This window comes from Denticeps clupeoides, chromosome 10, assembly GCF_900700375.1.
Source record: "Denticeps clupeoides chromosome 10, fDenClu1.1, whole genome shotgun sequence".
Taxonomy (NCBI): Eukaryota; Metazoa; Chordata; class Actinopteri; order Clupeiformes; family Denticipitidae; genus Denticeps; species Denticeps clupeoides.
This window is the reverse complement of record NC_041716.1, coordinates 14,263,148-14,379,630: the sequence shown is the minus strand read 5'-3', so window position 1 is coordinate 14,379,630 and position 116,483 is coordinate 14,263,148. Positions and strand designations below refer to the sequence as shown.

The following is a 116,483-nucleotide window of genomic DNA, read 5'->3' as shown; positions in this document are numbered from 1 at the left end:
ACACACTAACACGCACACACAACACACTAACACACACACTAACACACACACACTAACACGCACACACACACACAAACACACTAACACGCACACACACTAACACGCACACACACTAACACACACACACACTATCCCACACACACACTAACACGCACATACACACTAACACACACTAACACACGCACACACACACACACACACACACTATCCCACACACACACTAACACGCACGCACACACACACTAACACGCACACACAAACACACACTAACACACACACGCACATACTGTAACTTTGTTTTATAAATGTTACTACGTTTAATTAATGAGGCATTTCTTAAAACCCCTTAACAGTAGTGTCTAAATAATATATAACAAGCAACAACACATTGCAGGGCTACACTTCAGTTGTGGCTATTCATTTGCATTACAGTTTTTACAGACGCTATTTCTCAAGACTTAGGTCACTTTTGCAAAACTCTTCACACAGTGAGCACAACAGAAGTCTATGTGGGCTAAACTGAGGATTATCATTGCTTTATTATTCAATGACTACATCTCTCAAATGTCATGAATTCTTTTCTCACTCAGACACAACAACCACCAAAAATCTTTGTATGTACAGGACATTTTGCACACGCTTACATTCTGTTTTCATAACTGTTAAACTTATGTTCAAAGCAATAACATAATGCAAAACTGAATTTCTAGAGCCAGAGGGGTGCCAACATCACAATGTGCGCAGCAATATCCACTGATGGACTGCTGTTACACAGACCACTAATTGGGCCATACAACACTGAACGGTTCCTTGCGTTCCTGCATGATCTCTATGGAAGGCTTGTGCTAGGTGAGGAAAGGGATGCGGAGAGAAGGAATCAGCCAACATTTAGAATTGTATGGGACAGTGTGGCATTTCATCACTCCCGTGCAGTCACCGAGTGGTTTGCAGCCCATCCCAGAATGGAGTCACTTTTCCTCCCACCTTACTCTCCATTCCGCAACCCCATAGAGGAATTCTTGTCCTCACGGCGGTGGAGGGTTTACGACCATCATCCACATGATCAAATGTCCCTCCTGGATGCAAGGAATGCTGGATGCCTGGACATATCAGCAGAAGATTGCCAGGGATGGATCAGGAATGCCAGAAGATTCTCTCCTAGGTGTATTGCCCTAGATGACATAAGATGTGATGTGGATGAGAACCTGTGGCCAAATGGAGAAGACCATTACTATTGTATCTGTATCACTGGATGGTGTGTATACAGATTATTGTATTTTGGAATTACTTAGTGCAAAAAAATTTAAATAAATAAACAAATATTGATAAATTCTGCACCATGTCTGATTAATTCAAGTAACTTATATTGTAATTATAAACAGAGATGTGTCCTTGTTTTACACAAGAAAACACTGTGTAATGCTACACGTTGTTAGTGTTTTTAGGTCATTGTTTTGTGGGTGACAAAGTGTGTTTGTCAGCTGTCAACCCTTGCTAGTGTTCTGGAAGAATGAGTTTATTTGAGACCTGAATAAAGTGTTTTGGTTTTGAATGTGAAATGAACTGCTTTGCCAAGCTGAATGTCATTTAGGAGAATTGTGTGAAGAGTTTTGCAAAAGTGACCTAAGTATTGAGAAATGTGTCCTAACATCTGTAAAAACTGTAACGAGGCATTTCTTAAAACCCCCCTTAACAGTAGTGTCTAAATAATACATAACAAGCACCAACTGTTGCGAAATTGATGGCAAACACATAGCAGGGCTACACGTCAGTTGTGGCCATTAATGTGACCAAATACATGAAAGACATCAGTGTTGTATTTACTTCTTTTTTGTGTGTGTGTGTGTGTGTTGGTGTGCATGTGTTGGTGTGTGTGTGTGTGTGTGTGTGTGTGTCCGGCAGCTGTGAGTAGGACTGAATTTTGTGTATGTCCTGTAGCCTACACATTGACTAAATTTGTCCATTTGGTTTGCTGGTATGACGTCAGGCATCTTTGATCTGTTGTTTGCTACACACAGGATACACAATTCTAACCAGTTAAACATGGACATGAAAACGAACCGATTTCTCATGATTGGGTGGGCCAGGCGAATATGCAGTGTTACAAACTGTACATGAAACTGCACGTAACAACAGAAACACAAAACTCATCCAGAGTGACTCATTAGTGACAGTGACAGTCCCCAGGATCTGTGAGGATGGAACCTGGGAGTTTGCAGTCAGATGGATTCCAGTTTGACTACTAGGTTTCTACCCAAACCCTGGATCAGGTCTTTTTATTTTTTTTATTTTTACACAACACCATTCATTAAACATTATATTAACCAATGAGCTTCTCTTCTTTTTCTTGCTTCGCCATTTCAGGAGCAATACCATTTCTTTTAATATTAAAAGGATGATGCATATGGGGCACAGTTGGGGTCCTCATTACTTTTTTTTTTTCAGTTCCTCCACAAGTATCTGGGTCCTGTACGAATGTAATCCCTGCGGGGTGCCTTTTCGATGCTCAGAAATAATTACATCAGCTGCCGGAGGGCGCTCTCCACCTGCCCGCCCTGGGCCGTCCTGTCCACCGTCGCCCGATCCAGGTACAGACTCAGGGTTCAGGCACTGAGGCCGTAACGAGGAGGGGAGATGGCGCTACTTGAGCTGTCACATATAACAGCAGGCGGGCCTTCCCCAACCTGTCACAAGCGGTAATGGCTGTCCCCGAATATATATTTTAGACTCTTGTTCTCCCCTCACAGCTCTTCACATTTGTAATGTTCAGTGCTGTGAATGTGCTTCCCTTCTGCTGCTCCAGATTTCAGTGGTCAGCAGCTGTCTGGATGGACGTCAACGAACCGCAGGATGAAATGTGCTCCCTGAAAGCAGCTGAAATAGGCATTTGTTTGATTAATCTATAAATTCGATAAAAAAAAATACTTTTAGAATACTCAAAATACTTTCACAGAAAATGTTTAGCTCTTTACCTAGATAAAATGGATGGATGGATTTATCGCTACTTATTTTTATGCATCTGTGTTGAATATTATGGTAAATACATAATTTGTGTTTGTGTTTGATTCGGAACTCCAGACCTGTCAAAAAAACATAGAGATCTACGTAAGATTTCCCATTTCCGAACTAAAAATGTCACGAAGATACAAAACATTTCCCATCCTCACACAGAACTAGGAGAACCTTCTCTACATGTGAGTTCTATGTGGTGCAGTGGGTCTCTGGGGATGAACTGACATCCCCATGTAGCCCTTCATCCTGGAGTAATATTAATCTGTGTTGTTCATGTTCTGGCGTTAACATTAACATTCGGGTCCTAGTTTTCATGATGATCACAAATGTGAAGAAAAATATCTGTATACAGAAATATACAGAAAGAGATGATGAAGGAAAACAGTACAATATTACAGGAGAGTACAAGCACAGGCTGTTCACAGCATATTCAGCACAAATGTCAGCTAAATCTTTGGATACCAGTGTCAGGACCGCTCACGTGGAAGTAAACACGTGATCATGCAATATGTCAGTTTGTGGTCTTCCATCTGAGAAACAGCATTGATCAGCATGAACAGGGTGGAAAAACAAAGAGAACATGCTTGACTGTGTTCTTGTTCATCAGCACTAGTCCAAGATCTCTTCCCAATTAGATCTTTCAAGGTCTTGCAGCCAGGAAGATGCACTGAGTTGAACACGTGGATGTGCTAAACATGTTGCATTTGCTTTACACCATGCACTGTTCCCTCAGTCTTTTGCACCATGTTTCTTGAAGAACATCAGTTGGTGTACTGACAAGTTATGCACTTAACTCAAGAGCATGAAAAGAGCTTCACAGAGTTTGCTGCTTCCGTTTTTATTATGGTAATTTGCATAGACTCCAGAATGTTATGAAGATGATGATTAGATTAATTGTAAAGTCCCTCTTTGCCATGAAAATGAACTTAATGCCCATAAAACAGTTTCCACTTCATTTCAGTCCTGCCACAAGAAGACCTTCTGAGATAATTTCAGTGATCCTCTCATTAACACAAGTGAGAGTGTTGAGGAGCACAAGGCTGGAAATCCTTCTGTCATGCTGATCGAGTTCGAATAGCAGACTGGATGCTTTAAAAGGAGGGAGATGGTTGAAATCATTGTTCTTCCTCTGTTAACCATGGTTACCTGCAAGGAAACACGTGCAGACATCATTGTGTTGCATAAAAATGGCTTCACAGGCAAGAATATTACTGCTACTAAGATTGCATCTAAATCAACCATTTACTAGACCATCAAAAACTGTGCAGGCAGGTGTGAGGGCATCTGCACGTACAGTGAGGTGAAGACTTTTGGAGGATGGCCTGGTGTCAAGAAGGGCAGCAAAGAAGCTACTTCTCTCTAATAAAATCATCAAGGACAGACTGATATTCTGTAAAAAATACAGGGATTGGACTGCTGAGGACTGGAGTAAATACATTTTCTCTAATGAAGCCCCTTTCCGATTGTTTGGGGCTTCTGGAAAAATTATTTTTTTGAGAAGTTGTCCTGTCTCATACCAACAGTAAAGCATCCTGAGACCATTCATGTGTGGGGCTGCTTCTCATCCAAGGGAGTGGGCTCACTCACAATTTTGTCTGAGAAAACATCCATGAATAAAGAATGGTACCAAAACCTCCTCCAACAGTAACTTCTCCCAACCATCCAAGAACAGTTTGGTGAAGTACGATGCTTTTTCCAGCATGATGGAGCAACGTGCCATAACGCCAAAGTGAGAACCAAGAAGCTCAGGCAACAAAACATTGAAATTTTGGGTCCATGGCCAGGAAATCCAATTAAGAACTAATGGGCCACCATCAGTCAGGATTTGGGCCAGAAGTTTATTGACAGCATGTCATTGTGAATTACAGAGGTCTTGAAAAATTTACTGTTTAAATAAACTTGATGTAATCGTCAAAAAAAGCCTTTGAAACAAAATGATTGTAATTATACTTCAATGCACCACAGATCTAAAAACACTGAAGCAACAAACTTTGTGAAAAACAGTATTTGTGTCTTTCTCAAAACTTTTGGCCACGACTGTACTGTAAATATACTTTGGTTAACAAAGAAATAAATTTTGTCTGGTTTTCTCAATTACTGCTTAAACAAGTGATATGCTGTCAGAATGATAAATGCAATAATAAATTGACCAGCTATATGCTCATATCTTGTGTGTGTCTTTAATAATCATAGGCAGTGGTGGCCTATCGGGTAAGGAAATGGACCCATAATCGGATCCCAACCGCCAAGGTGCCACTGAGGTGCCGCTGAGCAAAGCACCGTCCCCACACACTGCTGGAGATTCTTTGCCAGAAATAAAGGAAGTAGTCCTGGCCTTATGCGATGAATGCAATACTTTAAGAACAAAATAACATACCAATAATTGATCAATATATAGATCATTTAATACATATATACTGAATATGAAAGATATGTTTCTTGAGTAATCCAGATGAAGCACATGTAATAAAATGCTCTTTATTTTATGCAAAGTGACACAGTGTAAAATAAGTACCAATAGAAATAATACAATACAATAATACAGTACCAATACAGACCTAAACACATTATTCCCTCACATTAAGTAGAGTAGGGCCATTACAATAAGAACTATCTCTTCATTGATCTAAACCTATTTTGAGACTCCACATTTCTGAAAGATGAAAAAAAAGAAAAAATATCAGGCCCATTGCTGCCCAGTCAATGCAGCTTGCTCATGCACTTCATAGTTCTCTTGCTGACAGATTGAACTCCACTGCACCACTCTACGGAGCACTTTTCAAGGACGGCAGTCAGACAGAACAAACTATTCAATTTATGGTCAAATGTTCTTTGGGCAGCGGTGTTGGATGCGTTTCAAACATATGGAAGGCTAAGTGCTGCAAAAAGTGCTGATTTATTATCTTTATCTTATTCAGAACCCTTTTTAAGGTATCATCAGGCATTATACTCATTGTGTCTGCAACAGCAAACGTCTCTCTTAATGTTTCATTCCACCTCAAAAGTTATGCTAGTTCATGTAATTGCATTACAGTGTCAGAAAAACCTATCAGTGGGAAAAGATGAGTAATTTTCCCCAAGCATACAAACCCCGCTAGGTGACTGATCTCACCTACAACGATTAGGAAGGACCTTTCAGTCAGCCAACGATAAATGCTCCTGCTGTGGCTTTGAATATTTATTATTGGCTGTGCTTATAGTGAAAGGCACATGTGACAAAGACCAATGGTCAATAATAATGGTGTTTATCTTCTGTGTCCTTTCTTTGCCAGTAAATCCACTAGTACACAGGGTATGACAACAGAGATCACATTTGTAGACAATTCAGGGACGTCCACTACCAAACCAAACATGCAGATAGAATATAGTGCTTTAATCCAAGCATTCTGACTGGTGAACTAGTAAATAGGACATTTGCATATACTTTCATCAATATACCCAATGTTTTGTGGGAAAAACAAGTGCAAATAATAGACCATTTTTCCTCTGAAAATATTTGCAATGCACTGGAAACACTGTTCAGCTATTTATAGAAGCATACAACTATACAGAGAATTTTGGGAATATTCACATAATCTAAAATACAAAGGGGATTGAGGTGAATGAATACAAATTTAAGTAAAATGTGAGTTTCAAGTGCACACACTCACACACACAGATAAACAACTCTCATAAAACATAAAACGTTTTAATCCAGATTGATCTTCATATTCCCTTATTGTTCATCCAATGACAGAATCGACATGAATCTACATGCATTTAAGAACATTCAAGGAAAAAAATCCCTATAAAGGGTCAGTCACTGACTGCAAAAAATCCTGTTATATGAATATTCTCACATACTCAAGTTGTGATTGGGAGTTGCCAGACCATAAGAGTACTTTCATCAGAACCTAAAGATCCACCCCGGCCTGCAGACTCAAGCCGACGGAAGCCCCTGCCTCCAGAGATGACTGCAGCAGAAGTGACCTTCTCCTTCTGTAATGCTCCCTTTGCTGGTGGATGACCTCTAACCCACACCTCTGGGTCATCAGTGAGTCCATAAATGGATCCATCCTCCAGACTGTGTTCAAGAGAATCCTGGGCTGGTTCTGAATTGCCTTCTGGAGTAGCTGTCAGTAGTTTCCCTGGCAGATGCGAGGTGGAACGTAGCCGATACTGCAGCAGAACCCCCTTTGGTTTGGCATCTCTTCGAGGTGAGCCGTTGACCAATGGCACAGGCTCCTGCAATGAGTTTTTTCTGTCCTCTGCTGTGCATGGAGAATCAATCCCATTGACCACAGAGTCTCGCTTCAGCATATCTGGGGACAAGGTGCTGGACGTGGCCACCAGGAAGTCCACAGGGCCACTATGTGCATTGAGTGACATCATGCTCCTTCCTGCAAGAGCCAACCGATCAACAGACTGTACAAAGCTTCTTAATCACATGAGTTCTACCAGTGGTTCCTTACCGGTTACTTTAGGAATCCCCTCAAGTTTGGGGATGGGAAGCGTGATTATGATGCCCTGTGTGGTACCAACCCACAGAAGACCCTGACAGATGAGTAGACTACTGACAAAGACAGTCTTTTGACCTGCAGACATATGATGGTCAAAGAACAGATTATATTATGGTTTGAAAACCTCACGTTCCTAATGGATGGCCTGTGTGTTCTTCTGTAGAGAGACTCACCTGGCCTGAGGTAGGCAGATGGGGTGGAAATGTTGATCTCCTGCAAGTGCTGCAAAGTTTCAGTGTGAAACAAACGGATAGATGAGCCCTCGGAGAACGCCATCCACACCCCGCCTCCAGCACACACCATCTGCGTCACGCTAACAGGGTCTGGGTGTGCCTCGAAACTCTGAGCAAAAGAGGAAAAGACCATAAAATTCACCGGACTGCCCTCTCCAGAAACTAGTCAAAGGCCTAGACACTCCATGCAACTGCAAATATGGAATATTTTTGTATTTGAGTACTCGGATAAATCATACATTTGTGTTTTTATACAACATGAAAGGCCTCTTAAAATTTGCTGTCATTCCTCACAAATAACAGCATTATATTATAACAGCTCTTCATTATATAAAAGCTTAAAACCTGATGCTTATTGGCTCCCAAACTAAACCCATTTAATCAACTGTTGATTTAATCATCTGTGAAACATTTATGATGAACATGAAAAAAAAAAAAAACATGAAATACAACATTACAAAAATAAGTTAACCTATTTCCCTTAGTTTTATTTTAATAAAAAAAAAAAAGAAAACGTGGTGTATCCTATATTTTGTACCTTTGTACAAAGGTACAAAATATTAAATAGAATAGAATTGTTCAAGTATAAAAGCATTTCACTGCATATCATACCGTGTATGACTGTGTATGTGACAAATAAAATTTGAATTTGAAGTGAAAGTCAAGTGATTGTCATTGTGAAACACTGCAGCACAGCACACGGTGACACAACGAAATGTGTCCTTGGTGAGCAGTGGGCAGCCCAGGGCGTGGTGTGTGGGGACGGTGCTTTGATCAGTGGACCTTAGGGATTTGGGAGGATTGGGATTCGGCAACCTTCTGATTTCTGGGCCACCGCTGCTAGGCCACCAATTATTACCAATAATCCAATGTAAACAATTCCGTTTCCAACTGTATCCAATTACTCTCTCTCATTCTGCCGAGTGAGCGCTTGATGTGTTGCATGCATGCTCTTTTTTGCATGCTCTTGTTTACTTGCTCTAGTTTTCAGGATGTTTTATACAGTTGGTAGACATCAATATGCGGTAGATTCCGGGACCTTCCAGAGACGCCATAGAGCGTAAAATAAATTGCGCCGCCTTGAAACTGTGCTTCAGTTAAAACAATGAAACTGCGATGCGCAGTAACCTACAAAGCAGGAGTTACACGATAATAGACGGACTTTGCTGACTGATTAAACGAAGACTCGAGGCAAAGAATGTACCTCGAGTTACTCGATTAACTTGTTTCACCCTAAAATATATATATCACATATTTTCATTTCACACTCTTGACGTTCTCTTAATCTAGTTAGACAACTGTCCTGACTGCTTCATGTTACTGATCATCTCATGACGCTTATTATGATGACAATAGTGTATAACTGAAGGTTATTAACAAAACTAAATATGTTTTCTGTATTAGATTCTTCAAAATATGCTCCTAATGTACCTAGTACAGTTTTCTGATCATTTAATTGTCTGTAGAGCAGGACAGCCTGCTGTTGAAGAAAAGTTGGTATTTCCAAGAAATCGTCTTGATTGTTTGCTGATCTTAAGCAAACAAACTTCCTTCAAAGAATTATTTTTATAAGGTTGTATAAAAGGCAGTAAATTATTTGATGTCACACAGAGAGGAAGTTTGATCCAAATGAACAGAAACAAAGATTCAAAACTAGATAGTGTGTGTGAATCAGAATTTGTGTTGTCTTGATGACTTCCTATCTATCGTCCGCTCCCAGAATGCCTTGCGTCTTCAGGAGGGGGTCTTCTGCTCCTGGCAAAGTGAAGGGGCTGGCCCAGCCGTCAGAGTTGATCAAAGCGTACAAGCCAACATGCTGTTAGGCTTCTTACAGCAAGGATACCTTTTATGAACGACTCGAAATTCTCTGCCACACCAAGCCCACATGGCAGAAAACCTGGTTGCACCTACTGTAACTTCAGCAAAGGACTCTGGTATTCAATGCTCATGTACCTGCATCTTACTGAAACCTTCCTCTTACATTTGCATTCTTTCATTCATCCAGAGCAAAATGCATTCAGAATCTGGGTTGACTGTGGGACCACAATGGCATAAATGGGCTGGAATGTAATCAGCCCTTTTCTTATACAGTTTTTTAACAGTTTAAAATGTGATGGACAACTCTCATTCACCCTACTTCTGGATAACCGTGCACTTGTAAATTCATCACACACATTTGTAGTGCAAGGTCCTATTTCTGTTGTCTACAATTGCAATACATTTGTGTCTGACATCTGACCTGTGGATGTGGGTTTTATTTAAAATGTACCATACCAGCACATACATAATTTGATTAAAAAACAGAATTTGACCATTGGTTTTACTGATACAATGTAGAGATTATTTACAAAATAGTTGTGTTCAAACTTTCTGGGTTAGCTGGTTCATAACAGATTTGCCATCACAAGGTGTAAGTTTGCAGAACATTGTTCCATCAACATTATCTCAGCACCCACTGAATGGGTGTCACAGCAGGATTTCCATTAATGAGCTGTTGTAAATGAGCGGATCCTTGGTTTCAACCATAAATCATCTAATAAGATTAGCCTGCTCTATAAGATTGCACATGTTCAGTCTTGTCTCCCTCTCTCTTTGAACTGATGGAAATTTAATGAACAGTATGACTGACAGGGTGACTTGTGTTTCTCTTTGACTGGCTGGGATTTGTGATTATAAGGGTTTGTATACTGTAAGCCCCCTCATTCAATGTTCACAAAAGTTCACTATTTTCAACATTGTTGTAAATCTACTTAAATAACCTGGTTCTATATGTGGTAAAGTAACCTGCCTGTGTGCCAAGGGTGGAGCAGTTGATCACAGTGACGTGGTTGGCACAGCTGGCCCAGACCGAGATCTCCACCTGCAGAAGTGTCCTCACAGGTGAAGAGCCCAAAGCCAACTCTCTGCAGCTGCCGGCATCCCAGAAGCAATCTACAACACAGGACCCATAAAAGAAATTCATAAAATCAGTCTGGTGTATTGAATCAAGGTGGAGATGCCATCAAATGCCATCTCCCTTAGGTCTTCAGTTGGGTTGGGATTCAGAGCATATAATTTACATAATTTTTACACTCATCAACCATTTAGTTCGCCACTCATTTATTCAGGATCTTCCCTCTAATTTGTCGCATGCAATTTTTCATGCATAATATTGTTTACTTTCCATCTGCATAATGCAGTCTTGCAGCAATTCAACAGCTTTCACCAGCATCTGACCCAGACAACTGCAGCATACTGACTGAGCATCAGGTGAAAAAGAATATCTTAAAACCTGCAGGGCTCCCACCTTCATTCTTTCTGTTATAAATGAGGATGGTTCCATTCTGCAGCCCAGCACACAGGAAGTTGTTGCAGTGTTTGAGGGACAGGACCGAACAACCTTCAGCATCCCGGAGGGTCATGACACATTGCAATGTAGTGTCCACAGTGCCGTACACCAGGATGCTGAAAAAAAAAAAAAAAAAAAAAAAAAAAAAAAAAGAAATTAGCAAATGGATTAAAAAATAAAATAGAAAATGTACCAAAAGGAGTCAGGTATACCTGCCATCCTGCAACCCAACACAAATGGCGGACCCAATCCTGACTGGACCCTCAGTGGCATCTTCCATTTCAGTGCAGCTTGACTCGGTCACATACTCCAGACACAACACTGGTGACTTCACGTGGAAGGACTTCACCGGGCACGGAGTAGGCCTGTTCAGGGAGAAGATCTCCACCTGTCCATGCTTGCCTTCCATACCACCTGCCACCTGAGCGTGGAGACGAAATGCACAACCCGGGAAAAAACAAACATTAAAGAGATTAAGAGTGGAAGACAGGCTCTCCCAGTGCAACTTCACAGGGGTAAAGGGAGGATATGTAAATGGAATGCTGTTCAACCACTGCTATCTGCATAAAGTATTTATGCCGCGCCCTTTGAAGTGAAACACTTGATGCATCTGTCTGAAGTAATTCGAATACAGTTCCAAAAAAAACTTTCATCCTTGCTTTCAGAACTTTTAAAATGTCTATCAAATTATTTAAATGCTCGATCAGGGTGAGATCATGTTGTTTCCGCCAAGTACCAAAGTTAAACGAAGTCAGGGGTTGAGAGTGAAATATGGTGAATTATACATAACACACACATTACAGGGCTTGAACAATTTGAACATTTTTTTTATATGTGTAAAAGATTGTCTTACAGACCCCCGTTAGAATTGCACGTGCCCAGCCCCTGCCCTACCTGTTTCATCAGGCGCTGCACGTGGCGCAGCCGCGGTGTGAATATAAAGCTGCTGTGGACTGAGAGCTCTACATACAGCCAGCGTGTGTGTGTGTGTGTGTGTGTGTGAGTTTTGGTGATAAGCTCAGGATTCTCACCCAAAGGTAGCCCTGGGGCAGTGAGGTACTGGCTGCTGAAAAACCAAGCAGGGCACAGTGGACGGGGTTGTGCAGAGCTGCCTCCAGCTGTAGGACAGAATAACACGCCCGGTTAGTGCTCGTCATATAGGACACAGCATCTTTGTACGGTCATTACAATATTTTGCTGCGAGAGGCAGACACATCAAAGCCCACCGCCTGGATTCATTTCTATGTATGTCACCGAACGTCCAATATCGGCGAGTCAATATGGACCGCACTGAGACGGGAAAGAGAAATGAGCCCCCAATCTCCAAAAGTCATCTCCCAGGGATTATCTAACTCTGTTATTTTCCTTCGGTTACAGCCGGCTCAGTGAACTCAGTGAGTCACCACAAAGAAAATGTTTACCACCCAATCCCTTTTAAGAAAATAATAAAATTCGAGCCAATGTGGTCCCAAATTACTATTTTAATGGAGCGCTGGGCACAAAGACTTTGGAAACACTGGGTGTACTGGACAGCCTTTGGGGGGGCTCTTTGATGAGGGAACAGAAGCTTTATTCAGGGCTACACGGGGCAGCTGAAACTGAGACGGCAGTGACAGAGCATGCTCAGAGCTGTGGGGGGTGGGGGGTGCTTAGGTGTTTTGGGGTCGGTGAGTACTTTGCATGCTAAAACTGCGTGACCCTCAAAGCCTGTTTAATATGCATAAGGATAAAAATTCACACAGTAACCAACCAGCAGTTCCAGTCTGTCAAAACACAGTGCTCTTGCCAAGCAAGGTCATTACATCATTGAGTTGTCATTCTTCTAATTCCTAATCATTTATTTTTAGTAACTTAAATGATATCTTTGATAGTTTCAGGTAATGTTGTATGTAATATATTACAGATCATTTTATGTAATTGTAAGTTTGGTTTGTTTACTGATTAGGCAACAGTGGGTACTGGTTGAACTTAATATCGTAATTGATGAATCACGGTGCAAATGTGGATGAATCTGATTTTCTGTCAGCGGCATAAAAAGCTAAAAAGTAGTGCCCAGCAGGGGCTGTGGCTGTCTGATTGAAGTACAGCGCTGCTCCAGGTAGGAATTGCTCTCATCTCACTAATTTTGAAAACATGATGTGAAGTAATGAAGAAGCATCGAAATATCGAGTAGAATCAAATCGCTGAAATGATAATCTAATTGAATTGTGAGACCAGTGAAGGTTCACACCTCTAATGGACATGCTGATTTTTGAAAACTACTTGATAATTTAATGATGTAATAACATTAAAAGCATTGGTGTGCTGTGGCACCAATAAATGAGGCTCTCCTCGTTTGGAAGCCTAATTGTAATTTGTTTAAGAGTTAAGCTGTTATATGAATGTTATATTAAATGAACAGTAAGCAGCATTGAGTAGATGACAGCGTGTTATGCAACCTATTAGGTAATTGTTGCTGCATAACACAGCAGGTTACTTTAGGGAAGCCCCCCAGTACCGACTACTGGAGGGGGGTAATGTAGCTCTGGGAGGTGAGAACAGAAGCTGTGTTCTCCCAGCAGGAACTACAAACTGCAGCACAGCGAGCGGTCCGTATGGAGCCTCTTCTGCATTGTGGAACGTACTGAAACCAGGTCAACATAACTTAGCCCTGTGGAAACGCTCAGTTTGACCTCTGTATTTAATGAAACACATGATGTGTTGGAGAAACAGTAGTTCAGCCTACAGAATTTTATTCATTACAGTTTTAGTCAGATAATATTTCCACATGAAACTTAATTATGTAAATTGAAATCTGTTTGACTTTTTTTTGGGTGCTTCTGCACAGATGAGTCCTCTGCATGAAGTAGGCTTGGAAGCTTCCCGTTCTTGTCCTCTGAAGGCCACCTATAAGAGATATTGGTACCTGGGGACAGTGTTTCCTACAGGCTGTTCTGTGCCAGATTCATTCAGACACCCCCCACCCCATCTCACTGGGTTTAATCTCTGCCGCTCCACCTTGGCTCTCCTCGACCATTTAGCTGCCAAGCCTGTAGATAGAGATTCTGGAGTTTTGCCACCGGCACAGGAAGAACACAGACACTGTAGAGCTCACATCTCAGAACGCAGAACAAGAAAAGGGCTTCATTAGGAACGAGACGTAATCCAGTGGGGCTGATTCTGAACTCAGCATGCGGTGTGTAGGAGCTCCTTTATGGCCAATTCTGCATGAATTCACTGTATAGAAAGATATTTTAAATCTTTAAATGTTTTAATCCTTGTTTGTTCGGTCATAGGTTAAGGGTGCCTGCTCTTTTTAAAACATCTTCTAGACCATTTGCACTGTTTGTACACCTGATCTTTTAAATTTTATTTAAAAAAAATAAAATGTACACCTTTATTTTAAATTTTAACACACAAAAACCAGACCCATTTCTATGGGGCATTTAGCAGAATAAATCTGGGGCCAATCATACACCTACTCGTTTTTCTCAGCATTGAGGACACCACTATTGTATGGCTCTCCAGGCCTGCGGCAAACAAACTGCCTTCTCACAATTATTTCCAATAATACAGAGGTCTTGCTGTCCTCAATAACCAGCTTCACCCTTCTAAATGTTTCCCTTTCAGTAACCAACCAAGTGAAAGCTTGTCGGAGTCTCTGGTTTCTTCTAAAGAAACTGGTGGGCAGTGGTGGCCTAGTGGGTAAGGCAGCGGACTCGTAATCAAAGAGAGGCAGGGTCAAATCTCGAACAGTCACTGAGGTTCCCCACCGTCCCCGCACAATTCTCCCCTGGCGTCCTTCACGGCTGCCCATTGCTCGTGAAGGGCGATGGGTTAAAGGACACATTTCCTTGCGTGCACCGTGTGATGTGCCATTTTTCTGTCCTGCTGGATATCTTCCAGTTTTTAAGGGAAATAAGCTTGATGTGTCTTTCATCTGCTAAACTAAATTAACATGGCCGACCCCTGTACACTCCTCAACAGTGATCCTTTGTGATTCTTCAAAAAGCTTGAACAGCGCATCTGTCTTCCATAACTCGCCCTGGTAGAAGAGTTTATCTCTTTTTTTTTTTTTCAGCCTCCTACAGCTGTTTCTGTTTTAGTAAATGACTGTGTGAATGACTTAGATGTGTAATTGGTGATCATTAGCACCCATTATAAATTTTTTTAAAAAAAGTGTAAAAACACCAAATAATCATTTGATTTAGATTTTCCTCTTGTTTGCTCACTTTACATTTTGTAAATTATTATTTAGATTTTTGTAAGCAGTCTTAGTTTACATCTTTTTTCACACCTGCCTAAAACTTTAGTGTACATACTTTTTATGACAGCAGGACATCATATGTTAAGCCATGACTACACATGTTCAGCATGTCACCATGGGGTTTAATGAGTTAAAATCTCAAGAGAATGACGCATGAAGAACAGAACATTTGTCTCACAAATTCTGTTCAATTTCACACAATTTAAAAGTGAAAATTACTGACCGTGCATCCCTGTGATTTGGTGGAAAAAACAGGCATGTGGCAGGCCAGCAGTGGACACCAGAATGGAGGTTTACTTTTCTCGTCATCGTCAACAATCCAACCTGGTGTGTTTTCCTCTGCTGCAAAAATGATTAATAAATAAATAAATACTCAGAACAATCCAGTAAAGTCACCCCTAAAATAACACTGAAATGGGAGGCTCTAGGGTTCATGCATAATGGTGCGTGCTGGGAGTGACTTACTTTGAGCAATCTTGGCAAGGTGCAGACGATTAACCCACGTGATTTTACTAAGAGGGTTTGGGGTGTTCAAGATCACCATAAAACTGACTGGACGACCAGACCTGAAAACCAATTGACACAAATTGAGTCTCTCTCACACACAGAGACACTGCAATTGATTTGTTTGGCTACATTGCTGAATGTTCTGTGTAATGGCTGTGGAATGGTGTCTCTGAGGTAATTGAAGGTTTCTGAACACTTGAGGTCATCTGTGAAGGACAAGACTGCAGTATAATGACAGCAAGTGGGAGTTGCTTAAACATACCACTCTTCCTGTCCTTCAGTTCAAAACAGTTGATTTTAGAATGCCGGTTCCAGTCAGATATAAAGAGCAGGGGGCATGTGAATGAACTGTAACATCTTTCCTCTCATGCTCCCCTGGCAACCCATACAAAGTATTTTTCCTGCCGTGTCTACCAGGACACATTGCAGAGAGAACTGGAACACTTGTAATATGTTGTGGCAGAAATCAGCCAGAGCAGACAGGCGTGAGGGATCCCGTCAGGCTTGGTGTCTGAAAATGCAGCTCCGGAGCAAACCCGGAATAGTGCACCAGTTCACCGCGGCTTGGCTTGTCGGGTTAAAAGGATGAACAAGACTAATCTTGTTCTCTCCACCCACGTTAGTGAGGAGGGTTCGTTCTTTGTCACCGTCTCCCGCCCACGTTTGTTGGAGAGGGGACACCACTCACTTGTCTGGCTTGCCGGGTATCATCAGCCGCAGACGGCATTTGTTGGCACTCTGGATCTCGTCCTCTTTGATGCGGATCAGCCTCTGGAGTGCCAGGCACCAGTCCTGTCCCACCGTGGTGTTAAGGTTCTACACAAAGTCACACAGCCTTTTCCTATTATGTGCCATCATTACTAAAACAAACGCAAAGCACACAGGCACCAACCAAAGATGTTGAATATTATTTTTCATACCACTACACACTAAGCTTCAAGCTTGTTTGCTAGAGTAAGGCCAGGCATCCTCAGGATTTACATAAACAGAAAAACAAGAAACGACTGATAGCTGTGCATCTTGAAGACAAGAAACATCTTTTTGTGTTGGTGAGTAAATATTTCTGTAACCCAGACCACAAAATTTGAACAAATTAATTGATAATGAGCTACATGTTTTTTTATTCCTTTGCATACACAGTAACGACGTATCATGGCCTGAGAAGGAGTGAGGGTATGAAATACGATTTAAAAAAACATTTGACATTCTACCCTTGCCATTGCCGTGTTCAGAAATCTGACCTGGTATGAGCCCTGCAGTGTGCCAACCATCAGGGTGATGTTCTCCACCACTGACAGGTCGTGCTGCAACTCCTGGAGCTCCTGATAAAGCCTGGGAGGACCCATGAACACCTTCCCTAAAATAAATCCAGAACATATCATCACACCAGTAAACACTTTTCCATTGTCCTCTGTACTCCTTTATGTCACTGGCTCTCAAAGTGCTGCACATTTGTGTCACATATTGGAGTCACACTGGCTAATGCAGATGGATTTGTGTAGTGGTGTGTGAGCAAGCTTAATAATAAAGTCAAACAAATTTACCCATTATATGAATAAATAAACAGACTTCTCAGAGTCTTCTTCTTTGAACCCTTTTAAGTTTATGTTGTAAAATCTGCAAGGCAATCATAGGGGCTGTAGTAATAAATCAGAATAACATGCTTTAAAATAAAAACCATATACTGAAAATAACCCACTGCGCTGTTGATTAAAATATGTATTTTCACATATCTAAACACACCTCTCTGCTGCAATTCGTGTTTGTTGATATTAGATATTAGCATTAGAAGGGAGATATATATTTTGCTTCTTCTAATGGCCTGTTTCAATTAAAGATTAGGTAGAAACGTGTGAAATTCTATTCTGTTGTTATGCTTTATCATACTAATTGGGTTTCTTGTTTAGATGATCTGTAAAAATAAAATCTTCCCCATAGGGGGTCTCTGGCCTAAAAAAAAAAAAGTTTAAAAAACCACTGATTTTTGTCTATGGTATATTCAGTCTCAGAGGGCTATGAAGCTCTTCTGAAGCACTGAAACACAAAGAACAAATCTGAAGTATTCCCTGGAGGACATAGCAGGGTGAAGGTTCCCTCAGATGCACTCACAGTTCCCCACTGAGCAATGTTCTGTTGGAGCAGCCACAGACCAAGCTGGGCACTTGTAATATTAATTCAATCTGAAGCCAGAGCAGCAGTCATTATTATATGATTTAATAATTAATAGCATAGTATACAGAAGACCACAAAGTCACAGGTTCAAATCCCACTCAATATCCCTGAGCAAAACACTGCTGCTGTCAAGTGGCTTTGGATAAGGGTGCCAGCCAAATACTTGATCATGAATCATGATACCTCTATCAGTGTTGGTAGGTTGACTAACTCAGGGCCATCCAACTCGCGCCCTGCGGGCCACATTCCGTGTGATAACTTTATATAGATCTATTATCATGGCCCAGCGATAACACACAAACTACAGATCCAATAATAGAGTGCTTCAGTTGTCTTGCCAAACGCAATCCTTAAACTACAGCTGAATCTGTACAGGAGCTGTTTCCATGTCAACGGCAAGTGGGTTGTGAAGCAGCTCAAAACGGACGGACGTCTTTTCGTGCTTCAAAGTTACCAAAGCACTATGCAAACTCAGTTTGTCAGCAAAGTGTGCACTGCATTATGGGATCTGTAGTTTGTGTTATCAGTGAATCATATAATAACAATAATAGTAATAATAATAATAATAATAGATCTATGTAAAGTGATCTCGCGGGATGTGGTCTAACTGATTGACTGACTGATTACCTGCTGTGCTGTTGAAGCCAAGCCACTTGGTTCCACTGTGCGGGTAGACAACCTCGTTGTTCTGGGGAGTCTCCCTCCCCACCTCAACCACCTGCACCTGCTGTAAGGGTGCACTCCATTTCACTGTGTACTTCGGACCAACAGGGACCAGACTGCTGAGATCCTGAGGCCCCCTGTGCAAATACACACAGCTTTAAATGCAGCTCATATATTCTTTACGGAGCCAAAAATAGAAGTACCAAAGAATGATGAGAGGCTGCGAAGTCATGAAAGAATTCCAGGAATTTTTAATGCAGTCAGGATCTTGTGATACGCTGAATTGACTGTGGGCGCGATGCCCCCTACTGTGATTTAAAGAAATTTCTATTCATGTATTCCTGTAGTCTGCATGATTAGCATTGTGATTTCGGTGTTGGAGTTTGAGTTGAGTGCCCTCCACCTCCACCCGTGACCGAAGAGCTGTGAAGTGTAAAATCAGTACAACAATTTTCGGAGGATCAAATGACCCTGTGGTAATTAGGCAGGGAGTTATGTCTCCAAATGTTACCTTGCCTCATGAACAATTCTGTCAATGCCCGGTTCAGAGCTACTGTTTTTAAAAGGGACGAACAAGAGAGAGTCCATGTGCATCAGTCACAGTTTACCAAAGGTTTCGCAGAGGAGGCAAATTGGCCAAACGCTTTAAAACATCAAAGCAGAAGCGACTTTCAGGACAGCCGAATTAACATATCAAAGTTCATGGCTTCGGGGGAAGACTCACTTGCTGTTGATGTTCGTGCAGATCAGTGCGTCATTCAGGAGGAAGACTTTCCGCTCCTTCGACTTGAGGACTTGGCCCTTTTCGCCGTATACCGTCTCCAAAAGAGTTTCACACACAATCAACTGCCTCTGTTCAGAATTCAAAAGCTGCAAGATACAATGTGGGGATGAACTTATGAACACACAGAGCAGAAATCTGGGCAGCATGAGCCTGCACTGAAAAACAGCAAGTGGACCATAGAGCTTTAGTGAATGAGATTTGCTGCAGCAGCTATAGAAGTAGCAAATAATGTCTGAAAATAGATTCATTAAGAAATATTTGCTGTCGGTGAAGCAATTTGCTTAGTAGAGAGTTCAATAGATACTGTAGTATACATTTTGCATGTATAATACATAAAGCAAATCTTATTTCAGAGTATGTCCTCGAGACCATAGGGATCTAAAAAATGCATGATGGGCTTTCTTTTGTTATTATACTATTTTAAATGCTCTTGGTTGGAGTCCACAGAGAGGACTGCAGCGCCCTCTACTGACCACAAGGAGCCAGCAATAGCATGGATTATGGATTTAGAAATGAATACTGTTAATAAATCCTATCATTATTAAATTAAACTAAATTAAAATACTACTTTATTAATTCATAGAGGTTATAGGACGATTTTGTAGTCAGGAGACGCTGAGAGTTACAGCATAATTCTGTATCTCATTGACATGAGAAAAATATGTTTTAGTGGTCCCCTAATACCATTTCTGAAGTCCCTCTTGGCTCCCCATCAGATGATTGGATATATAAGGTCACAGGCTCAGATTTTAGAAGCAGAACAAAGTGATTCAGAAAAGAAATAAACCATGAGAGGCTTTGTGTTTCAGTGATTTATCACAGTTAATGCGGTTTAAGGCATTGAGGTCTCACGGTTTATTGCTTAATAAACTCTGTGATGCTGCGCCTCCGGGACTAGACATGAAACAGCAGCCATGGCAGCAAATGCACAGCTGCACACAGCCATGACCAGGAGCAGAAAATCCTCACCTTACTGAGGCCGCGGTCACTGACGCTGCTGGCGAGCTGCTGGATCTCGCTCAGCTGGTCAGCCAGGCGTTTGTGTTCATTCAGTTTCTCTGCCAACGTCTCCAGCTCAGTCAGCGCCATCTGCAGGTTCAGGCGGTCTGGATGTCCCACGGGGGTGTTTTTTAACATATCCTATGTGGGACACACACACACACACACACACACACACACACACACATTTATAGCAGAAAAATCATTTAAACACACTCACACACTGCTGGTCCTCTATATGCAAGTGCGCACACACACACAACCACAAACACTAGTGCATACACAGATCCTTTCTAATGATCTTAATGCACAACTGTGCTGCTGCACCACTGCTTTCACTTCCACTGATGATGAGTTCAGAGGAAATTTCAGAGATACCCTCTCCCCACTGAGTACTAAACAATACTAAAGAGGAACAGTCAAACAACAAGAACACCAGTTATTTTAATAGTTCATAAATATCTCAAAACCCCCCAAAAAAGTTGTTTCCATTTTGAACAGCTTATGATACACAATTGATAAGTTTCATAATTTCTATTAAAATAAACAGAATTTATTAGTGTAATTATGGACTTTACACATATGTGTGTGTTTGCGTGTGTGCTCACCTGCAGCAGGAGGATAAACTGAGGGAAGCGCTGGATGGGCTTTACCATCAGGCCATACAGAGTCACCCGGTCAGTACTGGCAGCCTGAATTTTCTGTAGTGAATACAGGGAGGTGTCATCACTACAAGTTACGTCACTTCCAACACCACCAACCCTCACTGCTGCATTCCAGTTCTGGTAAGTAATCATTACAGGTGATTATCAGATTCAATATACAGCACTGACTAGTGCTGTATATTGGAGATACATACATATACATGTATGTATGTATGTATATGTGTGTGTGTGTGTGTAACAATTAATTTGCCAGGTGAGGCCAATTAAAGGAAAGACTGCTGAAGAAAGACATTACACATTATTAAGCAAAGCACAAGGCTTCATGCAGATAAAGGCACAATGAGGCACGGTTTCTGCCAGACAAATACATTGGACCAAAATGCCGTTGCAATGCAGCAAACTAGTATTTGAAGCTGCTAGTGCCTCTGGAGTCCCATGAACATCAAGGTGTAGAGTCTTGCAGTTATGCATAAACCTTCTATTCTGCCACCCCTAACCAACGCTCACAAGCAGAAACTGCATGGCAATGCACCATCTCATTATTCAAGGAAAACCTCTGCTTCATTGGCTGCTGTGTGCATAAAAGGAGATGAATTATGGCCCACATTGTGCCCAGACATAAATCCTATTGAGAAACTTTGGAGCATCCTCAAGCGAAAGGACTTTGAGGATGGAGGCGGTTCACTGTTTGGATTACAGCAGCTCTGGGAGGCTATTCTGACATCCTGCAAAGAAATTCAAGCAGAAATGCTCCAAAAAAAAAAAAAAAAGTCACAAGTTCAATGGAAGCAAGAATTGTGAAGCTGCTATCAAATACGTGGCTAACTTGACCTGTGAAGATGTTTTTGATGACCTCCTGGTGCTACAAATCCATTCAGTTTTTTTTTTTTTTTTTTTTTACAACCTTTATAATGAAAGTTTTGAAACTTTGTTTTTTTTTTTTTTAAATACTTTTAGCATTGGGAGGTTTGTTAAAATGTTACTCTAAGGGTTGATTATTTAGGATAACCAGCAAAAAATATACTTTGCATAATAATTTGGAATGCGGTGTACTGCAATATTATCATTGTGCCAGTCTGTACACAATAATGCACTTTCATATAGAGCTGTTCACCAGTAGATACCAATGTCTTTTGTGTCAACAGAAAAAAAGGTTAATAAGTAGATCACTGAACTAGAAGCTTCCTTGTCCCGGGCTGTTCACCTTAAGAAAATCCAGAAATGCTGGTTTGGACACACAGGCTTTCTTGATCAGTGCCATTGCATTGGTGAAGTTGTTCACGTATTCGCTGTACACATCCAGGACCATGGATTTGGAGAACTGCAAACAAAATAAAGAAAAAAACAGGAATGGATTTAGAAAATCTGCTGGAACACAAAGACATGATTAAACAGTCTTCAGAGTCCTTATGGCTCTGACAACACAGTGGGACATTCTGCCCCTGGGTAGCAAGTTTCTTATAAGTGCATGAAGAGGAGTTTTTTTGTTTTTTACTGCAGTTGTCCTGATTACTGCCTCACACTTTGCCTTTTGTTCGCTGCTGCCAGCAGCCGTCTGGGCACTGCACAGGAAATGAACATGGTCAAAATAGAAATGCTGAGTTTAGCAGCACATTTCCAGCCTGCAGCTCTGAGGCCCTGATGTACAAAAGCGTCTAAGAATAGAAGCGCTAGAGTCGCTTGGGTAAGAATCAGACAGGATTGTCTCTTGGTCTTTCAACATACACCGCCAACATACATCTGCCAAGTTTATAAAACTACACACAAACTATACAGAGCTCAGTCAAACTGTAAAAGTTAACATTCAATATCGGCTTTCAGCTGAGCAAACAACTTGTTTTGAAAGATTAAAAAATGCTTGTCCTTCAGCTTGTCCTTTAGATTAGATGTACCTTAATTGCAAAAACGTAGTCTTAAAGTCTCGAAACTCTAATACAATTTGCGTACTTGCTTAACAGAACACTCCACCTCGCATGGTTTCACCTAATCTAATTGCAGCCCTTGTAAATAATAAGTTGTTAATGTTGTTAATGTATACAGCATTCCAAAGAAACCAGAGCTCAAACGAAGAGCTCAAAAAGAAGCCTAGAAGGATTCTTAATGGTACGTGAACTTGACAGGAAATACGGATGCTAACAATCATTAAATTGCACATCAAACAACATACATTAGATAATTAACACAAAAAGTGTCCTCTGCTTCTCAGAAAGAGGAAGATCAGCAAAGCTAGACATGTACCAGCATTTGCAGCTTAAGAAAGGATGGACAGAAGGTAAAAGAGATTTTAAATCATTTCAGTAGGTAAAATTAATCACCATACTCAATCCATGTTTCATGGTCTAATAATGCTACTGATATCATGTCTGACATCAGGTGGTTTATGTGATAATTAAAACAGGCTTCGATATTTCTGCGACTCATTTCTTCTCACTAGAGTGCAAGTGTAGTAACCTTTTGGGCTCAGTTTCCTGTTCCTATCTGCTTTTAGATGCCTAATTCTTACACAGGCTACAAACAGGTCCCCGATCTTCTCGATCTGGTCCCATTCCGCCACACGTGAGGCCAAAGCGATCTGGAACATGGAGTGGCATTGAAGGATCTCTTTGACCCGGAAGAAGATGGGCTGGATCTTTCGAGCACTCAAGATGCGAGGCTGGGCTTCCAACAAGGGTTTCTGGTACTCCTGCAGGGAAAAAAATTAATTAATAATTTTGTATGTACAGACAGGTAAATGAAACCAAAAGGAAACGGAAGTTTATTCCACATGCTGTCTCCTAGTTTCAAACAAGTGCACCGCAGTATCACCATCAAAACACAAACTTTGGCTCAAAGTATTCCCCATGGATCCAAGCAGACTTCAGATTGTTGTTTACCTGCAGCACCCTCTTGAGGGAGTCGAGGTAGCTTTTCTCACTCTGTACAATGGAGTTGAGAACGTGCCGTCGTACAATCTGGAGACAAACAAAAGCAAGCGTAGCGATTATAAACCCCAGGGAGGGAAACATAGGACTACTCACGACTGTACTGTTTATTTCAGTCTGTCAATACACGTACAATGTCTGTTTAATATTAATGTACATACAGTATATTTATATATAGAGAGACATATTTTGTATGTGTTTGTTTCTCTCTCATTAAAAATGTGTAGGAATATAAGTATACAGAAGATCTAAGACAGCGCAGATACCTTGTGTAATACACTTCTTTGTGAAAATTTAAATTAATATGTAAAATGTGCAATAATGAATGTATGAATTTTCCATTGGGTGGTTAAACATTTATAATGCTCATATTACATACAACCTAAACATTAGTAAATGAATAAATAAATGAATGCACTTCTTTGATAGACTGGTGTCTCAGTGGACTCACACCTTACGAATGATATTCCCTCAATCTAAGACCATTTTGCCTGTTGTCAATATTAATTATTATAAAATGTATTTACAAAACATAAAACAAACCTTTTGCTATTTTTTTGCTTTGTAAAGGAACACACACACACACACACACACACACACCTGCTGGCTGCTCAGCCCCTCTGGCATGGGACCCAGTTCAGGGGGAGGGTGCTTGACATCAGACACGGTCACATCCAGGTAGCCTGAATCATCCTCAGTATCCTCTGTGGAAAAATAATCAGAAACACAGAGACCCAGGATCCAATCAGTCTTCATCCACACAATCCAGCACTCCACAGCACGATCATGGCTGTCGTGACAACATGGTGTCCTCATATGTACAGGTTACCAGAAAAAAAAAAAAGTCCAAAGGATAACGTGTTTCACAGTAAAAAACACAACTAACGTTGTACAGTGTTTTAAGTGTACCTGTGATTTCTTTTCTGTTCAGGAAGGAGACTTTGCGCATCATGGCTATCTTGGTCTTTTCCAGTCCATCTTTAGTCCCATTCGTTGCAGCTTTAATCAGCTGGTGGACCTGTGATTGATGGTAATACTGTTATGCTGAAACTGAAACTGTAGTGGTTATTTGCTTTATATACTAAAACTAAATAGTTTTACAGGAACTGCAATGTTATACCACAAACTTCAGTACTCAATATTGCTGTTGGGTTAGAATAATGAGTTTATGGGAACTACAAAGTGTTCCTTCTTGTTTCGGCATATATAGAATGATATAGAAACATGTAGAAGTGATCAATAATGTACATTGTTGCCCAATGGCGCACCTGAAACATCATGTAAATTTAAATTGTTCTTTTAGTAGCCATGCGGTCAATGTGTTTAAAAGGACAATGGAGGAGAGTGAGTTGGTCTAGTGTTCCTGTGTATCTCCTCATTGTTTAAAAACGTTGCCTGGCCACTCCAGCGAGCTGTTTGGTAAATTGTTGGTTTGAGGGCAGTGTAATCTAAAAAGAATGACACTTCAGAACTTCCATTACACTATGAATTTAATATGAAGAGCATGTGCCATAAGTATCTGTAAATATTGAAATCAGGATTAATTTAAATGTATTTGTACATTTAAAAAAAATATTAAGTGATTTACAGTACTGTGCAAAATTGTAGACAGTAGTGAAACTAGATAAAGGTTTTTCCATCTTCTTAAAAGTCACTCTGAAATTGTTCAGGAAGCAACAAACTAAAAATGCAAAACACAAATAACAGTTATTAAAAAGTTAAAGTGGAAATAATCTCGTTTGATTTGGGAAAAGCTGTTGATTTCTACAGATCTGCTACAAGAACTGGAGGTTCATCTCTCCCAACTAGAAGCAAAAATTTACAGATGAAAAACAATATTGTATAGCTGCTCAATAGGATAACAGAGTCTTTTCCCTGATAAACATAGTCAGCATTTAGTGAGAGAAAAAAGAAAATTCAGCAATAAATGTTTTAGATAAATGAATATTTGATCAATGTTTGACGTAGCATATGTTATCACATAAACAAAATAGTTTGCAGCTTAGATAAACAGTTTACACAGTACTGTATATATTCTGTATGAAAGTGAAGTGATTGTCATTGCAGCACAGCACTGTGTGTTCTCTGTATTTAACCATTACCCTTAGTGAGCAGCCATGAAAGGCTGGGGGACGATGGAGCAGTGGGTGAGGACAGTGCTTTGCTCAGTGGCACCTTGGCAGTTTGGATTTCGAACCCACAACCTTCCATTTATGGGTCCGTTTCCTTACCTGCTAGGCCAACCACTGGCTTGTCAGTCATTTACATTTACATTTACAGCATTTATCAGACGCCGTTATCCAGAGCGACTTACAATCAGTATTACAGGGACAGTCCCCCTGGAGCAACTCAGGGTTAAGTGTCTTGCTCAGGGACACAATGGTAGTAAGTGGGATTCGAACCCGGGTCTTCTGGTTCATAGGCGAGTGTGTTACCCACTAGGCTACTACCACCCATTTGTTTTTGTATGCGAATATTATTACACATACACAAACACATAGAAAAGAGAACTTCCTTTGGACTTCTTTTTTTTTTAACCATGGTCACATTAAGAACATGATCATTTCTTCTTGTTTGGGAACATCTCAGATTAGATATACTTTACAAAGTACATCGTGTGTATGACACATCTTATTTGTCCTCAATAATCAGCTTCACCTTTCTAAATTTTAGTACTCAGCCAAATGAAAGCGTGCATCTCTTGCTTTCTTACTAAATCAAATATTCCAGACTAATCGGGGAAACCTCCTAAACTGGGGACATAAATCTACCCAAATACTGCAACTAGTGGTACTCAACTGATTTATTTAGCTACTGTACATTATAAATATAGGGTTTTGATCTGTTAAATGCACCGAACTAATCACTTCGTACCTTCATTTTTTAATGTTAATTCTTTAAACCTACGACTGCACACTGTCATTTTAGGTGTGGTGGACAAAGGAAGAGAAATTAACAGGCTCAAGGATCAAAGAAAAAATCCAGGAGACACAAACACACACACACAAAATACAACCAGGACAGTCATGACAACGGACTGACAAAGACGGGACACAGCAGAGAGATGAGATTTATGTGTGATATTTACTTATATGTGAGATGAGAATAATTAAATCAGGGGATAATCAGACAAGGTAAAGACAAAGTTCTAGTCCAAAAACCTAGACTTAACTCTGACTCAACACTCAACACATGATAGTCATAAAGTAGTCAAGTTTGTGATTTATTTATACCAATGTTGTCTGGTCTGAGCTGATCATTTTTGCAAGCTACTTGACCCTAGTCTTAAGCGATACCTTGATGTCGTAACTTTGTTTGATGTTGGGAAAGTCTCTCCCTGCCAAGCGCACTGCCAGCTCACGCCTGGTCCTGACACAACGCTCCTTCAGTCGCTGCACATCAGGCGAGATCTACAGCATGGCCAGGCCAAGCGGAACGAAGCAGGGCAGAATACAAATGTGATCCAGATCCGGTGTGAGACAGAGGTGAAATTGGCAAGGGAAAAGACAAAAGTGAAGAAAAGGAAACACGATCAGAAAGGAAGGACAGAATTAATGCAGCAGACAGAAAAGCTCAAGGCAAAGCTGTAAGTCTGTTTAAGTGGTAACGTGTGAAAAAGGTGCAGCATTCCTGACGCTGGTGTTTCCACCCTATTTTACACCCAGTGCATGGCTAACAGAGACTTGGAGATTAATCAGCGTAGATATGTATTACCTGAGACACGTTCTGGCAGTCCTAACACCACACAAGGGTCCCCAAGTATTCAGTGTATCGCTCCAGTACTGACTTCAGTGAATCTGAGAGAACCCAGACTGTAAAAACCCCTGAATACATGTGTGGCTTGCTGATTATCGGAAGCCCACAGGAGGAAGTGAGAGAGACTCACTGGTCTAAGAAATAAGCTCCCTCCTTAAGACCCTTTGAATGCCAACATTCACAATTTGGAGCTCATTTCATGCTTTTTGATGGTTTACACACCATAAAAAAAACTAAACAGAAAGACATAACATTTCCTGGTGAAAGTGTCTCCCAGTGAAAATATATGGCCATTTAATTTGAAATGCATAAACAAAGGTTGCCATCTTGTGGGGAATGGCAACAAATTCAACACCAACTACACTTCCTGTTTTCCTATATTATCTATTATGTATTTCAATATGGCCGCCTTTCGTGTTCCAGCCTTATAGTCGCTATGGCCCTGAATTGACCCTGAATCAGCCTGTCTATAAAGCTGCACATTTTTTGTCTTGAATGCAATAAACAGATATCATTAAATGTTAAAGATTCTGTTAAAATAGCCATGTGTATTCGGAGCCATTAGTCCTATTGTTATACATGTCAGAATTTTGGTGAAATATAGAAATGTGATGTTAAAGTGTGATAAAACCGTATAAATGTCAGTTGTTGATGACAACTTTGTAAAAATGCAGCTCACCTTGCTGCGAGTAGTTGGTTTGGAGTCTCCATCTGACTGTTCATCATAGCTCTCAAATTCACTGGAGCTCCAGCCATTATCCGGGCCCATGTGATCGTCTGGACTCTGGACATCTTCATAAATCATATCCTCTAGTACCAACAGAGGTAATGTCTCCATTACTCACAAGCACTCATACACACAATGTTGTATTTTATAGAAATATAACCTCACACACTGACTAACCTCCATCTGCAAGCGGGACAGTCTCACTGGGAACATCATCATAGATGACCTCTGTTTGGGCGGACTGAGACTCATTGTGCTGCTGCAGTGCTGGCCTCCCTAAAACAGAGCATCATGGGTAATCATTGGCTTCTTTCATGGGTATTTTAGGAGCTTTTAGGTCTGATGGAGAGTATGTTCTATAGGGGTACAGTTCACTATCAAAATGTTGCTGTCCCATAAAATTGGAGGGTTTGGGGGAGCTACTGAAATCTAGTGGGATTTACTGAAGAGCAAGTAGTAATAACTAGTGTTGTAGTTCTCGAGACCAGTTGCTTTGGATAAAAGTGTCTGCAAAATAAAAAAAGGAAAGTTATTGGTCATGAGACCAATTTTTTGTGGTCTCTGTCTCGTCTTGGTCTCGACGCTATTCCGGCTTCGGTCTCGTCTTGGTCTCGGACATGGCGGTCTCGATTGGATGGGGAAAAGCGAGCAAACAGCATATCCTCTAAGAACAGTACTTAGTTTGCGTATGTGTGGTAAAGTTGTTTGTTCAGGAGGAATATTTCGTTTTTTGCAAGCAGCTTGATCACTACTACTACAGAGCACCTTAAGAACCAGGAAATGCAAAAAAGAAATTCTGTGGGCACAAGTTTCTATTCCACAGTCTGTGGGCACAACATTAGGAAAGTTATTTAATATTTCTGAAGCTTCTATAGAACAGTCCCAAATAACTCATGGGTTACTGCTTCAGACAAATTATTTTTCATGAGAAGCCATCGATTCACCAATTAATACACACAGCAAAAGGTTTTAAGTTGTCATAAGTCATACACAAGAAGAAAATGTATTTAAGAGTAGCACTGAACATTTGAGAGCCAAATGTACATTGTCTTCAATTCAAAGCAAGGGATGAGTACATCAGTACATATTCGTAGTTTACTCAAGGCCTCTGTCCCTGGTATAAAAGAGTCTTAATATGAACATTTCTCTGGTACATCCCATCTCTTTGCCTTGACAAAGGCTGATAAAATGGTTATAGGAGAGGATCGCTGAGAATATTATTTTCCATCAGGCCTCGGAACTATGAAAATCCGGGAGATGCTGGATGTGAGAAATATGGAGAACATAATTGAAAAGATATCATGAATTAGATTTAACGAGTAATGACACTTTACAGCAACGCCTTTTTTCTCAACAGTTGATCTGAGTAATGTGAAGTCCATTCTAGCCCTAGTCTATTTTTGGTCTTGGTCTTGGTCTTGCCTTAGCGTGTCTTGGTCTCTGTTCCAGTCTGGGACTTGGTGCCCTCAAGTCTCGGCAGTGTCTTGATCTTGATACTCTCCGGTCACTGCAATGTCTTGATCCCAGTTTAGGTGGTTTTGACTACAACACTAGTAAGAACTCTACAAAAAATGTCTTTACAATGAAAGCTTGCATACCCAGGCACACCTGGGCATCCTGGCTTACATTTACTTTTTTCTTTATTTTACTTTAATTAGGAAAAATGTGGCATTGGTACAGTTTCCTGTATGCTAAGATTCTGAGTCTGTCATTTTGTTATTCTTAGTTTAGCTCCCTGTTCTGAAATTGCCAGAGCTCTTTTAGCCCAATTTTTATAAATCACCTTGGTGCACAGCAAACTGCCACAACCCTGTTCCAGCATTCAAAAGCTCCCGTGCTGCCTTTTTGGTTATTGATCAAACTGCAGGCACTAGGGTCACGGTGAAGGTCACAGTGTCTGTACCACTGGGTGGCCGTGGGAGGGGCTGTTATCACTATCACTGTTATCACAGCTCAGGCAAAACAAAATGACAACAGGGACAGGAACTCTGAGAAGAATGCTGGGAATAAGGGAAATGCAAAAAAAAAAAAAAAAAAAAAAAAAAAAATCTAAAAATCCTGGGTAAATTGCTAGCTGTCGCCCTGACATCACCAGAAAAATGAATGAGAAAATAAAAACCAGTGGCACATCATAAAATATGTTGATTATAAAACCGTGCCACTATGGTGCTAACTAATGCATGAAGGAACATATTTGGAATTTTTCCCCCCATATTTGTAACGAATAATTTTACTGTTCTAAGAACTGGACCCAAACTGGTGAAGTCAGAGGGGATTACACAACACACAGACTAATCTCAGCTACATCTGGGGAAATATGTACCTTTATGCAGCCGCAGAGTAAGTTCTGAAACCACACTGAACCACTCCTGGGACCGAATCGGTGTGTGAGCTGAACACACACACCACACACACAGATCACACATACAAACACACATGCTGAAAAAAAGGCATCCTAAAAAGGTAACAGAACTTCAAGATCTAAATGAGTTTGGATCATTTGGATATTTTTGGTGAATCTGCGAGTGGTGATTTTTTTTTATGATATTGCATCTTCTTCCAAATCGATAAACAGATTTTCATATATGACCAGTACAACCAGCATTATTCCACACATCCATCTGAAGACCACAGAGAGTGTAACTGTAAAGGTTTGTAGGTGTTTACATGAAGAAATCTTTTTCACTCCCCCTCTCTCTCTCACACACACACACACACACACACACACACACACAATGGGGTGTGCCTGCATGTCCTCTCAGTGAGGTCATACTGGTCTAAGAGTTTGATTAGTCCATGTGAATGTTTACCATGCAGATTTTCCCTAAATGATTAGATAGGAAATGGCCACATGCTGTGACAATATGAGTGAGATTCCCTCCTGCAAAATCATCTGGGGTGGAGTGATCATAAAGAGACAGAGCACCACAGACCTGGCAGCGCTACGCTGCAGACATCTTTTTTTATGACAGAGCTGTAGTAACCCTTGACCAGGTCATGTGATCCTAGGAGCGCACAGAATATGGTCACATGGCACAAAACATGGAAACAAGTTGGTTGCACACTTATCTCAGCAAAAGTATGAACTTCTAGATGTATTAAACTTTTTTGTAAAACTACTGCTGAACATCCAAATTGTCACCAACGTCACAGTGACAAAGACTAAATTAAATTGCATGAATAAAGTCATTCACTTCAATTGCAAAATAATTATGAGCTTTGCTGCTCATTTTTTCTATGTATTATTTTAATAACTGATAGGATGCATATATCAAAATATCATCATTACCTTTCTTAGAGACTTTTCCTTTTGTTAATAATGGGGAAATATACACAGATTCCCAGCAAGGTGTAGATATGAAAAAAAAATACCTTCATAAATACTTCTTTCCCAGGAGTGCTCAGACACTTCAGGTTCCACAGAAACAGAGCTGCTGAATTAGTGACAAATGAAACGAGGATCAGCTACAATGAAACAATGGGTGGTGACCTCATCAAAGGATGGACAGTGTTTATGGGATTGTACATTTTAGCACTCTGACCTCTTAAGCCAGTCCCATTACCAACTTGGTAAACAAAGACCACATGTGAAGTAAAGAACAATGGGCCTTACATAGTCACATTTCCCTGTGAATCATCTAGCAGAATTTCAATAATCAGTCTCATCATCAGTTACACAAAGCACATCACATACTAATAGGAAAAAAAGCCCTACCCATCTGGGGACTTCCGCACCACCAAATCTGAGGGGGGGAAAACAGGTCATTTTAATGTTTCCTCCATCTCTGAAAACATAACGTTACCACAACATAAAATAATATCTGAGGGGTCATACATGTTCATCCCTCATTCTCTTTTGAAAGTTTGATATTGGTGGGATCATGTTTGGCTCACCAATGCTGCTTTCATGGGGAGATGCTGAACAGGTTTGGTTTGCCTGGTTGACGGGAATGTTGCCATTACTGTGGCCAGATTGAGAATAAATCGCGCTTGTCTCCACAGCTGAGTCCATGTCTTCCCTCTGGCATTCAGGGAGTCCACTTTCTGCTGAGAGTGAGGATTCTAGTATTACATCAACTCCTGTCTTTGCAGTGTCCTGCTCCTCTTCACTCTCATCAAACTCAAACTTTTGTCCTTCTTCTTCATCTTCCTCATCCTCCTGCTGCAGCTCTTTAGTTTGAGGTGGTCTGGATGGCATTCCGTCTGGAAAAAAGAAACAGATGATAGTCAGAAGGACAACTTCCGTGTGATTGGCCTAGAGGAAATCTTATTTCCTGAAAATGATCATCCCACCTCATTACAATGCTTATGGATGTGATGTCACATGACATGCTGTTGCATGAAGACTGACTATTTTACAATGTAGACCAAAACTCAGTAAACATGAGGTTATTTCGAAAATTATTAAATAATAAGAAATGTATCTATAATAATAAGCAATATAAATAATTCACAATGCAGTTCACTAAAATGCCTAATCACAGTCAATAGTGCAATCATTTGGATCATAAATGAATAGACAAAAAAAAAAAAAAAATCACAATTTGTCACATATGTGCAATATTTATGGGTGCAGGTTTAAATCATCCACAATAGAAGGCAGCATGTGTTATGTGGGATCCTCCCATTTTAAACTGTTCATAAAAAAAAAAAAAAAACATTAAAATTCATGTTCTAAAATAATTAGACATCAACAAAAAGGGCAAATAGTTTCTATTCCTCGGTATACAAATATAGTGCCCATAGCATATGGGTTCAAAGAAGGCAACAAAGAATTTGCTGAAATATACATAAATTAAAATCTTTATTCGAAAAAAGCTAAAGGCATGAGCATTTTTTCTAAATATTGGCAAAAAATGTGTATTTATTTTAAACTAATCTTTAATTTAAACATATTGGACATAAGACATAATAATAAGACATAAGAATCTCTAGTGCATCATTAAACCTAATTCCCATATTTACCTCAGACCTCAGACTCCAGCATTGTTCCAAACAGTCATAGTCAACACAGTGGCAAAAGGAACAGGTGAGAACCAGGATTATGACTGCCAGCATGTGACCAGATGGCCTTTGAAAAGAACTTGGCTCGGAATACTCGATCTGGGTAAATGTTTCCCTACATAAAACCAAGCAAGCAGCACCTTATCGATTTCCAAACGTGCAAAACAGCATAAAAACATAACTACTGACCCAGACCTGTTGCTGCTGAAGGGTCTAAGGTCACTAGGCATCAAAGGATCTAACAAGCTGGCACTGTTACCTGGCTTGTTGTTCTCTTTAGTCTCAAGCAAACAAAAAATGGAAAAGATGTCCGATTTTTTCGGGTGAATCCTTGTCGGTGTCATTATTGTCCGGAATTATTCCACACGAACCGCACTGGCGTTCCGTGTGTTAGCGGTGGGAGAAGCGTCTGGCATATGGTGCTGCGTAAAACTCCTTACGACACAACATATGGTCAGTCGTCCAGCACAGTTCTTACCTAGAGATTAGATTTTCAAACTGCAGCACATGCTCAGCAGTGGACATTTACGTTTAGGCAGCAGCTCGGCAGAAGCCGCAGCGTTCAACAGATTATGGTGCAGGTCGCAGGTTTCTTCATTATAACGCTGTAACAGGGAGTCCAGTCTCTGTACTCAGCATTTACTCCCATACTGTTACTAAATAAAATGATGTGTCTATAGCCTATACCCACACTGAGCAATGTAGTCACACTTTATGCCACAATTACTCAAAGACAAATGCAAAATGCATATGCCTTAATACAACCTGATTCGTGCATTTATTCCCATTCATCTGAATTATAATGGAGTATTATTTATCCAGAAAAGGTCATAGTGACAGAAAAGTGAAACGTAAGAGCTCTCACCTGAAATTGGAAGGGTGGGAGACTGCAGGGAGGCCATTGGATCTCAGTAATTGTCACATCGGTCTGGCTGGATAAGAAACAATGACAAGCTGCTGAAATGTAGGCTCATTAAAATCAAAAATCACCACCACCAACATCCACTGACATTAAAGTACACCCCTCACATTTTTGTAAATATTTTATTATATCTTTCCTTGGGACCTTGATAGAATGTTAAGTAGTCTGATCACAGCTTGTATAGTAGCGAACATTTGCAGTTCCCCCACAATAACTAAAAACACACAACCATTAATGTCTAAACCACTCACATCATAAGTAAGTGGAAATGTCCAAATTGTGCCCAAAGTGTCAGTATTTTGTATGGCCATCATTATGTCCCAGCACTGCCTCAACTCTCCTGGGGATGGAGTTCATTAGAGCTTCGCAGGTTGCCACTGGAATCCTCTTCCACGTCTTCATGTGGACATCACAGAGCTGGTGGATGTTGGAGATCTTGTGTTTGCAGATGCCCCACAGATGTTGAAGCCTGGAGACATGCTCAGTGATCGTCTTGGAGGAATACTGCCCTGTGTCCCGGTTTCTGCTTCAGCATGTCACAGGACATGTTGCCATTCATGCTTCCCTCAATGAAATGCAGCTCGCCAGTGCTGACAGCAGTCATGCAGCCCCAAACCATGGCACTCCCACGCCATGCTTGACTGTAGGCAAGGTACACTTCTTCTTCTCCTCGCCTGGTTGCCGCCACACACGCGTGGCATGTAGATCTTGGTGTCATTAGACCACATGGTTCCACACTTCCTTCTGGGACGACTGCACCGTATGTTCTGATGACCGACAGGCAACCTCCGCATCAATGCTGGCAGCACTAATACGGCTATTTTCAAAACGCAACCTCTGGACCACTTCTCTAGTCGCCCACGGCGAGGCCCGTTCCGAACGGAACTTGTCCCGTAACCGCTGTACGGTCCCAGGCTGTCGGCAGTCTTCTTATAGCCTGGGCCATCTCTATATTTTTCAGCTCCTCAGAAGGTTCTTTGCCACCAGGCACCATGTTGAACTACAGTAACCAGTATGACAGCGTGTGAAAATGACAGCACCAAGTATAACACAAAATGGCTATTTGGACAAATTTGGGACATTTTAACTTAAGGGGTGTCCTCACATTTGTTGCCAGCTGTTTAGTTATTAATGGATGTGTTTATTTAAGCTACACATGGACTACATTACACTGTATCAAAGTGTCGTGTCTTCAGTGTTGTCCCAAGAAAAAACATAATAAAATCTTTACAAAAATGTCATTTTTGAGAGATACTGTAGGTAATGATTCTAAAGAACCTTTATCTCCGCTTCCTCAAAGCAATCTTAGCGAATACGAATAATACAGACAATTCTATCTGCAACAAGTTACTAAACTAGACGCCATCGAGGTCTAGAAAGAAAATCTGGGCGTGTTTGCATCTGAATTACAAAGCAGACATGAAACCAGGCAAAGCTTTTGTAGTTGTTACTGAGCGGTCCACACCATTCGTCGATAAAGGTTCGTCTTGGTAAACAAGGTTTGTAAAACATTATTATCATCATAAGACAAAAGGGGAATTCACGGCATAACCTCTTAGCCCCAGGACAACGCCCACTTCGGCAAGCGGTTCAATACATTAAACAACAGAACATACCCACTCCTTTCACCTTCACGTACGGAAGAGAATGTGGCCGCGGAAGATAGCAAGGTTGCTTAGTAACAATGCAGAGGCAGGCTGCTGTGTCAGCCGCTGCGCTGTGATAGGTGGAGGAATTCCTCACCACAGTTCAGCAGGATCAGACACGTCCCCTGCCGGAGTCCTCCTGCGCAGCGTTGAGCAACCGAGCAGGACGGAGTTAAAACGTCGTGGCAGTCCCTCCCAGATTACTGTACTGTGTACCACTACCGGTTCCCCCACTACCCCCCAACAGTGAGTGTCAGTTCTGGCAACCCGGCTTCTCTGAACAGACGTCTGGACGTCAGCCCCTCGCTGCTCTCTGCTGGAGGTCAGCGCGCATGAATTATTCACGAGACCCCGGCCTCTCACTGGCTACGGTGGGCAGAGTGGAGGGCAGGCTGGTGAATAGACAATAGCATGAAGAGGGAAACAGCGGTGGGATTGTTAGGACCGGCGGAGACACATGGAAACACGGCTGACTTGAGAGTGGTCATGAGATCAGAAACGGGCCGAACGGTGTTGATGTGGCAATTTCGGCCAACTATTACTAATAATTAACATAAGCGTCGCCTGGACCACGCCGAACGCCCATTCACACGCATTAGCCCGCACTTTTATCATACTGACCTGTGTCACCTGCTTTGGACCAACACAGTCACACTGAGTAATTATATAATCAGTCCGGCATTTTTTTTTTAATAATCTGTCACATTAATAGCCACATCCCTGTTTTAGGTATAAACATAACTGAGATGCACTGCGTGTCCCCCTTCAGCCAGTCATGCAACCTGAAGGTCAAGATCGGGGAGGGGGGTTAATCAGGTGACCCTCCCCGAGCCGGCAGCCCAGCGGTGTCTCCCGGCCCCCGGTCCGCCTTAGCAGGCGGTGTTCTGACTAACGGCAGAAAAATGAAACAACATTGAGCAACAGCTCCGTCCATGCCCCTGCGGCCCCTCCACGCCCTCACACGGTGGGGTCCGGTGTGGTGCAGCGTGATGGAGGTGGAGGCTGAAACAGACCACAGACAATGGGGCTCTCGCCCCCCTCTGCTCCCTGAAAGCCAAGTAGTGGAGAAGCTTACTTACTTAAATCCGGAGGACCTGTGGTGGAGAAAAGGGTGTTTGAAGTACAAGTCCCATCATTGCGCAGTACAGTCCGAGGACTCGACCCCTCCCTTAGCACGCATACACACGCACACACACACACACACACAGAGGGAGACCTGCTGCTCGATGGCTGTTTGCCTTCCCACAAGGCCGGCGGGGAGCAGTCGACTCCCTCCCTGGCTCCCTCTCTCTGCCTCTCCTGGTCTTGCCTGCAGCAGAACAGGCAGAGCGGACCCCAGCATGCAAATGCACACGGCTGCCAGCCAGTCCCAGGCAGAGCGGGCGGAGCCTCCACCAATCACAGGAGGGGAAATCCTGGGATCTGGCTTTCAAGACAGGAAGGCTGAGTCAGGAAAGGGGGGAAAGTTTTCCATAAAATCGAAGGGTGTGCAGGACCATCTGAAAATAAAAGAAGCCAGTACATGGTTCCATTTTGCAAACTTACCATTTCAGTATTCCGTTAATAAAGTGGAATTAAATTGTGAAAGGTGTCACATAAAAAGAATGCAAATAATTGTTGAACACTTTACTGCCGTTCGTATTTAAGGTGAATTAAAGGTGCCCTGGTAAACTTATAAAACAGCACAGCCCCTGTTTTTACTATAAAGCTATTTTGCCTCATTTTCAATAGCATGCACAACGCAACTTATCTTTGTGTACCTGTTTACAAGCGAGGCAAAATATATTTTAAAAAGTGGAAATAAGTTACAGGTGACACGCCGACGCACTGACGCGACCATTCGGACCAAATTACGCAGGACTGTCGCACGTACACGAAGTCGACGCTGTTCGGACCCCGACTGTCAGAGCGGACGGCCACGTTTTTAACGCCCTGCTTTATCGCCGCGTCCTCCTGGCCGGAAGGGGGCGCTGTGGAATCCGCCCAGAGGAGCCGTTCCTCCCCGCGTCCGCCTCCCTCCCCACCCCCGGGTCCCCCATGTGTTTCTGTTTTGTAGGCAGGTTATGACACATCTCCGCGCATATTTACATTTTAACAGAAAAGGAGGAGGAGGAGGGGGGGGGAGGAAGAAGAAGAAGAGGGGGAGGGGGAGGCGCCATATAGCCCTCCCTCCTCCGGGCACCACCATTATAATCCAGGAAAGGGCCCGACGTGGGTGAGCTTTTAATTTCGCTATTTGGACTGTTGTGATTATTTTAATAATAATAATAATTATTGTTTCGTTTATTACGTTGTGATTTCGGGGGCTTTCCGGCCCGACTGTAATTTGATGAATGTTAAGGCAGCACCCACGTGGTTTGACGGCGGACGCTGCAGACTCTTTTGTTCAAAATCAATCAAAAAAAAGAGGAGGAAGACGGACAGCGACGGGAGGAACATCCGAACCAGGAAACGCGTTTTTTTTTTCCTCTGCGGATTTAAGTGCCGATCGCGGCTTCCTTTCAGGCGGACGCGCGTCTCCTCGAACCCACCGCGGCGGAGCAGCGGAGGGGAAAAGTTTTTACGTTTTTCATTGTGCTTTTTGAGTGACGAGGTTCGTGCGTCTTTGTTCCGAGTGTCCAGGCCCGACTGCCTCTCGCCGCGGCGGCGCCTGGTAGCAGATTAGCGCGGCGCTCGCACACAAACCGCGAGGCGACGCCGCTCGCCGCGGCTTTTTATTCTTTTTCGGTCGCGGGTTGTATTCGAACTCGGCTCGGCGCGTCGGACGTGTAGCGGCTCGGCGACGCTGTCTGCGGTTTTTTTATTTTTTTTCCTGCGGGATTTATGTAAATGTCGGAGGATGAATTTTGCGGAGCGGCGGCGAACAAAGACGCGACGGTGTCGGCGCGTAGATTCGGAGTAAAGACCGCACGTCGCGACCGACAGCTCGGGACTTTAAAGGAGATTTGGGGAAGTTGGGGGCGAAATCTGACCAGGTGACCAGTGACTCCGCAACGAAAAAGTCCGAAAAAGTTTTCACGACCTTTTTTTTTTTTTTTTTCTACCAAAGAAAAACACGCCATCAAAATGATTTTTGTGGAGGAGGTGGCAGATACGATGTTTTTTTTTTTTTTTTTTTTTTGTCGCATACGAATCATAGTCTTAAAGGAGCAGTCTGTAACAAAGACTCAAAATTTAATATGCCTACCAAACCGTCCCTTTAACAGAATTATCTTTTTTTTTTTCTTTTTTTTTTGTTTCTTTCTTCTTCGACTGTTTCACTCCCTCAGACGCCTTACCCACAATGCCCCGCAAGAAGGTGACTGAAGTATCAGGCAATGGTGGCATGAAGCGAAAGCGCGGCGGCGGCAGAAAGAAGGACCAGGACTTCAGCAGCGATGACGAGTTCGATGACTTCGAGCAGGAGAACACCAAGAAGCCCGGCAAGCCGGCCTCCAAGGCGGGTCTCCAGCCTGTCACCGTGGCGGACGACGTCAAGGAGAAGATCGTGAGTGTTTCCGGGACGCGCGGTGCTGGGCAGCTTGCGTTTTGGTCCAGGCGTTTCCATAACGCTCCTCTTGGCTTTTTTTTCCTTTTCTTCCCTCAGAAACTTGAACTTCCCAAAGTCAAAGGGCAGCTGTTAATTTTTGGGGCCACCAACTGGGACCTGATTGGGAGAAAAGAGGTGCCGAAGCAGCAAGGTTGGTACCCGTCAGCCATGGGAGGCCGTGCCAGTCCATCGAAACTGACTTGTGCCGCGACTGTCGTAATGGTGCCTGTGCTTCGTGCGCGGCGCGAGGCCTTCCTGTACGAAAGCTATAGAATTTTATGGATTGTTTCCATGACAGCGGCTTACAGGAACCTGGGCCAGAACCTGTGGGGGCCGCATCGCTACGGCTGCCTGAGCGACGTGCAGGTGAGCTGCGTCGTTTCGGGCCCCTGTGCCGCCCACAGCCTGATCATCACGACAGAAGGCAAACTCTGGAGCTGGGGTGCGTCCCTTCCACACCTCACCCGATTACGTACACTCTGACACGGGCACAAAAAAACGGGCTTTTTACTGCATTTACCACAACAGCATTAAAGCTTTAACCTGGAACAGCGTTGATTACATTAGACACCAACATTAGGATATATTTTCTAGAGGTATCGTAGTGTGACCTGTGCATAACATATTGTATGCTGCCAAGGTTTTGTATATATATTTATATATTGTGTGGCACAGTACAGGCCGAAAGTTTGGACACACCTCATTCAATGTGTTTTCTTTATTTTCATGACCATTTACATTGGTAGATTCTCACTGAAGGCATCAAAACTATGAATGAGCACACTGTATATGTGATTTGTATAGTGTTGCCTATATTTTACTGATGTTTATTGTATTAACTTTTTTTAATCTTATCTTTTTCTTTCCAAATTGGTACCTGATGTTATTGGGAATTAATATCTCTACCCTCTACCGGTTCTTCCATTCCATAAACAAGCGGCCTGTTGGCTTAAGAACATGTATTGTTCTGTTGAGGCATAATGAGGCTTTTAAAATGTTTATTTTTCTTCTTACGTTTTAAGGTCGTAATGAGAAGGGGCAGCTGGGACATGGTGATACCAAGCGCCTGGAGGCACCTAAGCTTGTGGAGGCCCTTGTTGAGGAGGTGGTGGTGTCTGCTGCCTGTGGCCGCAACCATACACTCGCACTGACCGGTACGTGACCAGCATCCCATCTTTACTGTGCTCCGCATCTTTGCTGCTGCTGCTGCACGCTTACGCTGTTTTCCCCTCCCCAGAAAACGGTACGGTCTACTCGTTCGGGGAGAACAAACTGGGCCAGCTCGGCCAGGGTAACCAGACAGATGCAGTCCTCAGTCCTGCCACGGTATTACTTCCACGACACAACTGCCGCTGACACAGCGGTTTGGTGCTTTAGTCGCCTGTTTCTTGTGCCTAGCGTTTCACCGTCTGCTATCACTGACCCGTGGGCGTGGCGGTGAGAGAATGTATTTTGTATAACCAAACTAATGTGTAACCAGGCAAACGAGGGGTAAAAATTTCGGAGGTTTTATTTGACTAAAATTCATGTTCAGGCTTCAGTCAGATATTCCAGAGACAAGACTTTGTTCGTTTAAGTTGCTTTCATATGCATGTTTAATTAGTGGCGACAGACATGAATGCCTTTTGATTACTAAGCAGGAGAAAAGCGGTGAACTGAATATGGATCCCCTTTGGGTACCTTGCACAAAGTGAAGTAAAATGATCTGTTGTCTGTGAGATGGACCTGATCTGGTACAAACATTTCAAAGAAATTAAGAATCCTGTATTAGTCCCACACGTGGGAGTTTTGTATTGTACCATCCACACTGTGCTGTGACAAGATACGAGCAGCAAAATCAATAGAATACTTTTTTTTCTTTAATTGTTTTGCTTCAGTGTTCGTTTGTGCTCCTTGTTAACCTCCTTGTGTTTTCTTTGCACGTTTTCAGATTCAGTACAATGGACAGCCACTGGTTAAAGTGTCCTGCGGAGCTGAATTCAGCATGGTGGTGGACTGTAAAGGCAACCTGTACTCATTCGGCTGCCCTGAGTATGGTCAGCTGGGTACGGAATAACTTGTCTTCAAGCGCTGACTTGAGTCAAATCAACAAGCTCCAGAAGTCAAAATGATGAAAACTAATGAACATGATCCCTTTCTGGACCAGGGCACAATTCTGATGGGAAGTTCATCGCTCGTGCTCAGCGCATTGAGTTTGACTGCGAGCTCATCCCACGTCGTGTGGCCATTTTCATTGAGCGGACCAAGGACGGCCAGGTTCTGCCGGTTCCAAACGTCGTAGCTCGCGATGTAGCCTGCGGTGCCAATCACACGGTGAGTGGATGCATCTCCTGCTTTATGTGTGCAGGGGCATCTTTGAGAACAGACCAAAACAGGGTTTTGGAAAACCTTAAAATGTCAATTAGTTTTGGGGGAACTACCAACTTTCCATGATTTATGGCCTTTTAATTTGCATTGAATCCTGGATGGATCGAGGATGAAGATGTGGCTGCAGTCATCCTTCCAAGTTCACCTTTTTGGGTTGGGTGATTGATCTGCAGATGGTTTCATTACTGCTTTTGAACTTAATCAAATTCAACAGACCACTTCCTTTAAGTTATAATGATGTCTTTTCACATTTATCTTACAGCCAGACTGTGCTGTGGTGTTTGACTTTGCCACTAATTTACACGGTTACGCAGAGGAAACTGCACAAAGAAAAGACTTCTCCAATCAAACGATGAACTAGTTATTTAAATGACATTCTGTTTATGGGGATGGAAACAACAGTAGTACAACAAAGGACGCTGCAGGTTGTTTAGTTGGTAATTTTATTATTTATTTTTATTTTTTTCATATAAAATGTGTACAGCTGGTGCTGGACTCACAGAAGCGAGTGTTTTCCTGGGGTTTCGGCGGGTATGGGCGACTTGGCCATACTGAGCAGAAAGATGAAATGGTTCCACGCCTGGTCAAGCTCTTCGACTTCCCGGGACGCGGAGCATCTCAGATTTACTGTGGATACCAGTGTTCCTTTGCAGTGAGTGAGATGGGTAAGAGATTGTGGTTTTCACTTTTTAACTGAATGTTCAAAACGGCAACAAACCAGAAGGATTAATTAATTTATTAGCGGTATTTAAGGAAAACCTGAAATTTTCTTCTTTCCAGGTGGTCTGTTTTTCTGGGGCGTGACAAACACATCTCGTGAGTCCACCATGTACCCCAAAGCTGTGCAGGATTTGTGTGGCTGGAAGATTCGTAGCCTTGCCTGCGGGTGAGCATCACTGGCTGGCTGGTTAATTTGATCGTTCTATCGATGCTTCAGGGCTGCATGGTTTATGTGTTCAAGATTTCATTTGGAAAAATTGCTTGGAGCGCCATTTAAAATGAAATATTTTTGCATAGCTGTGCTTTTTTTTTTTTTTTTCCTGCAGGAAGAGCAGCATTATTATTGCAGCAGATGACAGCACCATAAGCTGGGGTCCCTCTCCGACGTTTGGGGAGCTGGTAGGTTGTCCGATTTTTGTGGTGGTTTTCTGAATATACAGTATTGTTGTGCGTCATAGAGATAACTGTTGCTCTGAATTTCTCAGGGATATGGAGACAATAAGCCCAAATCTTCCACCACTGCTCAGGAGGTGAAAACTCTGGATGGGATTTACTCTGAACAGGTTAGAATCACAAAGAATGACCACCAAAAAAGGCTTGGTTTAGTTAATCATGTGCCATTTCATGCTTTAAAATGGTCTGTGTATTATGTAGGTGGTGATGGGCTACTCGCACTCATTGATTATTGCCCGTCAAGATACGGACCAGGAAAAAGAGAGACTGAAAAAGCTGCCAGAGTACAACCCACGCACACTCTGAGCTCCGCCCCCCTGAACCCTCCAACGCTGGCGTTCCACATCTGGCCTCCAGGACACCTGGACAGTCATGTTGGATTGGGAACAGGTCACTGTTAACAGAACATCAGCAGAAACAATTCAGAAAAAAATGCATCTGAGAAGCGCTGCAATAAGTTTTTTTTTTTTTATTATTATTATTATTTAACCCCTCTCCTGCCAGGGCCAAGTTCAGTAACAAGTTGTAAAGCTGAGTCAGGAGCACCAGTTGTTCTGAGCACTTAGGTTTAAATCATTAATGGATTCTTTGGTCCTGACTCCTACATTCCAAAACAGAGATCCATCACTGTGTTTGTTTTTGTTGTTCCCCATTTAATCTTCACTCTGAAAGTTAACCGATCAAACGGATTCATGTCTCAGCAAATAAACGTGGTGCTACAGCTGGGATCACTCCTAACCAACACTCCGTATCTGTGCCTTTTTAAGTGATGTGTTTGAGGGTATGGGTGTTGAAAGATCTTCATTTTATTTTGTCCCAAAGACGTTTTATCTTCAGGTAAACTGTGGCAGTATTTTGCGTTGGGTGTGTGCCATCAGGCGATACCTGTTCTGTTCCCCCTCTGCCAGTGTTTTGTGTAGGTTCAGTTTTTTTTTTTTTTTTAAGTGCTCTGAGGTTGCAGGAAGTGTCCAAATGTTGGAATACCAGCAGATGTCCTGATGTTTACCAATCAAAAGCAGGGATCCGATTCAAATGTTGCTGTTACGTGTTAGCCTCCATAAATTGTATTGATTTTGTTGTCCTTGGGGTCTGTATGTGCATTCCTTTTTTCAGTTTGTTTGTCCTTTTTCATTGAAATGTTAAATAAAGATTCATGTAAATTGGTTACGCTTGGTGTGGTGGTTTAATTTCACCCGACCAGAAACGGTTTGATACCTGGCTATATATCACATGTTTCTGCTTCCTTTATAAGAACGAATTATACGTCCTAGAACAATTCTAGCAATGCTGTAATCTAACCTGCTTTGTACAATTTTGTTAAATCACAAAAAGCAGAGAACACAAGGTCCAGTGAAAAATCGTAAATGATAAAAGAATTTATTGAACAAGAAATGTTTAATCCTCCTCCTCTTCCTCTTCATCCTGATTGATCTGGAAGTAGCGTAACTCATAGCTTTCCTTGGTGTTTGCTACAACACGGAGCCAGTCCCTGAGGTTGTTCTTTTTCAAGTACTTCTTGGTCAGATATTTAAGATACCTGAAATTAAACAAAAATAGGTGACAAATTAGAGTGTAACATGAAAATTCTTAGTTGTACATTTTTTTATTTTTTTTACTGTATACCGAACAAGTATTTTAGACTTAACATTTTTTTTTGTCACTTTTAATTAATTACTATATTAATTTTATGGAAAACCTAAAATATAATCAGATTTTGTTGTGCATTATCCAAAGTGAAGTTACTATATGTTTTAGAATGACATATAGAATGTAAGTAAATCAGCACCTACACTGGTACAAGTCTTCGATATATAACATGATCCTAGTTCCCCCCAATCTTATTGGGACAATGCAATAATAGACATTCCAATCAACTTTTGTGCTTAAAACACATTAAACACTGTTTTGGGCCATATAATCCAGCCAAATACTGCATGAAATAAAGCAGACAGCCATAAAAAGTGATCATGTTGATCCAAGGCAGCTGCGATCAGCATGTCCCCACTGTAGTGACAGCAGAGGATGCGACTGTTGCCACGGGGTCACATGCCAAAATGGCTCCGGAGAGGGTGTCAGACCGAAGATGTAAATGTCCGTGGTTCAATCCCGGGTTCTGCCACTGATTGTTGGACTTTGTAAATATTGGGGCAGTGGTGGCCTAGCGGGTAAGGAAATGGACCCGTAATCCGAAGGTTGCTGGTTCGAATCCCCACACACTGCTCCCCGGGTGCCTGTCATGGCTGCCCGCTGATCACCAAGGGTGATGGTTAAAAGCAGAGGACACATTTCGTTGTGTCACCGTGTGCTGTGCTGCAGTGTTGCACCATCACTTCCACTTCATGTCATGGCCAGAACGGATGGTACAGCCCAGGACTACATCCCCCAGAGTCCCAGGACTACAGAAGAGGGTTCTACGTTGATGCCAAATGGATCTTGATTATTAATGGACGAGGTTATTGATGCCATCCCCGGGTTGGCATACCTCTTGGATAAGGGCACCTCGGAAGACACCGTGATCTTGCTCTTGTTCCGATCGATGCTCACAAGGCCACCGCCGAGATTCCCAGACTTCCCGTTGACTTTGATGCGCTCCTGCAGGAACTGCTCCTGTAAGGTGTGAAATTAGCAGGCTCAAAAATAACCAAAAAAATTAAAAATTAAAGTTAAAGGAAGCACGTCGACGCATCTTACGAAGTTGCTGGCGTCCATGATGCCGTCCTCCACGGGATGCGTGCAGTCCACGGTGAACTTCAGGATCTGCTTCTTCTTCTTCTTGCCTCCTTTGCCGCGCTGCATTTTCTGAAATTGAAACGGTCTAATTAGATTAGGTCACACCTTCGCTTCTCCATATTTCCGTGCAAATGAACGTCTTCCAAGTTTTTATTGTCATTTTTCCGCAAATACAAGTCAAGCTAGAAGCACACATATTTCAACCGATCCTCATACATCGGGGGAGAAATTGAAACTTTAAATCATTACATTCATTATCGTTTTTATCGAGTGTAAGGACACTGTGATTTTAAACAACATAGCGGCGAGTTATTCAGTTTCGTGGCCTCAGCACAAGAGGCTCTTTAAACTTCACACGGGGCAGGTGAGCAGGCTTCAGGCGAGTCTGCTGATTCTTAATAAGCAAACGCAAGTGGGGCACAATAATGCGCGAACTCCAAAACCCCGGAATTTTTAACCAAACAGTAGCCACACGAGCCATACGCACCACCGGAGCCATGGCGAAACCCCGAAAAGGGAGAGTCCCAGGTGCGCATGCGCCAAGCCACCAGGCTGTGCGGCAGATCGCCGAGTTCATCGATGAGATCGAGGATTCGATATTTGTTGAAATTTTGACCTTTTTTTTTTTTTTTTGCTTTTTTATGTGAAACCTAAGAAAAACATTATAGAATCTCCACACCTCAAAAATGTGTTTGAACTAGATACTATGTGCTGAACTAGATACTATGGTAGTGTAGTTCAGTGTGTGTCTTGGGGATGCTGTGAATGAACTGAGAGCTGGTTTATTTTAGTCTCCTGCCAGCAGAAGAGAGGTAGGTGTCTGGTTTCTCATTTGTTATCGGACACTGGGCCTGGACACATGCTGCCCACCCTCCCAGAGGCAGCATTGTGGTTCTTTGTATGTCATAACCTCAGCATGTCACTCACACCGGCAGCTGCCACACTAGACAGGACTCCTGTAAGGTAACACGCTGCCATATATATTTTCTTTGTACACTTTACTTTACAAACATCAAACGACTTTTTATTTAATGTATCTCTGAGAGACTTTTTAGGTTTCACAGATCGTCCTTTATTTCCAGATGTCTGGGGGAATCTTCTCCCCATTGGATAATCTTTTTGACCTGGACAGTGCAAATTGCCACCCGCTGGTGTGCCATTTGTGCCACGAGCAATACGAAGACCCCTGCCTGCTTGAGTGCTATCACACTTTCTGTGCCAGCTGCCTACGAGGTAGAGCCATCGACAGCCGACTTACCTGCCCCTTGTGTGGGTAAGTTTATTGTGTGGTTAAACTGAAATGTACTGTTTATAGCGTAATTGTGGCCAAGGATTACAGTCCATGATTCAGCGTTGTTACGCTTGTGATTAGAGCCATGTGAACCCAAGTGGCAGTTCACCTTCAGACTCTCTTGGATCCGGTTTATAGCACAAACTATGATGAGGGGACAGCTTTGATGACTTTGTGTGGTCTCACTTTGGCTGTGCCAGGGAGCGGTCAGATGGCGCAGCAGGGATTACCTGAGAAGAAATGAACAGCTGGGACATAAAAGCAGCTTGGGTTTTAGCTTGCATTTGAAGAGATGTGATATTCTGCTAAATGAAAGCCATTATGACACCAAAAAATAAATAAAAAACGCACAAACACACACACACACACACACACACACACACACTGTGCTGATCTGAGCCTTCTGTCAAGAGGAATGTTTTTATCCATCTACCATCTGTGTGGATAGAGAAAGTGACACTACAATTCTGCACCCATGCTGGAAAACAAATCTGGTCTAATTTTCTGATCTGATGTCATTTTAAAATGGAAAATATCATAGTTATGATTGCTGGGCAACTGAAGTTTTCTATCATGATTAAATAAATAGAAACCCTTCTTGTCCTTTACAACATTGTTTGAGGCTATTTTTATCAGTGACACATTCAGCATACGCTCTCGTCTATCTAGGAATTCACAGCGTAGCTATTTGCGTCCTTGTTGCTATGAAAAAAGTATGAACAGAAGACAATGAAATAAGACTCACAATCAGTAGATACAGGGACAGTCCCTTTGGAGACACTCAAGGTTAAGTGTCTTGCTCAGGGACACAATGGTAGTAAGTGGGGTTTGAAACCTTTCACAGCTGAAACCTCGCTACTGTCTTTCTTTAACTTCATGAATGATTCCAAAGGCGGATTTGTTTTGCGGCAGGAACCAGTCGGTTGTGAAAGGCATCACCGGGCTTCCCCCAGAAGACCGTCTGCTGAAGTTTCTGGTGGATAACTCCACGGACAGTGAGGAGACGGTGCAGTGTGCCAACTGTGATCTGGAGTGCAAGAAACAGGTACCACAGCTTTCTCGTCATCAGATGATGAAATGGGAGTGACTATGGAACCAAATGGAGGGATCTCTCCTGTCTCCCGACAACAGGATGCAGATGCAATGTATTATTGCAACACTTGTAGTCAGCCACTCTGCACAGCGTGCAGAGAAAGCACCCACAAGGCCAAGATGTTCTCACGCCATGAGATTGTGTCCTTGGCTAAGCGCACCAAAGAAGCCCATAAAAAATGTGGTGTGTATGAAAAAAAAACCTTCACTATCCTATTTATTCATTGTTCTGCGATGACTTTTGATCTGAAGTGACTGTGATTCCTCAGCTCTCCACGGAGAGCTCTATATCATGTTTTCTACAGAGAAGAAGTCCATGCTGTGCATCAACTGCTTCAGGGACATGCAGGTGTAAGTGGCATCTGATCCTTTTATGACACTAGTCTTTGTATGAAGGAATTTCTTAGCAGCTTTTGTTCAGCGTGTGTATGTGTGTGTCACATTCAGTGAGAACAGAGCGCACTGCATTGATATTGAAACAGCATATATGCAAGGCTGTGAAAAACTGGACCAAGCTGTCTTAGTAAGTGTTGTTTTACCTTTTCATCTACATTTACATGAATGGCATTTAGTAGTGACAGGGACAGTCCCCCCACAGACACTCGGTCTTGCTCAGGGACACAATGGTAGTGAATGGGCTTTGAACCTGTGACTGTGGTCTCCGGGTTCGTAGACGAGTGTCTTACCCACTAGGTTTCTTGGACAACCAATAATGTTTTTTAACAATGCATGAAGTTTGTCGACCTTGTGCCATGTGAACACAACATCTTTTAGGCTGTGAAGGAGCTGCAGACGTCAGCACGCGAGGCCATCGTTCTCCTGAAAGCCATGATCAATGAGGTCAGAGCAAATTTGGAAGAGGAAGAGAGTGCCATCTGCACACTCTTCAACAGCATGCAGGTTAGTGGCCACGCTGGGCTTCAGCAAAGCAGATGAACACTGCACTATACACTATAAAACCGACTAGAAACTGCACCATGGAGAACATTGACTCAGCCTATGTACCATATGTTTTCATTTTTAGGAGAAGCTGGCGGAGCGAAAGAAGATTCTGCTGAAGGCTGCTGAGAGGTGACGTTTCCTTTTAACGCTTCAGTAACAAACAACGGTAATGACGCAGGCCTTCAGCCTGGATATTTGTCCTCCATTGTCCTTCTGCCAACAAAGCACTAGTACAGTCAATATAAACTGCACATGAAAGAGTGGACAATGGTGGCCTGGCGGTTAAGGAAGCGGACCCGTAATCAGAAGGTTGCCGGTTCGAATCCCGAAAGCAAAGCACCGTCCCCACACACTGCTCCCCGAGCGCCTGTCATGGCTGCCCACTGCTCAATATGGGTGATTGTTAAATGCAGAGGACACTTCTTGCTGTGTGCAATTCAGAAGACATGCTTGGAGTTCCAGCCTGTTCATTCTACCGGTTCTTAAATGTGTTTATGTAAACTGGAAATAGTGCAGAAACTACATTTGGAAGGGCTAGTGGGCTTGCATAAACCAGGTCTAGTTATTGGATTTTCAAGATGTTCATTTTAATCTTGACCCAACCATCCAATGCCATGAGCTCAAATCCAGGTCCTAGCTTTGTGTGTGTGGAGTTTTCAGGCTCTCCCTGTGTTTGCAAAGGTTTCTCAGGTTTCCTCCCTCCTCCCGAAGATATGGCCACTAGGCTGATTGGTGATATTCAAATTAACAGTTGGTATAACTGTGTGAGTGATGGTGTATGTACCGTGTGGTGGGATGAACCTATTCTTGCACCCATTGGGCTCCAACTGCTGGGTTTTCATCTTGCTAAGAGAAAAAGCAGCTTTCATTTTTCTCAGGAGAAACCAGAACAATAATCATAGTTGAATAGTCACAATTGAGAGTATTAAACCGGACGGTTGTTCTGCATTGTTTCTGTGAGAAACATATTGGTTCAGCAAGGACATCTGTTTTCAACCCACACTCTTTCCCAGTGTTCTGCTGAAGCGGTATCAAAACAGGAAACCGTGCCAGAGCCAAATACATCAATACTGAAAGCAATCATGTTCCATCTATGTTCCAATCCTGTTACACTGGTTTAAAAATAGTTAACTGAGACCACTGCTTTATGCACAGGGCTCTGGGGTGGATTACTGAAGAACAGCCTCATGCAAAGGGAATGAAATTATGAGCATGTGATGCGTGAACAGGTTCCTCATGGCTGGTGAGTGTATTGCTGTTTAAAAGTCCAGTTCTGGGATGTTCACTTATGGTCTCTCTTTGCAGTCAGCATGAGGAGAAAGAAAAAGCATTTAAGGAGCAATTGTCTCACCTCTCTGCCCTATTGCCCACCCTCCAAGTAAGAACCTCATGGTATACTCATGGTCACCTTCTGATATACAGGCTGGATACATGTTCATATATTTCTACATGTTTTCACTTGTAGAGCTCTGAGTACTGGACCTAACAGCACTGTGGTGTTTCCGTTGTTGCCTCTCAGGTTCACCTTGTCACATGCTCTGCGTTCCTGAGTTCTGCCAATAAATTTGAGTTTCTGGATATGGGCTATGTAAGTAGAAATGCTATTGCTTATTGTGGTGTTGGATGGGGGAAGCTGCAGCTCCATGTATCAAAAAGAGGACGTGTTCCTGGGACACGTCTGGTCACCCCAGCACATGTTAGTCCCTAAGAAACGGTTTGACTCATTTATGTAGCAACTGATGGAGAGGCTGAAGAAGATTGTGAAGCTCCCCCACCGCCTGCGGCCTGCTCAGAGCAGTAAGGTACGCCTTTGACGCTTACTGTTTGCGGTGGACTTAGGCATTTACACTTATGTGGTTGTCCCCTCTTGTGCTCCTGTGGCAGGTTCACACAGAGTATCGATCCGAGTTTGCTCGCTGCTTAGAGCCTCTGCTGTTTCTGGGTCAGCGTCGGTCGGTGTCCGTCACAGGCAGTGTATCAGGAATGGCCAGTTCAAGCTCTCTGTAAGTCTTTCTTTTTAAGGCTGTTACTGCTCAGTTTCATTTGCAAACATACACAATCCACTTCAACATTATGACCACTGAAATGTGAAGTGAATAGCATTGGTTGTCTTGTTATAATGGCACCTGCTGAAAGAGTTCTGATTCTGATTGTTGTATATGGGTTTGGGTAGCAGAAGGCCGGTCAGGGTGTCCATGTCCCCTCCAAAAGTGCCACTGATGTCCCCTTGAGCAAGGTTCCCTGCCCACACACTGCTCCCGGGCGCCTTTCATGGCTGCCCACTGCTTACTATTGCTGTGTGCAATTTAGTGATTTAGGGTTAAATGGATAGAATGGACACATTTCGTTGTGTGCATCATGTGCCGTTCAGTGTATCACGGTGACATTGACTTTCACTTATGGCCATACATTTTAAAAAGAGATCTGCACATGGTCCCATGGCTGCACTGTTCCTCCAGGTTGCAGTCATCCCTGTCAGTGCCTTGTCACTCCCCTGCAGCGAGTTACTTGTCTCTGAGCTCCTCTGTGGTCAGGAAACCAACCTCACACCGTTACATCAGCACTAAGGTCCTACTGGCCGACGGGGACGAAACCCCCTTCACAGAGCACTGTCGCAGCTACGAGAACAAGTACCGGGTGAGAATGAGGTCTAGGTTCTGGCTTTTTTCCCTATTACTGATCTGCTTATATAGATCCTGTCACATTTGACACAAATTAATACATTTAATAAGTGATTTATTTAGCAAGAAAATGACTGCTCATTAAATAATGATAATAAGAGAAATTGTGCGGTAATTGTTTCCCAGGCTATTCAGGGTGAAATTCAGAAACTGAAGGACCATGTGCAGGAGATTCACAGGGACCTGACCAAGCATCACTCCCTCATCAAAACCGACTCCATGAGCCTGATCCTGGACAGGTCCATGCAGATGGACAGACTGATCTCCAGCGAGTACTCCTCTGTGGAAACCATGAGGAATATGTTCGAAGAGGTGAAGATCTCATGGTTATGTTTGAATAATGTAGTAAGCACTAAGTGGTCATATTGTTTTTGAATACTGGATGAGGGTGGTAGTAGCCTTTTAGGTAACACACTTGAAACTGTGACCACAGTTACTAGCCACTTTCTATTGTGTCCATGAGCAAGACACATAGCCCTGAGTGTCTCCAGGGGGACTGTCCCTGTAACTACTGTCCAGAGTGTCCAGTCACTCTGGACAAGGGCGTCTGCTAAATTATGTAAAAAAATGTTTACAATACAAATTTTCATTTGATTCAGTCAGAAATCTTAATGTGCCAACGCTTCTTGGTTCTCTAACAAATTGTTGCCAAAGAAATTGAAGCCATGTCATTTCATGTGTACTATTTTACCATCACAGTGCCTAATTCAGACAACTAAATGCTATTTGAGGACCTATGAGTGGGATATTGTTTCATCATTTGGCCTCTCTTCCAGATCTGGGAGGAGACCTTTCAGAGGGTTGCTAACGAACAGGAAATATATGAAGGTAAGCTACATCATTAAACATGCAGCCATCTTGCTGAAGGCTCTTTTTTTACTTTGGGTATTCTTTTTCCAGCTCAACTTCATGATCTGATTCAACTAAAGCAGGAGAACTCGTATCTGACCACCATTGCCCGGCAGATCGGCCCCTACATCCATTCCATCTCCAAAGTCAAAGAGCGCCTTGAGCCGAGGTATTGAAAACAGACTGAGACCAGCCTAATTCTGTTAAAATTTTAGAGCCTGTGTGTCTTTTTACAAGAACAGATAAAAGAAAGTGTATTCATTAAGCAGGATCAAAGAAACCAAGGAATCAAAGGACGACCGGACAGAGGCAATGCTGAAGATCTATGAGGACAGCAGCAGTAGCAGCACCAGGCAAGCTCATTTTTATGGTCTTAGTTAAATACACTCCTTTTGTTAGAGATTTTAAAAATGCTTTATGCTCATTCTCCTAGTTCTATAGAGTAAAAGAGTTCTGCTGAAAAGAGGCATCTCTCCTGTTTGCCTGCACTAGAAACGACCTCACACGTGCTGGAGATGATGGCCACGAGGATCTGGAAAGCCACACCCTTGCATCATCAGATGAGTCCAACCCCAAAAGCAAGGAGTTCTACAAACTCAGCAAGCAGAAGGGCCCTGCAGAGCTGTCAGCAAGTCGAAAGGAGATCCCGCTTTGATACCACTGGAGGAAAAGAAGTTCACAGTAACCCCCTCCTCAAAATCCCAGTTCTGTCATCAGATAAAAAATGGTTAGAAGTTTTGGGGCAACTTTTTTTTTTAATTATTATTATTTTGCAAATATGAGTAACAGCACGTCAGTAACCTCCCAGACTACCCTTCTGCCCTCAATACAGTCTCAGATATCACTGTTCAACCATCTATCAGCAGCATCAAACCACAAAACTCACAAATTAAATGCACTCATTTCCAACAGCATATGTATATCTTTAACCCTTGTGTGGAGTCCAGTTTATGGGATGGTGTACAGTGTTACATGTACACACGTTTTCACAGGAAATGAGCCAAACTCAAGGAATTGCAGGATTAAATTATAACAACAATTTGCATAATTTTAAACACAGGCATGGGTCCCACAGAGGTGAACTCCACACAGGGGTTAAATATCAGATCTTCTTTTACAGTATTTCTCTTTCAAATGTGTAGAAACTGTAAACCACATCAAGCTCAAACCGCTTACAGCATTACTCTGCTACTTGTGTCTTGTTGGGTTTAAATATGTATTCATGATGAGTCAGATGAAATGATGAATGAATTCCAGTAATGATCCCTGAAGAAAGAACAGCATGAAAATATGAAAAGCAGTGTGTTGGTTTTTGGTAGATTTTCAGACAGCGTCTCTGATCACAGGCCAGGTTAAGACTATTGCTCCTTGGTCACTATGGCAGATGGCATATTCTGCCACATTTAATGAAACATCTAGCGCATATTTGTAATGCCGCAGCCACATTTCCAGTGTTTCAGTGCAGTATAATAGAAAAGGGAAAATAACTAAATCTACTAGCTACATAGGTTTAGGAAGGTGATTGTTCTCCGCATTCAGGGCTATTTTTTTTCCCCAAGAACCTTATGGAATACTCATCAGAGGCAACTGAAGTTGGTCCAAATGAAATTTCATTTAGAAAAAAAGAACTAGCATAAGTGAATGTGAAAACATGCTTATATTAATATTCTGATGGGAGTGCAAATATTAATGCCCCTAAATCCTTCACATTGATTTTCAAAGCCTTAAGGAGACAGGTTTGTGTCAATTCTTCTTGAAGACCAAATGTTAACCCCCCTTCCCCACCCCACAGATCTACTTGCCTTATAAATGGCCAACAGGGTCTAAAATCTGCAGTGTTATAGTGGCTCTTATCAAAGCAGAGCAAACAGGGTAGATGGATTAAAAAAGAATAAAAAGTGGAAACGAGGGACATTTTTAGAGGGACTAAGAAGACATAATACATTAAGACATAACAGGAGATGGAGTGAGATGTGGATGGCAGACACAGTGTGAGGTGCCGGGGGTGGGAGGAGACATTGCGTGTCTGTTGTGCTCCGCTGTACTCAGAGCAGGGCAGCGTCCAAGACAAAAATCTCCGTGCCAGTCTGCCTGTACCACGATCTTGGTCCTGTGGGACTCCCCCAGTGAAGACCACCAGGCAGCCCTCGCTCACAGTGACAGTCAGTGGTGCCCAGAATGCGTCAGGGGTTCAACCTTGACCTCTGGCGTCCTACGAGCCCATCCTTATGCCTGAGATGAAGGGAAGACCAGTAGGCACCTTCCTCTTGTATTCTATGTAGTCCTCTCCAAAGAAATGGATGAGTGAGATCTCCTCCTCCTCCACACGTTCTCGGAAGAAGCGCCAGCTTGCTAATGTGTAGCCCAGAAGACACACCGGATTACACAGTATCACCTGGGAAACGGGCACCACACACAATTTTTTGCATGAAACACTAAACCATATGCAAATGCGTGACATTAATGAATAATGTCTAATTTGTACCTGGGTACCAATGCTCCAGTAAAACCACCCTACATAGGAGGGGTGTCTGAACAGAGAGTAAACGCCACTGGTGACCAGCACATGGGTTTGCGCCTTCTCGTTCTGGACAATATGGTTGAAGTTGGAGCCCGCCGTCAACATGGCCGACTTTCTGAGGAACTCTCCTCCTACAACCATCAACATCCCCATCAGGCTCAGCCATGGCAGCTGCTTCAGGTCTGCAACAGGGAATCAAAAGCCACAGAATCACGAGACACTTTTAAATTGTGCAAAAAAACGACAGATAAACGCGCGTGACCCGACAGAGACGAGCAGCACACCCACCTGGGAGTAGCAGCTTCTCCAGGGTGAACTCCAGCCAGGACGAGACAGCCGCTACAGTGTACTCCACACTGTGATTAATGAGGAAGGAGTCCAGCGACAGGCTGCGGGGGTTAATGATGGCGGTGACCAGATACTCGGAGTAGTGGAAGAAGGACAGCGAGCACATGTACCTGCAGGACGATGATAATACACAATCATGACAAATGTGAACCCTTAATAATCGTGTAGGATTTTAAATAAATACCAATTAAACCACTGAGAATAATATACTCGTATACACATACAGTGCTCAGCATAAATGAGTGCACCCACTACATTTATCAGAAAACCTTTAGTACCTTTCAGAATCAACATTTTTGGTGAGATACCATACTACAAAATACTCTCACAAATGTGGGCCATTGATTGCTAAGATTTGTTAATTTACACACTAAAAAAAAAAGTGATTTTTCTAACAAATCCATTCAAGCCCATGTTGCAAAAATGAGTACACCCCAATAATAGTCTTAGGAGAAAAGCCGCACTTAAGACTACAAAATTGGGATAAACAGGTATTCAACCAGGGGTGAGTATTTAAGAGGCGTCCAGCAGACAGGTGACTTAAAGAAGAGCCCTTCCCATTTCATGCTGTCAGCAATTGCTCCACATGGAAGAGAAATTACTTTTACGCCAAACAAGGTGAGGGCTACAAGAAGGACACCAAAGCTTTACATATCAGTCAAAATACTGTGGCAAAAGGGATCCAAAAATTTAAGAAAGATGGAAGTGCAACCATCTTACAGAGACATCCAGGCCATCCACGGAAGTTAACATCTCGACAGGAGCGTCTTCGGCATGCAAGTTCACTGCAGTTAGCTAAAGCAGTAGAAAGCCAAACTGGAGTGACCGTTTCCCATGACACCATACGCAAAGGAAGCCTCTCCTAAAGCCCATGCACAAAAAAGCATGCCTAGGTTTTGCTAGGGCCCATTCTGAAAGAGATGAAGACTACTGGTGATTTGGAACTAATGGTTGCATGGTGGGGCTGCATGAGTGCTGCTGGTGTTGGGGAGCTGCATTTCATTGGTATCCTGAACTCAACAATGTACTGCTCTATACTGAAGGAGACGATGCTGCCATCACTCCGTGCACTTGGTCGTCGCGCACTTTTCCAACACGACTATGATCCCAAACACATATCTAAAGCTACCGTTGCATTTCTGAAGAAGAACATGATGAAGGGGATTGAATGTCCAAGTATGTCTCCTGATCTGAACCTTATCGTACACCTGTGGGGATTTTTGTCAGAACAAAAAAACCTTGGCTTTCATAAACTACCCACAATCCAGTCTGCTGCCCAAAGGTTTTAGCTGCTCCGGAACAATTTTATTCTCAAAGAATGCTGAGAAAAGCGGCAAGTTGAGCATCACTCTCCATCCAGCATTCAGGCTCTAAGAGGTCATTCTTGAAGAATGGAAAAAGATAAGATGTTGCAAAAGTCTAGATGTAGTTGTTTTTGTTGTGTGGTGTATTTATTTTTGCTTCAACTAATTTTAGGAAAACTGAAGATTTTGTGATCTAAGTTATATTTTTAACCTTAATTTCATGCTATGGAGTTAAACAAGTGTTCAATAAAACCCAGCCTTGTGAAATTTCTGGAAATTGTTCTTTTGTTCATTGAGCTACTGATTAAATTCGTACTTTTTAAAGAGGATGTACTCATTTATGCTGAAAGTAAATATGAAAGTGAAGTGATTGTGAAAAACTGCAGCACAGCACACAGTGCACACAACGAAGTGTCTCCTCTGCTTTTAACCCATCACCCTTAGTGAGCAGTGGGCAGCCATGAAAGACGCCTGGGGAGCAGTGTGTGGGGACGGTGCTCAAGGGGACCTCAGTGGCACCTTGGCCATACCTTCGGGATCCGAACCGGCAACCTTCCGATTACGGGTCCGTTTCTCAACCAATGCCCCAATATATACATATGTGTATGTATATATTGTATGTGCCAGTGCTGTATTCTTGTGCATTTAAATATTAAACATGAAGGAATGCACTGATTTCCTGTACACTGGCATCCAGGGATCTAGGGATGAAGATCCCTGTCTGCAGTGGACAAGTTCTGTAAGCCACTGGCTCAATGACAGACAATGCAGTACAGATGACAGGGACATGATTCAGTTGTGACCACTGGCACCAGACTGCCACCAGCATCCGGCCGATGACGTGACTGGGCACTTACCAGCCAAAGTGCGTCCAGGTTGTTTCGGCAAAACTTATAATTAACCCACATCCGCAGGTAAACCCGAGGAAACAGGCGCGCACAGCCACCTGCGACAAGTTGAGGACATGAATTAGTGCTCCTGCATGCATCCCCCATCCCTCCTCTGGCCAAATCCAATTAAGCAAGAATAAACTGGGCTGAGGCAGCCGTAATGGGATTAATCTGGCATTTTAACACGAGCTGTGGTGCGTATATTTTTCTCACAACGTGAAGGGGATTTAGTGAGACAAAGTTAAAATCATGTGATGCTCTGGTCTTGATGCATGGTTGACCCACCTTATATAGAGGTCCCTTGTATATGAGCAGCAGGAAGCCGTTGATTACGGTCAGATGCAAAATAACAGCGACTTTCCCGTTCACTCCAGTCAGGTAGTCGAATATCCAGTCGACGTGACCCGCTGCCGCGGCTACAAACGGAATGATAATAACGCCGAGGCCACATAAAAAGCTGAAAATACTTACTCTCCCCTCTAACACCAACTTACTGCCTGCCATGTTGAAAACCGAGCGATCGTTCAACGAGATCTCGCGAGGTTTCGTGTGATCGCTGTTGACTCCTCCCATTTCCTTATTTGTTATTCCTATGCCCACCAGGTGGCGCCAAAAGGCTGTAATAATGAGGCGTGAAAAACCTCCCCGTTCAACCTATAATACAGATGTTATATGTTTGTTTAAAATATAATAAATATATAATATAAAATAAAATATATTTAACGAACAGCAGAACAAACCCGTATTTGTTACATGGCAGTCATGCTTATTTAAACATACTTGTACTGTATTTAATCTGTTAGATTAAATTACCAAAATGTTGGTTACAGCCATGCATATTTCAGTCAAACCTAATCCACAATATTGGCAAAATCACCACACACATTGAGAAAAACATTAAAATCCAAACACAATTTCCAGTCCCCCATTGTAACACACCACAAAACAACAAAGCAGCTGCTGCAAATAAAAAAATGAATTATTCATTATTTTATTACATTTACATTTACATTAGACCATATTATAGACATAACATATTTTAAACATGTATTCATCATCATCATGCAAAGCAGGCAAACAAAATGTAGTCTAAAAGGCCACCAAATTTGTGTTTGATCCATTTTATCCACATTATAGGCTACACAGCCACAGTGATATGCTCCTCCAGGGAGCTACATCCAGAGCTCCTTAAGACAGGAACATACAAGATGAGCAAGGAATCAGAGCTAATGCAAAAAGATTAAAATGGAGGCCTCACAGAAGATTTAAGGTTTTAATAACAGCGACAGAAGAACCCAGCAGACCTTCCCATGGCCAAAGCTGCCCGGTGACAGCTTTAGTCTGCTTGCCACATATCACTGGGGTTTTTCAGAACAAAAAACCTTGGCTTTCATAAACTACCCACAAAGGGCATTCAGTCTGCTGCCCAAATGTTTTAGCCCGCCTCGGAACAATTCTATTCTCAAAGAATGCTGAGAAAAAAAGACTAAGCTTATCCATATGTCCATGAATTAATATTGTCTGTGTTGGGAACTAAAGCTCCTTATGGTCTCCCATAGCCCAATAAAAGCACAAAAACTCCTTTGATGTGCTGAGTACAATTCGTATTCAGTGGTATCCTCAAACCACTATGTGTTCAAATACAGCGCTCAGCATTTCTAGTGTTGTTCATTAATATTTTTAAGTAGCTGGCATGCCGGGAACAAAAGCCTTCATTCCTTGCTTGTAAATGACTTAATTATGTTTCTGAATAAAAATTGAATGAGCAGATGAAAAGATTACACAGAGAATATAATTCTGCAGCTAAAATGAATTCATGGGATGAAACAAATACAGATTCAAAACATGCAGCCATTCAATTATAATTAAGGGATTTAATCACCCTAGACTTAAAACATGTTGAAACCAATGCTTCTTTTAAACGACCAAATGTAATTAAATAAAAATTCTATGTAACTATATAGCATAACAAAGATCGGAACAATCCTTAAAACTGTGCACCTCGCATGCATGCATATTTTTATTTGCCCACTGTCTAAATGTACCACAGCAACATAGTACTGCCGTCCACAAATATGAAACATTATATTATAGAATTAGGATAAACTCAGTATATGTAAACCCATGCCATGCATAGATGGTCAAGCTGCCAAAAGGCAGTTATTTGGAATCCTTTAGATGGGTGTTAATGCCCCTTGCCCTCTGTGTCCAGTATCTGCCTCCACACAGCGACCTTTTTTTTGAGACACATGTGAATTTCGATGAAAATGAACAAAGCATCGAAGCCCTGAAAAAAAATGTTAACTTAGTTTTAGACAAAGAAAAAACAATGTTTTAATTTAAGAATAGTTGTCAGTGACACATGATAACATACAACTATGTTTTTACCTTCTTCACACATACAGTCATCATAGCACTTGTTGTTAAGGCCGCGGTTGTGCTGTTCACAGATGTGCCGTCTAAGATCACAACAGGACCCTGGTGCAGGAAAAGCAGCAAAGTCAGAGAAACAGCAACAGGGTTTTCCTTACCATGGACAAAGTGAGGCAGATGGGGCACGCCGACCAGGGAAGCAGTCCAGATGATGATCACATGACTCAGACATTCCCCCCTGACGTCCTGATATTCTTCTAGTTTTCAGGTTCTTGTTTGCTCTCCCTGCAATGTAAAATACACTGCAGAGAATGTGTCATGCCTACACTGAAACGGATTTATTGCAGCAAAGTCGCCTGCACCTGTATTTCCTGAGAACGTCCAGGTGTTGGATGGTCTTGTGTGCTCAGTCGAGTGAGGCCACGTTGAGTTTAGAGCGGGAATGTCCCCCTCCTGCTTAAGTAATAATATTAGAATTAATACATACAACACCAATTAAATCCAATTATATCCACAAATAATTATCTAGTAATTATAAAGGAAAATTCAACCCGTAGCCTATGAACCAGACGTTCAAAAAGTCACAGGTTCAAACCCCACATTGTGTCCCTGAGCAAGACTGCTGATTGTAATTCACTCTTTTTAAGGGCGTCTGATAAATGGGTCACAGGCAGTAAGTTACCATATTTGTCCGTGGCACACCAGAAACAGGATTTTCTTCAGGACCAGGATGGGGAAAAGACTGACGACTGTACTTCTGCTCTTCAGACGCATCACTCAGGTCTATTTCAAACTCTGCAAAACAACAGCGAAGTGGTACAGGGTGGAAACATCAGTCAGCTTTTGTATGGCTGTGCATGGCAGCTGCCAGAGAACAGTAGAGCACAACTCCTAACCTTCAACGTGATGTTTTCTTCCACTCCCCCTCCTCTGACCAGTTCCCATCTCTCTTTTACCTGCAGGGCCCACCTTCAGCTTGACTGGGCTCAGACCTTCATCTTCAGCCCCATCATTCACAGACCAAACCAGTGTTGGAGCTCCGCTTCCATTACCCTGCACCACGTCAGCTTTATTTTTATGTCCACTGTCTCTTCGTCGGTGTTCTGTGGTGGCCAGATGCTGAGTACCGGTTGTCCCTTTGTCAGCCACCCCACCAAGTGTATGTGAGGTCCTCTGTACAATTTCACTGCTGGCCTTCATCACATAAACAGAACAGATAATAACTGCGGTGAGGCACCAGGACAGAGTCGCCATTTTAAGCAGCAGAGGCCTTCTGTAATATAAAAAGGAGTAACAGTTAGAAATGACAAGTGGTGTGAACCTACTAGCACATTCACACACTGATTGTTTTTGTCATTGTGACACACAGTCCAGCACACAACAAAATGTGAGCTCTGCTTTTAACCAGCATGACAGGCGCCCGGTGAGAAGTGTGTGGGGACGGTGCTTTGATCAAGGGGACCTCAGTGGCACCTTGACAGTTTGGGATTTGAACCTGCAACCCTTCCATTACTAGTCCACTTCCATGCCCGCTAGGCCACCACTGCCCTTTGTTGTAGATCGAAACATCAGACAATCCTTTAATCCCAAGTAGGTACTACGTTTATGAAGTATGATGAAGTATAAAATACAAATTTTTAATAATTTTGCTCATAATTAAATGTCTAATAGTTCTGGTTGGCAAGGTTTTGAACAAACTGAGTTTATGCATTTGAAATAATGAAATTTGAATAAAAGCTATAAAAAATTGTGCTTCATGATTTTACAGAACAAGTTTCTTTAATCTGACTGTATTTTATTTCCAACGTCTCATCAGTGGGCCAGGCGGTGCAGGGCCCTGAGATAAGTAGCAGAGGATTTGCATCAAAGTGGATTAAATAAGGAGATGCCTTCGCAATTATCATCAATGTCAGCTCTGGTACTAACTCAAAATTCAGAGTGGTGCCTTAAAAAGCAATGGAAATAAAACAAAAGCTGGGTGAATGAAAAGAAAGCAACTAAGTTTTTTGTAAAGATGCACTTTATTGGCGGACACAATACCACGCCCTGGCTCCCTTCGTGGGGAGAAGCCCCAGGAGCAGGCCAACACAAGTTTTATATATCATACAGAAAAATGGTTCTTTCCCATTCACTTTAATAAGCAACAGGTAAGGGTTACATGCCACCTTTGTCCTCAGGCGTTTCTGGGCGTAACCTCCATCTGACTCCATCCCTCGACCACGACACCACCGCTATCTAAGGTGTGCTTCATCTGATGTTAGTATCTTCCACCAATAGGTCTTAACACTGGGCATCGCTGATGTCTGACTTTATTCACTAAACTGCCTGAACATGTGACAACATTGTCATATGAACATGACCAATTAAAACATTAGGCCGACTCATGGTCGTTTTGTTTGGAGGTCAACATGTTCCAGTATCTAAGGTTAATTAGAATTATGGCCTTGTAAATGATTATATACAGTACGGGCCAATAATTTGGACACACCTTGTCATTCAATGTGTTTTTTCATGACTATTTACGTTGGTAGATTCTCACTGAAGGCATCAAAACTATGACTGAACACATGTGGGGTTATGTACTTAATATAAAAAGGTGAAATAACTGAAAACATGTTTTATATTCTAGTTTCTTCAAAATAGCCGCCCTTTGCTCTGATTACTGCTTTGCACACTCTTGGCATTCTCTCGATGAGCTTCAAGAAGTCATCACCTGAAATGGTTCTCCAAGAGGTGTTCCCAGAGGTCCCTTGTTGGTCCCTTTGCCTTCACTCTGCGGTCCAGCTCACCCCAAACCATCTCGACTGGGTTCAGGTCCGGTGACTGTGGAGGCCAGGTCTCCACTTTTTGTTAAGTATATAACTCCACATGTGTTCATTCATAGTTTTGATGCCTTCAGTGAGAATCTACCGATGTAAATGGTCATGAAAACAAAGAAAACACATTGAATGAGAAGGTGTCCATTCTTTTTGGCCTGTACTGTATGTCAATGATATTCCATAAGATTAAACAGTCTAGTTAATGACAAATTAGTCTCTGTACCTGGCAGTACATGCATAGAGTTTCTGGATCAACTTGGCCCGCTGGCACCACCTTAGGACTATCTACTATGGCAATTTTGTATGTGACAGATGCACAATATGGTCGGAATCCAAACCACAAATGCCGCTGCTCTGGTGGAGTATGGTATTTGCCCAGCAAATCAGACAAAACCAAGTGAAAAAATGAAAAGTGGATCATCTCCATCAGGAACATTGAATCCACATAAACCTGCATCTTCATTTCACTTTAGCGTATGTACAAATTGAGCTTTGGGCAACTGTTACTCCCTACACAGTTTCTCCCTCTTTGAAAGGTAAAGTGTGCCTGGGGCATAATGGCTGAGCATGGCACTTTCACACATCCACAGCAGAATGGCTGCAGCCTGTTGACTGGTAGTTTTGAAATGAACGCTGCAGGCTTCGTCCGTTTATGATCCAAAACCATGTTGTATATTACAGCTCCCAGACGAAAGGTGCAAAACACAAGCAGAAATCCCAATAACCCAACCCCAACATGCACATTCATCATCATACCACTGATTGTTGCAAGGGTTTATCTCATTATGACAGTGTTCTGTCTGTTTCATAGTCTCTTTTAAATAAATGACCCCCTTTGCTGTGCAAAATAGTTCCCTCAAGCATAATTTTTGGCACCAGGCTGGGAAGTTTCTAATTTAAAGTCTCTTTTCGTCATTATATACACATTAACATGATTAATGCATGTGGGAACACGTGGCACTTGAATTATGTTTTAATGTACTATAGACAAAATGTATGTTTTTCCCTCTGTAAACCTGTAGGGTGTTTAAAAAATGTAGTCCACTGCTCTGGCACCTGATTTAATTCTGGAAAATCCACTATTTTCCTCAAGATTGTTTACTTGGGATGATATGGATACAATCACAACATGATCTGTTATAATACATTAAACTAAATTGATTAAAGATTTCAAGAGGAAAGGAGAATACATAAATGCCTAAAAGCAATGCAGAACACGCGCTTTAATACATAGAATATAATGTCACATCAGTGTAAAATCCGACTGGACATTATTTTCAGATTATTTGCAGTGATTAGAGAAAAATATTAGAATATGTCCTTACCTCATATACAGGGTTACAGCTTCGAGTCAGTGTGCGCACTGGAGGAATGGTCCTGATGCTGAGTGCGCGGTAACTAAGACAGGCGATGTGAAAGGGGCGGGGCTCCAGGGGTGTAACTGCAGGAATAGATGGACTCTACGCCGTAAACTGTTACACATGCTGGTCTGAATCCAGTCTGAATCCAAATCAGGATTCAAATTCTAATTCTGTCTATAACTGCCTTTTACATACTTTATAATACACATTGACAGAAAAAAATCAGCAGGAGCATTTGCACTACAATGGATTTACATTAAGATATAAAATGTGCAGTACTGGGAAAAAAAGTCGAGCTCTTCCTGTAGGTGGCGTTAACAATCCTTAATAATTCCCAGTCGAAACACAAGTGTCATATTTTTTCATCACAGCCTATAGATGGCGATATACATGTAAACAAATAAATCCATTATTTGACAATGAGTACCTCTGTCATCAGAGTTACAGAGAGTTAGACTGTTGTTTAATGAAGTGTCGACCTTGCATTAATCTGGCCACATAAAACTGGTGATTTGTGTGTGTACATGAATCAAGTGCAATTTACATATGTTAAATTGTGACAGATATTAAAGATAAAAGATAACGCTGATAATTGAAATAAAATATTAGTACAGGAATAGACGAAACTGTTGTATTAAACTGATCACTTACGACACAAGCACAATTGAATGTTATAAATGAGTGTATTTATATAAGACAAAAGCACAACTGACACATGTAAGAACACACATGTAGTTTCATATTATGCATAACATATACATGCACTTGATAATAAAAAAAAGTGCAACTCAAAAATGTTCCTTTTTTTCAAGGAATATGGCATTCATTTAAGGGATTCTTTTCAACAAATACTGGAAATGTTGAGTTTCCCTGCATAGTTTACAAATCTCAGCTCCTATGAAACAATCAATTCAAGTACTACAGTCCACTTAAGGACCAATAACAATCCACAGTATGGTGGATTTTTCCTTTCAGGAGCCTCGTCTTCACAAAAGACCAAAGAGATTTCATATTATGACAATACATATTCTATTCAGCTTTTGTGCAAATCAAGTTTCACAATCACATAGTGAACCGATCCTCACATTCAGATGATCTGAATTGGGGGGTTCATATCATCCCTGATGTGCTGTCAGGTCTTCAGTGATGGATGCAGAGTGGAGCCACATCTTCAGCGGGAGACGGGAACAGGCGCAAGGTGTCTCTTGAATGCCTTGTGTAGCCATTGTGGAACAGCAAAGCCTTCTTTAATGTGAAAAACGATACAGTCTTGTCCCAGATGTCAGCGTTGGGGACACCATTCTGCAGCTGGGTCTCCAAGACAGTCCGAAGTTTCTCAGCACCACTGGTACACTTCCTCTCCAGACTCAGGATCTTACTCCTGGGAATAAGGGCATGAAACATTAGAACGCGGGCTCTTCCATCATTTAAACAATCAGAAATATTTAATTCATACAAGTTAAATTCCCGTACCTTTTCTGCAAGTCATTCATGGTGAAGAGATGGCTGGTATGAAGATCCGTCTGTAGACTGGAGCCAAAATGTCTGAAGATGCACAATCTTTCCCTTGTATTTATACAGAGCTCACTGAATTTTAATATCATTTAAGTTCTCACACTCCTCAACCAATCAGAACACAGCACACTGACAATGGTACGAGCATGAATTGGGTGACACAATTGGTTGAAATGCAGCGAGCAGGTGGGAGTGGGAGCAGTCGTTGTCCGCTGTCAATCATGTGACGTCCAAGTGGCTGGGAAATAAATCCGAGGCCTTTGTAAGGGGGTAAAGACATCACTCCCGTTGTCCGCTCAGAATGAAATGTGGTGGGAAACTGTTGTCAAACATCTGCTGGGAGAGCTCAGCAAAAGGTTTAAAAAGTTGCAAATTTCACGTTCTGAGTGAAATTTTTCCATGATTATTGGCACTTTGCATGTAATCATGGCAAGAAACAAGAAATTTGAGCATATATTATATTATATTATATTATATTATATTATATTAGATTATATTAGATTAGATTAGATTTATAAAATATATTATTTTTTATATGTTTATATCAGTTTATTAGTACAGTTCCTGTTTTATGTTTAGATGACCAGGCTGCTGGTTTCATGGCTGGAGGTGTGCAAGGGCTACAGATGGCAAGCCTGCCTGGTTTCTGCCGTCTCTTCAACGCTGTGTGGGAAACAATGTGTGAACAGAGGCTTTGTGTGGAGGGGGCACACTTCCTTTGTGTGGTGGCTTGGTGTCATTAACACAGACGTGTGGGAAGTGTTACGGCACTGACTCTCCCACGTTCACTCAGAGCTGATGGACCAGAGCTGTGTGTGTGAGTGTTTGACTGTGTTATGTGTGGGGTAAATATAGAGTAAAAATATGATAGAATTTTATAACTTATGTAGCATGAATTATGGTAAATAATTTATTTCTTAAATTATTTTCATCAAATCCCTCCCGGAAGGTCTGGATCCCTGTAAAGAAATGAGATTACTGCACCAGGAAACTGGATCCACTCTCAGACACACACTCTGATATCAGAGGGAGTGGGATCAATTTACGAGGTCACCACTTTCCCAGCATCACAGGACACCAAGCGACACCCGCACTGTCACACACACCCCGCCTGTGTGTAGAAGACCCCATTGCCTAATAAACCCTGCAGTGACACACACACACACACACACCTGCTCCCAGAAGAGAGGGCAATTGTCCAGGGGCAATAAGCACTTTAGTGAACATGTGGCTGCTCAATGCTCTGCCAAGCCCTCCCATTGGCTGCAGACTGTGAGAACCTCCAACAAGCCCAAGACCCACACATTCATATGGTGATCTGGGGGTATAAATAGGAGAAGGAGCGTGACACACAGACCACAGCTCAGATCAACCTGCTCCTCACAGAGACAACAGCAGAGACGCAGCCATGGCTCCCACCATCACTGGACCAGTCACCTATGCTGTAGAGTTTCCAGCTCTGACTAATAAGGTAAATGCAAACATCTTAATTCTTCACACTTGTGCAAATGTAAATCTTGGAATAAAAATTCTTATACCATTACAGACAGGTTACAGTGTTTCTAAACTCGTCCCTCTTCTCTCTCCAGCTGAGAAAGCCCATTGTGGAGAAAATGCGCAGAGATCGCATCAACAGCTGCATTGAAAAGCTCAAGTCTCTCCTGGGCCAGGAGTTCCTCCAACACCCCGACTCAAAGCAGGAGAAAGCTGACATCCTGGAGATGACCGTGCACTTCCTGAGACAGCAGCAGCAGCAGCAGCAGCAGATCCAGTCGCCCTGCAGTACTGGCGCTGATGCAGGCTACTCCAGGTGTGTGCAGGAGGTGCTCCACTTCCTGTCTCGGGGTGACGGGCAGACGCAGTCCCACAGAAGACTGCTGAGCCAGCTCCAGCAGAGAGGCCAGCTCCAGCCCGACACCCAGCTCTGCAGCAGCAGCAGCAGCAAAGACCCAACTCCGGCCTGCAGGCCTCTGTGGAGACCCTGGTAGAGCCGTGTGGACTCTGTACACCTGGACCAACAGAATTCAGCGTGCCACTCTGAGAAGGGCACACGGAGTAATTCTAAACATGTAGGAACTGTGTTCCTGTTGTTCTGCTCTTGCAGAACGTAGATCAACTTTCATTAATAGAAAGTATGCAGAATGTTATTTCTTACTGATGTATTGTCAGTATTCATTTGTCTTATCATATAAGACTGTTATTACATTTACATTTTAAAGGGTATTGTTTAGCTATTTAAACTGATTGTTACACATTATCATTACATATTATACATTAAGAGTTTGTATGTGACCCAAAAGGGTCAAATGAACTTGCAGTGAATGTGAGTGTTATCTACGTCGTGCAACATGTTGTTGATTTGTTTACAGTTAAAAAACATTTCATTATTCTGAGATGGTTAAAATGTGCATGTTATCATGCAATCAACTTAAACTTTACTGCTGATTGCTGTTTAGCAGCAGAGGTTATATGAAATATTTAAATTAAATAAAAGTATTCCAATACTTTGGTAAAATAAAATCTCAGCTTATCATGAAAACTCTTTCACTGGATAATTGATTAATTCTATGGATTTAGTCTACTCCACTCAGTTCTCCATTCTTAATTCACAGCAAAAGTCAGTGGACTGTCCCAAACACCCAGAAACACCCTACCAGTAGTAGCCTAGTGGGTAACACACTCACCTATGAACCAGAAGACCAAGGTTCAAATCCCACTTACTAACATTGCAAGACACCATGAGTGTCTCCAGGGGGGCTGTCCCTGTAACTACTGATTGTAAGTCACTCTGGATAAGGGCATCTACATGACACAAAAACTAGACATTCATGGACTGATGTAGTTTACATTTACATTTACAGAATTTATCAGAGTGACTTAGAAGCAGTATTTACAGGGACAGTCCCCCCCAGGAGCAACTCAGGGTTAAGTGTCTTGCTCAGGGACACAATGGTAGTAAGTGGGATTTGAACCGGGGTCTTCTGGTTCATAGGCGAGTGTGTTACCCACTAGGCTACTACCACCCTAGTTTACATTCGTGGTCGGAGGTCGGAGATGGCATTGGGCCACAAGCCCGGAATTTTTTTCAAGCTTAACAAAAAAAGTTTCACCACAAAGGCGTCTGTTTAAACCAGCTGTTGCTGTCAGTTTACCTATCACATCCTGCGATGACCATAACCGAACTTTACACATCCTGACCAGAGGATGATGGGCTCTTTTTGGTTCCTCTCCAGTTTTTGTTGCTTTGCTGCTCACCAGGGGCCTTTACACTGATTGTGACACTTCACAAATGATGACTGAAAGATTGATAAAGTGATAAAATATTAGGCATGACAGATTACTTCAATTTTAAGTCAGTGTTCACTGTTTTCAGTTTGGCTCCAAGCTGGAGTTCATCCTATCAGCCTTTTTAGGATGCAGCTCTCTCTCATTAAACCAATAAGAACTGACGAAGCACTTTATGAATGTTTAAGAACCTTAAACATTCCAGCATGTTATAGTTCTAAGTGGTCAGTAAACTGAGCTTGGAGGTGACCTATCATGACAGAAGTCTCTGCATGAATGAAATGGGATACAAAATCAGTTGCTTTTATAGTGTTCTTTAATTAATCAGAAATATAAACATTAAAGATTTCTTGAACATCAAAAAGAGTGTCAATTAACATGACAGAAGATTTTCAGAAATGAAATACAATGTACTCGGTCTGAAGAATTTTCAAGACTGCTTGCATAACAGTTCAATTAAAAGTTGTGCTGTTAATTAAGCAGAGGTTCTAAGTGAGAGTGACAGTTAAATCTTGGATGTATGAGAAGCAGAAAAGGCACATTTGACATCATTTTGCCAAGCTTCACAGAAGCCCAGCACTTAATATGTTAATAAACTTTTACCATTACACCATATTTAATGTAATACATCCATACAAAGGACATTGTGGCTTCTTATATAATAAGAAAGAGAATTTGCCTCTTGGTGGCAGAAATGTAGTGGCTCAATTGACATGAACTTAAAATGTTCTACCAAAAAAGCAGAACAACAGGAACACAGTTCCTACATGTTTAGAATTACTCCGTGTGCCCTTCTCAGAGTGGCACGCTGAATTCTGTTGGTCCAGGTGTACAGAGTCCACACGGCTCTACCAGGGTCTCCACAGAGGCCTGCAGGCCGGAGTCGGGTCTTTGCTGCTGCTGCTGCTGCAGAGCTGGGTGTCGGGCTGGAGCTGGCCTCTCTGCTGGAGCTGGCTCAGCAGTCTTCTGTGGGACTGCGTCTGCCCGTCACCCCGAGACAGGAAGTGGAGCACCTCCTGCACACACCTGGAGTAGCCTGCATCAGCGCCAGTACTGCAGGGCGACTGGATCTGCTGCTGCTGCTGCTGTCTCAGGAAGTGCACGGTCATCTCCAGGATGTCGGCTTTCTCCTGCTTTGAGTCGGGGTGTTGGAGGAACTCCTGGCCCAGGAGAGACTTGAGCTTTTCAATGCAGCTGTTGATGCGATCTCTGCGCATTTTCTCCACAATGGGCTTTCTCAGCTGGAGAGAGAAGAGAGATGAGTTTAGAAACACTGTAACCTGTCTGTAATGGTATAAGAATTTTTATTCCAAGATTTACATTTGCACAAGTGTGAAGAATTAAGATGTTTGCATTTACCTTATTAGTCAGAGCTGGAAACTCTACAGCATAGGTGACTGGTCCAGTGATGGTGGGAGCCATGGCTGCGTCTCTGCTGTTGTCTCTGTGAGGAGCAGGTTGATCTGAGCTGTGGTCTGTGTGTCACACTCCTTCTCCTATTTATACCCCCAGATCACCATATGAATGTGTGGGTCTTGGGCTTGTTGGAGGTTCTCACAGTCTGCAGCCAATGGGAGGGCTTGGTTTGACAATGACGAATGGAGAGTCACCACAAGCCCACAAGACAATAAGCGTGTCTTAGGGGAGCAGGTGGAGGACTGTGTGTGTGTGTGTGTGTGTGTGTGTATGTGTGTAGGAACCATATAAGATTTTCCTTTAATCAAGCAGTAACATTTATATGAACATTTGTCCACTTTAACAACAAATCATTCTAGCCTATTCCTACTCAAATATTGCAAAATTAAAGATTTTTATATATACTGATGTTTCTCGTCCACCACACTGCTGGGGGTTGGGACTGGGAATGGGAATGAGACTGTGGTCTCACAAGATTTCCCACACTCTGGCCATTCACACAAGTTGAAACAGTCCCACCACAATGCAAGTGTGCCTCATTAAATGCTAATTCAGCCATGGGACAGACAAAATATTTACAAGTGATTAGACAGTGGATGCCTGAAGCAATATGAATAAGGTCCGCTGCATATTCCTCAGTTCAGATTTTTACTGTACTTATTGTCTTAGTCTTTTTCATATATTAATTTAATTAATTATTATTTTTGTTTTTTTTGCAGTTTAGGTTCTTTTTAGGAAATTATTGAATTAGAAATCTTTAATTAGACAATTTATTTCACATAAAATGAAAAGTTTTCTTTGGGTGTATAATCATATACCAAAACCTTATGCACACAGTATTTAATTTGTGTTGGTGTGATTGGACAATTCAATTAAGCATAGCAATGCTGTGTAACACTCAGGGTTCCCCTGTCCCACATCCAAATTCCCATTTAACAAGGCACACTTCTATTGTGCTGGAACTGTTTCATCTGTGTGTGTGTGTGTGTGTGTGTGTGTGTTTGTGAAAGAGACAGAGAGAGAGTTTGTAATCTTGTGTGGGAAAGCTTGTAAGGCTACAGTCCCATCCTGAGCTGTGTAAACATTAATAGCACCAACAGGGAGAAAGGGGGGTTAGAATAATGAAACTGTACAGTTAAATAGGAATTCCTATGATATACCCTCAAATCTCTATATGTAAATTAGTATATGTGGTATTTTAATACATAATTATTTACTAAATTTACTGAGCTTTTAATTATATACATTTCCTAATAATTCTACAGTTTGCCAGAAAGTAAAAAAAGATCACATGAGACGTATTTTAAAAACTCAACCCCACTCTTAAGTGGCACATAAAGAACAACAACAAGGAAGTTCACACACACACACACACACACACACACACACACACACAGACAGAGTCCTCCACCTGTTCCCCTAAGACACGTTTATTGTCTTGTGGGCTTGTGGTGACTCTCCATTCGTCATTGTCAAACCAAGCCCTCCCATTGGCTGCAGACTGTGAGAACCTCCAACAAGCCCAAGACCCACACATTCATATGGTGATCTGGGGGTATAAATAGGAGAAGGAGTGTGACACACAGACCACAGCTCAGATCAACCTTCTCCTCACAGAGACAACAGCAGAGACGCAGCCATGGCTCCCACCATCACTGGACCAGTCACCTACGCTGTAGAGTTTCCCACTCTGACTAATAAGGTAAATGCAAACATCTTAATTCTTCACACTTGTGCAAATGTAAATCTTGGAATAAAAATTCTTATACCATTACAGACAGGTTACAGTGTTTCTAAACTCATCTCTCTTCTCTCTCCAGCTGAGAAAGCCCATTGTGGAGAAAATGCGCAGAGATCGCATCAACAGCTGCATTGAAAAGCTCAAGTCTCTCCTGGGCCAGGAGTTCCTCCAACACCCCGACTCAAAGCAGGAGAAAGCCGACATCCTGGAGATGACCGTGCACTTCCTGAGACAGCAGCAGCAGCAGATCCAGTCGCCCTGCAGTACTGGCGCTGATGCAGGCTACTCCAGGTGTGTGCAGGAGGTGCTCCACTTCCTGTCTCGGGGTGACGGGCAGACGCAGTCCCACAGAAGACTGCTGAGCCAGCTCCAGCAGAGAGGTCAGCTTCAGCCCGACACCCAGCTCTGCAGCAGCAGCAGCAGCAGCAAAGACCCGACTCCGGCCTGCAGGCCTCTGTGGAGACCCTGGTAGAGCCGTGTGGACTCTGTACACCTGGACCAACAGAATTCAGCGTGCCACTCTGAGAAGGGCACAAGTAGTTCTCAGTGTAATAACAGTGTTTATCTCTTGTGTTTATAAGAGTATCTGAAAGATCTTTCTGAAAGATGAAGTATAGGCAACATTTGCCTCTATTTGTGTTGAGTCATGCACTCTTACTCCAGATTCTGCAGCATCCAAGACATTTTTGGATGCTGTGTTGTCAAAGAATATTTATCCCACATTGGGGTGCTTTAATATGACTATCAGGAACACTGTGCATTCTTTAAAATGAGAAGCACTTAATTTGTTCTGTTAAACTTTTTTCTAGAACTACATTGTGTGTATGTGTTTTCTGTTGAAACTGTCTCAATTGTGATTTTATGCTGTATCAGTGTATCATGGTAAAATGTGCTGGCCTATGGTTTAGCCTCAAAAATGTTTTACTAAAGTGCAAAATAAAACAAAATCCTGTATCTGAATTGAATTGTGGTGTCTTATTGCACTTAATGAAATAAGTGGGGGTAAAAAGCGGGGTAGTAATAAGCCTAGCTAGTAAGGAAACAGACTCGAAATCAGAAGGTTGCTGGTTCGAATTTCAAACTGCCAAGGTGTCTTTGAGCAAGGTACCATCCACACATTGCTCCCCAGGCGCCTGTCATAGCTGCTCACCAAGGTTAAAAGCAGAGGACACATTCCGTTGTGTCACCGTGTGCTGTACTGTGCTGTGTATCACAATGACAATCACTTCACTAATAATACTAATACTAATAATTTAAAATGAGCTCATTTGTACCAGGATTCAGTATGCTAAATTAATTTAACTTTACTCATCAAATACATTATTTAAAATTTACATGACACAGGTCTATAAAATGCATTTTTTCACAAAAGTATTTATATTTTGCATTTTTTTTTTAATTTCATGAGACTAACTAAAACATAAAACTTTTTTATGAAAATATTTTACAATTGTACTGAAACTCAATTTAAACAATATTGGTGATAAATACAGCAACTTTCAGATAAAGTAGCAATTGAACATTACATTGCAAATGTTTTACAAACCTCTCAAGTATGCAGGAAATTAAATTCTATATTTATTCTCTTCGTCATTTTCAGATGAAGGCAACATTTAAAGCCCAGATGGCCATGCTGCATGTAACAAAATGCCACAGTGCTGCGACAAATGCATTGCCTAATGTGATGTGTAACAAGACACACGTCTATTGTTCCCTTATTGGGGCCAAAGAATGAGCCGACTGTGGGAAACGTAGGAGTAACGACTCACAGAGATGTCCTGGGAACCTCACTTGTTCGCAAAGTATCCCAGCTTTTCCCATACCTCCCCTATTGGTGGCTTTACACATGAAACAATGACCAGACTGTTCCAGACTGCAAAAACACAGACGGGATCTCGGAAGCTGTAAAGCGGGGCACGCCACTAAAGGGAATGCTTTCGGTGCTACATTTGCAGGTGAAGGTCTTCACTTTGTCCAGTGCTCGGCCTTAAGTTGTGGGGCTAGGTTTTCTGTGACATTTCAGTCCCACTGTAGTAAGAACATTGCTGGTGAGAACAAGAAGAGAGCAGATGTTCTGGTAAGCACACGTCATAAAAAAATTTTTAATCTACATTACAATTTATTTATGGTAAAATTGAGAAGAAAATATATAGGCTCCATTGCACTGGGATATCTTTTCAGCCAGCTGGACAACAGAACAATGTGTGAAAATCCACACAGTTGCCATGTTTCATGTGACACATGGCTTCTGTTTGGCACTCCCAAATGTTGTTTATCACACTCAATTAGCGCTGCACTTTAATAACCCAACTACAGGGGATAGTGGGAATTAAAAGTTTATGAACTTTGCACGTTTCAAGATAAAAATCAGAAATCCATATCTGTAATATGCAAACCTTTCAAGGCTCAAATTAATAAAAAAAAAATTATATAGTTTTTTAATAACAAAGTCGTGCTGGTTAGGTTAATCTCGCCCTTTTTCATTTCCCCATATCCTGTAGTAGTAGGGTCATGTAGTAGGGTGGGAGGAGAGAAAACAGGGGACTAGTAACCATGCTCCGATCAACCAGCATATAAACTGTGCATGTAATCACCATTTATTATCAAGTAAATTTTTGGACCATTTAAAAAAATTAAGACACGTATAAATACAGCCCAGTGTATCATTCATGTAAGTAAGAATGAAGACAAAAATAGAAAACGCACAAATAATTTGTTCGTTTTTTAATATATAGCGTTTTAATATTTTAATAGCAGATCTGGCAACACAGAATCAAGTTATTCTTATAATGTTCGCCGTCTGTATACACATTTATGACCGCTGGCCCTTATCCAGAGAGACTAACAGGGACAGTCCCACTGGACACTCTCAGGGTTAAGTGTAAGGGACACAATGGCAGCAAGTGGGGTTTGAACCTGTGACTCTCTGTGGTCTTCTGGTTCATATGCGAGTGTGCCCCCCTCCCCCCACTGGGCTAGTACCACCCGCGTTCTTATAAAACTGTCGTCTCTGGCATCGTGACATGTGCCTGGTGTCGCGTCCCCGAGGCGTGAAGGGACCACAAGGCCACGCGCCACCGACATCCCCGAGGCGCGTGTCGCCGCTCGGTAAACTTCAAAGCCACCCCCGACCCCACCCATGTCACCAAACGACAGTCACGCCTTGGCTCGGCTTCGCCGCTTCCCGCCGACGGACTTGTGAGTTTGTCGCACTTCGCGCCAAAAGTGTCCCGCACGCGCCTCGAAGTTCCCACGGTGTCGCGGGCTTTGAACTCGGCGTTTGTCCACGCGCCTAAAAAACACACAGGCACAACCAAGAAAGCCACAGTTCAGCTATTCGAAGCTTCACATGAACTATATTACATTATTGAGAAGAAATGGAATAAACATGACCCACGCCACGCGTGTTGCGACGGTCATAAACACGCGCTTCTGCCTGCATTCAGTATCAAGTACGTGCTTTGTTCGTGCAGAAATACACATGGCTTTCATCTTGATGTCATGACACTGCTTTTGATGTCTTGGGAACTTTTCACTTGATTGTAAAACCTGTAAAAGCCGCGCCCTGTTGTCCCGAGCTGCAGCAGGGAAGTGAGAGAGTGGGAACCGGTCCCCAAGGCTTTGAAATGCTAATGGTGTGTTATAAATAGGGAGGGGACCCTTCAAGCGCACCTCACAGCTCACTTCACCGGAGGCATGGCCCCATACACGTCTGCTCTCCCTGCTCATCATCATCTCGGGCTCCCTGACAAGGACAGAATTAAAGTAAGTTTTGTTTTGTATTCACTAAAAAGTTATTCTGTTCCACACACAGGTTTAGAGTGTATTTGCTTCACTGGCACATCATGGCAAATATTTCTGTAATTAAGAAAGAAAAGACCCAGGGATCTAGATAAAGTAAGCAGAAATGGACCAGTAATCAATCCCTGTGGGACTACATTGATGGGCCTCAACATTAAAACCACCCGATACTCCACTTGAGCTGGTATCTGTCCATCAGGGCATTAGCAGCACATCCTTTATGTCCCGTAAGCCACCACAGATCAGACCAGACCACTTTGCGAACTTTCATCAACTTTCTCATTTTTTGTAACGTCACTTTCATCAAAGCTGGGGTCAGTTGGTTCAGTCTCACTCTTGATTAGTCATTTTGCCAAGCAGTGGATTTAATGTTGGAGCTGATTTTATTTTTTTGTTTTATGAGCTGGCTTTTCTTTACAAAGTGTTCATACAAAAGTTTGACCTATTCTCCTTTTTTCAACAGTTGAGGAAACCAGTTGTGGAGAAGATGCGCAGAGATCGCATCAACAACTGCATAGACCAGCTCAAGATGCTTCTGGAAAAGGAAATTCTCAGTCAGGATCCCAACGTCAAGCTGGAGAAGGCTGACGTCCTCGAGATGACCGTGAATTTCCTGAAGAAGCGGCAGACTTTTAGGCCAGCAGCCAATCAGGTGGACTACAGCCACGGCTACTCTCAGTGCTGGAGGGACTCTGTCCACTTCCTGTCCAACACATCCTGCAGCTCTACACCCTCACAGCACACACAGAGTGTCCAGAGAGACACCAGAGACCACCACTCATCACATCCTGCCGCCCATAAACTCAGCTCAGCTGTCCAGGAGCACACTGCCAGCCCGAGAGCCGTCTGGAGGCCGTGGTGACACTGCAGAGACCGAGATCAGCAAACTTGAGGGACATTGGTGTCTCTCAGAAGTGTTGGAGATGTGCATTTCCATATATTATTTACCAATTATTTTATTAATGGCTCTTAACATTGTTTTCTACACAGCTTATATTTTCTAATATCCACTGGAATTCAGCCTGTATTAGAATTGTTTGTGTGTTTTGAGGCAGCCGACTCCAGTGGAGTTTATTTTAAGTCATGAATATATGAACTTGTATTTCAGAGAATATTTCTCCATTTTGAAATATGTTTGCTTTAGTTCAGGTCTACTGTAATACTTTTAATTATGGTACTAGACTGATTTTCAATGTGTTGTTAGAATACATAGGTTGCCCTGTGTGTTGTGTAACAGATAAAGCTCTTATAAATGTTATTTTCTAATAAACATAATCACTTTAAACCATTCTTGAAGTAGACTCACTTTTTAGTGTAAAAATGTTCTTGTTCTTTATTCTATGTTTTATAAACGCTTGAGATTGTACATCTGAAGATGGTTGTCACATTTTTGCTTGTCATCCTATGCTGTTTCCACCCACTTTATTGGCAGTCATCTCTGTCACATGAGGCTCATTAAAAAGCTCTTGCATTTATTATATAAAAATATCTTTTAATTGACCTCTAAAAATATCAGAAAACAAGCAGGTTTGAAACATTATAATTTTTTTGATTGACAACTTCATTATTTCGCCTTCATAGAAGATACAGTTCATAAATCAGTTAATTGGTAATATAAGAATTGAGTTCAATTCTGCACAATTTCATTTTGATGAATTACATATTCACCTTCCAGGGAACAAAAAAATCGAATATAATGCACATAATTAATATAAATTAATTACACACAACTAAGAGAAATGTTCTCAAAATACTCTACCAGTACACTGATCCTGATAATACACTCCTCTGGAGTCAAATAAGATATATAATTATGGACAAAACTTTAAACTACATTACTAAATTCTTTTCAGATAATGCTACAATGGCACAATTTGTCCATTGGCATTAGGACACATAATCATAGAATAAAATCTCCAACACTTCTGAGAGACACCAATGTCCCTCATGTTTGCTGATCTCGGTCTCTGTAGTGTCACCACGGCCTCCAGACGGCTCTCGGGCTGGCAGTGTGCTCCTGGACAGCTGAGCTGAGTTTATGGGCAGCAGGATGTGATGAGTGGTGGTCTCTGGTGTCTCTCTGGACACTCTGTGTTTTCTGTGAGGGTGTAGAGCTGCAGGATGTGTTGGACAGGAAGTGGACAGAGTCCCTCCAGCACTGAGAGTAGCCGTGGCTGTAGTCCACCTGATTGGCCGCTGGCACAACACGCCGATGCTGCTTCAGGAAATTCACGGTCATCTCGAGGACATCAGCCTTCTCCAGCTTGACGTTGGGATCCTGACTGAGAATTTCCTTTTCCAGAAGCATCTTGAGCTGGTCTATGCAGTTGTTGATGCGATCTCTGCGCATCTTCTCCACAACTGGTTTCCTCAACTGTTGAAAAGAGGAGATTGGTAAGCGACTGAACAAACACATTCAACACAGGAATTTTCTTCAGAAATACGGCTTTTCAGAGATGAAATAAAACTTACTTTAATTCCGACCTTGTCAGGAAGCCCGAGATGATGGTGAGCAGGGAGAGTAGACGTGTATGGAGCCATGTCTTCAGTGAAGTGAGCTGTGAGGTGTGCTTGAAGGGTCCCCTCCGTATTTATAACACATCATTAGCATTTCAAAGCCTTTGGGAATGGGCTTGGCCCACACCTCACCCCCATGAGTAGTCTCACGCCTGACTTGAGAAAATACATCTTAAAGATGCCCGAACTTTATACAATGAATGAACGAATGTACAAACTGTACCATGTAGGAAGTGAATAGATTTTACCATATTATGCAACTACTTGGATAACTGGGGTAACTTTTTTTTCACATCAGATAATGATTATTATCTGAGCGGCATTAGTTGCAGCTACCAACTAGAGACATTAATTTGGAAAGATAACTGATTATTTAGATTTCTGCCTTAACCTGGTGTTTATATTGCATAACATGTTCATATAAACCCATTACCAGTCAAATGTAGCTACTCTGTGGAGACTTAGATGGAGGCCACTTCCAATGCAAGAAGCATATTTAGTATTTTTTGTTGCAGGAAAAAGTGTCATCATGCGAAGCCGCTTCATGAGATGCTCATTAACATGAGTGAATGATAAGAAAGTGTTGTCCCCGTTGTCCAACTTCAGGTGCTGCTGCCATCACAGCAAAACCTCTCTGCTTCTTCCACCTATTTGCCTTCTTTGCTTTTTTTTTTTATTATTAAATTAACTCATGTGTGATATTTCATATTTTTGTGTCTTCAGTTTTGTTCTATAATGTAACTCAAAGTTTAATCACAATTTGAAAAACTACTTCTAAATAAGTTTCTAAATAAGCAAATATTTTGTACTATACAATGATTATATTTCATCTTATACTGCGACACGGTGATTGTAAGACTCAAATCATTTCTCACACTCGGGAACACAGAAACCTCCAAAGCACAGATGTTCCTCCTGCTAATGCCACTTAAATGCAGTCATTGAGCTTCTCCTCTCACGGCACACTTCTTTTGTTCTCCCCTGAGAACCTCGGGCGATGAATGGACGGGGAGTGTGGGAAACCCGTCCACACAGCCGACTCACACGTTCCACAGTCAATGGAGACGACCTCACCGGCAACACAAACCCCTTTTACAGTCTTTCCCGGCCACTTCTCCACAAAGTGCTTCTGTGCGTATGTGTGCAAAGAAAGCTGGCTGTTTTTTAACATCAACATTCGTATGGCGAATTTCAGAAAAAAGTATATAAAATAATTTTGTGATGTGCTTCACTTCTGGCTTAATCCAAGATTTAATTTACCCATTTAACCCATTCATGCTGTTTGACCATGGACACGGTCAGCTAAACGCACTCTGTGTTAAATTGGTGCCTTTTGCACCCCACTTTAACCTGGATCCAGTTTATATCCGTCACCCCGAGGAAATACGCCAGCGGCTGATGCATTACATTTCTCTGTTTATTGTTCACTCTTTTACTCACTATGGACTCAGCAGATATCTTCTTTGTATTTTATCTCTATGTTTTGATTGCTCAATAATTAAAAAAATAGCATAAAACTGCACATTCCAAGCCAAAGTATAAAAAAAACCCGTGAAACGGTGGCCATTTACAACTTATTAGACATCACTTCACTTTTCCTGATATACTCCTAAAAAACATCCTCTGACAACTAAATAAATCTGAGGAAGAATCATTAGTTGAATATGAATGTATATAATTGTCCCTCCACTGATATGAATAACCTATGACCTCACATAGGCTTTTCCTGTAATAAATCAGCCGAACATCCACACAGATTTATGACAGCCAGCGTTAATAATGCAAACCTGTTCTAACATGCCAGCCAACATTAATAATGTTTTACACAGCAACTCACAGCATTGACATGAGCTGTAAAATGAAAATCCATCTGTTTTCACTGTTTGGTCATAGTGTACATTTGAATGCAGTTCTGAAAGTGGCTGGCGGTGTTCATCTGTGGCTTCACTACAATGATGTACATTTTGGGCAGGAAGTAGCCTCCCAGGATACCGAGGACGCTCAGCAGGATGGCTGTGACATACATGGCCATGACATAAGTGTTCCTCTGGATGCTGTAAATGGTGAAGAACGTGATCCAGGAGATCATGTAAATCATGAGGCTGAAGGTGATGCACTTGGCTTCGCTGTAATTGGCTGGTAGGTCTTTGCCCATATAGCTGAGGCAGAAACAGAGGATGCTGAGAGTAATGACATAGATCAGCTCCACGAAGGCCCCCGGGGACAGAGTTCGGCTGCACTCCTCCACAATGCTGTCCTGGTAGAAGTCGAAGTCCTCACTGGGGAACGGGGGGTCTAACAGCACGCGCAGTAGGGAGATGAAGAACTCCGTTGCAGAGATGAGAAGAATGACCAGCTCCGGGCCCTTGTTCTTGGACCAGGTCTCGTAATAACGGGGCAGCTTGGCGGCCCACTTAAAAATGCAGACCACCTGGAAGGAGCGGACGGCCACGCAGGACAGGCAGACAGTGAAGCTGAAGACAAACAGGGACTGTTTGAGGAGGCACCCCAGCGGCGTCGGGATGCCGAAATGGCACAGGGTGCTGCCGGCGGCTGCCGTGAGGGCGAGCAGCATCACCAGGCAAGTCTTCCCGCCGGCAGACTTCACCACAGGGGTGTTGAGGTGCAGCAGGAAGACGAGGGCCGTGCTCAGCGTGGAGACTAAGGTGAAAACCAGGAGCATCAGCAGCGCCGCAGACATGGGGTGAACCCAGGGCAGGTACAGCACCGTCCGGTCGAGGCACCACTCGCTCTGTGGAGGAGACCACTCTCGCTGCTCACAGAGCTGGCAGTTGGTCGAGCCTGGGGTGCATCATCAATACCGGAAGCCGTCAGCTTTGCTTTACAGTCCACACATTCAGCACTTAACGCAAATTAACGCAAGCAGCACCCTGTGAATTCTTGCAATGGATGACTTGTCACACTGTATAACGGCAAATGCCTAATTTAATGTGCCTAAATGTGGGTGCAATCCAAAAAGCATACACTACTGTTAAAGGGTCATTTCAAAGTTTCCTTTTTTGAATGGGAAACAATTGTGAGGTCCGTTAAAAAGCCATCAAATGTGTCAAAACCCCAGTCCAGACATTGTTCATGTTGTAAATGGCTCTGGTGGCTGGAAATGTGATGGAACATCTGCATACAGGCAGAGAGGAACTCTATCAGCAGCAATTACTCTCGAGTTGCAATGGAATGCTGTGTTTGTTAACCCAGGTCTGTCACTTTAAATGATTCATTCATTTTTTTTTTGGAAAACAAGGAAATTCCTAAACGACCGTAAACCTCTGAACAGCAGTGTAAATGTGTGCCAATGAGATTAGAACCACAGGAAGTCAAATGCAATACTCACAGGTTTGGCCTTAATTCATTTCTACCTCATAAGGTTTACCAGCAATTTGCAGTTCATAGGGACACAAGCTGGGTTATGATATATATGTTTAAATTTCTTCTAAAATTATGCCAAAATGGGTTCATACATCCCATCAGGTAACATAAAATAACTATAAAAGGGACAACCAGGAAAAAGATACTAATTGTGAATTTATTTGTAGAACTGTGTAAAAGACTATATCTTCTTTCTTGAACCCATCAGCCTGTTAGTGTTGAAATGTGATTGACCAAAACCAACAGAAAATTCCCATGAAGTCCGCGAGGGACTGTCTTTATAATAATTGCCAGTAATTGCCAGAGGCGTTTTAGCAGCAGTGCACATTGAAGAGTAAGAAGACTCTACCTCCTAGTGGTGAATAAATAAACTACAAGTAAAACTTGTAAAACGTCTACCAACAATTAGCAAGTTACATTCGGATTTGTTGCTACTCAATCTGCTCTTTTCGCTCCATTTATAATAAATCATTCATTGCAAATCTGGAAATGTGAGCTGTTTTATTAAGGTTCAATAAACCCTAGTACATCCTAATCCCGTTTCCTGTCATTGGCCTGTGATATACATTTAGTGAAGTTTCGATAATGTACCTGTTTTGTTGAGAAATGTAGAAGCAGGACAGGGCATGCAGTCAAAGCAACACTTGTGCTGTCCTGTCTGCAGCTGCATGTAGCCAAAGGGACAATTTGGGGAACACACTGACGTAGGGACCTGAAACACAACAATATGCTCATTAGCTGGATTAAAACTGGATTAATATATTGGAAAATAAAACAATATGGTCAGATCTGCACCACATGATATAATTGTTAAAAGGGGTTAACTACCACGGGGTGGTAGTAGCCTAGTGGGTAACACACTCGCCTATGAGCTAGAAGACCCAGGTTCAAACCCCACTTACTACCATTGTGTCCCTGAGCAAGACACTTAAATTGCTCCAGGGGGGGACTGTCCCTGTAAATACTGATTGTAAGTCACTCTAGATAAGGGCATCTGATAAATGCTGTAAATGTAAATGTAACTTTATCACGGCTAATAAAAACGTCTGTGCCTCCAACACAGTGGCATCTATGACATATCAATAGAGAAAATATTTTGGAACCACTTGTTATTAAATAATACAAGGATATTAATTTAACATTTAACAACAGGCATGTAGGATTGCAAGACTCACCACTCCACCCGTCCACCACTGGATCTTACTTGGGTCGACATACAGGTTGGGCGGGTTAGGACTGTACGAACCAACAACTCGCAGTGACCACTGGTTATTGTTCCAGATCCATGTCACAATGTCATACCCGGTGGGAGGGTTCCCGTTCGCATCAAAATATACTGACCAGTTCCTGATGGAAAACCTCACATCTTGCATCTTATTTTGCAGCTAAATAGGAAATGAAGCAAATATGCACATGCTCTCATAATCAGGTTAATGGACAAATGTAGACATGATTAAATTATGCTTTTAATATAAAAATGTTCATAAATATTAAATATATACAATACATTTTAATATACAAATTTTAAACTTACTCACAAGCAAAGGTTTTAGATCGTAAGATACTGCATAGATGTCTTGTGGTTTTTAATAAGGATACAGGCTTATTACTGCGCATCACATATACGATTTATACAACACTGTCTTACCTCTGTTAGTAATCACCGCCATGCTGACCTTGTTTAAGACGATGCATTAAAATTGTGGTATGTGAAGCGAATAAACAAACTGAGGACAGTTTAATGTCCCTTGTACAACTTGTACATCTACAACTTCCAAGTATAATGTCCCTGGTACAACTTCATATTTGTATGTCATCTACAATACAATCTATAAACATCATCACCAAATTATCCTGGTTCCAAAATGCCTGTTGAACCATTCCCTAAAGGAGGAACCTTTTATTTTGAGCATCTCATCATAAAATATGATAACTGGGGTTCATCTCTGTGGTCAGTTGGTTAGCAATTGTCTTGGGAGAAAACATGTTATTCAATAAAGGGTAGGAATGATGAGGTCTAGTGAGACCTAAAAACTGGACAGACGGGTAGAAAGTCACACACTCTACCATTGTGTCCCTGAGCAACTCCTTTCATTAATGATTGTTAGTCATTCTGGATAATTTTGTCAGATAAATGCAACATAATGCAAATATCCTAGAGTTTGACCTTACCTGCCATGGCTGGACGTGGGTCTTCTGGCACTGGCCAGTGTGACAGCCCAAGGCAAGGTGCAGAGCGTGGGCTACAGCATACACCGCTTTGTACACGTTAACCGAGGACGTGGTGTCGTAGTTCTCCAGGGGGTAGTTCATCGAAGCCATGGTGTAGAGGTCGGTGTTGTCCAGGCAGCTGACATTACCGGTGGGATCTGAACCTTTACTGTGCTGGAGCTTCCAGACAGACTGCTGTTCAAAGTCTCGGAAGCCGAAGAGTTTGGAGTATTTCACGGACACTCCAACGACCGTCCCGATGGTACTGATCTTTGGAATCCCTGACACGAGCGTGGCCACTGACCAGTCTTCCGTACCGATCCAGACCTTACCTGTAATATTAGCCTCGATCACAAACGGCATGAAGCCCTTTACCTTTCTTTTGCCCGAAAACACCACTATGGTGTTGACTTTGGTTTTGACAATATTACTAACGATGTCTCGCATGCTTTGCTGGGTGTCGGTGGAGTATGTTGGGATTATTCCCTGGTACGCAATGCAGATGCCATAATTTGAGGACTCAACAGACAAACTTCGCACTCCCTGCTGGCCGTAAGGATCGTTACTGCCCAGTAGAGCAATCCAGGTCCAGTTGAACTGACGCAGCATCTGAAGCATGGCCATCACCTGGTTCTTGTCACTCGGTATGGTTCGGAAGAACGAGGGATACAGGTACCTATTACTCAACAGTTCGTTTGTAGCTTCGTAGGAAACCTAAAAAAAGAAAGACATGCACAACGGAGCAAGGGGACAGAGAAGTGGATGATTTTTGCATGCTGGAGTATTCATTTAATTCTGTACATAAACATGACTTATTTGCCCTAAAGATTTAACAAAGCAAGCACCAAAGCTCACCAGTGGCATCAGGTAGGCACCCAAGGCACTAGCAGGGGTGAAGGCATAGGAGCTGCTGTCAGGTCCGATCAAAGCCACGGCTTCACTCCCAGTTTGCTGCTGGTTATAAAGGTCAGCCAGCAGCTTCACAGTGGCCAGTATGCTGGCAGGCTGAGAACATGTATCGTACAAGTGGTACCCCAGGGTGACCCCGGGGAGTAGGCCTCCACCACGGCTGTTGTTGTTAATTTCCTCCACAGCAAACCTCATGGCTTGTACTAAATTATAGCCGTGTGGGTTTGACACCCCCCTGCATAGGCAACAGCAACAGATATGTCATGACATTTTATTAACAATGTGATTTTCAAACTTCATAATACTTTAGGACAGTGCGGTAAATTGTGCAATTAGATTGTGTAGTTAAAATGCATATAAAACTGTTGAAGAGTTTTGTAAGTCATGAAAAAATTTGTATGAGAGTATTTGTACTAGTGTCCTCTAAGGGTGTCACTTTCTTACATGGCTGTGATGAATGAATATAAATTACTGTTAAAAACCTCAATCTGTGATCTAAATCATTACAAGGTCATTACAGATGTGAGTGGCAAGGTACATCTAATCGCCTTCAAAAAGTAGTATCAATCGTGAGTACAGAAATAAACTGAAAGAAAACATTTTATAAAATGCAAAATAATGACTTCAAATATAACACCGTCTCGTTATAAAGAAGTATTTTATGTTTACAAGGAATTAGGCCACAGCGTTATGGACAGAGCTCTTAAATGTGCATTTGAGCTTCACGAGAAAAGCTTCTTGTGTTTATGAACCAATTGTGGAGAAAATGTATTACTTATGGTAGTAGCCTAGTGGGTAACACACTTGCCTATGAACCAGAAGACTACAGAGTCACAGGTTCAAATCCCACTTACTACCATTGTGTCCCTGAGCAAGACACTTAACCCTAAGTTGCTCCAGGGGGGGGGACTGTCCCTGTAACTACTGATTGTAAGTCGCTCTGGATAAGGGCGTCTGATAAATGCCATAAATGTAAAATGTAAACATTCTTGATCATCAACATTGCAGTAGGTAAATAAATGAAAAGTAAAAAGTTTTCAGTCCCATACCTCATTGTAGGTAGAAAATGTTTCGATTCGTGCTATTCTTGCATTGTGTATGGAATCAGATTTGTGCTAAAAATTTTGGAAACAAAACTCTCCTAATATCAAACTAAAATACGACGTTGAAATGTAGAGGCTGGAATTTTTGCCTACATCTCGCTCTTCTTCATTTTCTATGCTCTTTTTTCACAGTCACCGCTGACTTTTCAGTCGCTCCGCCCCGTTTTACGTGAGAATTCGATTGGACGTTGTCTCGTGTGGGCGGGGCTTCGCCTAATTGGCCAGCAGGTATTTGAGTGACAGCTCGGGAATAAGTGCGTTCGGAAGTTCGACTCTTGTGGCATCCGTAGCCTCATATTTTAGCCTTACTGAACAGATATGAATGCTTTGTGTGTTGATAAATCATATTTGCCAAGTAAGGCTGAAATATGAGGCTCTCTGGAAAGAGCCGAACGTCCCATCACAACTCCATCATTAACATGCTGCGATCATATATGGGATGGGACGGGATTGGCGCACACGACCCACTGCATTGTAAGTACGCTGACATTATGACAACAGTCCAACATAAGACGGGGCGGAGTAACTGAAAAGCCAGCAGCGAAACTGTAAAAACATTCTAAACGCCTATTTTACATTTCATCGTCGTATTTTTGTTTAATGTTAGTGTGTATGTGCGTGTGTGTGCGTGTGGACTCACGCCCCGCAGTCGGACAGGTAGGGCAGCGCGCCGCTCCGCGCGTACGAGTTGTGCAGCGGGAACATGCCCGCGATGACGTAGTCTCCCGCCATCCGGAGTCCCGCGCCATCCGCCTCCAGCAGCGGGCCGGCGAGGAAGAGGAGGATCGTGTGCGCCTCCATGGCCCCGGCGTCCCCCCCGCTGCCACGGACTGCGCCCACGCCGCCGTCTTATAGACGCGCCCGCACGCACCTGCCAGCGATTTGCATAGAAGCGCGACGCCATTTGCCTGGCGGCCTTTGTTTTTCTGGCCACGTCTTAGCAGAGATAATGATCTGGATAGCCGATTCATCACGTCTCAGCAAATCGCTACCCGTAATTACCGCATGAAAGTGAAGTGGTTGTCATCGTGAAACACTGCAGCACAGCACACGCTGACACAACGAAGTGTGTCCATCACCCTCGGTGAGCAGCGGGCAGCCATGACAGGCGCCCGGGGAGCAGTGTGTGGGGACGGTGCTTTGCTCAGTGGCACCTCGGCGGCTTGTGATTCGAACCGGCAACCTTCTGAGGCCGCTTCCTTAACTGCTAGGCCACCACTGCTCCGTCCACATTACATTTACAATTACAGACGCTGTTATCCTCAATCAGGCTTCACTACGATGGGACTTAAATTGAGCTTAGTAGCTCAAAGGTATCTTTATTAGATTAGAACCAGCAAAAGCAAAGTACACACAACAGTATTATACAGCAAGTACGTACCACAGGGATGAATTATAATAAAGTACATGCCAAAAGTTTGCACACACTTTCTCATTCAATGTGTTTTCTTTATTTTCATGACCATTTACATTGGTAGATTCTCACTGAAGGCATCAAAACTATGAATGAACACATGTGGAGTTATTGCTGCATTGCACCTCTGATGCAGAGACATAAGCTTGCACATTAAAAACATCTAGATGGAATGACTGTAATTATCTGTGTTCTGGTTGCTCTGCTGCTTCATTGTATAAACTTGAGCTCATCCAAAACTCTGCAGCCAGGGTTCCTACATGCACTAGAAGGTATGATCATATTACTCGTGTATTGTCTTTGCATTGGATTTCCGTTAAGTTCCGTATTCACTTCTAAATTCTGCTTATTACAAATAAAGCTGTGCATGGTCTTGATCCAGTTTATCTTGGTAACCTACTAGTCCCTCATAGCCCAAAACACTCCCTTCCTCCTCTGGGAGAAGACTTACTGGCTGTTCCCCATGTACGTAAAGTCACTGCTGGAAGTAGAGTATTTGCTTATAGAGCCCCAAATCTTTGGAACAATCTTCCGAAGAACGTACAGGATTCAGACACAGTATCAGTATTTACATCCAGGCTAAAACCCGGTGTTTCCTGGTTCGGAGTGATCACATGACATGGCTGACCTTCATGGACTGTCCCATCTGATAGTCCTTTGCTGGGACTATAACACACTACCTGGATGCTGATTCATTATACACAAGTGAACTGCAAATGTTTGGGAGGGATTGGCATGTCATGTCACATTTTGTGTCACCGTGTGTTCATTAAAGGGCACCCTTGACTAGTTCCTCATTGAAGGTTGAAGGATGGCAGCTACTGGGCATCAGGGCACAGATGTAGTATTTTTTGCCATGAAGTAAAATTTTTCAAGAATTGTAAAGAAGTACTTCCATTCCATCCAATCCAAAGCAGAGGATGCATTGGGGAGTCTGAGCAGAAGGGGTGTATAATAAATCAAACAAACAACAAATGTTGAAATAAGAGTAACAATTCTTGATAAAACTAGTTTGCTCTTTGGATGTAATTGATGGTAAAAAAAAAATTCCAACCTGCGTGCCAAAACTTCAGCATTAACATTTAAAGAAATTAGCCTACAGGAAGAACATTCCACTGGATCCTCACCTTTATTTGGATATGTATTTTTTAAGCTTCTATAGCTTCATTATAACCCTAAAAGAAAATATTATATAAAACAATTATTTGTACATATGTTAGGCTATAATAAAACCACTTTACTTTTACGAAGTTACTTGTTTATGAAAAATGATGGTGTATCGCTTGAAAACCACACTTCAATGAAAGTAGTGATGAGTGATCTAGCCGTGTTACCTGAGCCTGGTGTAGTTTGGATGAAGGTAGGGTTACAGCCGTGGTCCGGACTACAAGTTCGTTTATTCAAAGTATCACGGTCCCCTGTCGCTCTGGCATTTGAAAGCCTTTCAAAACAAAGGGAAAACCACCCTTTACAGGTTTCTTTTATCTCAACCACGAGGTGGCAGAGACTAACTTTATGCAAAATTAGAGACAAGCTGCAAAGATTCAAAATGTGATGTTCACACAAATGAGTGACCAGAAATGTAGATAGACGATCGCATTTTATTACAAAAGGATGGAAAACTGCTAAACACATTCTTTCATGCTCCTCCATAAAGACTCGTTTAACACTACCTTAAAAAGAGCAGAAAAAGGTTCCATTTTTTATTATTTCTTCCCAATGTTGTAAGACAAGTTATACAGTGTCAAGGACACTTGGTCAAAGAGAACTCAACTGATGACATGAACATGTAAAAATGCCCAGAGATCTGGCCAGACGTACTCACAGTTTTCAGTAAGCTGAGTGCACAAAAGCCAAACACCAGCCCTTTAAATACATACAGGTATATACAGCAAATCCATATGCAGCCAGAGACCACACCAACGAAAGTCCCTTTTATTCTGCCCATGCCTGCACCATACACACACCAGTAACAGTGAAAAGATAAAAAAAACACCAAGTAACTGAAAGTAATTAAATGTCGAGCAGAAATATGGTTTAGAAATTTAGAAGAAGCAGCCACTACTCACTGGTAATTGTGTGATGAAGTAAATGTGTGTGTGTCTGTGTGTGTGTGTGTGTGTGTGTGTGTGTGTGTGTGTGTGTGTGTGTCACACACACAGAGGCATAATAAGCAGAAGGGTTGGTGTTTTAAACATAAAATCACATAATCTGCCATAACATCCAATTACAATAATTGTTTAATTCAAATATCTAAAACTTCAATTCCAGCTCAAACTTCAGCTCCAAACTGAAGTATTGACTGTATAATTGAAGAAATTGGATGTTTCTGTATTCTTTCTTGATTGATTGTAAGTAATATTCTAACCATTTAAGATTCTGGCTTTCTGATTTTACCAAACAAAAAAAAAACATACATGTAACGAACATATCATATATGACCTTCTATAATATTAAACAAATATTAGATGTTAGTGTTACGTAAAAAGCATAATTCATGTTCTTTTACTCCTATTATATTTAGCATAAGGCTTAACATATTTCTAGTGTTAGAATATAAATTGTCACCATAAACATGGGTGTTATGTAGTACATTAAAATAAGGAGGCTATAAGCTGGTAAACAAAAATAAACAAATGTAAATTAATTTGGCTTAATTGATTTCTAATATAAGTTTGTGTGTATTTATAACATTAACACAGAGGTCTGCAGCAGATAATAAATGAAGACGACTGCATCCCGCACAGAGACAGGTCTACAAAATTATACATAAGGCAGTAGAAAGAGGAATATTATAGGCACGTGAAGGTCTGGATGCAATCTGCCCCAAAAGCATAGGCATAATTCTGAATAACAGCAAAAATATTGGACGTATAAAGACAAAATATGGCTAGCCAAACAACACAAGTCAGTAGTTAGGAAATAAGGCGAGCGTATTGCATAGTTCTCAGTACACAGTGTGTGTGTGCGTGTGTGTGTTTTTTCTGTGTCCACAGCTCAACTGGAGCTGTACCAGAGAAAGACCCGGCTGCACACTCCAGATACCCCACGGGTGCTATATCCCCAGCGTGGCTTTTGTCAAGACCTTAAAGTGACATGATTGTCCTGATGTTTAGTTTAGCTTTCTGCATTACTGCTAGTGATCAGTAGTGAGCTGAATGGTAGACACACTCTTGCGTCAGTGTTGACTGCGGGATTACTGCACATATCGAGGGGTTAACAGGCCAGTGTACTGAGGTTTCTCTTTTTTCATGACTGCTGTAATCATCTGTGTTTGACTGGCACACATGAGTAGAAATCCCATTTCTTGTGAACTGGTGAACAGTATTAATGGTGTTTATCTCTTTGGCATTGGAGCTGATAAACCGCCCTATAAAGGTGGATTTATGTGTGTGTGTGTGTGTGTGTAGTTGAGCCGGGGCAATGCGCATGGAGAGGCCACGGCTGGAGTGCTGTAAGCTGGTGGAAGAGGAAAGTTCACCATTCCCTCAGGAAAAGCTGGTTAAAGCACCAAGACCTTCGTTAGGACAGTCATTCAGTCGCTACATGGAAATTATCAGCTGCTTCCCTCATCGGTCTGCGTCTCAGAGCCGTCCTCCAGCTCTTCCTTCTTTTCATCTCTTTCTTCCTCTTTCTCTCGCTCCTTTTGTGCCTCCCTCTCTCCGTCTCTCTCCAGCTCATCCAAGATCTCATCTGTGTTTCCCGAGTCGCTGCTGGCCACTGAGCTGAAGGATGGAGAATTCCTGTAATGAGAAAAAAGTGAGCTATTCAACCACTCCAGCTGATCCAGAATGCTGCAGCACGACTTGTTTTCAATCTTTTCAAATTCTCCCTCACCACTCCACTGCTGTGTTCCCTCCACTGGCTTCCTATAGCTGCCCGCATCAGATTCCAAATACTGATGTCAGCAGCCTCCTACCTCAGATCTTTCATCACTTCTCACCCTGCACTTCCATCTCAGCAAACCTCCAGCACTGCTCGACTTGTGGTAGTAGCCTAGTGGGTAAGACACTCACCTGTGAACCAGGAGACCCAGGTTCAAATCCCACTTACTACCATTGTGTCCCTCAGCAAGACACTTAAGTTGCTCCAGGGAGACTGTCCCTGTAAATACTGATTGTAAGTCACTCTGGATATGTGCGATAAATGCTGTAAATGTAAATCTCTCAAGGTACTAGGAAAGCATTCATCTAGACTCTTCTCTGTCTTCAGACGCAAGCAAACCCAAAAACCTTCCTGTTAGCAAATATGAATATTTATTAAAAAAAAAAAAGGTTGGGTCCTGAGTTATTAAGATAATGGTAGTAACAGATCTGTCCCTTGTGAACTCAGGTCCCTAGTAAACCAAATGAGGGATTTCTGTGATGGATATTTTAAAGCAGTAAGTCGCTCATCTGCCAAATGATGTTAATCATTTGGAGGAGCTATATAGGACATAGCATGTTGGTCTACGTTAGAGAATGTAAGATTCACTACTTCTTTTGAGATGTCTGCTGATGACATGTGAACCAACAAGAAACAAGAGGTGTGTAATAAATGAACATAAGTGAATAGTCTGGAATGAGGAAGTAGGGTATGTGAGAGGTGTCAATCATGCCCAATGGCATATAAAATGATAAAAAATGAAAAAAAAAACTACCTTAAAAATCATTAAATTATGGATTATTTAAATGAGGCAACTTTTTGTTAATATTGGATGAAAAATGACAGAATTACAAAGGAACAAAAATGATTACTCTGTGTATAGTTTTGTAGTTATTTAGTAGCATTAGTACATTTTTAAAAAAGATAAAAAACTTGTACATTGGCAGAGGTCCCTGATATTCTTGATACACCCCTGACAGGGTGTGTAACCTCCTGTTTTATCTACCTGTGTGTGGTCGCTTCAGGTGTTACCAAGATTTTCAGTAAAAAATGTTAAGTAATGCTTTTTGAATTCTAAGCACATATTTTATTGTTGGTTTTAAATGACAGGATATAAAAATGAACAGATAATTTATAGGTGGTTTTGAATATGAAACTGGAAAGCACACCTATCCTTGTTTCCAGACCCCCGGATGAGCCTTCTGCAGGTCTCCATTTGCACATCCAGCCCCCTCTTCATACTGCACATCTCCATGTATTCATGCAGGTGTCTGTTCATGTCATTCTTCGCTGTGGCCAACTCCATCTGGAGTGAAAAAAAGAAAGTTAAACCAGAGCAGTCATATCACACATCCCTTTAGGCATGCTTCTCACCTCGATCTGGCCAATTGTCTCCTGGTACTCCTTCTCCCTGTTCCTAAACACTGACTCAGTTTCATCTATTAGGCTCCCCAGACTGCAGTCATGAGCTGCCTGAAACCAAAACAGTAAAACAGAAAACCACTTCAGTGAGGAGCAACTATAACACATACTTGTACATATAAGCTCTACATAGAATGAAGACGTTTTGGTCCTAATACAGAATTAATTTACAGATGTCAGATAAGTGATAGATAAAGTTAATTATTAGTCATTAATTAGTCATCTGTACAGAATACTGATCAACAGAAGTATTGATGGACAAATAATGGCTGTTGTATACATATCTCTGGTAGCTGAATGCTCTATACTACCAAATTGGGTTGTGTAAGGGGTGGTATTATAGTATTGGAGTATTATAGATCTGTAACAGTAAAAGCCTCTATACACTATTACATACAAGAGTGGAAAAATATGCTACATTTTCACAGATGCTAATGTTATAGAACAGTGCTCCTATAAACTCACTGAGTCTTGGCTGTCTCCAGGACACTCTGTTGTGACAGCAACAGCAGCGGGTGTTGTGTTGAGGCCAGTGAAGTCCTCCCACAGGAGGAGCGTCTGCTCGGTCTCCTCCCATGCTAGGCTGTCACAGTCATCCTCAAAGTCAAACGCTTCCCTCCTGGCAAAGACCAAGTAAGCTGTTAGCATTAACATGAGAGGTTATGCACACATGAGGTAAACGTGGGGCAATGAATCCAGTTTACTGCACTACATATTGCTAACCATTAGATGGCACTGCAGTAAAACAAAGAAACCTGGTTGTTATGATCCGGTCCAGCAGGGGTTACTCCGGGTCCGGAGTTTCTTTTTTGTCTTTTGCAATGTTCTCTGATCGTGTTCACCTGTGTATAATTATATGAGTGTATAAAGCTGCCCTGTTGTGTCTGGTCATTGTGTGGTGATGTTTCCCCTGTCCTGTGTATTATGTATTAAACCCCTGTCCTGTGACGTCGTGCGTATGCGTCCTCCTTCCTTGCCATGTCCAGCCAGCGTGACACTGGTACCAATCCAGACAATTTTGAGTTGATAATGATGTCTAATAATGACTGGAATAATGCAGGAATATTGAAGGGTGCTATAACCATGACTACATATCCATAAATGATTTGATCAATAAAAACTTGTTTTGGGACAGTATTGGCCTTGAGGATAAGGAAGTGGACTCGTAACTAAAGGGTTGTGGGATCAAATCCCGAACAGTCAAGGTGCCGTTCCCACACACTGCTCCCGGGGAGCCTTTCATGGCTGACCACTGTATGCTGTGCTTTCACTTTTCTGTCTGATGTGACTGTGAGATGATGAGCGGTACTCACAACTGGTTCAGCATGCGCTTCATCTCATCCGTTATGTTGAGTGACCCGCCCACCTCCTCTTCCTCCTGCGTTAATGGAACCTCTGGTTCGGCCTCATCCTCGTCGGGCCTGCACTCTTTCTTTTTGCACACTGCTGGCGGCTATGGCATAAGCGAAATAAGCAAGGGCTTGGTAAAACAATTACACTAAAGTAGTAACTGATTACACTGTTTAGTTACTACGGGGTGGTAGTAGCACTCGCCTATGAACCAGAAGACCCAGGTTCAAATCCCACTTACTACCATTGTGTCCCTGATCAAGACATTTAACCTTAAGTTGCTCTAGGGTTAGTGACTTACTGATTGTAAGTCACTCTGGATAAGGACGTCTGATAAATGCTCTAAATGTAAATGTAAGTAGATAAATTATCTATTCAGAATACTTTTTACGAATACATATAAAAGATGTTAAAATATGTGTTTAACAATGCATCTGGATTTCGCCATGGGGATGTAGGAAGACGTAGGAAAGAGATGCTCCCATTCATTTAAAAAATAATAAAAAATTATAATTTATCATTTCCCCCTATTCTACAACAAACCTGTAATAGAACTGACACTACATGCTTCTTGAGCAGTTTCACTGTAATGACCACCACCCATTCAAGCGTACGATGGCCGCAAAAAAACACTAAATCTGGCAAAAAGCAGGACTAGCCATCAGGCCTAAATATGCCGGCTATCGCTATGCTCATGGAACAATACAGAAGCCCAGCTGGCATCCATATTGTGGAAGATTACGCCCCAGAGGTCCTAAATCAGCAAGTTGAATATAGGGACGTTATGACGAGACTGTATAAGCCGGGACTGAAATCATCTTTGCTCTACCCAGCATGACTCCACGTCACACTTCCAGGCAGCATGAGAAAATGGCTAAAAGAGGCGTGGAGATTCGTATCCGATCACAGCATATCAGTTTGACTGAGAACGAGTCTCTGTTTACCTTTGTTTACCCTGATTGCGCTCATATACGTATTTTGGACGTGTTTAAGATAAATTGCTCTCAAATAATTTCTGATTGTGCCTATAGTTAGGTGAGTGAGTTTAATGCTCATAACACTGCTGCAATATGCAATATGTGAATGTTAATCAGAAACAACTTATAATCTTGGAGCTAGAATTCGAATGTGGATCAGCCAGGATGTTGAAACGTGCTGTAGAGAGCTTGCTGCTGTTTTTTAGTTTACATGCTGGGGAGGGGGTGGGATTGTTAAGGCTGGCAAACTTTGTCTATTTGGAAATGTTTAGAACTTATTCTCTTTTACATTCTATTTTTTTACATTTTAATTTATCGGTCCTTGTCCTCACATATATGATGTTTCCTAAAGATTATTGGTGGTTACATAAATGTGTTGGAATGTTAAAGGTTTAAATCACTCCATAATGAGGAGAAGGCAGTGATTGGGTGACACTGAGTGTCTCCAGGGGGGGACTGTCCCTGTAACTACTGACCGTAAGTCAGTCTGGATAAGGGCGTCTGATAAATGCTGTAAATGTAAATGTACCGGTTCTGTAATCAGAAGGTTGCCGGTTAAAATCCCGATCTGCCAAGGTGCCCCTGAGGTGCCACTGAGCACAGCACGATTCCCACACACTGCCCCCCGGTTGCCTGTCATGGCTGCCCACTGCTCACCAAGGGTGATAATTAAAAGCAGGGTACAAATTTAGTTGTGTGCACTGTGTGCTGTGCTGCAGTGTTTCACAATGACAATCACTTCACTTTCACTATTATTTTTATTCAAGAGACAGTTCTTGGCTGAAGTTCCAAATTCATAATTTGGGGTGTCTATCTTATTTGGTTAAAATATTCCTTTTCAGTGTCATAGTGTCATTTCAGATATTAATAGACAATATGTGGTGGTGTTTGGAAAACTATACAATTCTAAAGAGATCATTTTCACATGTACATCATACTTACTCTAGGATTGATTATTTGTTTTAACCTCATGGACTCCTTCAGGTAAATATAAGGCCATTACAATCTCAGATCATGCTCCTGCTGTGTTCTCTGACCTTGCCTGATATCCCTCACCCTAACAGGCGATGGCGCCTTAACTCAACTCTGTTGTCTGATAACACCTTTCTATATTTCCTAAAGGAGCAAAAAAAGTTTTCCTCTCCACAGGTGGAGCCTCTAAGGTGTTGGCCAACTGCCTAAATGGCGCAGAGACAAAACATATTTCCAAAATTAGAATGTCATTAGATAGTCATTACATTAAATTACTCCAAAATAAATTAAACATTTAAAATGTTATTTCCTTAATTTATACAACTCTGAATAAGAGTACATTGACAGAGGAATTTTTGTACTATCTCGACGACTAGAAAATATCATGCCTATTATTATATCTGAAGACCAAACCGGATTCATTAAAAAACGCCACTGATACTTTAATATTTGCTGTCTAATGGAATATATAAGGCTTTTGTCTATTTATTCGCGACCCTTAAAAAATTACATTTTGGATTGCATTTTCTCACACAGGTTAGGCTACAATATTCATGCCCCACTGGTGCGATTCTTACAAACTTTCGCAACATTTTTAACTCCATCGAGGTACACGTCAGGGCTGTCCTTTGGGTCCATTTCTTTTTGATTTGCCAACAGAACCCCTGGCTGTGGTGCTTCGCAGGCACGTGATGTTGAAGCCATTCAGAGGATGGGAGTCAAGCACCGGGTAGCTCTCTATGCTGATGACTTGCTGCTTTACATATCGAAACCACTGTCCTCAATACCAACCTTGCCATCAGTACTCACTTCATTTGGCAGATTCTCAGGGTACAAGTTAAATCTAAATAAAAGTGAACTGCTCCCATTGGGGGAAGGGCCACTTCCCTTCTAAAATAGCTGATGCTATTCTTCTATCTTGCTTCACCTATCTTGGCATAACAATCACTTAGAAGCACACATCCCTATTCAAAGAAAATCTTTTACCCATTTCACACAAAACAATATCTGGCGCTATGGTCCCAACCCTCAATATGTTATTAGTGAGTCGTATCTATTCAGTTAAAATCAATATCCTTCCTAAATGTATATATTTATTTCAGTCTATTCCAATTTGAATCCCAAAGTGCTTTTTTGATCTACTGAACGCAACCATCTCTTTGTATATCTGGAATGGCAAATGGCCTTGGTTAAACAAAGCCCAACTTCAGAAATCTAAGGCAAATGGTGGTTTGGCACTTCCAAACTTTCAATAATATTACTAGGCTGCCAGTATGTGTAGTTTAGTATTCTGGTTCCAGTCCTCCAATTTGGGTATCAGTGGAATTTAACTGCACAAGGACCTGTTTTCATTCCTGCATTACTTGGACCATATCTCCCTCTCCTGTTGTACAGATCGATTACCAACCCTGTAGTTGAGAATATGGGCCCAAATGAGAAAGCATTTCGGTTTGCAGAATTTTTCTTTAGTAAGCCCAATTACACCAAATCGTACTTCCACCCGTCTCTTTCAGATCCAGTGTTTACTGACTTGGCACAGGGAGCAATAGTGTGATTTAAAGATCTTTTCACTGATCTTTTCAGCTTTGCATCCTTTGCTCAACGCTCCGTGAAGTTTAACCTTTCAAACACTCACTTTTTCAGGTATTTACAGATACGACACTTCCTCCAATCTAAGATACCTAATCTCTCGGATGTGCCATAGTCTACTGTTTCCAACTGTTTACCAAGGCTATACTCGATTCATAAGGGTTTAATATCGATCATCTATGATACCCTAACTGGCTTAAAATAACTTTCACGTATTTATCCAAACATATCCTCTTGTGAGGATTGGAGGAAGCATCTGTTATACATATATACTGGTCATGCTTACATATTGAAATATACTGGAGATATATTTTCCATACATTGTCTGTAATTCCCAAACAGGATATACAACCATACCCTTTGAATGCTCTCTTTGGTATTGTTGGAGAAGGTAGTGACCCACCCACCATGATGCAATGATTGAGAAATTTGATCTCAAGATTAAGCCTTGAAAAAAATTGCTACTCCCACAATAAATCATGTAAGAAATTCCATAAAATATTGTTCCTTGTTCCTGTTCTGATCTCTATGTTACCGTTTACTCACCTGCCCCTGGACGCCTCTATGGACTGATTTGATCTCTCTTACAGACCTGCTTCAAAATAGACACTAAACCCAAATGCCCCCACGCAACGTGTCCTCTATCATGGTACAGTCGCTGTCTAATGTTCTCCTAGAGAGATAATGTCGTATGTACTATGGTTCTATTGTACTGGCTGTGAATTTACTTCAGAGATGACTGTACCTTGCTCTGCTCCATGCCGGCTCTGACTGGGCTCACATGAAACATCTTGGTCTGCTGCGCCACATCACACAACTTTGCTGTTATGTCAATACGTCTGCAGATGTCCATGTCCACCTTCATGGCTTTCTCCTGTATTTTGGTGTCTAAATCTGACATTTGCTGAAAACAAAATAAAGACCCATAATAAATAACTACTGTGTCTAAATTGTATGTTATTGATATCAATATGCAGTTCATGTAAGTAGTTTTATGTAATATGAAAAGTGGTAGATTCCCACATGTACACTACTAATCGAAAGTTTGGATGCACCTACAGTCGGTACAGAAAGAATTCAGACCCCCTTAAAATTTTCACTCTTTGTTATATTGCAGCCATTTGACAAAATTGTTTAAGTTCCTCATTAATGTACACACAGCACCCAAAGTCCAAAGAATTCAGACCCTTTGCTGTGACCCTCATATATTTAACTTGGGTGCTGTCCCATTTCTTCTGATCGTCCTTGAGATGGTTCTACACCTTCATTTGAGTCTAGCTGTATTTGATTATACTGATTGGACATGATTAGGAAAGCCACACCCCCGTCTATATAAGAACCTACAGCTCACGATGCAGGTCAGCGCAAACTAGAATCATGAGGTCAAAGGAACTGCCTGAAGCGGCCAGAGACTGAATTGTGGCAAGGCACAGATCTGGAAAAGGTTTTAAAAAAATTCTGCTGCACTTAAGGTTCCTAAGAGCACAGTGGCCTCCATAATCCTTAAATGGAAGACGTTTGGGACGAACAGAACCCTTCCTAGAGCTGGCCTTCCGGCCAAACTGAGCCTTTGAAAGAGAGGTAAAGATGATCCCAAAGATCACTGTGGCTGAGCTCCAGAGACGCAGTTGGGAGATGGGGGAAAGTTGTAGAAAGTCAACCATCACCGCAGGCCTCCACCAGTCGGGGCTTTATGGCAGAGTGGCCCAATGCTAAAACACCTGAAGGACTCCACGATTGTGAGAATAAGCTTCTCTGGTTTGATGAGACCAAGAAAGAACTTTCTGGATTTAATTCTAAGCAGTATGTGTGGAATAAACCAGGCACTGCTCATCATATGTCCAGTAGTGAAGCATGGTGGTGGCAGCATCATGATGTGGGGTGTTTTGCACCTGCAGGGACAGAACGACTGATTGCAATTGAGGGAAAGGTGAATGAGGCCAAGTATCCTGGATGAAAACCTTCTCAAGAGTGCTCAGGACCTTAGACTGGGACGAAGGTTTATCTTCCAACAAGATAACGACCCTAAGCACACAGCTAAAATAACAAAGGAGTGGCTTCACAACAACTCCGTGACTGTTCTTGAATGGCCCAGCCAGAGCCCTGACTTCAACCCAATTCAGCATCTCTGGAGAGAACTAAAATGCTGTCCACCAACATTTACCATCCAACCTGCCAGAACTGGAGAGGATCTGCAAATGATCCCCATTTGTGACAAACTTGTTGCATCTCCCCAAAAAGACTCAAAAAGAGCTTCTACTAAATACTGAGCAAAGGGTCTGAATACTTAGGACCAAGTGATATTTCAGTCTGTCAATATGGGGTGCTGTGTGCACATTAATGAGGAAAAATTAATTTGCTTAAATGAATTTAGCAAATGGCTGCAATATAACAAAGAGTAAAACAATTAAGGAGGTCTGAATTCTTTCTTTACCCACTGTACTCTGTGGCAGATATGGAGACAAAGAAACTTTGTATTTTTGTAACAGGAGAATGTTTTTCCACTGGTAGTGTACTATAAATGAAACCCATGTAAAGTAGTGTAATTCTGTAATAAGAATGAACACAATAAAAAGAATGTGCAGGACATTTGATAGTATTTTGAAAAAAAAAAAAAAACGGCAAAAAACAGCGGGCTGCACATCTTACACCTCACAATCCCGCCTTATGTGTGTGGAGGATGCTCTCCACGTGTTGGCACAAGTTTTCTCTGGGTTCTCCGGTTTCTTCCTGCCATCCAAAGGCATGCGTACTAGGTGGATTTGTCTGTAGGTGTGAGTGTGTGAGTGACTGGTGTGTGTAGGAGCCCTGTGGTGGGCTGGATCCCCGCCATGTGTGAATCCCGGCCCTGTGCCCAGTGTCCCAGGATGGGCTCCGGCAGCAGGTCCAAGTGGTTATGGAAAGTGTGCCAGAGAGTCAGTGAATGAGATGACAACAGTATTTGACCAGTTTACCACTGATCAACATATTAAACTAATGGGGCAGTGGTGGCCTAGTGGGTAACACACTCGCTTATGAACCACAAGACTCAGGTTCAAATCCCACAGACTACCATTGTGTCCCTGAGCCTGTCCATGTAAGTACTGCTTGTAAGTCCCTCTGGACTATTACATTAAAGGGCGTCTGATAAATGTAAGGAAGTAAAGGAATGTAAATGTAAGGAAGCGGCCCCATAATCAGAAGGTTGCCGGTTCGAATCCTGACCTGCCAAGGTACCACTGAGCAAAGTACTGTCCCCACACCTGTCATGGCTGCCCACTGCTCACTAACGGTGACAGTTAAAGCAAAGGACACATTTCGTTGTGTCGCCAAGTGCTGTGCCTCCTAAATGTTCTTGGCTTTTATAATCCGCAGTGCGAAACAGACACTTCAGCCAATGTCAGATGGATGACAGTAGGTCAAATGCACAACAGGTCGAGGGACAACAGAGCAACAGCTCTTCTGCCAGATGGCTAGGACTCAGAAATTGGATCCAGCAACGGGCTGAAACGCAGCCAGTGAATTGAGTCTCTGTGTCCCTCCAGCAGCTCCTCATTCACTCAGAGCCATAAAGTTGTGGAAAACACAGCCGCAGTAAATTTCTGATGCTGGCAGACAGATGAGTCCACCAACAGAGAGACAGAACAATGCACATCTGTAGAGCACAGATAGGTGTTTTCTCCTTCGTGTTCTATGTCAGTATAGTTGAAATGACTTTTTGATGCACTTGTTTGCAGACGACTCACATCAGACATGAGACTCCTGAAGACAACCAGCTCAGTCTTCAGTTTTTCCACTTTGTCCTTCAGCTCTACCTGGACAACCTCTGACTCCTGCGCTTTCTGTGTGGAAAAAAAAAAGCCCATGACACTCATTCCTCGACATACAGAACAATTCCATCAGTCTCAACTGAAAGCCAGTAGACATCTGTAGTAAGCAACAGACATTTACCTGTTGTTAGCTGGACAGAACATAATTCTGACATTATGTTAAATTCAATGATTTATTATTTAAATCAGGTTTCTGTTATTTAGAGCAGTATTGGTTTGAAAATGTGGGTAAAGAGTTTGTTTCCACTATTCATGGATTCAGGGTGGAAGCAGTGAACATGCTAGATTTAACAACAAGTCCTGGTCCTGGCGCTGGTCCTGATGCTCCCAGCACCATCGTATAGAGCCTGGAAGGAAGTTTGTTTGAAATAGGGTGGTAGTTTGAATAAGGGTGGTAGTTTGAATAAGGGTGGTAGTAGCCTAGTGGGTATAATACTCGCCTATGAACCAGAAGACCCGGGTTCGAATCCCACTTACTAACATTGTGTCCCTGAGCAAGACACTTAACCCTAAGTTGCTCCAGAGGGGGACTGTCCCTGTAACTACTGATTGTAAGTTGCTCTGGATAAGGGCATCTGATAAATGCTGTAAATGTAAATGTAAATATAAAACAAAACATACTGCAAACAAAACAACTAATTCCCATGATTCACTACTTGTTCTCTTGTGTGCGCATGAGATCCCTCAATTTTTTTTGTTATCCATAGGATAAAGACTAATACATTAAAGGATAGATAGTAGTATTTACGGACACAATGATGATGCATTACTTCATTTTGGGTGTAAAAGGTTACATTTCATCTATGGTTTTAAATATTTTTTTATGCTTTTCTTGTGATTTTCAAATTTTCAACAACAATGGTTTTAAATATTTTTTGAGAGATAAGTGACAAGTCAATCCATGCAGCAAATATCTGTAAATTACAGGTATAGAGTTTGAACTGCTCATGCACTGCTGGACTAAAACAGCCACAGTAAAATCTAATGACTAGTACAGGTCCAAATACTGACAGGCTAAGAACAGTGTTTGTGTTTTTGCCTGCCAACACATGCAGAGAGCACCATACAGGGCTGGGCAGGATCGATGCAAATAACACTTAAATTCAATTTGCCTCCAGCATTCATTGTCAAGTGTTCCTTATTTTATTGGGTTATGTGCATTAGCATGTTGAGATGAGATTACAAAGTAATAAGCTGCTGTGAAGTGTGACGTTTAATAAAAGCGGAACTGATACACTGAACAGATCATGTCAAGCTGTTCTCATAAACTCTAGCAGGAACAACCAATTCTGTCTGAACTGGCAATGAGGCCATGTGCACTACGTAAGGGATAATGGGGTGTGCACGTGAGGTTTAAACATACAACTCAGAAGTAAATAACAACCTGGAGCAATGCAAATGTGTTCACATACACTGCTCAAAAAAATAAATGGAACACTGAAACAACACAATGTAACTCCATGTCAATCACACTGTCCACTTAGGAAGCAACACGGATTGACAATCAATTTCACATGCTGTTGTACAAATGGAATAGACAACAGGTGGAAATTATATGCAATTAGCACGACATCCCCAATAAAGGCGTGGTCCTGCAGGTGGTGACCACAGACCACTTCTCAGTTCTTTCTGGCTGAAGTTTTGGTCACCTTTGAATGTCTACAACCCACACAAGTGGCTCAGGTAGTGCAGCTCATCCAGGATGGCACATCAATGTGAGCTGTCACAAGAAGGTTAGCTGTGTCTGTCAGTGTAGTGTCCAGATCATGGAGGCGCAACCAGGAAACAGGCTGGTACATCAGGAGACAAGGAGGGCAACAACCCAGCAGCAGGATCGCTACATCCACCTTTGTGCAGAGCCCTGCAAAATGACCTCCAGCAGGCCACACATGTGCATGTGACTGCTCAAACGGTCAGAAACAGACTCCATGATGGTGTTATGAGGGCCCGACGTCCACATGCGGTGTTTGTGCTTACAGCCCAACACCATGCAGCATGTTTGGCATTTGCCAGAGAACAACAAAATTGGCAAATTCACCACTGGTGCCCTGTGCTCTTCACAGATAAAAGCAGGTTCACACTGAGAACATGTGACAGTGACCGGAGATGCTGTGGAGAACGTTCTGCTGCCTGCAACATCCTCCAGCATGACCGGTTTGGCAGTGGGTCAGTAATGGTGTGGGATGGCATTACTTTGGGGGACTGCACAGCCCTCCATGTGCTCGCCAGAAGTAGCCTGACTGCCATTAGGTACTGAGATGAGATCCTCAGACACCTTGTGAGACCATATGCTGGTGTGGTTGGCCCTGGGTTCCTCCAAATGCAAGACAATACTAGACCTCATGTGCCTGGAGTTTGTCAACAGTTCCTGCAAGACGAAGGCGTTTATGCTATGGACTGGCCTGCCCGTTCCCCATTTTATTATTTTGAGACGTGTACTTGTCTCTGCCATTATTTCTCTCTCAATATAATTAATAAATGTACAACAACACAATCAGTAGATGGCAACACATTTCATATTTTATGTGTTTTAATTGGCCGTGTATAAAGGAGTCACACATCCTCTCACCTCCTAAAGAGAAGCACACTAGATGTACTGGCGACTCTATAGAGGCCATAGGTAAGAGCTTGTGTACGAACAGTGTGTGTGCCCTGCCCAGGATGTGCACAATGTCCCAGTCGGGACATTATGGACGGTTATTTAAAATGAGCTTGGGTTCTGTCAGAATAAAATGGGTGTCTGATTAACTTCATCATATGAGCCAATCAGCACGAACCTATGAATAGAGTGTTGCATGTACAGACCATCCTCTGCATTTTCTGCAGTTTTGCTGACAGGGACGTCAAGAGCAAATTTTGACTCTATTGCAGCTTCCGGTGTGACTTGAGGTAACTGGGATAAAATGAAATTTGATATTCCAGACCCAAGCTGCCTGCTCTTTTAGCACATTGCTTTGTTTCAGAGACTAGCTTGCTAAAGACAGAAATGTGAACCAATCAAATCAGTCAATCACAATCAAGCATTCAACCATGCCAACGTGAGCCACTGAGCAAGAGAGTAAGAAGGTAAATACTCTGGCTGTATCTCTGGGAGTACTGAGGAAGTGATGAAGTCTCACCTCCTGCAGCGTTTCCACCATGGACTCCAGCTGCGTTCGTCTGGACAATTCTTCCTCCCATCTGCAAACACACAAAAAACAAAAACAGATCACAACTAACTTCCATTTGTTGCACAAACTCTTTATTGGAGACTCTGGTCCAGAAGGAAGTTGCTAATTCGACAACTTCAACTACTAAAGAATGTGTGTACTGCAGAAAAGTTTGCATAAACTCTAAGACAATATAAAAAGAAAAAACAAATCTTTTCTACTGCAAATGAGCTCAACACTCTCGGTCACCATGGTAGTGTAAGCGCCAAGTAAACTATGGCAGCGGAAGACAAGCACCTCGTTACTGGATTAGTTCATTAAGTCACTTTCTTTGTTCCTCACTGTCAAGTTAAAGGTCATTATCAGAGCGCTGTCGTCAGAGGGGATCTTTACTCTCGAGTTCGCCATCATCGCTTAGGTCTCCATGACAATCGTGACGTCACTTCCTGCGACGTGCCACTTCCCCTCCGGGGTGGAAGTCATCATCATGGCAGTGGAGCAGCTGCAGTAAACAGTGTGTGTGTGTGTTTGTGTGTGGAGGCCTTGAGATCGGAAGTGTAAATCCTCAGTCCACTCAGCAAGCGGGAAAGAGGTACAGTGGCAGGCCATCGCCGTCAGAATGATATACTACCGGTTACGATGCCAGAAATGCAGCAGCATTTCTCTAAAACCACGGTCAGCCTGCAGAGCTGAGCAGCCCTGAAGTCTCTCGCTCAAATTAACCCCGTGTTCGGTATACAATGTAAAGTTAAGTATTCTGCTTCTGCCCTACCGCAGACACTGGTTATATAGAGTCTGTAAATACTGTATGTTATATAAATATAATGAAATAATATTTATATTTAAATAATTCTGCAATTTATGAAGGATAATTTGGGGTTGGGCGGCAACATGGTCCCTGGGTGACTTGGACTCGTCTGCTGATGGACAGTGTGCTAACATACTGACAGAAAGGGGTGTAAATCGACCGAAATGAGGAAGTAGAGTGCATGAAGGCGTCAGGAGATACATAATTTAATTACCCAAAAATTGTAATTCTGGCAGGGAGCAGTTAAGTGACATACCAAAATGGTACAGCAGCATGTGAGCACTGTGCCTCGCCCCTCTGACCATTTTCATGGCTTAGCAGTGCCTCCTGTGTGAAATAGTTCTGTGATGAATTGTCCCCACAGATGAGTCTTGGATGAGCGCAATCCAACAACAGATCAGTCATGTGTTTAGGACACGCCGCAAACACGCAGCGACCCGCTTAGCGTCAGGCTTGTTCCCACACAAACCACAAAGCATCCAAATGAAGCATTCTGCCATCGGGTTAAAAAAAACAATTTCATAATGAACGAAGAGGAATAAACTGTATGCAGTGGAAATCATCTCAATATGTAAACATGAATATGAAAATATGAAAGAGTAAATGTCAGACAAAGAACAGTAGCAGGTAATACAGGCGAGATATTTCCCCAGATGTTGCCATATAACATGCCATGAGGGAGCAAGTTAGTTACACCCATATTTTTCATACCTACAAATTATGATGCAGTTTGTAGATGTTACTTTGTACTTGCTTCCAAGACATTTATTTTTCTCTTGCAGTACACAGCACAGTATTCTACATATTCCTAATAAACTATTCATCAGAATAAGTGAGGAGGGACTGGTGAGGTTAAATACAAACTGATACCACTGCATTCAACATATAAAATGCATATATGTGTTGTTTCTCAGGTAAAACGGAGCCTCACGCTTTAATATGTAGAAATAAGGCCCAAGAAAGAATCACCGGCTGTAAAATATCTGACTGGAAGTGAAAATATGCAATCTGCAGCGTCGCTCTGTTGAGGCAGAAGGTCTGAAGTGGACAAAGGACCCACAGTCTGAAAGAGCAATCAGATCCCTCTGGGGCTGTAAATCTAGAGGACCTGAATCTTCCCACCCAAACCCTGCACCCTCTTCTGCTGCACGAACAGTGGGAGAGTAACAGCAACCTGCTACAAGGCACAATGGCCGAACAGTCGCCGGAGGCAACCTGTAACATAATCCAGATACCACACATAAACGACAAGGAAGATGTTGAGAATGATAATCAAAGGGAAATCTCCCACATCCCTTCCTCTAGATGTGGTTTTAGTCAACCCACACGACCATGTCCACGCTGACAGGATTTGTGAGTGAAACCTGTGTTTCCGCCTGCATTATGGTTGGGTGTTTGGTCGAAGCAGTCGCTCCACATCTCCAGTCTCTAATTTGGGTAAAGATGCTGACAGCCATAGCAACATCGCCACATTTCAACTGCTTCAGATAATTAGCACTGCCGTGAAAGTTACCCAGTAACATTAGCTGTTAGCATTAGCGTGGTGCTATAGCTGTTTATACAAATACAAGTTTAAGTGGGTAATACTGTGTTGAGCTGAAGGTAAGACAACCCCCAAATCTAATTATACATGCAAAAAAGACAAAAGCAAATATTGTATTTTACACAAAAATATATTTTATTCGAAGATAATGGTTGTTTTTGACGATGTATAAAAGAAATCATTAAATCAGGTTCATTTAGCTTTTGACTTTAATCTTCAAATTGTAAAATGTCGCCACTATTTCAGACGTTAAAAAAACTTTATAGTTCAGATGTTGCCAAATATTTTCTTTTACATATATGTTCTGTCTCACTACTCATATTTAACAAGAGCCATAACTATGCATACCAGCGTGCACATCACTCATAACAGATTATAGGCATTTGAAAACTGCCAGTGAGTAAATGCCTCAGTTTATTTAACAAATGTCTGTACAGACATGTATGACAAGAGCACTGAAGGTCTGAAGATCAATGCCCCAGTGTCTGGGTTCGGTGGACATTGAGTCTTAAACTTGACCAGTCAGACTGTTCATTTGGTTTTGGTGGCTATTTATTATGGTCTAGAAATGTGGAGGAGAGCAAATGGATCTGCGACGAGAAAAAAACCTGTTAAGCAGACAACTCATAAACATGAACAGAAAACATGGGTAGTTGAGTCACAGAGTTTATGGCCATTACTTATTTATTAGTTATCTATTCACAGTCAGAAGCTTTTACCTGCTGGCATTAAAACCACCCAGCTATTTCCAAAAAGCTTTTTCAAAATCGTTTGCCCTAGGCTCGCATGGGCTTCCACTATTAGACCAAAAAATATGTATATTAGTTAGTGGTTATATATACATATATATGTATAATAGCAAAGGGATTGGACCATTCTTAAGGCCAATTTGTAGGGTCCTATGATTTCCACAAAACGCAGAAAACGCATCGGAAAATGTAATCTGTTGTACACCCTGGAATTGCATATAATTCGCATTTCTGGCCACTGCAGCCCACAACGCGTATTTCCGGTTGAGGCCGGACTTTCACACACCATCGCAATGCTAACATGTGGTCAGCTCTGGCGAAGAGGCTTTCAGTGACAGAAATCAAGCGGAACAATACCATAACAATTTTTTTATGAATTGGAAGAACAACTCTATTTAAAGAACATATGTGACGACCACTTACAGTCAATAACTCGTATCAGAAACTGAGAAAAGAAGAAAACTAGTGCGAGCCTGTCAGCCAGCAAATCAGCTGATACCAAATGTGAGTTTATCATCATGGTTCCAGTTCATTATGCAAGTGGGCACAACTTTTTTTGTACTTCTGGTTTCTCCAATGTTTATTTATTTAATATGTTTTTTTATGTTGATTTAAAAAATGAAGCACTTTTATTTTACACAAGAATGTGTAATATTGTGAAATAGTTCTTTGCATGAAATGCACATATTATTTACATTTAAATGGTTTACAAAAGCAAAAAAGTAAATGCCCAAGCACTTGAAGCACTGTTGAAGAGTGATTAAACCGGGTTGCTGTCTCCCCGCCTGATCTTGCTCCCTCTAGTGGGCTGGAGGTGGTACGTTGGCTGTGACAATACCCCATAAGTACCCATATTTACCCATCTGAGGAGCAATCAGATCCCTCTGGGGCTGTAAATCTAGAGGACCTGAATCTTCCCACCCAAACCCTGCACCCTCTTCTGCTGCACAAGCAGTCGGAGAACAGATACCTGCTACACGGCACAATGGCGGCACAATCAAAGAATGATAATCAAAGGGAACCCTCCCACATCCCTTCCTCTAGATGTGGTTTTAGCCAAGTCACACGACCCTGTCCACGCTGACAGGATTTGGGAGGGAAACCCGCGTTTCCGCCTGCATTATGGTTGGGTGTTTGGTCGGAGCAGTCGCTCCACAACTCCAGTCTCTAATTTGGGTAAAGATGCTGACAGCCATAGCAACATCGCCACATTTCAACTGCTTCAGATAATTAGCACTGCCGTGAAAGTTACCCAGTAACATTAGCTGTTAGCATTAGCGTGGTGCTATAGCTGTATATACAAAAAAAAGTTTACATGGGTAATACTGTGTTGATCTGAAGGTAAGACAACCCCCAAATCTAATTATTCATGCAAAAAAGACAAAAGCAAATATTGTATTTTAAACAAAAGTATATTTTATTTGAAGATAATGGTTGTTTTTGACAATGGGGAAATTTGGAAACCATAAGTCCCATATTTACCCATCTGAGGAGATGCATTTATTAGACTGCTGACTGCAAGACATTGATCTCCTGAACACACCTCAATTATTCATTGTACCAGACCGAACCCATCTGCTGGGGCCTTTACTCCCAACATGGTCCACAAGCAGAGAGGGACCAGACATTGGATCAATATATAGACATGTATCACCGCAGTCTCCTGACCAAAAAACGCACACAAACTGACCCTCTCCTTTGTGCCAGTGCTTGACATTCTTCTGAGAAAGGAAACCAACAAAGAACAAAATCACCTTAACCGAAACCACAATGTATATATGCTCTTGTCGCGTGTTCTACGATATCTCTAAGTTCATGAAAAGACAGAATGCTAAAAATATATCAAGGAAGCTTTAAAACCTAATAGCTGAATAAGAAGTACATCAGAGTTGTCATTTGTTGTAGTTCTATAACCTATGAATACACCAATCATACTATACATAGTGTTTAAAACTCCACTAGAACTGAAGGTATGCTATGGTATCTGGTCCCTGGTCCCTCCATGTTTTCCAGTACATCACACAGATAATCCAATGGATTGAGAATTGGAGAATTTGGAGTCAACGCCACAAACTCATTGTGTTACTCAAACCATTTATTTTTTTAGCCCAGAACAAATAAATTAATTATCAAAAGACTAGTTGACTACCCGGATAATAATCACCATGCAGTGACATCTTTTTTAGAGCAGTGACAAGATAACGACATAACGAGGAGATTTATGCATCGCTGCGTTTTCCTGCATGAGGTCTAATATTCCTCTGCTGAGCGTCCCATAACCGGGCAGAGCAGACAGGCTGCAGCAGAGCAGGCATGGCTGGAGGGCTTTAAGTGAAATCAACCATGTGAAAGCTGGTGAAACATGTGACATCGCCAGGAGGCAAGATGCATAAGAACTTCAACAGGGTTTGGCAAGCCCAGAAGCTATATGGGATTATGTGATTATGCACATTCTTCTGGAAGGCTTATCAGTCTCCTTCCCATTTTTCTTAAAACACAAACTAATCCACGACTGGCCAAATGACAGGTCCATCCACTGGGTTAAACACATTTTAATTTATGAAACAAACTCAACGAATGAGAGAGGAACTCTGAACTAAAGTTCACATACTTCCATAATGGAATGATTATGATTCCATAATGGAATGAAAAAGATAAATCTATAGCAATTTTACTCCCACATCATGAATGTGGAATCAGTCATACTAAATAAACACATGGAAGTGCAAATGCTTGTATAACTGCATCATATCCCATCTGTAGCTACTTTTTTGTGGTGCTTGATGCTGTTTGAAAAGTGAAGAAGCGTCCAGAACCAATTTGAATAGGAGGATATTTTATTAGATATTAGCCAGACCAAAACTGAGACAGCAATTTTGATCAAAGAGCAACATAATTTGCATGTTATTTTGGAAAGAGGACAGTCATTCCAAAGACTGTCTCAACATTTCTCTTTACTTTAGAACAGAACTCAGGGCGGTCTGTGGGCTGTGTAGGGACAGGTCTCGTCACAGCCGAATGAAGCCCGCCCGTGAAGATGACCTCAAGCTCTTAGACGCCCAGACACCCAAACCAGATCCTCCACAAAAGACATGAGCTCAGAGCCAGACCTTCCACACAATTGGCAGATGGAGAGAAAACACCTCTCCCACATATCCTGCCCCAGGGAAGACCGTCGACCAGGACCGGGAGTGGAAAAGAGCGAGAGGTCAAATTCCAAACGTGTGTTTTAAACAGCACAAATGCACACACACACACACACACACACACACACACATTGCAGACGGAATGGCTTCAATCAAACCGTTGAGCAACAGAAATGAAAGATATTCCGTGAATTATGGAGAACACATTGCAGATGTCTGTTTATTGTCGGAATTGCAACATCCTGCTATTCAGAGTATAAGAACCCCATCAAAACAAATTATACACTTAATTTAATAAATCTTTAAAACATTAAAAACTTACTGTAATAAATGAGCAATTGCATTAATATTGACATAGAACTTTCATTGTGTGACATTTTTGTTTTATATATTTATTCCATTAGGCAATAACAATAACTACTGAGTTGCATATGTGCAGCTACACCTAATCTTACACCAAAATGTAATCTCGTAATCTTAAAACACACAAGCAAAGAATTTAATGAGCCTGACACATTCTACGCTGATCAGGGAGTGGCACTGTCATAACTCTATGCTTCCTCACATTCACAGCAGGCACGGCACCACCCACTCCCACAGTGCACATGAAGCACACACAGACACACACACGCCCTGCGCAAAAACATGCCAAGCACATACACACTGGCACACGCCCAGTCCACAAACACGCCGCACGCCCCCAGTGCACACAGATGGGCCCGAAAACACACACATGTGATGTTTATCCATGCAGAATTCCCAAAATGCAGCGTGGCCAGGGATGGGAATGTGAGGAGACAGGCCCGTTTTATCCACTGCACTGTGTAATCAGCACTAAACAGCGTGTGTGAAAGAAGACTCTGTAATTCAGCACAGATGCGAATAACAGCAGAACAAGGTTCAAACGGGGCCTGAAGCTCTGATATCGGAAAAGAATGGGCTAGAATGGACTGGTGTCGATGGAGTGGCACCAGAGAGTAACTTTTCACCGTCATTGTAGCCCGAGGTCCGTCTTCATGTGCCTTGTGTGCATTTTAATGCTGCTGATTGGACGTTCCTCCACCCCTCCACATCATAACTAACTGGCTTAGGTCCTTCAAACTCGGTCCTCACAACGGCATAAGGGGTGAACTCACAGTTTCAGACGTAAATGAACCTTTACAGAGACGGTTATGTTCCTAAAAGTGTGACTGGCAAAGCATATCAGGACCAAATGACAATGTGCTCCCCATTCGGTGAACTATGATCAATGTGAGTGGAAGCATAAAAAAAAGCGCTGCACAGTGACATGGTGCTTAGCCTCAAACCTCTAAGGTTGTGAGTTAGAATCTCGGCCCTTACGTGTTGTAGTTTGCATGCTCTCCCCTGTTGGTGTGGGTTTCCTCTATGTTCTCCAGTTTCCTCCCACCGTCCAAAGGAATTTACACTAGGTGGAATGGCACTGTACATGTGTGTGTGTGTGTGTGTGTGTGTGTGTGTGTCTGTGTGTGTGGTAACCCTGAGTAACAGGACTAAGCGGTTTATAAAGCGTATGAGTGAGAAGTACAGAAACAACTCTCGATACCTGAGTTGGGATGACCTCTGACCTTTCACCATGGTAGACGTGAGCACGGTTTCAGTAGTCTACTGCATATGACGGTTTACTTGCTTGTGTTCATTATCTTATCTGTACAATGTAATTAATTAGAACAACCGCTTGCCCCAAGTTTTCATTTTCATTTTGACCTGACAACTAACCACTTGGACAAACAAACACACAACATTTCGATATCGATGCTTTATCTGACCAAGTCCTGCTTCACCCCAGGTCCTGATCTCTACTCTGTTTAATTCATTTCCCACAATGTGTTGTAAATAAGTGAAGAATCAGAGGATATGACCAAACCTGAGCCGCCAGGGAACCAGTGGGAACTCTGGTTTTACTGTGGCAGTGAATCACAGGATGTGAACGAAGCCTTTCAGCTTTTCTTTGTCCTGTGCAACAGCAGAAATTTTACTTTGGAAGAGAACGATGGACAATTTTCAGAAATCAAACCCAATAAAGAGGTGGTTTATAATCAAAAAATGTATAACGGGTCCATGTCCACAAGCCTTCTTTACCAAAGCCGACCTTCTGCTGTAACAGTCATGTACTGTATCATACATTTAGAAGAATTTGCGTACAGTTCGTGCAACTGCTCGTTCCTTTCTTCACCACAAAACCTTCCGTGAATTGCCAGTTGATGCAGAAGGTGAAGAAGGACCAGCAAACCTCGACTCTGTTGTTGAATAAGGGCCTAGACCTTCTCATATTTGTTATGCATCTGAATGCATGCTGACTTGGTGGAACCCACCTTCTCCTGTACTCGTCCCTCTCGCGTTTGACTTTGGCCAGGACGTTGTACAGCGCCCGCAGCTCGGGGGTGATGGTGTCTATCTGGACCCCGACTCCATCCGGGTGCGTCCAGGTCACGCCGGGCCCGTGGAGGGTCTCGCACCGCTCCCCGTGCCTCTTGACGTGCGTGAAGCTCCATATGGTGCCGGGAAGCCGCGGCTGGTGCAGGGGCCCGGCCGCGGGATGGTCCGTCTGGGTGGCCTGGTCCCGGGCGAACAGCGCCCGGTAGCGGGACTGGCGCTGAGCCTCCAGCAGCTGGCTCTCCAGCAGCCGGTTCCTGCGCTCCAACTCGTGCACCTTGGCCAGGAAGCAGCGGAATCGCAGGTTCAGGGTCTTCAGCACATGGATGTTGGAGCCCAGGTCGGTGCGCAGCGCGCCCGTCACCCCCGCCGCCGAGTTCGCGGTGTGTTCCGAGGGCTCGGCGAACGCGAACGAATCCATCCTCAGACTGCTGGACGCCCTGCGCGGACCGGGCTGAGAGCAGCACTGCGGAGGTGTCTCCGCCCTTTTATAAAGCCCATTCTCCTACAGAGGTGCGCGCGAACAGGCGCCAGCTCGTGAAAATGAGACGCGCGTCACGTTGCCATTGTCCCAAAGCCGCTTATTTTAAAACGTCATTCGGGGTTCGCCAGGCGACAAACGCAGCCGCAGCTTCGTCGGTGTCGCCCCGCGTGTGTGTGTGTGTGTGTGTGTGTGTGTGTTAGCCTGCACGCCGGGCAGAGGGGAACTCGAGCGCGGTCGCGGTGTGCGTTCTGACCGGGGCGCAGCTCCGGATGGGAAACCGGCCAGGGTTGCCAGACTTCGCCGAGGGTTGCCAGATTTCAGCCCAGACTGGGCGACATCGTAGTTGCCCCAGAGAAACCGTGTGTGTGTGTGTGTGTGTGTGTGTGTGTGTGTGTGTGTGTGTGTGTGTTAGCCTGCACGCCGGGGAGAGGGGAACTCGAGCGCAGTCACGGTGCGCAGCTCCGGATGGGAAACCGGTCGGGGTTGCCAGGTTTTGCCGAGGGTTGCCAGATTTCAGCCCAGACTGGGCGACATCTTGGTTGCCCCAGAGAAACCGCGGCTGCGTTTGCACGAAAACCTAAGCGGTATTTTGCGAAATGTTAAATTACAAAATTATTTGCTGTTTGACAGAAGTTATTCTGTTAAGACAATTTTAGCATGTCGTGCATCCTGTAAATACACAAAAATGTATTGCATTGCTGTTTTTGCCAAATACGCCTTCGTTAACTAGCCTGTAATTCCACCATAGTGTCACGATGGCTGGACATGGCCAGGAAACAAAACTTTTTTTACAGCAATCCTTCAAAAACAGTCGGTAAAATGTGAATTTCTAATATATAATGGAATATATTATTGAAAGAGAATATCATTTTAAAGTAACATTTCTGAAGACAATGATACTGCTGATGCAAGAACAAGCAAATGACACATGACAAAATAAGTACCAGCAGAGAAAACATTTCTCTGAGAAACAGCTTAAGTCCTGTATATCTGTTTTCGTGTCATGTACCTGTGGAGAAATCCAAGATAAAATTTTATTCCAGTAAAAGCAATGCACATGGGGGAGTATCACATTTACTATTTAAAAAATGTAGGAGTAAAACGTAAAAGTCCTGCTATAATCCTGCAGTTGCGCTTCTTGTCAAAGATACTTGTTTTCATTTGGATTTTAAATTATTTAGATGAATACAGTCGTGGCCAAAAGTTTTGATAACGACACAAGTACAGTTTTTCATAAAGTTTGCTGCTTCAGTGTTTTTATATATTTTGTCAGTTGTATCTGGTGTATTGAAGTATAATTACAAGTCTTTCATAAGTTTCAGAGGCTTTCATTTGCAATTACATCAAGTTTATGCAAAGAGTTCATATTTGCAGTGTTCGGCCCTTTTTTCAAAACCTCTGCAATTCGCCCTGACATGCTGTCGATCAACTTCTGGCCCAAATCCTGACTGATGGCGACCCATTCCTTCATAATCAGTGCTTGGAGTTGGTCAGAATTTGTGTGGGTTTTTTTTTTTTTTTTTTTTTTGTCCTCTTGCCTCTTGAGGTTTGACCACAAATTCTCATTTGGATTAAGTTTCCTGGCCATGGACCCAAACTTGCAATGTTTTTTCAATTTCAAATTTTATTATTCACGTACACAGTCATACATGGTATGATATGCATTGAAATGCTTTTGCGACTAATATTGACCTCAATATTGCAAGTATTCAAGTTAAACAAATATGCAAATGTTGCAAATATAACCAACTATTACAAATGTATGTTTTTAAACATGTATTTGTGTATATGTGTAACAGGTAGGGTGAAGGTGTGCAAATGTGTAATGTGAAGTTGAACAGTCCATTGTTGGGGTGGCTGAGGAACTTCACTATCTGAGATGGGAGATGGCGTCATCTGCACATCGTTTTTGGACGGTAGGCAAACTGCAGCGGGTCGAGTGTGCCTGGTAGTGAAGAAATGGTGAAGTCTCTGACCAGCCGTTTAAATCACTTCATTACTACTGAGGTTAAGGCTACAGGGCGGTAGTCGTTGAGGGAGGCAGGATGGGGTTTCTTTGGGACCGGAACAATGATGGATTCTTTGAAGCATGTGGGGATCAGCGACTGAGACAAAGAGAGGTTGAATATCACTGTGAACACAGGTGCTAGCTGGTATGCGCAGGCTCTGAAGATTCTACCTGAGATGCATGTTTCAAGGTGCTCCATCATGCTGGGAAAAAAAACATTGATCTTCATCACAGAGTAAGAACAATGATTTCAAGCATCACCCTCCAGTCTGCTTTTCTCACTTGTGTTAACGAGAGGATCACTGAAATGATCTCAGCAGGTCCTCTTGTGCCAGGGCTGGAATACAGTGGAAATGTGTTACTTTAGCATGAAGTTAATTTTCATTTCAAAGAGGGACTTCGTAATTCATCTCATCAATCTTCATAACATTCTGGAGTATATGCAAATTGGCATTATAAAAAAGGGAAGCAGCAAACTTTGTAGCAACCAGTATTTGTGTTATTCTTAAATCTTTTGGCCACAACCATACATTTCAATAGATGAAAAATGATGTCTTCTGAATGTGAA

General features: G+C 42.3%; 10 protein-coding genes and 3 pseudogenes across 25 annotated transcripts; 5 read left to right on the top strand and 8 right to left on the bottom strand.

Moving 5' to 3' along the window:
* Positions 1–5,476: 5,476 nt before the first annotated feature.
* On the bottom strand, positions 5,477–38,043 carry arhgef10lb (Rho guanine nucleotide exchange factor (GEF) 10-like b). 11 transcript variants are annotated; one of them, XM_028992529.1, is made up of 30 exons: positions 37,630–38,042; positions 37,164–37,527; positions 34,382–34,448; positions 32,407–32,715; positions 32,228–32,255; positions 31,885–31,946; positions 30,836–30,904; positions 28,690–28,788; positions 28,465–28,595; positions 27,326–27,439; positions 24,939–25,047; positions 24,630–24,733; positions 23,982–24,059; positions 23,612–23,791; positions 22,313–22,429; positions 21,052–21,144; positions 20,414–20,584; positions 19,385–19,530; positions 18,625–18,797; positions 17,067–17,182; positions 16,514–16,641; positions 15,784–15,884; positions 15,542–15,660; positions 12,104–12,190; positions 11,285–11,493; positions 11,031–11,188; positions 10,533–10,675; positions 7,685–7,853; positions 7,464–7,586; positions 5,477–7,391 (listed from the first exon to the last, which is right to left on the bottom strand). In XM_028992529.1, exons 3-30 carry the CDS (start codon positions 34,416–34,418, stop codon positions 6,856–6,858), a joined length of 3,909 nt encoding a protein of 1,302 aa, XP_028848362.1. In that variant the 5' UTR covers positions 34,419–34,448; positions 37,164–37,527; positions 37,630–38,042; the 3' UTR covers positions 5,477–6,855. The 11 variants fall into 11 exon arrangements, with proteins under 11 accessions (XP_028848362.1, XP_028848363.1, XP_028848364.1 ...); XM_028992530.1 differs by having other exon boundaries at positions 37,164–37,510; XM_028992531.1 differs by having other exon boundaries at positions 37,301–38,043.
* Positions 38,044–38,151: 108 nt separating this feature from the next.
* rcc2 (regulator of chromosome condensation 2) lies at positions 38,152–44,320 on the top strand. Of its 3 annotated transcripts, none has more exons than XM_028992540.1 (13): positions 38,152–38,299; positions 39,354–39,571; positions 39,671–39,764; positions 39,912–40,055; positions 40,636–40,767; positions 40,851–40,939; positions 41,544–41,658; positions 41,760–41,926; positions 42,465–42,645; positions 42,761–42,866; positions 43,027–43,099; positions 43,186–43,263; positions 43,355–44,320. In XM_028992540.1, the coding sequence occupies exons 2-13, from the start codon at positions 39,368–39,370 to the stop codon at positions 43,457–43,459; spliced, it is 1,488 nt and encodes a 495-aa protein (XP_028848373.1). In that variant the 5' UTR covers positions 38,152–38,299; positions 39,354–39,367; the 3' UTR covers positions 43,460–44,320. The 3 variants fall into 3 exon arrangements, with proteins under 3 accessions (XP_028848373.1, XP_028848372.1, XP_028848374.1); XM_028992539.1 differs by having other exon boundaries at positions 38,163–38,295; XM_028992541.1 differs by lacking the exon at positions 38,152–38,299 and adding an exon at positions 38,477–38,677.
* Positions 44,321–44,509: 189 nt separating this feature from the next.
* On the bottom strand, positions 44,510–46,421 carry LOC114797629 (60S ribosomal protein L22-like). Its single transcript, XM_028992542.1, has 4 exons — positions 46,371–46,421; positions 45,845–45,952; positions 45,636–45,760; positions 44,510–44,690 (listed from the first exon to the last, which is right to left on the bottom strand). Exons 1-4 carry the CDS (start codon positions 46,380–46,382, stop codon positions 44,549–44,551), a joined length of 387 nt encoding a protein of 128 aa, XP_028848375.1. The 5' UTR covers positions 46,383–46,421; the 3' UTR covers positions 44,510–44,548.
* A 228-nt stretch (positions 46,422–46,649) lies between these two features.
* On the top strand, positions 46,650–61,742 carry rnf207b (ring finger protein 207b). 3 transcript variants are annotated; one of them, XR_003751041.1, is made up of 19 exons: positions 46,650–46,846; positions 46,966–47,156; positions 48,087–48,219; positions 48,306–48,450; positions 48,536–48,617; positions 48,714–48,789; positions 49,041–49,166; positions 49,291–49,337; positions 50,514–50,586; positions 50,728–50,796; positions 50,942–51,010; positions 51,093–51,211; positions 51,668–51,845; positions 52,016–52,201; positions 52,666–52,717; positions 52,790–52,907; positions 53,005–53,091; positions 53,231–53,465; positions 61,137–61,742. XR_003751041.1 is itself a non-coding variant. In XM_028993806.1 (18 exons), the coding sequence occupies exons 2-18, from the start codon at positions 46,966–46,968 to the stop codon at positions 53,391–53,393; spliced, it is 1,914 nt and encodes a 637-aa protein (XP_028849639.1). In that variant the 5' UTR covers positions 46,650–46,846; the 3' UTR covers positions 53,394–57,182. The 3 variants fall into 3 exon arrangements, 2 of the variants coding, with proteins under 2 accessions (XP_028849639.1, XP_028849640.1); XM_028993806.1 differs by lacking the exon at positions 61,137–61,742 and having other exon boundaries at positions 53,231–57,182; XM_028993807.1 differs by lacking the exon at positions 61,137–61,742 and having other exon boundaries at positions 46,651–46,846; positions 53,008–53,091; positions 53,231–57,182.
* icmt (isoprenylcysteine carboxyl methyltransferase) lies at positions 53,474–58,329 on the bottom strand. Its single transcript, XM_028993809.1, has 5 exons — positions 58,087–58,329; positions 57,769–57,857; positions 55,548–55,717; positions 55,224–55,441; positions 53,474–55,133 (listed from the first exon to the last, which is right to left on the bottom strand). The coding sequence occupies exons 1-5, from the start codon at positions 58,303–58,305 to the stop codon at positions 54,951–54,953; spliced, it is 879 nt and encodes a 292-aa protein (XP_028849642.1). The 5' UTR covers positions 58,306–58,329; the 3' UTR covers positions 53,474–54,950.
* draxinb (dorsal inhibitory axon guidance protein b) lies at positions 59,804–64,364 on the bottom strand. The gene is made up of 7 exons (XM_028993808.1): positions 64,319–64,364; positions 61,071–61,447; positions 60,857–60,969; positions 60,537–60,630; positions 60,367–60,459; positions 60,190–60,279; positions 59,804–60,088 (listed from the first exon to the last, which is right to left on the bottom strand). Exons 1-7 carry the CDS (start codon positions 64,321–64,323, stop codon positions 59,976–59,978), a joined length of 885 nt encoding a protein of 294 aa, XP_028849641.1. The 5' UTR covers positions 64,324–64,364; the 3' UTR covers positions 59,804–59,975.
* Positions 64,365–66,015: 1,651 nt separating this feature from the next.
* LOC114798046 (transcription factor HES-5-like) lies at positions 66,016–68,232 on the top strand (annotated as a pseudogene).
* A 1,345-nt stretch (positions 68,233–69,577) lies between these two features.
* Positions 69,578–70,742, bottom strand: LOC114798553 (transcription factor HES-5-like; annotated as a pseudogene).
* A 1,301-nt stretch (positions 70,743–72,043) lies between these two features.
* LOC114798532 (transcription factor HES-5-like) lies at positions 72,044–73,271 on the top strand (annotated as a pseudogene).
* Positions 73,272–76,000: 2,729 nt separating this feature from the next.
* Positions 76,001–77,073, top strand: her12 (hairy-related 12). The gene is made up of 2 exons (XM_028994547.1): positions 76,001–76,076; positions 76,576–77,073. The coding sequence occupies exons 1-2, from the start codon at positions 76,008–76,010 to the stop codon at positions 76,972–76,974; spliced, it is 468 nt and encodes a 155-aa protein (XP_028850380.1). The 5' UTR covers positions 76,001–76,007; the 3' UTR covers positions 76,975–77,073.
* A 1,007-nt stretch (positions 77,074–78,080) lies between these two features.
* On the bottom strand, positions 78,081–78,763 carry LOC114798679 (transcription factor HES-5-like). Its single transcript, XM_028994568.1, has 2 exons — positions 78,585–78,763; positions 78,081–78,486 (listed from the first exon to the last, which is right to left on the bottom strand). The coding sequence occupies exons 1-2, from the start codon at positions 78,651–78,653 to the stop codon at positions 78,088–78,090; spliced, it is 468 nt and encodes a 155-aa protein (XP_028850401.1). The 5' UTR covers positions 78,654–78,763; the 3' UTR covers positions 78,081–78,087.
* Positions 78,764–80,028: 1,265 nt separating this feature from the next.
* tas1r1 (taste receptor, type 1, member 1) lies at positions 80,029–87,339 on the bottom strand. 2 transcript variants are annotated; one of them, XM_028994985.1, is made up of 6 exons: positions 86,877–87,339; positions 85,080–85,368; positions 84,186–84,938; positions 83,189–83,398; positions 82,605–82,725; positions 80,029–81,431 (listed from the first exon to the last, which is right to left on the bottom strand). In XM_028994985.1, exons 1-6 carry the CDS (start codon positions 87,035–87,037, stop codon positions 80,506–80,508), a joined length of 2,460 nt encoding a protein of 819 aa, XP_028850818.1. In that variant the 5' UTR covers positions 87,038–87,339; the 3' UTR covers positions 80,029–80,505. The 2 variants fall into 2 exon arrangements, with proteins under 2 accessions (XP_028850818.1, XP_028850819.1); XM_028994986.1 differs by having other exon boundaries at positions 86,183–87,016.
* A 1,892-nt stretch (positions 87,340–89,231) lies between these two features.
* Positions 89,232–114,289, bottom strand: iffo2a (intermediate filament family orphan 2a). Its single transcript, XM_028994483.1, has 9 exons — positions 113,363–114,289; positions 104,754–104,814; positions 101,551–101,646; positions 98,571–98,729; positions 94,250–94,389; positions 93,402–93,555; positions 92,889–92,987; positions 92,684–92,820; positions 89,232–91,393 (listed from the first exon to the last, which is right to left on the bottom strand). Exons 1-9 carry the CDS (start codon positions 113,842–113,844, stop codon positions 91,207–91,209), a joined length of 1,515 nt encoding a protein of 504 aa, XP_028850316.1. The 5' UTR covers positions 113,845–114,289; the 3' UTR covers positions 89,232–91,206.
* Positions 114,290–116,483: the final 2,194 nt, after the last annotated feature.

What these genes read in the sequence shown, in the direction of transcription:
- her12 (XM_028994547.1), top strand. Translation starts at nt 76,008, where the DNA reads ATGGCCCCATACACGTCTGCTCTCCCTGCTCATCATCATCTCGGGCTC. An exon ending in CTGACAAGGACAGAATTAAA is followed by an intron (nt 76,077 to 76,575) that starts GTAAGTTTTGTT and finishes TTTTTTCAACAG; the next exon opens with TTGAGGAAACCAGTTGTGGA.
- arhgef10lb (XM_028992527.1), bottom strand. Translation starts at nt 33,860, where the DNA reads ATGACACCGACAAGGATTCACCCGAAAAAATCGGACATCTTTTCCATT. An exon ending in TACTCTGCGGCTGCATAAAG is followed by an intron (nt 28,789 to 30,835) that starts GTACATATTTCC and finishes GCTCTGTTTTAG; the next exon opens with GGAGGCCAGCACTGCAGCAG. An exon ending in CATTTCTGGATTTTCTTAAG is followed by an intron (nt 21,145 to 22,312) that starts GTGAACAGCCCG and finishes TATTCACTACAG; the next exon opens with AAAATTCAGGCTGCCAGTAC.
- draxinb (XM_028993808.1), bottom strand. An exon ending in GTGTGCCACGGACAAATATG is followed by an intron (nt 60,631 to 60,856) that starts GTAACTTACTGC and finishes TTATTACTTAAG; the next exon opens with CAGGAGGGGGACATTCCCGC. An exon ending in TGACTGTATGTGTGAAGAAG is followed by an intron (nt 60,089 to 60,189) that starts GTAAAAACATAG and finishes ATTTTTTTTCAG; the next exon opens with GGCTTCGATGCTTTGTTCAT.
- rcc2 (XM_028992540.1), top strand. Translation starts at nt 39,368, where the DNA reads ATGCCCCGCAAGAAGGTGACTGAAGTATCAGGCAATGGTGGCATGAAG. An exon ending in CTTTGCAGTGAGTGAGATGG is followed by an intron (nt 42,646 to 42,760) that starts GTAAGAGATTGT and finishes TCTTCTTTCCAG; the next exon opens with GTGGTCTGTTTTTCTGGGGC. An exon ending in CTCCGACGTTTGGGGAGCTG is followed by an intron (nt 43,100 to 43,185) that starts GTAGGTTGTCCG and finishes TGAATTTCTCAG; the next exon opens with GGATATGGAGACAATAAGCC.
- icmt (XM_028993809.1), bottom strand. Translation starts at nt 58,305, where the DNA reads ATGGCAGGCAGTAAGTTGGTGTTAGAGGGGAGAGTAAGTATTTTCAGC. An exon ending in ACCTGGACGCACTTTGGCTG is followed by an intron (nt 55,718 to 57,768) that starts GTAAGTGCCCAG and finishes ATCGTCCTGCAG; the next exon opens with GTACATGTGCTCGCTGTCCT. An exon ending in ACTGGAGCATTGGTACCCAG is followed by an intron (nt 55,134 to 55,223) that starts GTACAAATTAGA and finishes CCCGTTTCCCAG; the next exon opens with GTGATACTGTGTAATCCGGT.
- rnf207b (XM_028993806.1), top strand. Translation starts at nt 46,966, where the DNA reads ATGTCTGGGGGAATCTTCTCCCCATTGGATAATCTTTTTGACCTGGAC. An exon ending in CTTACCTGCCCCTTGTGTGG is followed by an intron (nt 47,157 to 48,086) that starts GTAAGTTTATTG and finishes GTTTTGCGGCAG; the next exon opens with GAACCAGTCGGTTGTGAAAG. An exon ending in TGAGGAATATGTTCGAAGAG is followed by an intron (nt 52,202 to 52,665) that starts GTGAAGATCTCA and finishes CCTCTCTTCCAG; the next exon opens with ATCTGGGAGGAGACCTTTCA.
- LOC114798679 (XM_028994568.1), bottom strand. Translation starts at nt 78,653, where the DNA reads ATGGCTCCATACACGTCTACTCTCCCTGCTCACCATCATCTCGGGCTT. An exon ending in CTGACAAGGTCGGAATTAAA is followed by an intron (nt 78,487 to 78,584) that starts GTAAGTTTTATT and finishes TCTTTTCAACAG; the next exon opens with TTGAGGAAACCAGTTGTGGA.
- tas1r1 (XM_028994985.1), bottom strand. Translation starts at nt 87,037, where the DNA reads ATGGAGGCGCACACGATCCTCCTCTTCCTCGCCGGCCCGCTGCTGGAG. An exon ending in GTGCCTACCTGATGCCACTG is followed by an intron (nt 84,939 to 85,079) that starts GTGAGCTTTGGT and finishes TTCTTTTTTTAG; the next exon opens with GTTTCCTACGAAGCTACAAA. An exon ending in TACATTTCTCAACAAAACAG is followed by an intron (nt 81,432 to 82,604) that starts GTACATTATCGA and finishes GATGCACCCCAG; the next exon opens with GCTCGACCAACTGCCAGCTC.
- LOC114797629 (XM_028992542.1), bottom strand. An exon ending in TCATGGACGCCAGCAACTTC is followed by an intron (nt 45,761 to 45,844) that starts GTAAGATGCGTC and finishes CACACCTTACAG; the next exon opens with GAGCAGTTCCTGCAGGAGCG. An exon ending in GAGGTGCCCTTATCCAAGAG is followed by an intron (nt 44,691 to 45,635) that starts GTATGCCAACCC and finishes GTTTAATTTCAG; the next exon opens with GTATCTTAAATATCTGACCA.
- iffo2a (XM_028994483.1), bottom strand. Translation starts at nt 113,844, where the DNA reads ATGGATTCGTTCGCGTTCGCCGAGCCCTCGGAACACACCGCGAACTCG. An exon ending in AGACAATTGGCCAGATCGAG is followed by an intron (nt 92,821 to 92,888) that starts GTGAGAAGCATG and finishes TTTTCACTCCAG; the next exon opens with ATGGAGTTGGCCACAGCGAA. An exon ending in GGGTCTGGAAACAAGGATAG is followed by an intron (nt 91,394 to 92,683) that starts GTGTGCTTTCCA and finishes TTCTCATTACAG; the next exon opens with GAATTCTCCATCCTTCAGCT.